The 139,987-nt window shown below is 54.7% G+C and overlaps 4 protein-coding genes across 9 annotated transcripts; 1 reads left to right on the top strand and 3 right to left on the bottom strand.

Moving 5' to 3' along the window:
* Window positions 1–19,365: 19,365 nt before the first annotated feature.
* Window positions 19,366–22,992, bottom strand: PIM3 (Pim-3 proto-oncogene, serine/threonine kinase). Its single transcript, XM_039463184.2, has 6 exons — window positions 22,398–22,992; window positions 22,202–22,311; window positions 22,066–22,116; window positions 21,618–21,987; window positions 20,573–20,749; window positions 19,366–20,497 (listed from the first exon to the last, which is right to left on the bottom strand). The coding sequence occupies exons 1-6, from the start codon at window positions 22,480–22,482 to the stop codon at window positions 20,310–20,312; spliced, it is 981 nt and encodes a 326-aa protein (XP_039319118.1). The 5' UTR covers window positions 22,483–22,992; the 3' UTR covers window positions 19,366–20,309.
* A 30,095-nt stretch (window positions 22,993–53,087) lies between these two features.
* CRELD2 (cysteine rich with EGF like domains 2) lies at window positions 53,088–62,370 on the bottom strand. Of its 2 annotated transcripts, XM_003932764.4 has the most exons (10): window positions 62,096–62,368; window positions 61,751–61,833; window positions 61,240–61,350; window positions 60,829–60,920; window positions 59,325–59,501; window positions 58,392–58,487; window positions 56,985–57,068; window positions 55,410–55,505; window positions 54,672–54,812; window positions 53,088–53,343 (listed from the first exon to the last, which is right to left on the bottom strand). In XM_003932764.4, the coding sequence occupies exons 1-10, from the start codon at window positions 62,228–62,230 to the stop codon at window positions 53,294–53,296; spliced, it is 1,065 nt and encodes a 354-aa protein (XP_003932813.2). In that variant the 5' UTR covers window positions 62,231–62,368; the 3' UTR covers window positions 53,088–53,293. The 2 variants fall into 2 exon arrangements, with proteins under 2 accessions (XP_003932813.2, XP_039319151.1); XM_039463217.2 differs by lacking the exon at window positions 53,088–53,343 and having other exon boundaries at window positions 53,359–54,812; window positions 62,096–62,370.
* A 180-nt stretch (window positions 62,371–62,550) lies between these two features.
* Window positions 62,551–131,192, top strand: ALG12 (ALG12 alpha-1,6-mannosyltransferase). 4 transcript variants are annotated; one of them, XM_039463109.2, is made up of 11 exons: window positions 62,551–62,724; window positions 67,072–67,312; window positions 67,396–67,528; window positions 70,201–70,374; window positions 70,732–70,926; window positions 71,459–71,562; window positions 72,709–72,932; window positions 76,641–76,810; window positions 76,893–76,968; window positions 77,096–77,232; window positions 127,842–128,346. In XM_039463109.2, exons 2-11 carry the CDS (start codon window positions 67,151–67,153, stop codon window positions 127,934–127,936), a joined length of 1,470 nt encoding a protein of 489 aa, XP_039319043.1. In that variant the 5' UTR covers window positions 62,551–62,724; window positions 67,072–67,150; the 3' UTR covers window positions 127,937–128,346. The 4 variants fall into 4 exon arrangements, with proteins under 4 accessions (XP_039319043.1, XP_074247106.1, XP_074247107.1 ...); XM_074391005.1 differs by lacking the exon at window positions 127,842–128,346 and adding an exon at window positions 78,450–81,439; XM_074391006.1 differs by lacking the exon at window positions 70,201–70,374 and having other exon boundaries at window positions 127,842–131,192.
* ZBED4 (zinc finger BED-type containing 4) lies at window positions 94,732–132,929 on the bottom strand. 2 transcript variants are annotated; one of them, XM_074391004.1, is made up of 3 exons: window positions 132,783–132,929; window positions 131,155–131,203; window positions 94,732–105,040 (listed from the first exon to the last, which is right to left on the bottom strand). In XM_074391004.1, exon 3 carries the CDS (start codon window positions 104,703–104,705, stop codon window positions 101,196–101,198), a length of 3,510 nt encoding a protein of 1,169 aa, XP_074247105.1. In that variant the 5' UTR covers window positions 104,706–105,040; window positions 131,155–131,203; window positions 132,783–132,929; the 3' UTR covers window positions 94,732–101,195. The 2 variants fall into 2 exon arrangements, with proteins under 2 accessions (XP_074247105.1, XP_039319042.2); XM_039463108.2 differs by lacking the exon at window positions 131,155–131,203.
* Between the last annotated feature and the right edge of the window lie 7,058 nt (window positions 132,930–139,987).

Below are 139,987 nucleotides of genomic sequence, written 5' to 3'. Positions count from 1 at the left end.
TGGGAGGCACACGTGCTGCTCTCGGGGTCAGGGTGGAGCCCTCCTTCACTTGTGTGCTGAGGGTCCCTACAGCCAGGAGGCTGACGTCCACAGCCACTGCCCTCCAGGACTGGGCAGCCCCTCCCCTTCCCCCACATTATCTCAGCTTCCCACAGTGTGGACAGGGTTGGGGGGGGTGCCCCACATCTCTTTCCAGCTGCACCCTGGGACCACAGCCTGAGGCCAGGAATCTCCTCACGAACAAGTAGCTGCCAGCGCCATACTGCTGGGGGGCAGGAGGCCAAGGCGCAGCCCTGGACAGCTGAGCCAGGCCCCGTCAGAGTGCGGGTGGTCTCACCTGACCATGGGGCCCACACACCTGCTGGCTGTCCTGGGGCTGCAGCTCACAGGGGCTCCGGGTCACATAGAAGACCTTCAGCCCTTTCCTGAGTCCCATGGGAACAGCAGGACCTGGGTGGGCTGCCCCTTCCCCAGATGGCCAAGGTGCTAGCCCTGCCATGCTGGACCCCAGCCTCCCTCTCAGAAAACTCATGGTCATGGCCACGGTCCCTGGCCCTGAAATCAAGGTCCTGGAGGCCTGGCAGCTGCCTAGAGCAGGCGTCCCCAAACTTTTTACACAGGGGGCCAGTTCACTGTCCCTCAGACCGTTGGAGGGCTGCCACATACTGCGCTCCTCTCACTGACCACCAATGAAAGAGGTGCCCCTTCCTGAAGTGTGGCGGGGGGCCGGATAAATGGCCTCAGGGGGCCATCTGCGGCCTGTGGGCCGTAGTTTGGGGACGCCTGGCCTAGAGCCTCCCCAGTGCTCCGGGGTGCAGAATGCAACCCCCCTACTTTCTGTAGTTGACCAGGCCCAAGGTGCTCAACGTGGGTAACCCCCAATACGGGCACTGAGGAAGGAGAGCTGTGCAAACCCAGGCACAATTCGTGCCTGAAGAAATCTTAGTTTATAGTGTTATTACTCAGCTATTTCCTTTATATAATCCTTCATAATCATATATTAGTTTATAGAATTAGTGCCTGAAGTATAACTTACTGCTTACATATATCTAGCTTATATAATCATACTTATATCTAGCATACTTAGTTCCATATAGTCTTTCTATATAATCATGCAGGTATTGTAGTCAGCTGTACAACACATTTATTTACTGTTGACTTATATGATCCTTCTATATAAACATATAGTAGTCTGTAGTAGGAGGAATGCCTAGAGCAGTCACAGAACAGAAGCAGTACATGGGAAAACAGCCAGACCAGGACGAGAACCAAAGACCCAGGCGGTGGCATCCCTGCCTGAAAGACATACGCCGTATGGCAGGCTTGGAGCAAGAGCCGCTCCTCCTGAGAAAGGAGCTGTAGTACCTTGCATCCAGTTCCTCTGGAAAGTAGGGCTCGGGCCTGAGATCCTGGAAGTAACCGCGGGAGAAGAACCCCTCTGGTGTGGCCAGTCACGGCAGCTGTACGCCCTGTCAGTCTTTTCTCACTTCTGTGTTAGCTCAAATCATCCTCCCATAAATATCTTAAGAGAAGAGCACATGTCTGTCAGCTCCCACTACATTGGCTTACAGTATCCTTCTCTTAGAAACACTTTGAAGTCTCCAGCCCGCAGATAAGAAGTGTTGCTCATGACACCTGTTGCACACAGCCACCTCCTTGCCTTGGTGATCTAATGGGGGTGGACCCCTTTTCTGTACACGACCCTCTACTACTGTGCACGGCACGGCCCCCTACTGCGCATGGCCCACCTCTGCCCAGGTGACTTAATGGGGTGGCCCCTTACCTGTGAGTCACATGATTATGTACGCCCTATCACTAAGCCTATAGGTGACCTCGTGACCCTGCCCCCTGCTTGTACCTAATACATACAGACGCTTCTGGACATTCAGGGCCTCGCCTGCCTCCACTCATAAGAGGCATGGCCCCCGAGTCCAGATGCTCTTTTCCAGTCCTTCAGTGTCCTGTCTCTTCTTGGATCCCACACCTCAGCACAGGATAAGGGACACCCCAGGATAGCCCTACAGGTCAAGGATCACCCCAGCTTTTGCCCAGAGTGCCCCCCGGGGCCGGAGTCACCTCTCCTGTCTGTGCACCTCTGAGTGCTGAACTTCACTGCAGCACCTGCCCTGCCCAGACCCCTCCAGAGGGTCTCAGCTTCCCCAGATCCCAGCCCCACTTACGCAGCAAGATTCTGCCACTTCTGTGGCCTCAGAGGCTGCCTGCCTGGGGGCCCCGTGCTGGGATGGGCGGTTCTCAGACGTTTCAAGTGGCACATCCAGGCCCCAGCCAGGGGTCCCCAGCAGTGGTCTGTGCAGTGGGCCGTGGGGTCAGCCCTTGAAGAACTCCCGTGTGGGTCCTGTCGCCACCAGGCTCCCCCGCTGAGCCGTCTTCCGGAGCCTGGTCATTGTCTCAGGTGAGTGCTGTGCAGGGCCATGTGCCCGGCCGAACAGACACTCCCACTGCTGTCCAGCCCAGGCTGCCCTCTTCCACCCGGCCACCGGCCGCTGGGCCGCCTTTTCCCTCCTGCAATGGAGGCTGCTATGCCCCACACACTGGAGAAGGGACTGGGGGGCCAGTAAGTCCTCTCCCCTCAGTAAACACCGGCCCAGTACCTGCCCCCATGGGCATGTGGAGGGTACGGAGCACCTTGGGACTCAGCTAGGAGAGGGGCAGGGTCTCCAGGAGTGGATTTGGGGTCAGCTAAGGTCAGTGTCACATAGTGTGACCAGACATTCCCATCCAAGTGTCCCCATAAAGGAGCAGTAGTGGGAATGCCCTGGGATGCAGAGGCCAGGCTGGGTGAGGGGCTTGAGAACCTGGATTTGGACACCAGGGGCAGGGAGGCCAGTGGGGGGCATGGGGAGGGTGCCCCAGCTGCCCCTCCCTAACCTGGAGGTCAGGGGCACAAGGGGATGCAGGCTGCCACTCACCCAGCTGCCCTCCCTAACCTGGATTTCAGGGGTGTGGGGTGGTGGGGGGGGGGGCAGCATGGGCTGCCACTCACCCAGCTGCCTTCCCTAACCTGGAGATCAGGGGCGCTGGGTGGTGGGAGGGTGGGCAGCACAGGCTGCCACTCTGCACTCTCCATGTCTCCTCTAGAGACCCCTGTCCACCCCTAGCCAGGAGACAAATGTCGCGGCTCAGCAGGGCAGCCCCCGCCCCAGGTTCCTGCACCTAACTCCTGGACCAGCCAGGGGTGCTCCCTGTGATGCACGAAGACCCCTGCTCTGACCCAGGGCTACTCTGGGAATCCTGGCTGGCCTGGAGGTGGGGCCGGGGAGGACTTGCCAGCACAGGGTCATGGGGCTGAGCTCCTACCTGACCACGTGTGAGCTCCCTCAAGCCTTCGCTGTAGCCCTGGCCCTCCCACAGATGGGAGAAACTGAGTCTTTTGTGACTCTTGAGAGACTGTGTTCAGATCTCAGCTGTCCCACCGTCCCTCGCAGACAGGGGAGCCACCTGCTGGAGGGCACACACGTGCTGCCAACAAGTGGCAGTGGCGCTCGGGGCCAGTGCTGAGCTGGATCAGCTGCCCCAGCAGTCGACAGGGGGCGCCCACAGCCTGGCACACCCACCACCTCGGTCAGGGACGCTGCCCTCCCTCCACCACCCCCGCCGGAAACCCGCCCCCACACCTGCCAGCAGAAAAGTGCTGAGGACCTCGGACCCCAGAAAGTGGGGTGCAGTAGGGGCAGGCAGGGGCACCTGCACCGGTGCACAGCCCTGCTTACGTCTGCACCACAGTGTAATGCGGGTGAGCCTTGGATGCCCACCGGCCTCATTCACTCATCACACACAGCCAAGTGGGCTCTGGGCACCGACCCAGTGCCAGGAACAAACACTGGCAAAAATCCCCAGGCCTGCAGCTGGGAACCAAGTCTGGGGCTGCCTGACACTAAGGAGTGTCTTGGAGCAGGACATCAGCGCTAAAACCAGGACGGTCCAGGCAATCTGGGATCATGGAGCCAAACTTTGCACAGGGGGAGGCCACCACAGCCAGGTGACACAGTAAGTGTGGGGGGCTGTGGTGCCAGTGTAGGGTGAAGAATGAGGCTGGGAGGGCAATGGGGAGTGTGTGGAGCTGTAATCTAAAATAGGGTGGGGCCCGGCTCGGTGGCTCCCGCCTATTATCTCAGCACTTTGGAAGGCCAAGGCAGGTGGATCACTTGAGGTCAGGTCAGGTCAAGACCAGCCTGACCAATATGGTAAAGCCCTATCTCTATGAAAAATACAAAAGTTACCTGGGCATTGTGGTGGGCACCTGTAATCCCAGCTACTCGGAAGGTGAGGCAGGAGAACTGCTTGAAACCAGAAAGCAGAGGTTGCAGTGAGCCAAGATCACGCCACTGCACTCCAGCCTAGGTGGCTGAATGAGACTCCCTCTCAAAAATGATAATATACTAAAAATTAAAATGAAATAAAATAGGGTGGGACCAGGCACAGTGTTGCACACCTGGAATCCCAGCACTTTTGGAGGCTGAGGCAGGAGGATCGTTTGAGCCTGGGAGATGGAGGCTGCAGGGAGCTATGATCGCACCACTGCACTCCAGGCTGGGTGACAGAGCAAGACTCTGTTTCGAGAAACATAAAATTTCAAAAATAGGGTGGTCCCTGGAAGGCTCAGACAAGGTAAAGTGTGAACAGGGACTGCAAAGGCAGGGCCTTCAAGTGGCCAGGCTCTAACGGATCCCCGACTGCCTCACGGAAGAGCAGCTTGTGGAGGGCAGGCAGGTGGGGAGAATTGCAGAAGCTGAGGCCATCAGGGTGTCCTGGCACATGGCTGTGCATAACAGAGACCAGTGTTTTGGCCTTAGCTCCTTGTGGACAAATTTGTGGACATTGTGGACAAGATTTTTTGTGTTCAAAAGACAGAACTCAAAATCACCCCTGTGCTCACTGAGAAGAATGCATATCTGATTGCTTCCTTTTGAAAGGCTAATCAGAAACTCAAAAGACTGCAACTGCTTGTCTCTTACCCATCTATGACCCAGAAGCTCCCTCCCTGCTTTGAGTTGTCCCACCTTTCTGGGCAGAACCAATGTCCATCTTACATGCGCTGACTGATGTCTCCTGTCTCCCTAAAATGTATAAAACCAAGCTGTGCCCCAACCACCTTGAACACACGTCTTCAGGACCCTGAGGCCGTGCCCCGGGCGTGTGTCCTCAGCCTCGGCAAAATAAGCTTCCTGAATTGACCGAGGCTTGTCTCAGATATTTGAGGTCCACAGATAAATCTTTGTACATTGTATGCCCATTAACATAGATTTATAATTATTGTTTTATGAATTGGTCATTCTTACTTTAGTCTCTTGCATGATACGGTTCCAGTATCCGTTCCTTTTCGAAGCCTTGGCTGTTCTGTTCAGGATCAGCGTTCGTGAGCACCACCTAGTGGTCACCCTGAGACTCAGTGGAGGTCGGCTTGTTAGATCAAGTCTCCAAGTATGTAATATGCTAATTAGAAAATTTACACACATGCAGATTAGGGGTGGACTCAGGAGTTTTAGGCATTTTATTCACAACAGCATAAAAATAATAAAATACGAGTTGGTGCAGTGGCTTACACCTGTAATCCCGGCACTTTGGGAGGCCAAGGTGGGCGATCACCTGAGGTCAGGAGTTCAAGACCAGCCATGGCCGACATGGCATAACCTTTTCTCTACTAAAAATACAAAAATTAGCAGGGCCTGGTGGCGTGCACCTGTAATCCCAGCTACTGGGAAGGCTGAGGCATGAGACGTGCTTGAATCTGGGAGGCTGAGGCTGAAGTGAGCTGAGATTGCACCACTGCACTCCAGCCTGGGAGACAGAGGGAGACCCTGTCTCAAAATAATAATAATAAAATACCTAGGAGTAAGTTTAACGAAAATAGTGCAAGACTGGTATGCTTAAAACTATATAGCAATTCAAAGACGTATTGAAGATCTAAATGAGTGGACACTCAACGTTCGTGGATTATAAGACTCAATATTAAGATGACAACACTCTCCAAACTGGTTTGTAGGTTGAATGTAATCCTTATTGAAATGTGAACAGGCTTTGTTTTCAGAAATTATCAATCTGATCAGAAAATTTAAATGGAAATCCAAAGGACCCAGAATAGCCAAAACCATTTTGAAAGGGCACAAACTTGGAAGATGCACTTTCCACTATAACTGTGAAACTACAGTAACAGAGTGTGTGCTGGCGTGAGAATCAACAGACACATCAGTGGGGAATCCAGAAATAAACCCAAAGGTTTACGGTCATTGGATGATTGCAAAGGTGCCGAGGCTTTCAGTTGGGGAAAGAACTGTCTTTTTAACAAAGGTGCAATGCAGTTAGATATGTCAGTGTAGGCCCCTACTTCACCCCACACACAAAAATTAACTTGAAATGAACCATAGACCTAAATGAAAGCGCTAAAGCCACGAAATGGTTAGAAGGACGCGTGAGGGGAAATCTTCGTGACTGACCTTGAGTGAGGTAAAGTGTTCTCAGATGCAAGACCAGAGGCAAGGTCATGAAGGAAAACAGATAAATTGGATTTGATCAAAATTGAAAATGGTGTGATTCAAACAAAATCATTAAGAAAATAAAAAGTAGCTGGACGAAGTGGCTCATGCCTGTAATCCCAATACCTGAGGAGGTTGAGGCAGGAGTATCATGAGCCCAGGAATTTGAGACCAGTCTGGGCAACATAGTGAGACCCTGTTTCTGTAAAAACAAAAATAGAAATGTGAAAAAATCACACCTGTGATCCCAGCACTTTGGGAGGCCAAGGTGGGTGGACCACTTGAAGCTAGGAGTTGGAGACCAGCCTGGCCCACATAGCAAAACCCTGTTCCGTCTCTACTAAAAATATAAAAATCAGCCAGGCGTTGTGGCTCATGTAGTATGATCTCAGCTACTCAGGAGACTGAGGCAAGAGAATCACTTGAACCCAAAAGGCAGAGGTTGCAGTGAGCCAAGATCATGCCACTGCACTCCAGCCTGGATGACAGCATGAGACTGTTTCAAAAACTAAAATAAAAAATTAGAAAAAAAAATGAAACTTGGGAGAAAGTATTTGCAAACTATATATATAATCAAGGGCTTGTATTTAGAATTTATAAAGAACACTTACAACTTGAAAATATAAGACAAACATACACTTAAAAGTACCGAGAACCAGCTTGGCCATAGAGACCCCCCCACCCAGGCGGCAGCAGTCACCTAGAGAGAAGAGCAAAGTGGGACCATCCGGGGCCAACAGCCTTACCGAGCCAAGAGCCTCAGGGGCTAAGCATTCCCGGCTGAGGGCCTCCAGCAGACACTGACCCACGTAGTTATTCTTTCTTTACCGGTGATTCTTATTAACAAACAGGTGTTCTGTGTTTTCTCATAGAACCAAGATAAACTAGGTAGGCAGTTGTTGCCTGCTTACCACCCATCAAGCAGAAACTAGAAAGGATTCTCCACGAGGGAGCCATGGGGGCAGGGTCACATGTTCCGTGCTGAAAGAACTGTTTTCCCCAGTGTATGATACACATATAGTGTCTTGCTACTTTAGAATGCCCCAAGCAGTTTTCCAGTTGGTGGGGGGGCTGTGGCCAGGTTTCCCTTGCCATCGTTCTTCTTAGCAAACAAGAAATTTTTATCACTCAGCAGTTCTCAATGAAAGTAGTTAAATGGTAAGTTTCGGCCGGGCGTGGTGGCTCACACCTGTAGTCTCAACAGTTTGGGAGACCGAGGCAGGCAGATGACGAGGTGAGGAGTTTAAAACCAGCCTGACCAACAAACATGATGAAACCCTGTCTCTACTAAAAATACAAAAATTAGCTGGGCGTCGTGGCCCGCGCCTGTAATCCCAGCTACTAGGGAGACTGAGGCAGGACAATCGCTTGAACCCAGGAGGCAGAGGTTACAGTGAGCCAAGATAGTGCCATTGGATTCCAGCCCAGGTGACAGAGGGAGACTGTCTCCAAAAAAAAGCTGGGGATTGTGGCAGACAGCTGTAATCTCAGCTACTCAAGAGGCTGAGGCAGGAGGATTGCTTTAACCCAGGAAACGGAGGTTGCAGAGTTGAGATCTCGCCACTGCACTCCAGCCTCAGCAACAGAGTGAGACTCAAAGAAATGTATAGCCAATTTCTTCAAAGGTGAAATATAAATTTATTGCATGGCCCAGCAGTTCCATTACTATGTATCCACTTGAGAGAAATGACAACATATGTCCACGCAGGGAATTGTACCTTAGGCCGAACAACACAGGGAGACTTAAAAAAAAAAAAAAAAAAAAATTAGTCCAGTGTGATCGTGCTTGCCTGTAGTCCCAGCTCCTCAGGAGGTGGCTGATGCCTGAGGATTGCTTGAGCCCAGGAGGTGGAGGCTGCAGTGAGCCATGACTCCTGCCTGGGCGACAGAGCTAGGCGCTGTCTCAAAAACAACAGTAAAGAATTCGAGGCCGGGCATGGTGGCTCACGCCTGTAATCCAAACACTTGGGAGGCCAAGGTGGGCGGATCACCTGAGGTTGGGGGTTCAAGACCAGCCTGACCAACATGGTGAAACCCCATCTCTTTATTTAAAAAAAAAAAAAAAAGAATTCTACCTGAATGTTCACAGCAGCTTTGTTCATAACTGCCAAAATGTGGAGACAGCTCGAATGCCCATCAGCCGGCGAATGGCTAGACAGAATGCGGCTTTGCCACACAAGAGGCGAGTGGCAGGAGCTAACTAACCCTGCATGGGACGGCGTGGACCAGCCTCAAAGGGTGATGCGCCGTGAAAGCCGCCAGACGCCAAAGACACAAGCTGTATGATTCTATTTATATGGAATTTCCAGAAAAGGCGACTCTAAAAAGGCAGAGAGCAGGTTAGTGTTTGGCCGGGGGTGGGAGAGGAAGTGACTGGCTGCTCACGCTGCGAGGGGACGAGGGGACTTCGAGGCGAGGCAGACGCTCTAAAACGGGAGGGCGGTGGCGGTGCACAGCTCAGCAAGTTTACTAAAATCACCGAGTCGTGGGTGGACCACTGAAATTGCTGAAAGTGGGTGGATTTTATGGTATGTAAATCACACCTCAATAAAGCTGTTTTAAAAATACCTTTCGCAGATTTTATTAGATTTCCATTTATATCTGAGAAATGTATAAAGTGACTCAGAATTTGTTTCAGAGGAATTTTTCTTTTAATTTAGCCAGTGGAAAGAAATGAGCCTGTCCTGAAGCTGCCCCCAGTGGGATGAAGAGTCCTGTCCCCCAGCCCTGTCCCCATGGCCTCCCTGAATGGTCACTCCACCCCCACCCTGCACCTGCCCCCCTCCTGATCCCTCTGGCCTCCTTAGGGAAGGAAGCCTTTCCTCAAGGGAACTTCCCCCAACCCTCCCTGCCTCCCAGCCGGGCTCTCCCACCACACACACCACACACACACACCACAAAACACATGACATACCATACACACCACAGCCACCACAAAACAGGACACACATACCATACACACGACACACCACAAAACATCACACCATAAACATACCCATACCATAAACATACCACAACCCATGTTTACATGACACGCTATAAACATACAACACATGACACACACACAAAACACATGACACACCATACACACCACAATCACCACAAAACAGGACACACATACCATACACACAACACACTACAAAACATCACACCATAAACATACCACACCATAAACATACCCATACCATAAACTACCAGAACACATGTTTACATGACACGCTATAAACATACAACACATGACACACACACAAAACACATGACACACCATATACAACATACCACAAAACGCATGACACACACCCCCCACACGATACATACACACCACAAACACCACACACCAAACACAACACACACCAAACACCACATACCACAACCATCACACCATACCCTCTATACCACATACACCATACACAAACACCATACCCACCATACCACAAACACTACACGCCACAAACACATACCACAAACACACCATACCCACCATACATAACACACGCCATACACAACACCAAACACCACACCACATGACACACACAACACATACAACACACCATACACACAAGACACACTACACCAAACACCACACACAACCACACATCACAGGCACTCTATACATAACACCACATAATACATACACACCATATACAACACACACGATATGCACACACCACACACCATACACAAACACCACACACAACCACACATCTTACACAAACACTACACACACACAATACACATACCCCACACCCCCCCCCACATGCCACATATACACTATATACACCACACCACACACTATACACATCACATACACGTTACACCACCCACACCCACACCCCACCTGCTGGGACTTTCCCAAGGTTGGTGACCAGCCTTCGGGGTAGAAGGGGCTGTGGGGCTGTGGGACCCGCCAGCCGTGGGGACCCCTGGCCCAGAAGACACTTTCTGAGGTGCAGAGAAGGTGGCCGGCCCTGCCTGCCCCCGCAATGGGACCAGGGAGGAGGCGGGGGAGGGAAGGGACACAGCACCTCCCGCGGGTCACAGGGTGGGTCTGGGGGGTGGGAGCGCAGCGCCAGAGGGACCTGTGGGACACAGGAGGCTGGGGACAGGGGACCGGGGTCTGGGGATGCCCGAAGCTAGGAAGAGGGTCCCGGCGGGGCGGGGAGAGGAGGGCGCCCTCGAGTGGTCGCACAACCCAAGTAAGAGGGTCCAGGAGAGGAGGTCGGGGCATTGGACGAGGTCCCGCACTGAGAACGGCCCTGGCGTCCGAACCGGGCGGGGTGAGGGCTGCTCTAGGTGCCTGAGGCGTGGGGAAGGCGCATGGGGTGGGGACGCCCACCCAGGGGCCCATGAGAGAAGCCCCCGCAAAACCCGACGTGGCGCCGAGGTGGCCGGGACGCCCCGACGGCGCCCCCAGCCTTGCTGTCCATTCCCACGGCAGACTCCTCCCCGCAGGCCAGGGTTCCTCCACGCGGCGCCCCTTGTCCTCAGGAGGCCCTGAGTTGTGGATGGGATGAAGGAGGCACCCACCCCCCACCCACCGGCCAGGGAGCACCCGCCTGCCTTCTGCGACTTGGGCAGACCCTACCGACCTCACCCTACCGGAGCAGGCCGGCTCCGGCGCCTTTTTCCCCAGAAAGGATCCAGGGAGGGAACGGAGACCCAAGGCGCAGAACCCGGCCGGGTGCCCCACAGCCAGACACTGGCCGGCTCCACACCTGCCCCGCAGCCCACCTGGGCCTGGACTCTCGTGGAGGGCGGGCCTGGGGCCCCGCCGGTGCTTGCACCTAAGTCCTGAAGATGGTGTCGCCGCAGGTCCTGGGGGAGGGGGTTGGAACCTTGGCAAAGGCCTGAGGCCGGGGCCCTGTACCCTCCCTCCTCCTGCCCCAGGTCCCTCCCCCCTCCTGCCCCAGGGCCCCCCTCCCTCCTCCTGCCCCAGGTCCCTCCCTCCTCCTGCCCCAGGACCCTCCCCTCCTCCTGCCCCAGGACCCCCCTTCCTCCTTCTGCCCCAGGACCCCCTCCCCTCTCCTGCCCCAGGGCCAGGCCCAGTCAGCCCCCAGCTCATCTGTCTTCGGGGCGCAGCGGCCACAGCAGGGGCTGGGAGTCAGGTGCCTGGCGCTGGAGACCACGTGTGGTGGGGACGGGACAGAAGGTACCGAGGCGACCACGTGTGGTGGGGACGGGACAGAAAGTACCGAGGCTGGGTCAGGGTGTGAGGCCAGGGAGGTCAGCGGGACACAGCTCCGAGTCCGCGGTCTCACCCCGGACCTTGGCTACGCACGCTCCGGACAAGCGCGTCCTCGGCGTTAGGACGGAAGGGAGGGGCCTGGCGTGGGTGTGTCCGTGGGTGCGTCCGTGGGCGGGGTCTTTCCGGCCAGTCCCGCCTCCTCCTGTCCCGGGTCAGGCCGACCTTTTACCTCCCAGTCCTCACTACCCTCCCCACGCCTCGGAGACCTGGCCAGCCCCGCCTGCGCGCCGCTCCCCGAAGCGCGTTCCGGCTGCCCACGCGCCCGCCCTCTCCGCGCCGCCACACGGCCCCCAGATTCGCCTCCTCCTGCGTCCTCAGCGCCCGGGAACCCACCCCGGCCTCGCGTTCCCCCGTTTGCGTTGCAGCTGCTCCGCTGACTGTGGGGGCAGATGGAGCCCTGGACACAGGGCCCAGGAATGTTCTTAAACCCCTTCCTGGACCCCAGATGGTCCAGGCCGCGTCACACACGGGGGATACGCGTATGCCCCCAAAGGGGGCCCCAGCATCCTTGGACAGGAGAGCCAGCTGGGCGGGGCCTCGTGCGTGCACTCGGCTCACTCTCCAATCTCCTCTCAGCTCCAGGCTCCTCTCCTGTCACCAGCGTCCCCCTTCCCCGCCTCCGGGAGGTGCTGAGTCACAGGAGGCACCCCCACGTGCTGCTGTGCCCTTTGAGTAAAGGGAGGGTGAGTCACGCGGTGGCAGCAGCCACGTCATATGGGAGCGGGGGAGGGGAGAGCCGCTAGTCTTGGCACCAGGCTCTGCCCAGGCAAGGTCCTGCTCAGGTGCAGACATACGCAAGCACACACACACGTGCAGACACATGCACACGCGCGCATGTACACACAGGATCACACCCATGCATGGCAGACGTGCATGTATACACAGACAAGATCACGCCTGCACACATAGATTCACATGCACATACATAGATGCACAGGCACAAAAACCCAGCCACACACACACTTGGAGCTTGTGGACCTACACACCCACCAACGCTGTTCTACGTGTACACTCAGTCGTGGACACACAGGCGTCCACACACCACAGAGTTGCCTGCATTCCTGGGTGGCCCTATAGACCCCTGCTGGTCCTTTCCAGAGAGAAGACTGGGTGGCTGCTTCAGGGTAGAGCTGGGACTCCAGGACCCTCCAGGGCCAGGTCCTGTGCTGGCGAATGGACAGTCCTGTGGGCACCAGAGCAGCCCCTAACCCGCTCCACAGCCGGCATGGGCCACTGGACACTTGCCTGCCGACCCCTGCCCAGTCCTGCCTCAAAGCAGGAGCTGAAGCTGGCAGGAGCTGAGGCTGGCAGGAGCTGAGGCCTGAAGCCCCAGGGCTCTGCTCAGGGCCCTTGCGCCTCTGAGGCCCTGCCTCCTCCCCTCAGCTCACCCACACAGAATAGGGACCCTGGGCATGGGCAGACCAGGAGCAGGGCCCAGGGGGAGTGCTGGATGAGACTGTAGTCTGGCACCCACCCCTCCCGCTGGCCTAAGCACCTTTGCATCTGCTGCTCCCACTGCCCAGCCCCCTCCCCAGATCGCCACAGAGCTGCCTGTGCTGTCTCCCAGGCCCCACTGGGAAGCCCACCCTGCACAAAGGCTGAGGGCGATAGTGGCCCCGAAGAGCCCCGCCATGCCTCTGCCACATGCAGAATTACCCTCCAACATAGGTCTTAGTCACGCTTCCCCGGCAGGGGTGAGCCCCTAGTCGGGAATGTCTGGTTCCCTCCTGAGTGAAAAGTGGGAGGATTTCGTGAGCAGAAAGCAGACAGGGGCAAGTGGGGGATCGGGAGTCTTGGGGTGGCCCCTCTGGGGTGCTCCGTGGGATGGGGCTGCCTCTGTGGGGACCTGGCCAGCGGGTTGTGCTTGTGGCCTGAGACTCAATCCTGGCGTTTCCAGGTCCCTGGTCCTCTGCACACTGACCCACTCCCCCATGGGGTATGGGGTCCATTTCTCATATCCTTTCTAGACATAGAGGCCCAGAAAAGGTTCTGGTGCTCTCAGGACCACATCATAGCTGCGGCAGCATCCAGTGGCCCAGGATCCCTGGTGCCAGGCTGCAGGCAAACAGCTCTGCCTGGCTGGGGCCCAGGGGTGGAGCCAGTCACTGGGCCCCAGGACCCAGGGCACCTGGAAACCGGAGCAGGCCCGTCTCCCTGATGGGAGCGTCTTCCCACGTGTGGTCCAGGGCGGTCCCACAGCCCGGACCATGGCAGGATGCTCAGAGGTCTCAGGGAATGCTCAAACCACCTCTGGACTGGGTCCGGTGTGAGAACTGGGGTACCAGTTCGTCCCTTCTCCATGCCCCCCACCAACCTGCTGGAGTGGCCAACGGGGTGGGGGTCACTGATCACAGCAGTTCTGGTGAGGGGCTGAAGGGACGCTGCCCAGAGGCTGCTCCAGGACATCGGGGCACCTGCCCTACACAGGCCAAGCCCGAGTCTGCAGGAAGCCAGCAGGGCCAGCCTTAGCAGAGTGGCCACAGGGCCTCAGGCCAGAAGAGCAGTGTGGGGCTGCACCTTGTGCTGGGCCTGGGGGGCCTCCACCTCCTCAGCTGGCCCCCGCCCGTGTCGATGGAGCAGCAGAGAGCAGCCCAGGGCCCTGCAGGAGGGCAGGTGGCAGGGTCAGGGGCCAGGTCAGAGCCAGCCATGCCCTAGCCTTCCAGGGGAAAACTGGGCTCCCAAGCACACCCACCCCAGGGCAGCCTGCTCCTGGCTTGCAGACCTGGGCCTGCTTGGCCACTTATGACTTCGGGTGGGTGCCAGGCCTCACCTGGATCATTTGGAGCTGGGTCCAGGTGACCCATCCCCAGGGGAGACCCCTTGCTTTTGTTCACGGGGGAGTGAACACCCACCCCACCCACCCTGTCTGACATCTGGGCACAGTGCCCTGGGACTCCTTGGGCCATGTGGATGGCTTTGGGGCTGGAGGAGAGGGAGACAGGGTGCCCTAGAAAGGACTGTCTGAGAGATGTGACTCCTGAAACGCCAACCTGCCCTCCTCCAGGCTGAAGCTCCCTGGGTCTCTTCCTCCATCCTCTGCCCCTCGCCCCCAACTCCCAGGAGACTGTGCCTGGCTCCATACCTCCTACTCCACCCATGTCCACACACTGGCCTCTCCCCACACCTGGTCTGATTCTTCTCTGCTGCTCTGGTCCTTTGCTGATTCGATATCTAAAGGTGTCCTTTGGAAACATTCTGTCAAGTTCTGGACAGCGTCCACCCCAGGGGAGTCCCCAACAGTGTCACATGACCACTGTCTACTGTGGTGAGTGTGTCGTTCCAGCTGTCCATGCATGCTGGGTCACGCAGATGCTGTCCTGGCCCACTCGGCAGCCTGGGAACTGATGGGTTTGTTCACAGCTAGGCCCCTGAGGGTAGCCGGGTTGGCAAACAGGTCAGGGGAGTCGCCAAAGCTGACCGTGCCCCGAAGCCTGCCTGGCAGTCACCACGGGGGCCATTCTTCACCCGTTCTTTCTGGGTGAACTAGGGGGCATGGAGCCAGGGCACAGAAAGAGAGGCTGGGACAGCCACCACGCGGGGGTCATTCTTCTTCACCCATTCTTCCTGGGTGGACTAGGGGGCACGGGACCGGGGCACAGAAGGAGAGGCTGGGACATAGAACTTCTGTAGCTGTCAGGTCCCGGTTAAGTTTCTTTCTTCTGAAGCAGCTCCAGAAATGAAACCTTGGCATGGCTTTGGTGCTAAAGCCGCACAGCAAAGGGAAGTGATCCCTGCGGCCCCTGTGAACCTTCCCCCACCCCCTGCTGGCCACCCAGGCCCGAACTGGCTTGAAAGCCCCTGCGCTGTAGTGAAAACAGCACGAGAGGAAGTTGTATGAAGCCATCTGCGTAGCTGAGCGGGGCAGTCCTGTGGGAAGAGGCTGAGCAGCTCCCTGGGCGGGGGTGGCTGCCTGGACAGGCAGGGCTGGAGGGCTGACCACTCGCCCACTTGACCCCCAGTCCGAGCCCATCACCGTGAGATGCTGGTGTGATGTGACGCCCCAGGGAGTTGGGGAGAGCAAGAGAAACGGAAGGGGTGCTGAGCCACACCAGGTCCGAGGCACCCAGAGCCCTCCAGAGGAAGCAGCCAGGACAGCAAGGCTGGACAGAGGCCGCTGGGATCTGCGTGGCAGTGTCCAGGTGTGGCTGGGCCTAGAGTCCCAGACAGGCATTAGGGAAGGGTGGCAGCCAGGCTTGGCGTCTGCCCACAGAGTACAGGGAAGGCAGGAGCTCACTGGATCCCCGTCCATCCCTGACCCCTGCCAGGGCTGAGAGATTGCAGGGCCCAAGCCAGATTCCGGCGCCGGAATTTCTCAATGGGCCGCTCCCCTTTCCGCAGAGAGGCCTGATGGTGCTGCTGGACCCTCCTGCACGTGGCCTCCAGGCCCACTGCTTCCCCAGCAGCCCTGGCGAAACCCCAGGTTTCATTTCACAACTAACCAGCCTCTGCCCGCAGGGTTCCCGGCAATGAGGCCTGGCCAGGCAGGGTGGGGCAGGGCCTGCCCCTCCAGCCGGGCCACTGCCCTCCTCCTGGCCAGGGCCCTGCAGGAAAGCCTCTCCCAGGGGTGCCATGCCTCACATGTGGGTGGGGTGGGGGTTTGCTCCCCCATGAACAAGCAAGGGTCTCCCTTGGGGATGGGTCACGTGGACCCAGCTCTGAATGACCCAGGCGGGGAAACCAAGGCTCAGAGGCCAAGCAGCCAAGCAGGCCCAGGTGTGCAAGCCAGGAGGAAGGTGCCCTGGGGTGGATGTGCTTGGGTGCCCCCTCTTCCCCTCGAGAGAGGTTCAGGGTGGTGGGCTGGTTCTGACCTGGACTCTGGCCCAGATCCTGTAGACACCAAGTCCAGACTGGTCACCTGGTGTACACCCTGCAGGTGTGAGGATATACATCATCCCTTGACCCCGAGTGGCCAAGGGGTGCTGCAGTGCTGGAGGCCACCCAGGCAGGGTGGGAGGGGCCCAGTCTGTAGGGAAGGGGCCTGAGCACCCCCAGCCAGCTCCCACCTAGAGCCCGCAGAGGCCCGGAGGGAACACAGTGGATTCTGCTGGGCTTCTTCCCCCACAGAGGGGCCGGACCTCAGGGTCTAAGGTGGGGGCTGGGAAGGAAGCAGGCCTGCGGTCACCCAGATCCTGCCAGAGCCCCAGGGGTGTCTAGGGGCAGGGTGTGCAGGTACCCAGACAGCCGGGGGGCTGGAGGGGCACGGGGAAGGGCGGGGGAAGTCCTGAATCCTTCCCCCTCATCCTGCATCCAAAGTCAAGTGGCCCAGCAGAGCCAAAGCAGTGGTGGTGGCGCGGGGCTTGTGGGAGAGCTGATTCCTGGCGCCCCTGGCACCGGAGTGTGTCTCTGGACCAGGATGGCGCCCTCAGAGACGTTTCTGAAAGCTCACTGTGCGATACCCCAGGAGCCAAAAAGGCCCACGGGCATCCTCCACCCACTCCTGCCAGCCCTGGCCCGTGGTGCCCAGCCAGGCAGACAACCTATGGCTGAGAGCATGAGGAAGGACCCAAGGCTGGCTGGGCCCTGTCTCCTCCTGAGTTGGGCGGGGGGGTGGAGGGCTGTATCCAAAAGCCACCCCCAAGCATGTCATCCCCCGTGCTAGAAGGCCAGAGCTGTATCGCTGGGAGCCTCAGCCCAACACCCTGCATCCATTCCCAGGGCCCTGGCCGATGCCTCCGCCCTGTAGGCCTTGGCCACCTTAGAGGGGTCCCCAGCCAGCCTTCAGCAGTTGTGTGTGGGATGCAGCAGTGGGAGGGACCAGAGTCCTATTCTGGTATCTGCCCAAGGTTCCTGCCCCTCTGGGCCTCAGTTTCCCAAGGGCAACCTGTGTGGAGAAGCCTTGCCTGTGTGGAGCTTGGGGCTGGAGAATGCCCACACAGCTGGCCCAGGAGCAGGTAGACAGCAATGCCCAAGGGACCCAGGCTGGGCTGGCACTGGCTGGTGGGCCCAGGGAGGGGTGCTCACAGAGTACCCAGACCCGTGACCATGGGGACAGAAGGGGTAGGGGACTGCGGGTAAGGGAGGCATGGAGAAAGCGGGGGAGCCTGGCTGCTCCCCTCCACCTCTGCCCTGTCTTGGGGGGGGGGCGGATAAATGGGCAAATCCACACAGAGACCAGCACCTTCAGCAAATGGGCAAGCCAGAAGCACAGTGGCCAGTTATGATCGGGGTCACTGTCACCAGGGTGGGGGCAGCAGGCTGGTCACTGGGGAGAGGCTATCAACCCAAGGCACCTGCACCAGGAACCCCTCCTGTGTGCTTCCCACTGAGTTCCAGCTGTGTGGCGGGACTGCTGTTGCCCAAGGTGCCCGTTTTGGCAGTGGGTAGAGGAGTAATGGGAAGAGCCTTACTGGTGAGGCTCAGGGCATGCTGGCTGGGCCCGGTCTGTGGGTACCCGTGGTCTGTCCTTCCCGACACTGCCTCATCTCCCCTGCTGCGCTGAGGCTGTAGGGTGGGATGAGGGCCCCGAGGGACCTGCCTAACTGAGCAGGTGCGCTCCAGTGCTCCTGGACACCAACTGATGCCCTGAACCATCACAACCTGAGCTGGGAGCTCCCACCCTCTGCCTGCTCTGCCTGCTCTCCAGAGGAAGGGAGACTTTTGTTTCAACTTCCGGTCTCTTGCCACGGCCTCTGACCTTGGGCTCTGTCCAATGCAGTGCTCCCTGCCAGGAGCTCTTTAGCAGGGGCTCTTATTTGGAGGGGCAGGAGATGGGAAGCAGGGGGCAGACAGGGCTCCAGAAGCCAGAAAGCCAAGTAGGTATGCTTGGCAGACTGAACGATGTCCCAGCTGCAGGTCCACTGCCAGTGGGGGGCACCCAGGCTTGGGGACACATGGGCCTCCCACAGCCCAGTGCAGAGTAGGCAGTTGAGCAGAAGGCTCCTCGGGTGGGGGTGGGGGTGGGGGAGCAGCCTCACTGAGACCCTCCACCCAGGCCTCCTCTACCCACTAGGAACATTGCGGCCAGGTCCACTGCCATACCCAGACCTGGCATATACCCCACTCTCTCCACGTACACCTGTCAGGCCAGGGCCTATCATTGGCCAAACACCCCCACACCCTCCACCAGACCCCACCTGCCTGTTCTCACACATATCCTTGGCACTGCCCAGAACACACTCCCCATGTGCCTGGCAAACTCTTCCTCATCCTTCAGAACCCCTAGCCACCCTCTGAGGCAGCATGGACTCCCTCTCCAACCTCCATAAATCTGTGCGGCCCAAGGCAGGGTACAAGTGCAGCCATTTCCACTAGCAAGGCCTCCCTGGGCAGATGCTGCACAGATCCTCCTGGGACCACCCCAGGCTTAGCCTCCTGATTGGTGGAGGCTGCTGTGCCCTCAGGGCCTAGCTGCTGTGCCCTCAGGGCCTAGCTCCCTGCCTCCGCCTCCCAGAGGCACCCGGAACCAGCTGCTCCTCTCCCTGGGTGCAACATGGGATAGGTGGGTGGGCCACAAGCCACCCACCATGGGAGCCTCTGGCACTGGGGAAGCTGGCACCCAGCTGGGCCTCTCCTGTTCCCGCTGTGGGCCAAACTACCAGCCCCACAGGAAACCCATCAGCATTCACCCAGCAGCCAGAAGCCTTTCTCGGAACCCCTACCCAGCCCAATAGACACAGGATTATCCACTATGTACAAAAAAATTTTAATTGAAATACCTGTATAAAAAAATATGATCTCCAGACATCTCACTTTTGAACTGAAAGAACCCCCATCCGCGATGCCCACACACACCGCATTCACAGAAACACAGGTGCTGAATAAATTAAACGCTCGGGCTCTGGCCCCACCCCAGCCTTCAGAGCCAACAAGCAGACTGTACAAAGTCAATAATTTAAAACCCACACCCCAGGTACAGCACCTGGAAGTGTTGGGGTCACCCACTCCCCTTAAATTAGCCACTGTACAAGTTCATCTTCTGACAGGCGGGGCCAGGACAGACACCAGGCACAGGAATCAGGGCCTGGGATCCCCGGACCATGGCCACCCCCTCCCCCACACTCCCCACTGTCCCCTAGGGTCTGGGGGAGGCAGGCTACTCAGAGGAAGTAACCTCAACGAATAAATTAAACAATAAATAGCCCCAGTGGGCCAAGGGCGCCTCCAGGGGGTCACACCATAAATAACAGACGTGGGTGGTGGGCGAGGCTTGCGTGGGTGGCGGGCGCGGAGGCCCGGACTTGCATTGTTTATGCAGGACACACCCCGACGCACACCGCAGGACTGAGGCAGGAGGTGGGCTTGGGACCCTGCGCCGTTGGAGAGAGCTCCAGGGCGACAGGCGGATGGGAAGGCCGCCTCCGGACACAGCAGCACAGAGGGGCGTCTGGGGTTCAAGTATCCACCTAGGGCAGGCGGGACCTCGACCGGAAAGTCTTTGGACAGACAGAGCTTGAGAAAACCACGTCCCGCGGGACCAGCGTTCAAAAGGCACTCAAAGCAAAGGTCACCAGGGGTCAGAGGTCACTGCTCCGCAGGAGGAGGCAGCCCAGGCAGGAGAAAGTCAGGGTCTGGGGGAGGTCCGGGTCCGGCCGAGGCAGGTGGTCCCCTAGCCCCCAGTCAGGGGCAGCTCCTCACAAGCTCTCACTGCTGGACGTGGTGCTGGCCGCATCGTCAGGGTCAAGGGTGCACAGCCGCAGGTCACAGCTCTCTGGGGCGACCCCCTCTGCCCCCAGCATCCAGGGATGGGCTGCAATCTGGTCCAGCGTCGGCCGCTCTGAGGGCCGTAGGGACAGGCACCACCGGATCAGCTGCTGGCACTCTGCGCAGAGCGGAGGGGTCAGGGAGGGCCCAAGCAGGGCGAGGCTCCCACGCCCGCCCCCAGCCACCAACGCACCTGGGGAGACCCTCCTCCGGAAGAGCAGGCGGCCGCGGAGGATCTCCTCGTCCTGCTCGAAGGGGATGTCCCCGCACACCATGTCGTAGAGCAATACGCCCAGGGACCACACGGTGGCCGAGCGCCCATGGTAGCGGTGGTAGCGGATCCACTCCGGGGGGCTGTATACGCGGGTGCCTGAGGGGACACGGGGCTTAGCATGCCCACCCAGGGCAGCTCGAAACAGACGACGAGGTCCCTGGTGGTTAAGTCCTTGGCCTGAGTCACAGGAGGCAGAGCCAGGCCTCAAAATCCGGCTCGTCATCACCCTGGAAAAACCCCAGCGGGGGAGGGGGGCGGGGCGCTGGGGGAGGGGCCGGCCCTTCCGCTCCGCTGGCCACTGGGGAGGAGCAGGTCACATGAGCAAAAGCTCGGCTTTCACAACAAACAGATGCGCTAAGAGGCTACCAGGGGGGCAGCAGCGCGGGTCCCGCACAGCCCAGCGCCAGCCTGCGGGAAAGGGGGCGGGGAGAGAGGGAGGGAGAAAGGGAGGGAGGGGAGGGCAGGGAGCCCCGGCTTCCCCGAGCTCCGCAATGCGGGGATTTCTGCCGCGGCGCCCCCGCGCTCCGCACGCACGCAGCTCCCTCCCCACGCAGGGGAGGCCCCACTTCAACAGCGCCGGGGGACAGAGCGGGGAGGGCCTCCTGGCTCCCAGCGCAGACTCGGCCGGCTGCACCCTGCGTCACGCGCGAGTCCTGCGGGGACTCCTCCGCTATCGCCTCGAAGGAGTTCACGCGCATCCCCCACCGGGACAGGAGGTCCCGTATCCCCCAATCTTGAGCGCGCCCCTCGCTCCCACCCCGCACGATCCGGCTCCTGATCCCTCGCTCAGCCCTCCCCAGGTCAGCGCGTGGGTCGCCGCCCCCACAAGAGCAGACCCAGAGCACGCGGCCGCCCGCGGCCTCCCAACAGCCACCAGCCCCCACCCCGTGCGCCGCCCCCACCTGCAGGCGTTAACCCGCCGGCGCGGCCCCCGGAACGTTCCCTGCCCCGCGCCCGCGCTCACCGTCGAAGTCAGTGTAGACCGTATCCTTGAGCAGTGCGCCCGAGCCGAAGTCGATGAGCTTGAGCTCGCCGGAGCGTAGGTCCACCAGCAGGTTTTCGTCCTTGATGTCGCGGTGCACGACCCCGCAGCTGTGGCAGTGGCGCACGGCGGCCAGCACCTGCGCGAAGAAGCGGCGCGCCAGTGGCTCGTCCAGGGCGCCGCGCTCCGTGATGAAGTCGAAGAGGTCCTGCGCCGGCTCGGGCCGCTCCAGCACCAGCAGGAAGCCGTCCGGCCGCTCGAACCAGTCCAGCAGGCGGATGACGCCGCGCGCGCCGCCCGCCGCGCCCACCTTGCGCAGCAGCACCACCTCCAGGGGCACGGTCGCGCCGCCCTGGGGAACACGACGGTCAGCACTCGAGCCCCGCGCCCGCCTGCCCGCCCGCCCGCCGCCGCCCGCGCCCCGACTTACCAGGCTGCCCCACTCGGTCACCCGCTCCTTCACCACGTGCTTCACGGCCACCTGCAGGGACGCGGAGGGTCAGGCCTGGCCGAGCGAGGCGCGAGGCGCGCGAAAACCCCGGGCCCACCCCGGCGGCCCTACTCACCGGGAGCCCGTCGGCGATGCGGCTGCCCGCGTAGACCGTGCCGAAGCCGCCGCTGCCCAGCACGGCGCCCACCTGGTACGCCTTCTCGAAGCTCTCCTTGTCCGCCTTGGCTGCGGGGAGGCGCGGGCGGGGTTGGTGCGGCCCGGGGCGCCCCCGGCTCCCGCCCCGGCCCCGGCCCCGCCAGCCCCGCGCGTACCTGGCTGCAGGATCTTCACCGGGAGGTGGTCCACGCCGCCGGGCCCGCAGAGGTGCGCCAAGGAGCCGAACTTGGAGAGCAGCATCGCTGGCGGCGGCCTCCCCGGAGCCCCGAGCCCCAGGCGCAGAAGCCGCGGCCGATCCTGGCGGGCGGCGCGCCGGAGACACCGGCCGTCCGAGCCCGAGGCGGTCCGCGCGGCGCAGTGGGCCCGGAAGGCCCGCGGGGACGGCGTTGACGCGCAGCAGGCCGAGCCACTCACCCGCCCGGCCGCCTCGCCCGGGGGTTTTGGGTCGCGGCGCCGCGTATCCCTCCGCGGGGGCGGGGCGAGCCGGGACCCCGCCCCCTTCCGCCCGGGGCCCGCGCGGCGGCGGCGGCCGGACGCAGGCGGGGCGACGGCGGGGCAGCCGGGCGCCTGTCTCCGGGCGGACGAGGGCCGGGCGTGCGGGCGCGGGGCCGCTCCGGGACTCGTTGTCGTAGCGCAGCCGCGGAGGCGCACAGCGTGCTGCGTCGTTCCGCTTTCCGCGCTCGCGCGCACAGTCCGCGCACGCGCAGCTCCCTCGCGGGAGGCGGCCGTGGCTCCTCGGGAAACGCGGGGAGGGGCCGCGAGAACCAATGGAAACCGGAGTTTTTAAAGGACTCTGGCGCCCTAGCCAATGGCGGGGCGAGCCGCTCCCTGGCCCCGCCCCCAGCATCGCGGAGGAAGGTCACCCGCAGGCCTGGAGCTGGGTTCCCGGCGGCGCGGGAGTCTGTGAGGGGCCTTACGCTCGTCCCTCCCCGGCTGCCCACGCACCCTCTTGCTCACCTGGCCGGGCGCAGGATGGTATCGCCCGCTCTTCTGGGACCCCTCCCAGCCGCAGCGCCCCCGGCCTGGCAGTCCCGTCGAGGGCCGGGAGCGCACCTGGCTGGAGACACTTCTTCCTCTGACCACACGCCCGCAGCCCGAGGGCCCTCCCTGTAACCTCTGCCCCGCTGGCCGGTGCCTGGAGTGGCCCCGCAGCCCTCCTGCCGTCTGACACGGTCCTGGCTGCCCTCCAGGCTCTCCAGCAGCTGCTGTCCACCTCCACCAGGGAGCCCACCTTGATTGCTGCCTCGGCTGCACTAAAGGCCTGAACAGCTGGGATACACATTGCCCTGGTCTGGACTATCTTGTCGTGCCCCTTTTCTGCCCTCTGTACAGAAGTTAGACTCATTTGTGTGGTTTGGTGCAAACCCACAGATTGCCAGCATTGCTCCAAGGTCGCTGGCCTGAGAGCAGCTCGGGGCTCCAGGACGTGAGTGGCCACCTGCCACTCCCAGAGCTAGTGAGTTGAGAGATGGGGGCCAGAGGGCCCAGGGGCTGGTCCTCCTGGCACTGCCAGGTGTTCCCAGCGACTCCTGAGGGCCCAGCTGGTCTGCGTATATTGGCAGACATCCCCGGGCAGTCTGGTGTGAGCGTCAGCGTGCCCACACACCTGCCTCGGAGCTTCCCTCTGCTCCTCCAGCCTCCCCCAAGTTTATCCCTCACTCCTGTATGGTCACCATCGCTGTCCCTGCACTGACCACTCACACACTACTCCCCTGCTCAGCCCTTCTGAGTCTGTGGCTCCAGTGACAGGCCCAGGCCCACCTGGTGTCTAGGCACCTGCCAGCCCCTCTGGGCCTCTCTTGGTCCCCTGCTGCTTGGGCCAACGCCTCTGCTCCTCTCCTGCCGGGCTTAGTCTTGTCACCTCAGGATCAAAGCCAACCCTGACATTCTCCATCTGTCCTGCAGCCCCTCCAGCTCATGTTTCCTGGAGCTCTGTCAGGTTCTCTTCTGCAGTACCTGCCTTGTGAGGGCAAGGCTGGGCCTGGCAGGTTAGCCTTTCCCCGACCCACCGCCCACCCAGTGCAGGGCTCCTCCCGAAAGCAGATCCCAGGTAGGGTGATGCCCCGAGCCTACCCCTCCAGCTGCATCCATACAGTACCTGCAAGGGAGGAGGGTCTGCTGCCCACGTGGTCCGCCCAGGGACTGTGCGAGGATTCAGTGGGGCTGCCCTCTTCTGTGCTGGACCCGTGGCGGAGGTGGTCGGGGACGCTGGAGAGCATGGCAGGTCTAGGGGTGACCACCTCAGATGGGTGCATGTCAGCCTGGAGGGGCTGGGGTCCTCAGCCTGGCATGTGAATCTCCAGGCCAGTCTTTCTTGAGTCATCTTGGCCTTCGAGGACCAGGCTCTGACAGGCGGGCACCCCACCCTGGCTCTCCCTAGGTCCTGGGTGTTACTCTGAACCCCTCACGTCTCCCTTAACAAAGAGCTAGAAGTACTCGCTCCCTCAGAAAGCGTGGTGTGCCCACTTTCCAGGACCCTCCTCCCGCTCACTCCAGGGGTGCTAGAGACCCCTGCAGGCCTCCCGGGTGGGGTTCCTGCCACACAGGCCTCTGAGAAGGCCTCTGGTGGGCTCCTGCTTGGAGTCCAGGAGTCTGGCCTTGGAGTGGAGGACAGGGCAGAAGGCAGCCGTTTCCCCCAAGTGTGACGTCATTATAACCCGCATCTCTCCAGACACCGTCATGGGTCTGCTGTCACATGCGCCTGTGTGTTTGCAGCGAGGACCCTTGCACTGATGATGAGCTCCCTGAGGGATCTGTGGTCTTCACTCTCCCCCGGACTGTTTGATGCTGGGGCCTCTTTTACACTCTGTCTGGCCCAGACCACCACCTCTGATCTGGCTGGCGTGCTGGGGTTCCCAGGAACCCCAGATAACCTGCCCACCTTGCTTCTGGCCCTCCCCTGCCATTGGGCATAGCCCAGCCTGTTCCTCAGCTTGGCAAACAGATATGGGTCAGATCAGCTATGGAGCATCTGCGATCTTTGAATACAGGGCAAGAAAAATCTCACAGGCTAGCCGGGCGCGGTGGCTCAAGCCTGTAATCCCAGCACTTTGGGAGGCCGAGGCGGGTGGATCACGAGGTCAAGAGATCGAGACCGTCCTGGTCAACATGGTGAAACCCCGTCTCTACTAAAAATACAAAAAATTAGCTGGGCATGGTGGCGCGTGCCTGTAATCCCAGCTACTCAGGAGGCTGAGGCAGGAGAATTGCCTGAACCCAGGAGGCGGAGGTTGCGGTGAGTGGAGATCGCGCCATTGCACTCCAGCCTGGGCAACAAGAGCGAAACTCCGTCTCAAAAAAAAAAAAAAAAAAAAAAAAAAAAAATCTCACAGGCCTCAGGGCCTCTCTCTCACCCTCTGCCCGGGGCCACCCCTTTCCCGCAGGTCTCATCAGCACCCCACCCCCAGCCAAGTCCCCAGCAGTACAGGACACCAGCCCCTGCCTGTTTTTTCCTGGTTCCTGGACGGCCCATCCGGTGGACCCCACGGGCAAGCCCAGCGCATAGGGCAGAGCTGGGGCCACTCCTGAGACAGGAAGTGAGCCGGAGGAGGGCAGGGCAGGGTCAGGGCGTGGGGGGCACTCAGCCTAGGTACCGAATGCAGAGGGCTGGGCCCAGCCCCCTTGCTGCGTCTTCCCGCCCCACGCTCCACTTGAAGCTCAGGCCGGCATGGCGTGGGGGCCTCCTTCCCTTGGGCCATCCTTCGGAGAGGGGCAGACTTGCCCCAGGCTGGGGCCTCTGCCTGTCCCGGAGCAGGTGTTTCCCAAGGAAGGGATGGGGGAGTGGAGCAGAGCCTGCCAGAGGCTCTGCACAGCCCAGCCAGCCCCTGCGCTAGCCCAGCCCGACGGCTTGACCCGGAAACAGCCGACCCTGCTCAGCAGTGAACACGGAGAGTCCTCCAGGTTCCCCGGCCTGCTGGCAGGAGGGTCACGCTTTTGCCATGGTGGCCTGCCTGGATTCAGGAGGACGAGGAGGTGGGATGGAGAGTGACCGGGGCCACTTAAAGTCTCCCACACACACACACGCTCATGCCCGCTGACATTGCTAACACACACTGACTCACAAACATGCACACACACATAGTCACACACTTACAGACACCCCCTAGGAGCTGGGGCATTAGAGAGGGGCGTGTGCATGGGGTCTGTGCTCCACAGGCATCCCCATTCCCACTCTCCCAGGCTGTGTCCACACTGCCCCAGCTTCCCCGGCCCCCTCCTGACCCCCTTCCCTCCTTCCCCGGGGATCCTGTCCACCCCGAGTCTCCAAGCCAATGACCAAGGCCTCCTGAACCAGCCTGTTTTCAGCGGCTCTGCCTATCCCACAGGGTTGCCCATCCTTGTCCTGCCTGTATCTGAAGCCCCTTCAACCCAGGCCAGGCCTGAGGAGGGGGTGTCCCCTCACCCATCTCCAAGCCCTTTCCGAGGCCTATCCCATTCCCAAACCTCCCTCCCGCCGGTCCAACCACCCCACTCCCACCCTCACCCTAGGCCCCAGTCTGAGCCCACTTGGCCACGCTGGTCTTCTTCCCACTGTGAGCCCCTCACGGTCCTGCCTTGGACCCTCTATGGCTCCCCTGGGCTACCAGGGCACAGCCCCCACCCCCAGCTCATGAGCCTCGTCCCCACCAGCACCTGCTACCACCCAGAGTCAGCGCCCCCGCACGGCTGCCCCGGGCCCCGGGCTGAGCTCTGTTCGTCATCTCCCCGCACTCCAGACTGCCCCAGCTGTACCCAGCTTGGGATGGTACCCCATCTGCACCCCATCTTCTGGCTCACACAGGCTGCAGTGGCCAAGACAGCAGGGGCGGGGGTGGGCCATGCCTGCCTTAGGGAGAGGCCCTTTCCCTCTGGCCTCTCACCCGCTGGTGATGGGAGCCAGCAGAGCTGTGCCAGGATTTTGCAACATTTCACCGAAGGCATCCCAGGGTTGGGCCTGGGGTGGAGTGGGGCTCCCAGTCAGTGGGAGCTGGGGGTGAGCGGCCTATGTGAACTCCGGCCCAGCTGCTGCGGCTGCCTCTTCCCGCCTCTGTCCCTGCCTGGAGGACCTCAGTTTTACCCCTCAGCCGAGGCCTGGCCTGTGTTTGAAGGGCTGCTGTTCCCACCAGGTACCCCCATCTGCTGCCAGCACCAAACATTCATATCCCACAAGCCACCCAGGTCTGAGCTCCCAGTGGGCATGGCCACCTGCCATCAGTGGCTTGGACTTCACAGAGAGTTTTGCACAAATGTAGATGCTGCTGCAGAAGCGTCCTGGCCTAAAGCACCTCCTTGGTGGAGCAGATGTGGAGACCTGGCTGGATAGGGGCTGCCTGGAGGGGGCAGGCCTGACCTGCCCCCAGGCCCCCTTGCCTGGGAAGGTGGCTGCCTCTCTGACAGGAGCGGGGATCCTGGACCATGGGAGCAGCTGGCCCGGCCGGGCACTCAGACTGGAGTGTTGCTGCCAGAGCTTGAGCTCTGCCCACAGACAGCTCAGGCTTGGACCAAGCAGGGCAGGATAGGTGATAGCATCAGGCCAGACTCTGTCTACCCCTCCCTGGCAGCCCCAGGCAGCAGCCACACGGCTCAAGTGGGCACCCCAGGCCCTTGGGGTATCCTCTTCGAATGGCTGAGAAACGGGCCTGGGGGAGGGAGAGAGTCGCCCATAGCTGGGTGTGGTGGGGGCAGTCAGCGGTTCTGAGAAAGGAGCTATATGGCCCAAAGTTCTGCTTGTGGAGAAAGGACAGGCAGCACCCTCAAAAGCCTGCCTTATCCTTTCCAGGCTGCTGGGAGTGGCCCCCTGACTGTGTGCAGGGGCCAGATCCTGGCAGCCGCAGCCTGGACGTGACACTGGGCTGGGGATGGGTCAGCAGGATGGGCCCCAGGAAGTGATGCCCCAGGCTGTGCCTGAGTGGCTCTGCGGGACCTTCCACACTCTGCTCCTGCGGACGGACCTGGGTCTGTTCCTAGGAGTGTCCCTAGGGCCAGCCTGGGTGGGGACTAAGAGGCCCCTCGGGCATTTTGACCCAAGGATGCAGCAGGAGCAAAGGATGGGGCTCTCAGACCCAGGAAGGGGCAGCCATGGGTTTGTCTGTGTCAACATCCAGGGCCTGCAGCAGCCGGGGTCAGGGTCTGGCCACCCTGAGTGGTGACCCGGCCTGCCAGCCCTTCCCAGGCCCATTGCTGTTTCCTGGAATCCACAGGCCCCTCCTACTTCACTGTGTTGGGGGACAGAGTGCCAGAGTGGCTGAAGGAGACAGATCCTGGGACTGCCCCCGGGTCTCGGCTGGGAAAGTCCAGAGGGACTGCTGAGGCCTGGCAGGTGGGGATCCTGACCTGTCCCCACCTCTGTCCGCAGGGCCCCCGAAGCCCACCCTGACCTGGGGCCATGACGTGTCCTGGGCAGAACGTGGCATTCGGGAGAAGTGGCCCAAGTTGTCTTCCAACCGCCTGGCCACTTCCCTATTCCTGGGAAATGACAGTGGGGTTGAGGAGAGAAAGGGGGAGGGGAGGGCAGGTGCCCAGAAGCCAAGTGGCCTCTGACATGGGAGGTCCCAGCGCCTGCCAGGCTTATCCCTGAACACCACGTCTGCTCTTGGCTGTCCCCAAGCAGGCGGCAGTGCTATGGGTGGCCCAGGGCCGGGAGCTGAGGAGGACTCTGCCTGGCCTGGAGGGCATCCCACAGTCCTGGTGGCGGATCAATCTAGGTCAGGGCGCAGGGAGCAAGTGCTTGTGTGCACACCTGTTCCCAGGTGAGTGCGGGGGCGTGCACGTGCAGCCAGCCACACTCGCCACGCCGGCGCCCTCAAGGGCACACCGCCCCCTCGCTGGGGCTGCAGCTCCCCGACCTCTTTCCATGGTGCCCAGCCCCCTCCTCCCACTGGGCGCTGCGGCCTCCCGGCCCTCAGGAGGAGGGCATGAGCAGCCTGCCCGGGGCAGCCAAGGGACAGGGCCTCAGGGTGTTGCCCACACATCTCCGTGGTCCCGATGGGGAGCCTGAGACCCGGGAGTGTCACCTGCCTATCCCCACACCCTGCAACGGGCTAGGGCAGGGCCTCACGGACGCCTCTATGGGGGTCTCACCAGCCACATCTGGGCTTCATCCAGGTCCTCCTTGCTTCCCCCTGGCTCCATGAGGGTCCTCGAGGGTTCACCAGTGCCGACCTTCGGGGCCTCAAGGACACACAAGAACATGCACAGGAGGAAAGGGGGGATGAGGCTCTGGGGGCGGGGCTGCACACACAACCACACACGTGCACACACACACCATACAACCGCACACATGCACACACCACACACAACCACACACACCACAACCACACACGTGCCTACACAACCACACATACCACAACCGCACACACACAGCACACACAACTACACACGTGGATACACCACATACACATCACACACAGATGCACACACACCACACACATGCACACACACACGTGCACACACACACCACATACCACAGACCGCACACGTGCACGCACATATACACACACCACATATGCATCACACACCACACATGTGCACACATTCCAGATACACACCACACACCACACAGATGCACACACACACTGGAGAGTGCACACACACACACACACACACATGCACACACACCACTTGGGTCCTCCAAGCAACACACTCCACTGAGTCATCTCAGAGAAATGCAAAGAATGGAAAGAATTCCGCACTTTTACTCTCTGGCTGGGCTCCTCCACCTCCAAGAAATTCCCCATCCAGCACCCTGGCCCCTTCTGGGGCCCAGAGTGCCCTCCTGTCCCCGACGCCCTGCCCTGATCAGGTGTGGGGGTAGTTGGGGTCCCAGCAGAACCCACTTCTCAGGGCTGTGGGTGCCAGGCCCGGCTTGGGCCCCGGAGGACCAGCTCAGCCCACAGCCCACCCTTCTGTGTCAGCTCTGCCAGGCCGGGCCCCTAGATGGTAGGAGTGAGGACTGTGGTTGCCAAGCCTCTGGGCCAGGCGCCCCTTACACCTCAGTCGGGTGGCCTTTCTTTTGTATTCACTGACTCAGTCTGGAGATCAGAGGTGCTTCAATGGACGCTGTGGCCGGCGGGGCCTCCACCCCGAGCCCACCTTCCTATCTGTGAAACAGAGCTTGTGGTCACACCCCGGCATTGCTGGTGGGGCCTCTGGTACAGGAGATGGGGTGGCCTACAGGTGCTGCCATCCCAGACCAGGCCAGGCCAGATCTACAGCTTCAGGGCACTGCTTTCTCCTACCTCCCAGCCCTGCCCCTGCCCCTCACCCCTTCCCCTGAGCACCAAATGCTGTCTCCCGCCCCCCAAACAGAGGCACCGGCCCAGCCTGAAATCCGCCTCTCTGGTATGGAATGGGTGGTGGCAAGTGGGGCTCTGCGGGGCCAGGGCCATGGGAGCCAGTACAAAGCCCGGCCACAGGGGTCCTCTGTTCCTGCCCCACTGAGAGAACCAGAGAGAGCTAGGGCTCCTTCAGCGGGGACAGGCCTGGGCAGGACCACGAGGCGGGAGGAGAAGGGAGAACCAATGAGGGTCCCGTGGAGCCACCCCTGGGCTGGCCAAGCTGGCCACGCCTGCTGACCCTCTGTCCCCATCTCCCTGGATGACGGCACCTGAAAACAGGCACACACCTTCCCGGTGACGGCGCAGGCTGTCCAGGGAGAAGGACCAGCTCTCTGTCCACGCTGGTACCCAGTGGAAAGACTCCTTCCTAAAAGCAGGTGGTCCCTGGGACCAGGCCCCACCTCCTCCGGCAGCTCCAGGACCCACCCGTGACACCGCCATCTTCCAGCCCCCGCTGCTGTGTACAGAACATGTGGCTCCCCAACACCTGCCACCTGCCTCTGCTTTCAGGGAACCTCATCTCCGCCACCCTCTCATCTGGGAGAGGAGTGCTGACTCCTGGTTTCTGGACACACCGCATGATTTTGGGGTTTCCACCAGGCCCTGGAATCCCTGCCAGGTAAACCCGTCAGGGGTGCTGGGACCCTGGGGCTCAGTTCACTCCTCAGGAGCAGCAGGAGAACCAAACTCATTCGAGACCCCATCCTGCAGCTCAGACCCTGAGCCAACCCGCTGCCCCTAGGCTGCCCCCAGCCCCTGGCCCCCAGCCCTGCCACAGCTTGGCATCCCTGCGCCCAGCCTCTGGAGCTTGGTTCTGAACAGGTCGGTCCCCTGCTCGAGCCCTTTGATGGCTCCTGTGACCCGTGGAGGGAAGGCAGGCCACTGGGCCTTGGTTCTGTGCTTCAAATGGGTCTTCCAGGGGCACCACCCACCCCCACAGGGCCTGGGGGAAGATGTGAGCCCAGGGAGCTGAGCAGTGGGCAGGCCCCTGAGGCCAGGCATGACGCTCCCACCTCTGTGCCCCTTCCCACACTGGGAACCTCTCTGCCAAGCGCCTTTCCCCTAGGGTCTGACACAGGCAGTCCCCACCCACCTCACAGTGCTTGTCGGCCTGGCCATCCCTGCCCACGTGGCTGTCCCTGCCCGCCTCCCTATCCCTGCCCACCTCTAGGGCCTCAGCCTGGGTGTTGCCTCCTCCAAGGGCCCCAATCCCTCAGCTGGGTCAGGGCTGGCTGGGCAGGCAAGGGAGGAGGCATGAGCGAGCTCAGTCCTGGGGAAGAGGTCCCATTAGTGCCTGGGCTGCAGGGCGGGGTCAGGAGGGAGACAGCCACGCCCCACACTCAGGACCTACCCTGCCCCAGCCCCCATGGCCTCCTCTCTCCTCTCCATCCTCACATGTGGGGAAACTGAGGCTTGGCAAAGCAGGGTGGCGGACCAGACCCCCATCGTCTGCAAAGGAGCCACTGAGGGCGGCCTTGAGCTCAAAGCCACACCAGGTTAGGTTCAGGGCTGGGAGGCCGTGTGGGAGGTACGAGACCCCGCCAGTGCCGGTCCCTGGCATCTGGTACCATCAGGACAGGTAGGTGGGCATCTCTCGTGGGGAGGGAAGGTTGCAGCGGAAGAGGCCACCGGCCAGGCCCAGGGCACCAGGAAGAGCTGAGTCTTGGAAGGATGTGGATGGGAGGGAGGTGGGCTGGGCCCGGCAGGGGCACTTGGGTCTCTGTTGAGGACCTGCAGTCCTGAAATCCCACCTAGCTCCCACCTGGGTCCTGAGCTCCCAGCACAGGTGACTCAGCAGTCTGCCTAGGCATGGATCCCTTCAGTGAGACCTGGGCAGGGGCCAGCCACGGGTGTGCGCGAGCGGGTGGCCCTTCCACTGGCTCTGCCCCCTGGGGTTTCGGGGCTCTGGAGGACACTGGCCAGCTGCCCTTGGCTGAAGTGGGTGGGCATAGCCGGGGGTGGGAAGTATGGAGTTGGGACTTAGCCCACCCAGGGCCAGGTCCCAGGCCAAATTTGGTCTCTCGATGGAGCCTGGTGACCTCCCTGCCTCTCTCCGCTCCACTTGGTGCTGGGGCACCCCTCTCTGTGTCCTGGCCTGTGAAGACAGGTGGAGGGGCTCTGCCTGGGCCCCCGCTGGCTCCCCTGACTGCCAGCCCTCCCCTGAAGGCTTGGCTGCTGTACCTGCTCCCGCCCTGCCCCCCTGCCTGGCAGGTGGGCCCCGCCCAACCTCCTGCCACAGGGCACTGCCGTGACGCAGCTGCTCCTGGCCACGGTCCACAGCACACGTGACGAGTGTGCAGACAGACGCAGATTCACACGCAGCACCCGGTCAGACTGGTTCTACCTGGCTGGCCCTTGGCCTGAGGAGGGGCCCATGCAGCCAGGCCTGCCAGGAGGCTGTCCTCAGCCCCCCAGCTTCCCTACCCCTGGCCTCAGCCCCCCAGCCTCCCTACTCCTGGCCTCAGCCCCCCAAGCTCCCTGCCCCCATCCTCAGCCCCCCAGCCTCAGCCTCTCAGCTCCCTGCCCCCTTTCTCAGCTACCTCCCCAGCCTCCCTGCCCCGGTCCCAGTAACTTCCAGCCTCAGTTCCTCATTTGTGAGCCAAACCCTGCTGTCCGGCTGGCAGGAGAGGCCATCACAGCTGGAGTGGGGCGGGGATCAGGAGGAGGTCAGCGCCTGGTCAGTGGAGACCCCCAAATGTCGCCGAGTGGGTGGATGGGCGGCGGAAAGGCAGCGGTCCCCTGCCCTGCCTCGAGGGGGCCCTTCTGGCAGTGAGGGTGTGCCAGTCCTGCGCTGCCCTGGTGTCCTTGGCCCTCGGCCCACAGGGCCTGGGAGAACATGCTGCAGACCCTCCGTGTCGCTGTGGAGCAGGCCTGGCAGGGTGGCCTCCGGGACTCCCGGCAGCTCCCAGCAGGCGGCTGGGCCAGGTCATCCTTGTTACTCACTTAGCTGGGTAGAGAATTACCTCATCAGCCAGAGTGCCCCCCGACAATACAGCACAGCCCAGGCCCCACACTCCCCACACCTCACACAACACAGCCTGGCCCAGGCCCCACCCTCCGGCCCCCCAAATACAGCCTGACCCATGCCCTTCCTCCCCCTGTCCCCTGGCCCCAACAACAGTCCAGCCCAGGCCTCACCCCCAACCACCCGCTACACCCCCCTGTCCCCCACATCCCCTCGCCCCGCTGTGCTTCCCTGTGGTGGATGGCGACACCAGTCCCCCTGAGCTGCTCGGGGGCTGGAGGGGCGTGTGTGTCGTGAGGCCCTGCATGGCTGTGCCAGGCTTCTCTGGCAGATGGAGGGTTTGCTTCCCCAGGAGGGTGCAGGCGGCCCAGCTCCCTTGGTGTCAAGGCCTCCCCGATCCTCTCTAGAGTGGAAAGTCTGACAGCTGGGGCTGGGGGCAGGTGCGGCTCTCACGGCCCGTGGCCCCACAGCTGAGGCCTCTAGTCTGGCCTGCAGCAGGACACAGCAAGATCCACCTGCAGAGGGCCCAGCCCTGGGCCTGCACCGCCCCCAGCATACTGGATCCACCTGGAGGGTTTCCAACGGCCCACCCCCCACCTCTAGCCAAGGACTCTCCCCAGGGCCCCTCCCCTGGGAAGCCTGTGCCCCCAACCAGCCAAAGGGGCTCTGCTCCTCGGGCGCTGATCTGCCCACTAAGTGCAGAGTCCGGTGAGCGAGGATGCCAGAAATTCCATCCTCTGCTCTAAGAACCTGGCTCCTGGTGGGTGGAAGGGTGTCAGGGTGGGGAGCCAAGGAAATATGGGGCGATGGGCTGGGGGGTGCAGACAGGGGCGATAGTGGAGAGGCAGAGTGGAGGCACAGGCCGAGAGGGTCGCGTAGAAGGATTGGCAGAGGGTGTTGTGTATGGGGGGCCGTGTGGACAGGGTTCGAGGGGCGTGGACAGGCCCTGGGCGGGGCAGCTGGGTACACAATGGGCCCTTGTCCTGCAGGCCGAAGCTCCTGGGAGCCCTGAGCAAATACACACCCTGTTCCCGGCTGCACACGGTGTCCTGGGACGCCGCCGTGGCTGGGGGCCAGCGGGAGGGCGGCTGCAAGGCCAGGGCACCCGCCCGAGGGTTCAGCTGCCCGTGGACCTCCGTGTGGAGCCGTCCCCACAGTGGCCTGGGTGTGGCACTCATGCCCTGGCCACCCCCTTAGCCACCCCATCAGGTCCACCCAGGGATCCCGTGGGGGAGAGCAGCTCACTCTGCCTGGCCCTGCTGGAGATGCCTCTTCTGCCCAGCCAGGCCCCAGGCCCAGCTCAGCCTGCAGGACTGCAAGCTCCCACTCAAGCTACCTGCGTGCCCATCCTGCGTCTGCCCCGCCCTGCCCACCCACAGCCACAGCCCTGGATGGGCCTCAGCCTGGGGCTTTCTCAGGACATCTGGGTTGGGGCAGAGGCCAGGCAGGCAGGGCTTGGCTCCGGTCCCTGCCGAGGCCCCTTCCTAGGTGTGGAGTCTCTCTGGAGCGCCAGTGGGAGCTGCAGGTGGGCCCTGCCAGGGGTCCTCACCCAGCCCTCTGGCCTGCCCCAGGTCTGTGGCCCTGAGAGGGTGGCTGGGGCCTGCCTTCCCGACCTGTGCTGAGGACAGCCCTGGCCAGGGCTGGGGGACAGCTGGGACAGGGATGGACCCTCCCCGAGGGACCTGGGCAGGGGTGGAGAGGAGAGGACCCCTCTTCCTGGGGTGATCGGATGCTCCACCAGGCTGTGGGGGGTGCCTCAGGGGCAGGGAGGAGAGCTGGAGGGCAGCTGAGCACTCGGGAGAGGCACACAAGGCCCTGAGGGCTCGCTGTGGGTTCGGGCACCAGGGGCTGCTCCCTCCTCTCTGCACCTCTTCCCTGGGAGCAGCAGGAGCTGACTGCTCACCCTGAAGGAGTGCCTGAGACACCTCGCCACCTGGTAACAGTGTACCCTCAGCATAGGGGCTTGAAGGGTGCCAGAGAACCCAGGGGAGACAGACACCGAGAAAGACGGTAGCCGGAAAGTTCTTGGCCAGCAATACCCCCGACCACACCAGGCAACATCTTGGACGTACCGTCAAGAGGCATGAGGCCTGGTCAGCCTCTCTGGCAGCTGATGCCGCTGAGCCCACCCTCCAGAGGACCACGAGAGCCCCCAGAGCACTGGACGGTCATTGGGGGGCTCCAGGCACAGCACAGCCTGTTGGGGATGCTCTGGGTAGCCAGGCCCCGGGTCAGCTCCGTGGCAGTGCCCTGGGAGGGCTTCCATCAGCAGGGCTGCTGTGGCTTAGCGGGCCGCCTTGTGGAGTCCCTGGTCCTGTGAGGTGGCCATGGAGGGCTCCTACACCCCTTGCCAGGGTGGGTGCCGGGGATGGGGTGGTGTTCCCAGCTTTACCTTGAGAAGTGTCTGGACCACCTGCCCCAGTGACCCCCATGTGTGCCTGTGTGGGGACAGAACAGCAGGCATGGGGACTGTACCAGTGTTCACTGGCCCCAGAGGACAGGAGGGAGCCTCTGTCCCTCAGCCAGCATCTCAGAGCCTGGCCATCCCCAGCACAGGGGTCCTGCCCAAGCAGGGCACAGGCTCACCCTGCTGGCCTGGATGCCTGGGTCTGCCCCAGCTGGGCTCTGGGTGGGAGGGGAGCAGGCTCAAAGCCCTGCCTCTGGAGCCCACCCTGTGCAGATGGCTCTCACAGGCACAGCTCCAAGGGCTGGGGGGCCTTTAGCGGGAATGGAGGCTGGGTCTGTCGGTGGGCATGGGCTGAGAGTCCCTCCCTCTTGCCCTGGAGGCAGCCAAGGAGGGAAAGAGGCCTGCCGTCCCCCCCTCACCCCCTACTCCACTGCTGCTCCAGAAGCCACGAGGGAACGAAGCCACACTGGGCTCCTAGTGGACTTGGCAGTGGCCATACTGGGCCTTGAGGCTGCAGCCCCAACGCTGGGCAGGGGTCGTCCAGGCCAGCCTGCACGTGGAGCTGGCCATCTTTCGAGAGGCACCCACGGCTGCCAAGAGCTGTGGCCAGGGAACTTTAGGACCCCACGGGCCTGGGCCCCACCCTGGACTGATACAGCTCTGGGGAGGTGCCTGGGCTCCAGGAGGGGCATTTGCATGACAAATGGATTCCTGGGAAACTGGTGTCGGCTGTGTGTCTGTGGGTGTGCAGGGCTGGCTCTGAGGGGCCACACAGCCAGCCGCAAATCCCAAACTCAGGGCCAGGGCCTGGGCCCGCTTTGGACCTCAGAATATGTTTTCATCTGTGAGACGGGGAGCTGCCCAGCCGGCTCCAGATCCGACGGAAGCACCTCATCCTGACCCAGCTCAGGGCTCAGGGAAGGTCAGCACCCCAGGCCCGGAGACCTCAGATCCAGCACCCTCAGGTCCCTATGTGCCAGGCCCTCCATTTCGGTCCTCCCCTGTGCCCTGTGGGGGTGTGGGGCAGGTGAGGAGGGTCATTCTGAGCAGACAGGGAGGCTGGAACACTGTCCTGGTCAGTGGTAGGGACAGGCGGCCTCCTCCCTGAGTCCCACTGTCCTTCCTGACTGCTGGGAGCAGCCACATGGTTTGCAGAGCCCAGCGCAGGGTGAGAACTCAGAGCTCATTGTTCAAAATACGGGAAAAAGTGACATTATAGGTACCGACAGACGAAGCTTGTTCCTTGTTCTGTAATCCATTTCTCAACTGGTCATATGATTTTCATTACCCAAAATCATTGGATAACACACATTTATCCAGTCTTTTTTTTTTTTTTTTTTTTTTAAGGTGGAGTCTCGCTCTGTTGCCCAGGCTGGAGTGCAGTGGCGCCATCTCAGCTGACAGCAACCTCCACCTCCCAGGTTCAAGTGATTCTCCTGCCTCAGCATCCTCAATAGCTGGGATTACAGGTGCCCACCACCATGCCCGGCTAATTATAGTATTTTTAGTAAAGAATGGGGTTTCACCATGTTGGCCAGGTTGGTCTTGAACTCCTGACCTAAGGTGATCCACCCACCTCGGCCTCCCAAAGTGCTGGGATTACAGGCGTGAGCCACCACACCTGGTCCTGATTTCACCATATATCTTCATTTTGTGCAAGGTGAGGTTTAATGCGGATGTCAGACCGCGGGACTCCCATGTGGCACCCCTAAAATCACGCAGCTCATTATCTGTTGCTCAGATGGGCATGTGTGTTTTGTTTTTACCAGAACAGTGGAAATGCTGCACCAAACTAACTCGACTGCTTTTTATTTTCATTGTGATAAAATATAAGTAACAGAAATGTTGCTCTTGTGTCATTTTTAAGTGTCAAATTCCATGGCACTAAGCACATTCAGGACGCTGTGTGACCGTCACCACTGTCTATTTCCAGAACTTTTTCATGACCCCAAACAGAAGCTTCATTCCTATTAAACACTGCCCCCTGCTCCCCAGCCCCTGGTAGACACCGCTGTACTCTCTGTGTCTGTGGATTCAGCGAGTCTCAGGACCTCACACTCAGGATTTGCCCCTCCGTGTTGGGCTCATCCCACTGAGCTGAATATCTTCAAGGTTTGTCCGTGCTGTAGCCATGTCAGAACTCCCTTCCTCTTTAGGACTACGTAATATTCCACGGCATTGGTATTCCACATTTTGCTTATCCACTCCTCTGTTGAAGGGCACCAGGGTGGCTTTAACCTTGTGGCTGTTTTGAATGCTGCTGCCATGAACACGGGTGTAGAACTATCTCTCCCAGGCCCTCATTTCGGTTCTTCCGGGGTATTTACCCAGAAGTGGACCCACTGGATCACCTGGGGCTATGGCTTGACTGTGTCCCCCAAAGTTCATGTGTTGGAAACTTGATCTCGAATTCGATGGTGTTGGGAAGTGGGGCCAGATGGAAGGTGTTTGGGTCATGGGGTCCTGAACGGATGAATGCTGTTGTCTCAGCAGTGGGTTTGTTATAAAAAGACGAGCTCAGGGCTGGGCATGGTGGCTCACGCCTGTAATCCGAGCACTTTTTGAGGCTGAGGTGGGCGGATCACCTGAGGTCGGGAGTTCAGACCAGCCTGGCCAACTTAGTGAAACTCCATCTCTACAAAAATACAAAATAATTAGCCAGGCACCATGGCAGGTGCCTGTGATCCCAGCTACTCAGGAGGCTGAGGCAGGAGAATCACCTGAACCCAGGAGGCAGAGATTGCAGTGAGCCGAGATCATACCACTGCACTCCAGCCTGAGTGACAGAGGGAGGCTTCATCTCAAAATAATAATCATAAAAGACAAGTCTGGCCTCCTCTTGCACACGTGCATTCTCATGCGCCTGCCCTCCCTCCCCTCCCTCTCTTGCTCTTCCACTTTCTGCCATGGCTGATGCAGCAAGAAGGCCCTTACCAGATGCCAGCCCCTTGAACGTGGACTTCCTAGCCTCGAGAACCATGAGCCAATACATTTCTGTTCACTAAAAGTTACCCAGTCTTAGGTATTCTGTTACAGTAGCACAAAACGGACTAAGATGGGGGACTCCGTGTTGAGCGTTTTGAGAACCTGTCTCCACGGTGGCTGCACTGTTTTGCATTTCCAGCAGCAACCCGTGAGTGTTCCCGTTTCTCCACATCCTTGCCAACACTTGCTGCTTTCTGGTTTTGGATGATATCCGTCCTGGGGATGGTGAGGTGGTATCTCACGGTGGTTTTGATGGACATCTCCCCAGCTTCTTTGCCGGACACCTCCTTCCTGCCCTTCTCACCCAGCTCAGATTCCACGGCTACCACTGAACCTGCCCCACCCCTGCCCAGCTGCGGGCTCCTCCTGCTCCATCCTCGTCACCATCACCCTCTTCCCTCCCTGTCTGCCCCCACCTCCTCTGTGAGCCCCTCACAGGCCCCTGCTCCAGCCTCAGTCTCCCCTCCACGGTGTCTGACAAACCTGTGGCATCGTCTCTCCTCCTAACAAGACTCCCTGGGCCTTCACCTCCCACCGTCCCCACCCTCTCGCAGGCACACAGGGCTGTGGCCATCCACAGCTCCCAGGCCCCTTATCCCCAGCCCACCTCCCTCATGGCGTCCAGGATCTCAGGTTGTGAACTCCTCACTCTGCTCCATCCGCATCTCCCCAGAGGGATTTTCCTCCTTTCCTCACTAACCAATGTGGCTGGCTCAGGCTTGAGGGTGGGCAGCCATGCTCCTCTGTCTGTCTTCCTGAGGACTCACCCTCAGCGTTCCATCGTGTCTGAGGGTGGCCAGCACCTTCCCTGCCTGGTACCACACCCCACTGGAGACCAGATAGTGGCTCAAGGTAACAACAGCCAAAGCAGAGTCCTTTCAGTTTTTTTTGAGATGGAGTCTCACTCTGCCGCCCAGGCTGGAGTTTAGTGGCGCAGTCTGGGCTCACTGTAACCTCTGCCTCCTGGGTTCAAGTAATTCTCCTGCCTCAGCCTCCAGAGTAGATGGGACTACGAGCGTGCATCACCACGCCTGGCTAATTTTTGTATTTTAGTAGAGACGGGGTTTCATCATGTTGGCCAGGATGGTCTCCATCTCCTGACCTCGTGATCCACCCGCCTCGACCTCCCAAAGTGCAGGGATTACAGGTGTGAGCCACCGCGCCTGGCCCCAACACGGAGTTCTTGACTTGCAGCCTTTGTTGTCTCTGTTCCAGTGCCACCAGCCCCACCTGCCAGGGGCTGAGGTCAACGCTCCAGTCCTCCAGCACCCCAGAGGTGGCCAGCAAGCCCAGCTGGCTCCACCCTCAATGTCGTGTTGATCTGTTGCTGTCTCAGGAACGACCCCAAGTTTTAGTGGCTTAAAACACACACATTTGTGACTTTCCAGTGGGTCTGGAATCCAGGTCAGGTTTAGCAGTTTCCCTCTGCCCCAGGGTCTCCTGCAAGGCTAAGATCAAGGGGCTCCCTTGGGCTGTGGCTTCATCTGGAAGGTCACATGTACATCTTGAATTCGGCATAAAACAGTTTTACATAATGAAAGGCAGCTTCTCACAGCTTATCTGGCCCCAAAAGGGGCGTGGAGTTTCCTGGGGGACCCGGTGAGCAGTGACACTTTTTCTCAGGTCCCAACCCCCCAGAGCAGTGTGGGGTCAGAAGCTCTGTGCTGGCACAGGTGCACCCCGAGACGCACGGCCGGTTGCCACTGTGGCTGCAGCAGGCTGCTGGGACTCTGGGTGCCTGGCGTTGCAGCCTGAGGTTGAGGGAGAGGCTGCCACCTGGTGTGCTGACAACCCGGCCGCCCACACCTCCTCCACCAGCAGGGATTTCGGTGGCCCAGGTGTCCACGTGGAGAGAGCAGGTGCTTGGGCCAAGGCCAGGTCCAGGAGGAAGTGGGACCTGGGAAGCCTGGACAACCCCGGGCCTGCCCTGGGCATTGGAGGGACCCTGGGGGGCTGGTGTGGGCACCGGGGGGACCTGCAGGGGCCTGGAGAGTTGGGTACTACTCAGTGACCAGCGGCCAGGCAGACCCAGGGCCTCCTGCAGGGGCTGTTCAGAGGAGAAGGCCTTTACCCCATGGCTCTGCCCACTCACCAGCCCCTCAAACAGCTTCGGGGGCTCTGCTCTGGGTTCGGAGGCTTGAGGAGCAAGTTCCTTAGAGTGATTTTTAGGAAACAGTGATTTTCAGGCAAAGCATTCAGAGCCACCAAGGTCATTCCATGAGGGACTGGCGTTCCAGTCTCCCTGGGCCTCTCCTCCGCCTGCAGCTGGGTGCACAGCAGGAACTCCCCTACCCAGGGCCACCCACCCCACCTGAGACGATGGAGGTCTGCACCAGCTGCCTGGACATGGGTGAGGCCGACCCCAGGTCTGGAGGCTCTGGCGCCCACCACGGTGCTGTGTCTGCAAGGCTGGCCCTCCTTCTCCCGGGCCCCAGCCCGCCTGGCCCCTGCTCACCTCCAGCCAGGCCCAGCCCCTGTGCAGGGAACAGCGCTGGCTTTGTGTCCTCAGGAGCAGGAGCCCCGGCGGCTGCACCTCCCCAGACACCCTGGCGCTGCCTGTGGCTTCAGAAGTCACAGCATGGGCGTTTGGACCACCCCTCCTTCCCACAGGCGGCCACGCTGGCCTGGGAGGGCTTGACGGGAGCTGGGCACCTCCAGATCTGGGGTCAGCAGAGAGCAGCTGGGGGGCTGGGAGGCCAGTGCACACCCTCCCTCCTTCACTCAGTCACTCACTTCCTCATTCAGTCATTCACTCCCTCTCTCACTCCTCACTCCCTCCCTCAGTCACTCACTCCCTCACTCACTCATTCACTCACCCAATCACTTACTCAGTTATTCACTGAGTCACTCACTCACTCCCTCATTCAGTCATTCACTCCTTCCCTCCCTCACTCCTCACTCCCTCAGTCAATCATTCCCTCCCTCCCTCACTCCTCACTCATTCATTCACTCACTCCCTCCTCACTCACTCATTCAGTCATTCACTCCCTCCCTCCCTCACTCCTCACTCACTCATTCATTCACTCCCTCCCTCCCTCACTCCTCACTCACTCATTCAGTCATTCACTCCCTACCTCCCTCACTCCTCACTCACTCATTCAGTCATTCACTCCCTACCTCCCTCACTCCTCACTCCCTCAGTCAGTCACTCCCTCACCCGGTCATTCAGTGTACTGAGTGACACAGGGTTGGACACAGGGACCAGGATGTCAGGCCTGGAACAGAGACACAGAGCCTGGACCTGGACATGGGACCTAGGCATGGATGCAGGGCCTGCACACGGATGTGGGACCCAGACATGTTTGTGGTTCTAGGGCCTGTGGCAGCAGCAGATGCTGGGGAAGGGTCACCCTCTGCATAGGGCCCGGCCCTCCCCTGCCTCCATCTCCCAGTCCGCCTGCCCCCTCACCCTGACCTTTGTGCCTGCCACACAAAGAGGGTGATTTCCTGGGAGCCACTGTGTGCCAAGGCAGTTCATGGCGTTGAACTGAGGCCCTGGCCTCAGCCATGTCTGCAGCTCACCATTCACCCCAGCCTCCGCAAGTCCCACCAACTTCACATTAAAACAGACCTGGAATCCAGCCAGGCCACTGCTCATCCTCCTCACAGGCTGGGACCTTCACAGCCTGCTGCTCCCAGACCCCACCTGTGATCAGCAGCAGAGACCCCCTAAGCCTCAGCCACAGCCTCTTGTTGCAATCCCACCCAATGGGAGTTAACCCGAGGCCTCTCTGGGCCTGTGGACCCTGGATTGGCCCCACCACGGCTCCTCAGCACCCTCTCCTTCCTCTGCTTGCGCTGTCTGGGCCTCTGAACTGAAGCACACCCCACCAGGGTCTTGCTCCGGCTGTCCCCTCGCACCTGTCCCCTGCCCTCCCCACCTGGCATCCTAGATCCACAGGGCCTCCCTCACCTACACCAGGGCAGGCGTCTCCTGGTCCAAAGACAGACCTACTGAAGTGGTCTCGTTTCTGGGGTGGCACCCAAGGTTCTTGGTCCCACAGTCACGGAGATCAAGAACGAGGACACAGGAAGAGTGAGGTTAAAGCAGACATTTAATTAGCAAAAGAGACTAGGCCAGGTGTGGTGGCTCAAGCCTGTCATCCCAGCACTCTGGGAGGCTGAAGCACGCAGATGACCTGAGGTTGGAAGTTCCAGACCAGCCTGACCAACATGGAGAAACCCCATCTCTGCTAAAAATACAAAATTAGCCACTGGGCGTGGTGGCGCGTGCCTGTAGTCCCAGCTACTCAGGAGGCTGAGGCAGAAGAAGTGCTTGAACCCAGGAGGCGGAGGTTGCAGTGAGCCAAGATCCCACCACTGCACTCCAGTCTGGGTGACCAAGTGATTCTCTGTCTTGAGAGACAGAGAGACAGACAGACAGAGAGAGAGAGAGAGAGAGAGAGAGAGAGAGAGAGAGCGAGCGCTAGTGGAGAGGCGGTGTCCGATCGACAGGGCACGAGAAACCGGATGGGACCAGGTGTGCCAGCTGCATTGTGTGGCACAGTCTTTTGTTATGCAGGGGGGGCAGCTACTCCCAAGCATTGCCTGGGCTGTGGACTGGATGTGGGTTTGGGTAGTAGGGACACAGTGACCCCAATCCCATAACTGTACCTGGCTCCCGCGTGAGGAGGGGAGGGGCTGGCACAGCTTCCCTTTGGCTATTCTTGCCTCCCTGGTTCCTGCCCCAGTGGCCCCTGCCCCATCCACCTCCTTCACATCTGGCACTGCCCCTCCCCATGTGGGGCACAGGTCCTCACTCTTTGGGTTTCAGCTCCCGGGCCCTTCAAGGGTGCTCTGTGGGTGTTAGTCCCTCTGTGACTGGGACTGGGACACCACAGAGCAGGATGTGCTGAGGCTGTGCATCTGGACCCCACAGTCAGACAGACAGACAGAAACGTGGATGGACAGACCCACAGCTGGTGGCCAGCGCAGGCTGCTGAGAATTGGCGGAAGCAGGGCGGGTGGCCGGCGGGCTGCCTGGCAGGTCCTGGAAATCCTCGCTTCCTGTTTTCCCAACAAAGGGCCTCTGTCCCCCCAGGAAGGCCACTGGCGGCAGCAGTGGACGGACATTCCTTTTCCGTAAACAGGATTGTTTTCTTTTTCTCCTCTGGACACAATAACAGTAGCCCCCATGCCCCCCAGCCTGTCTCCTGACACTGCCAGCCACAGGTCCTGGGCAGTGCGGATGGGCCCAGGCTCTCCTGGACCAGGTGCCCATTCTGCCACCCTGGGAGTGGGGCCACAGTGGGGGTCACAGCCTTGTCGATGGCAACAAGGCCTCCAGGGCAAGGAGGGGGAATTCAGTGGCATCTGCCCCACAGGGCAGGTTGGAGGTTGGACCAGCCTTGGGCTGGCGGGACCCTGTGAGCCTCATGGCGAGGCGGCAGTGCCTAGGGCAGAGGCCAGGCTGTGGTCTCTGCAGGGCTGGGCCTCCCTCCAGGTGGACCTCCCCCCAGCCTGGCTGGGAAGGCTCGGGGGCTCAGCCCGGGGCTCACGGTGCTGCCTCCTTCACGAAAGTAAGGCTCAGTATGGGAAACTGCGTCTGACTTCCAGAAGCCCCAGCAGGGACCGTGGAGGTAGCTAGAAGCTGCAGAGCGGGACCCTGGGCAGTGGCAGGAGTGGGCCAGGAAAAAGCCTCCAGAGCTGCTCAGGGCCCCCCCCCCGCCCCTGCCACAGGAGGCCCTGTGAGGACTGCAGGGACAACCCGGGTCTGTGCAGTGCAGATGGGGTGGAGGGGGTTGGAGTGGCACGGTGCCCGCGTGCCCGGCTCTGAGAGAGTGCAAGTGTGGCTGCTGTGCTCACCCTGCAGCGGGCGCCTGAATAGGGCTGTGTGAGGGGCTAGGGCTATTTACAGCCGCTCCTAGCCCGGAGGAGCTATTAATAGCCAGGGTTGAGGAGCCGGACAATGCCTCCTGCTGGCCGCTGCCTGCGGGTGGGGTGGGGGTGGGTGCCATTCTGTACTGGAGACACCCCGGGCTGGTACCCCAGCCCCCACCCAGGCTTCGGAACAAGGGCCACTGTTATCCGGTCAGCAGCTGAGCCAGGGGTCTGCATTCACCTGGGACAGCAGGCTGGGGTGCACCAGGCTAGAGCCCCCACCCCGCTCTCCCTGGAGGCTCCTCTGCAGCCGCACGGACCTGAGGAGGATGGGATGGTGGGGCGCATGAACTGGCCAAGGCAGGGCACCCTGGATGGAGAATGCTGAGACTGGGACCCCCTTACCTGGTTCTCAGATCACAGAGTAGGGAAGGGGTAAGGAAGTGCTGTGGGGGCCGAAAGGGGACCTCTAGCCCGAAGTGGATTTGAGAGGCCGGCCCTGCAGAACCCCCAACCTGCTGCTGGTGGCATAACCAGGTGTCCCCAAAGTAAACAGGTGAACTGAGGCCAAGGGAGATGACCCTTGGAGCCACTGGAGGGGTGCGCATGCAGGGGTAGGGGTGGAGGGGTGGGGGTGGAGGGGTGCAGGTGGAGGGGGAGTCCCTGTTGGAGTCCTGGCTGCTGGGTGGGCCTGGTGACAGGCAGCCTCATAGCCCCCTGTCCTGGCTGAGGCTCATTCCCTCTGATCATTTTTGAAATTAAAAAAAAAAAAAAAAAAAAAATGGTGCTCAGCTCCTAAGACCAAATCCCACCCCAGAAAGGGCAAAGGCAAAGCAAGACCCGGGTCGGGGAGGGGGGAGCACCCTCCAGGCCTTGGCTGCACCCAGTCCCGTGTCACCCGCGTCCCGGGCATCAAGGGGCACGCCCCCCATCTCTCCCTACACCCAGCCAGGCTGCAGAGAAAACAGGAAAGCTTAGAGGTCCCACCAGGCGCCCCGTGGGCGGGCTGTGGCCAGAGCCCACCGCGGGCCTGGGGAACTGGGGGAGCGGGGGCGCAGGCCTGGCTTCCACCCCGCGGACGTGCGGCGGCGGCGGTGGCCTCGTGCGTCTCATTCAGCGCCTCCTCCCGCGGGGGGCCTTTCCTCCGGGGAGTCCCCGCCCCCGGCGCCCGCCGTGACGAAGCCGAGTCACCTGCCATCAAGGGCTTTCCAAGAAGGTCACGGTCAACCGCGCTCCGACCCACGCCCCAAAGAGAGCCCGGGCTGTGTCCCCACGGCCTTCGTCCCAGCATCGTCACTGCTCCCGCAAGGGGGTTCCCAGCGCCCAGGAGCGTGGGGGCCCAAGTAGCAGGGAGGAGCGCGGGCGGATCCCGGGGGCTGGGTACGGGCTGCAGGCCCCCACCCCTGCTCACCCCAGGCCCCACACCCCCCACCCCCTCACCCAGGCCCCACACCCCCCACCCCTGCTCACCCCAGGCCCCACACCCCCCACCCCTGCTCTCCCCAGGCCCCACACCCCCCACCCCTGCTCACCCCAGGCCCCACACCACCCCACTTCCCTCACCTCGCCCCACCGCTGCTCCTCCAGGACGCCCACCCTCCCTCCGCCCCCAACGCCTGGTCCTTCCCGGACTCTCGTCCCCCAGTTCCAGTCCCCCCGCCCGCCTGGGCCGCAGCTTCGCTCGCCACACCCCCGGCGCCACCACGGCGTACCCCCCACCCCCCGGTGGCACCCTATCTCCTCCCCGCCCCCTTCCGCCGGGGAAAGCCCGGCCGACGCTTCCGGCGCCGCCCCCTTCCCGGCAACGCCGCGCCCCGCGCTTCCCGCCCGCGGAGCCTCACCGCCCTCCTGCCCCGCCGCCCGCCGGGTTCCTCCGAACCCGATCCGCGCGGGGCGGGGTCCGGGCTGGGGCGGCGGCGCGGCCCCTTCCTCTGCAGCGGGCGGACGAGGACGCGGCGCCGGACAGAGGCTGGAGGGGGCCCCGCAGTCCCTGTCGGCCGGGACCACCCGCCACCAGCCCCGCCCCGAGCTGCGACGCCGAGGCCCGCGGGCAACCCTTGAGTGGTGGCCGCCCTATGGCCCGGAGAGCCCGGTGGTGGCAGGCGGGTGGGTGGGCACAGGACGCTGGCCCTGGGCTGCTGTTGGAGGGGTGAGGGGCCAGGTACCCCTCCCTGGCTCGGTGGTGGGGTGGGGGGGATCATCCCAGAGGCCAGGCTTGGGGGAGAGCCGACCCTGCTCGCCGATTAGGAAAGGTATCTGCAGAAGATCCCACCAGGAGTGGGTGGAGCGTGTCTCTGGAGAGGGGGGTGCCCTGCAGCCCTCTCAGGCCCGGCCCCTTGCCCCTCATAGGTGCAGAACAGCCGGCTTGGGGTTTGGGAAGACCCCAGCCCCAAGGAGCCGGGGCGGAGCGCTGGGGGACTGGAGTGTGTGGCGTGAGAGCCAGTGGCCCCCACCCGCCACACCACAGTAAGCTTTTCTGGGCCCTGACACCACCCCCAACTTCCCCACAGGATCCGGGCCCTTCTGCCCCCAAGGCCTGGGGCTCACCTGGCACAGGCTCAGTCCACATCTGGGTGCTGGCCTTGGGCATATGGAGAGGACAGCAGAGTCCCCCCCCCCACCCAGATTGCCCCACTGACGACCACCTGTCCCAGGTGGCAGGCAGGATTCCGGCCCCAGGCCTGTGGGGGCCTGGGAACCTGAAAAGGGACAGGGCCCGGGCTCTGAGGATCAGGGGGGCTGAGGGAGCTGCGGTCGGGGTGCTGAGGAAGCAGTGGGGGCAGGCTGAGGAGGGCCCCCTGCCCAAGGTCACGCCCTTCCCAGTGAGTAGCCCTGTGGGGGCCAAAGGCCCAGCCCTCTCCCCCCAGCTCAGCATGAGGGAGAAGGCTCAGGGTGCTTCGCGTCACACAGCTCCGGGATCAGCCCAGGACATAGCTGAGGCGCGGTGCGCGGCTCTAGAGCCAGCCACAGACAGGCAGCGCCAGGGAGGTGTGCAGGCCAGGCACTCACTCTGTCCAGCGGGTGCCACCATCACGGCTGCCGCTGGCGGTAGACGGCGAGGGGGAGGGCCGCACTCTCGGGGTGGGTGAGTCTGGGGGGCACAACCTTGAGAATGGTGTCCTGGGGAGCTGCTGGTTCCACCCATGAAGCTCCGGAAAAGTGGAAGGCTGCACAGAGAGGCCGGCTCCCACGTCTGCGGGGAAGCAACAGGCACAACGGGACCTCTCCAAACCGTGCCTCCTCTCTGAGAGGGGCCGGCCCCTGCCCCGGCTCCCCAGGACCTGCCGAGACCCTCCTGGGATAAGTTGTAGTGTATCCTGGTGGGGATGTGCTGGGCCACTGGCTGACAGAGGGGCCACAGCCCCGAGGAGCCTGGGACCCACAGCCGTGGCAGGCTGCATAAGCGGCGTGGGGTGGACGGCGGAGAGCTCGAGGGCTGTGGGTCCTTTTCTGAGGACAAGAACCCCAGGAGACGGCGTCATGTGCTGCACTGCTTCACCGCCCAGAGGCTCCTGGAGCGAGAGACACCGTGAGGAGGGGTGAATGTCAGAACGGCCACGGCAGATGAGGGCCAAAAGTCCTGTGACACCACGGATGCCGGCTGTCCTTTGGAACAGACATCAGAGGATGGTCACAGCACTGGACTGGCTGACATGGACGGGGGTGATGGCAGGCAGTGGCACTTGTCCAGCGGTGGAGGCAGCTCTCTAATGAGTTACAGGCTGGAGTGGGGCCAAGGGCCAGAGCTGCATGGGGTATGGAGGTAGCTGATAGAACACCGAGTTCCTGGGAGAGGGACGGGCAGCCCACAGAGGCTGCTCAGCTTATAGGAGCAGAAGAAATCAGGGCTGTGTGATGGGGAGGCCAAGGGCACTTGCTCCAATAAAAAGTCATGGCCGGGCTCAGAGGCTCGAGCCTGTAATCTCAGCACCTTGTGAGGTGAGGCAGGTGAATCACTTTGAGGTCAGGAGTTCAAGACCAACCTGCTCAACATAGTGAACCCCATTTTTACTAAAAATACAAAAATTAGCTGGGTGCGGTGGCTTGAGCCTGTAGTCTCAGCACTTTGGGAGGACAAGTCAGGTGGATCACGAGGTCAGAAGACTGAGACCATCCTGGCTAATACAGTGAAACTCCATCTCTACCAGAAATACAGAAAATTAGCCAGGAGTGGTGGCACGTGCCTGTAATCCCAGCTACTCCAGAGGCTGAGGCAGGAGAATCGCTTGAACCGAGGGGCAGTGGTTGCAGTGAGACAAGATTTCACCACTGCACTTTAGCCTGGGTGACACAGAGAGACTCAGAAATGAATAAATAAAAACAAAAAAAGTCATGGCTCTGCCCAGCTTCTAGAGCTGACTGGGTTTCCGACCCAAAGAACACTCACTAAAGAGAAGGCTGAGTCCGCCAGAGGAAGATGTGTGCAGCATCACGGCAAATCCACACCACGACGATTCTGCCGCTGACCTCGGTAACCGGCCACAGAGCAGGGGAAATACGCGCACATCTTGAGAAGTGCTGGACACGGTTTGGGCAATGCTGGCATTTGAAAGCCTGAAGCGTCCTCATGGCTCCCATGAGAGCGAGGGGCTGACAGGAAGGAGCCAGGTGAGCAGTGGAATTCCGGCGAGGTCTGATCCACCAGGCTGGGGTTTGCATTCGCCCAGAGGTCATTTCCCCTGTCGCAGGACAGACGGAGCAGGCATTCCTGATGGTAGACACCATTTCCTTGGCCGTCATAGTGGGTAAGTCCAGTGCAAATCTCTGCAGCCGTCCCCACTCAAAACAGTAAATCAAAACTGGGGGACATTAGGGACACATCTAAAGACCTAAAGGGTGCAAGGAACTCCTTTTCTCGTGAGACGGAGTCTCACTCTGTTGCCCAGTCTGGAGTGCAGTGGGGCAGTCCCGGCTCACTGCAGCCTCTGCCTCTGGGGTCCCAGCGATTTTCTTGCTGCAGCCTCCCGAGTAGCTGGAATTACAGGCACCTGCCACCAAGCCTAGCTAACGTTCTTATTTTAGTAGAGACGGGGTTTTGCCATCTTCCTGGTCTTGAACTGACCTCAGGTGACCCACCTACCTTGGCCTCCCAAAGTGCTGGGATTACAGTAGCATCAGCCACCACGCCTGGCCAAGGATGGCCTTTGAATCCACCAATCTGACCATTGCCACAGGCAAGTGGGTGGGTCCCAGAGGAGAGTGGACTGTTGCAAATAACCCATGTAGATATGGTGCCTTTGCTAGAGAGGGCTCTCCAGCCCCAGGTGTGCGGTGAGGCCACTGCTGGGCAAGCGTTCTCCTCCATCCCCCGTCTGGAAGGAAGATCCGACACACTCCCTTGGAATGCAAACAGGAAACATACCCAGTTCCTCCCCAGGGCTATGGTAACCTCCTGCCCTCTCACAATAAGACAGAGACCCACACCAGCTGAATGTCCCCAGAATGTCACACTGGCCCCCCCACCGATGGCTCTGCCCTGTGCTAATGAGACCAGATGAGCAAGACGTGGTGAGCACACTGGACCCTCCTGAGTGAGAGAATCCCCTCCAAAGCACAGGACAAATAAGTGGCTGCCCCTTGCAACCCCCGCGAAGACACAGAGCACCAGGAAGTCTTCTGGGAGCTGGAACAGCATGTTCCACATCTGGGACTCTGCTCCAAACCAATCCTGGGGGACATGAAAGGATGGCTCTGAACGGGCACAGCAGGAACAGCTCCACCGTGCGCCCAAGCCCAGCTCCAGCGTCCTTCCTGCTACATACGACCTGACTCTGCAGACTGCAGGTGCGGGCGGTAAAGGGGGCTTAAGGTCAAGTGCCCATGGAAGACCCTCCACACACGCAGTTTCAGAGAGGGCCATGCCAACCGCAGAAAGTCTCATCCTGCAGGGTCCCGTCCAGGGTCTGTTGCATTCCACCAAGGGGTGGGTTTCAAGCAAAGCCAGGGCAGGGGTGGGCTTGGTCAGGGGGCACTTCTAGAAGCTTCTAGCTTGATGTGCCCTGTGGGAATGGAAGCCACCTCCAGGACCCACGTATGCGCTGTATCCCCAAACCAAGCTGCTGGAGTCTGGGAACCAAGGTGGGGGCCGTTGCAGCCCTGCAGACCAGAGAGTGGGGCTCCCCAAGGGCTATGGCAGAGTCCCTGCCTGGGCCCAGAAGGACAGTGGAGGCCCACAGTTCACCCCAACCTCCCTCTTCCAAGTTCCGGTAGAAAGAGGCCCCGGCAGCGCCCAGGTGTGACGGGGCACGTGCCCCGGGCAGGGGCCCGGCCGGGCTGTCCCACAGCGCCACCTGCCGGCCGCGCGCGCGCCCGGGTTCCCGGCCCAAGCCCAGAGCCCCCCAGGGGTGGGAGCTCGCGCGGCCCCGCCGTCCACCTGCTGGGCCTAGGCAGGAGACGCCGTCCGAGGCGGGGTCCGCTGAGTCGGGCGGGAGCTGGCGGCGCCGCATGGGGAGAGGCAGGCCAGGGTTCCTCCAGGAGGCAGCGCGTCTGATCCCAGCCCCATCCCCGCCGGCTCCCCTCGAGCACCCAGGCAGGTGGGCCCCAGCCCCGCGGTCCCAAGGACTCTGCCTGCGCCCTCGCCCCGTCCCTGCCCGCGGGGTCGTCCCTCATACCCGCCCGACCGCCCCCACCAGCCCCCACCCTCCGTGTCCCACAGGGACCCCGCCTGGCCTGGCCCCGATCCTTAGCTAGGGACTCCCTCGTGTTCACTAGCGACAAAGTGGAGGCTGGGGTCGCCCCTGCTGCGCTCCCGGGGCGTCGCTGCGGTTCGGCGTCAGGGCGGAGGCTCAGGCGGGGGTCCTGATTCCAGCATGCAGAACCACGGGCCCACCTTCTACGCCCCAGGGAGGGGCATCCTTGCAGCTGGGAGGACTAGGCGCCTAGGAGTTCCTGCTGGAGGGGAGGACTGGGGTCCCAGACCCTGCCAAGTCCCACCTGAGATGGCTGCTCCACAGGGCTGAGCCGCACAGGGACGTGCCCGATGTGGGAGGCCCCTGTGCTGCCTCTGTCCGCCCTTGTGAGAAAGCACCAAGTGGCCCTGGGCTAGTCCCTGCTGGGCTCTTCCTCTCCCCTGGGGTGTCCTCCTCACTGGCTGCACCCTCTCCTCCTCACCCAGGCTCACTACCTCCCCAAGGCACCCCCCAGGGACAAGGCCTGTCCGTTGGGGCTTCCAGCTGGGGTCGCCTACTTCCCACCCACCTTTGGGAGTTCCACCCTCCACTGGAGACTCAGCTGGTATCCCCCTACTTCTTTCCATGGCTACCCCCTTGGCCTCACCGCCATGCTCTGACCCCACTTTCTGAGCCCCCAGAGGGCCCACCTCACCCCCTCCCCTCTGGCCTCTGCCCTTGGCCTACAGTCAGGACCCCATCTCTAGGTGGCCCCAATGGCACATGAAGCAGAGACTCCCTAAGAGGTCTCAAGTGGGCGAGAGCAGCGAGCTGTGCCCCCTGTAGGGATTTGGGGCACCCTGGCCTAGGGTTAGAGGGAGAAGGGGAGAGGCAGCAAGGCTGCTGAGTACAACGGACCCAGGAAGAGCCAGAGCTGAGACACAGGGCTAGGCACCACTCAGCCTGCCCAAGTGGGCTGTGACACCCCTTCCCGCCAAGAAGCACGGGACAGAGTCTTCCTGCAGGGGCTGTGTTCCCATTTCCAGGTGAGAGGGACCACCCGGAGCTAGGGAGCATGGGTGCAGTGAGGTAGGTTCATGGATACGGAACAGTGTGGACATGGGGGTTACTAGTGCCAGGGCAGTGCATGGCCTGGACCAGGGGGCCAGGGCAGGAGCAGGATGGACAGCCACCCACCCCCTGGGGACACTGGCACAGACAGGAGGGGAAGTGTGACTGAGGAGGAGTGGGTGGGAGAGACCAGGCCAAGTGGGACTTGGGAGCTATGAGGAGCCCAGGGAGGAGGCATGGCCCCTCAGAATGGAGCTCGCAGAGCCTGCAGCCTCTCACCCACAGCCAGCTTTCTTTTTGGAGTCTTCATTCCCAGGTGAGGAACGGGCAAGCCCTGGGGTTTGTAATTGGCTGTTCCTCCAGTGCGGACCCCAAAGATGCCTTTCCCCAACCTGAGGGTCCCTGTGTACATCCTTGGAATCAATGAAGGGGGCCCACAGGTTGGACCCCGGAAGCCCACCTGGTCACGACTTCAGGTTCTTTCCCGAGGCAGGGCCCCCACCTTCTCCCCCAAGTGCCACGTGATCCCTGTTCAGGGACAGCAGAGCCACCAGTCCAGGATGGGACCTGCTGTCCCTGCAGACCCCAGCAGCCCTGGCCACCTCCTGGCTCTGCAGGACAGGCACCGTCTCACGGGAAAGGTCCGTCCTGCCGAATGAGACAAATCACAGCCGTTCTCTTCCTACCTTCAGTGGTCAATTTTATTACAAACAACGGTATCAAAATAGACAAGTCTGTTTAAGAACAACCAAGAAATGCAGCTGTTTAAGGGCCAAGTGAGAACCCACCGCCGAGAGCAGGCAGCTCCACCACAGGCCTCGTTCCCACAGGACGTCCTCAATAACTTAAAGGGCAGGTCTGGCTTCTGGCTCGACGCGCACTACAGGTCTTCATGGACGGGCGGCTGTGTTGCGCTTTCTTCTGTGACGTCTGTCAGAAAACAAGCACAGTCGTCAGAGCTCAGCACCACGGCCCTGGGATGAGGCCTTTACCGGAACAGCAGGGGCACGTGCAGGGCCTGCCCGGCCAGTCCTGGCTCAAGGCCCCGGACACAGCGGCCTGTCCAAGGGCAGCTTGGAGACCCCGGGTTCCCCACAGGGGATGAGAGATGTGGCATGTGGCACTTCAGAGCTGCCACACTGCGTTGGCATGGAGGATGCGGAGTTGGGAGTGGCCAGGGGTTCCTTGCAGCCCTGCAAAAGAGCCTGAGCAACGGTGGGGGAAGGGGGCAAGAGAGGACCGAGGGTGGGGAGAGGGAGGGGCAAGAGGCAGGGCTGCCCCTGCCCCAGGCAGAGGGAATCGACGGGGTGGCAAGCAGCCTTGTCCTCTGGCCTATCTCTGCTGACGCCCCAGTTCTCCTGTTGTGGGATTTCTATTTACAACGATGCTTCTAGATGAGGAATTGCTTTTATGTGTCCTGCTCAGGAAACAGCTTCTGGAATCTGAGTCATGCCCTATTCATTCTGGAAAATTCTTGGCCAATATCTCGCTGAACACTGCTTCCTTCCCCTCTCTATGTTCTAGACTTCTATGAGGACTGCCATGGGCGACAGTCTGTGATTGCAACCGTGTTTGGAAACATGGCTTTTACAGATGGTCAAGCTGACATGAGGGCATTAGTGACGCGCGTCCTTATGAAGAGGGGAGGTTTGCAGATGTCCGCAGGGAGCCCATGTGAAGACATGGGAGCAGGTGGCGCCGCCCCCAGGCGAGGACAGAGGCGGAAACAAGCACCCCCGCCAGCCTCCCAAGGAAGCAGCCTGCTTGCATCTGGGCCTCTGACTTCTGGCTCCAGAGCTGTGAGAGGCACTTTTCTGGTGCTGGAGCCCCGAGTCCCTGGTTCTTGGTGAGGCAGCCCTGGGAAACAGGTATAGCTGGGGAACCCGCTTGCCCTCCACCCTTTCCTGCCTGTCCTTGTTTCCGTGGCGCCTTCCCCAGATGACTTTTCCAGCTCATCAGCTGCTCTTCCCCACGTCTGCTCCCCTGCTCATTGCCCACTGAGGTCTGAGCTCCAGAGACTCTCCCTTCCATCACCTTCACTTCCATTTGTGCTGTGAACCCCGGGGCTTCATCCTCAGGAAGCTGGTACCTCTGCACAAGTATGCGCCCACAGAGGTGCCACGCACCTGTCTCCCGGGAACCCCACTCTCACCATCCCAAGGCCACTGTCTGTGTGGATTTCAGACCAAGCAACCAGTCTCCATGCAAACCCCGTGCCCCGGGAGGGCAGGCTGTGGAGCGGGAGCCGCACCACTCACCAGCCTCGGCCGGCGGCACACAAGCATCTTCTGTTTCCTCGAAGCCGTCAGGACACACGCAGACGTAGCTCCCCGGAGTATTGTAGCAGTTTTCGTTTTTCCTCACACATGCTTTTTCTGCCAGTGAGCACTCATCTACGTCTAAAATTCAGACTTCATTTTAGTAATTACTTCACTTAGCAGATTCACAGCAGATGATGAAATCCATTCACATAAAGCACAGGGATGACAAATGTCACGTTAGAGAAGGGAGCAAAGGTCAGGAAAGGCTTCATGGGGCAGAAGTTCATGTGGCCACTGTGGAAAATGCAGAGAGACCTCCAGGGGAGGCCAGCAGCCCAGCATGCACCTAGGAAGCCACTTTTTCCCCCTGGGTTCCAGCCAAGCCCAGGCTCACCCAGGCAGGCCACAACCACAGCAGGCCTGGCCATGAGCTTCGGGGCATGTGCCACCCAGGAGCTGGAGGGAGAGCAGAGGCTCTGGACCTGGGGAACAAGGCCACCAGCAAGAGGCGAGTGCAGCAGCACCATCCATACCGGGGTCGGCCATGCAAAGCCCACCCCCGCACTCCCCACTGCTTGTGTGTCCCATGTGGCCCTCAGGGTGAGTGCACAGTAACCCTGGGGGAGTGGCATCTGCAGGATGCCACAGTAACCCTGGGCAGCACCTCCTGGGGCCATTCACATCGTGGTCCCCAGGGAATGTCCATCTGTGTCCAGGACATACCCCGTCACTGACCTGCACACTGTCCGAGCTCCCTCGCGTAGCCGGGGATACACTCTTTACAGTTCCCTGGGCCTTCCCCTGTGCAGCCCACGCAGCTGGAGTCACACTCTACAACAGGAAGCAGGTGTCAGACCCCCCACACATGCAAGGCATGCGGACACAGTGCTGGGGACAACAGGGAGCCGGTGTCAGACCTCAACACACGTGCAGGGCACCAGTACCAGGGAGGATCTGGGTTTTCTCCTCATTCATCGCTAAGTGACTTCATAATGACCTATCTCTCTCTCACAGCAAAAGCATAGACTTGCACCCTGCCGTGTGGCAGAAGCTCCCAGAAAGCCATGGCGTGGACCCCCTGGCTTGGAACCCTTTGGGGAGAAACTAGGTACCACAGAGGTTCTAGAAACAAAACCCACCACCAGCTCAGTGACATTAGTTTGTCAGCCTGCCCAGAGCTGACTAAAAACTCCGGCAGCCTCCCGCACGGCTTCCAGTGTGGTGGCGCTGAGGATCCCACTCCACTCGCAACCGTGGGAACTGCCCAGGGCTGTGCAGACACAGGGCAGAGGCAGCCTCCTCCCTGCTGCTGGGACTGGGGCACAACTCTTCTGGGTCACTATGGCTCTGAAGACACGTTCCCTTGACTGATGATTTGGAAACTAATCCAAAGAAAATACTAAGGAATGTGAAAAGCTTTACCTTCAAGTGTATTCACAGTTTTTGACAGCTGAAAAGTTGTTAGACGTAAACGTCTAGCAATAGACATTGTTTTAGAAAAGTATGAAATAGGTCCAGGCACGGTGGCTCATGCCTGTAATCCCAGTACTTTGGGAGGCTGAGGCGGGTGGATCACAAGGTCAGGAGATCAAGACTATCCTGGCCAACATGGTGAAACCCCATCTCTACTAAAAATACAAAAATCGCTGGGCGCAGTGCCTCACGCCTATAATCCCAGCACTTTGGGAGGCTGAGGTGGGTGGATCACCTGAGGTCAGGAGTTCAAGACCAGCCTGATCAATATGGTGAAACCCCATCTTTAAAAAAAAAAAAAATACAAAAATCAGCTGGGCGTGATGGCACGCACCTATAGTCCCAGATACTCGGGAGGGTGAGGCAGGAGAATCGCTTGAACCAGGAATGAGGAGGTTGCAGTGAGCAAAGATTGCACCACTGCACTCCGGACTGGTGACAGAGGAAACTTGTCAAAAAAAAAAAAAAAAAAAAAAGTATGAAATAATGGCATGCTCCAAAATCATTAATGAGAAACCACAGGACATGCGGAAACGTTCACGATGTGTGGCTGAGCAGAAAACACCACTGCCAGGCGCTATGGAAAATCACCATCCGCGCACATTGGGGAAGCATTAGCAGGGCGGGCTCCATGGTATTCATGGGTTTTTAACTGTTTTTTTCCATCTTACTTGAATTTTCTGATTTTCCTGAAGTAAATATCTATGACACTAAGTGCTCTCAGAGCAAGCAGGATGTATAGAAGTAATACTAGGAAGTCATAAATGAACGTTTACAAAGGCAGCGATGACACCCAGTGGGGCCCGGAGTTCATGCCCACCCGCTTGCCTGGCCCACCTTCACACGTGTAGGAGCCGTTGACGTTCTTACAAAACTGTGCGGCGCTGCAGGGAGGTGTCTCAGCCACGCACTCATCCACATCTGGAACAAAGCAGCACAGCTGTGAGTGGCCCAGGATGGCCTGGCCAGGGAGCAGAGGAGGACCGATCACGGCCAGGGCCAGCTGGGGAAGGGCAGGGAGGAGGGCAGCCCCTGTGGGAATTATCTCAAATGCCATCCTCGGAGGCCCCAAATGGCAGGGGAGGGGCCGTGAGGATGGCGGTGCATCATGTGAGGATGAGAAGGTGAGCGCCTCACGCCTCAAGCCTCCACACCTCATGCCCCAACGTCCTTCCTATTCTCCCCAAGAGCTGTGAAACCTGCCAGGGGCTGAGCCCCGAACCTGCCTGAGGCCAAGAAGCTGCTGACAGGTAAAACCAAAACCCAGGCCCACAGAGGGAGGGGGCAGCCCAGCCTCCGCCTGCTCGCCCAGCACCTGGCCTGTGGGAAAGCCACAGTCAGTGCCAGCACCTTCCCGGGGAGCCAGAGCCCTTGGCTTCTCCAGGGCTCAGAGGCCCTGCAGGGCGGCTGGCTTTGTAAGTGCTGTGCCCACAGCCAGGCTGGAGGTAAGAGATGCAGCCGAGGCAGGTAGTGCCCACCATGCGGGGGATGGGGTGGGAGAAGCACAGCACAAAGCTGGGGAACACCCAGAACCTGGAGGCCTGTGTTAGGAGGCGACAGCCCCTCCTGGCTGAGCACTGCTAGGCATGAAGTCTGCTTGCCACAACTCTCGGACAGCAGGAGCTCGTGGGCAGTCCCTGCTACCCTGATGAGCATGCTGTCTGTGCGTGGCGGGGGAAGGCAGTTTCCGTCTCATGTGCTAGCAGCCTGGCCCTGCCCACCTACCTGCTCCCAGACCTGGCTGTGCCGCCGTGCCCTGCCCCTGCCTACATTCCCTGGGACCCACCAGCCTCCACCACCATGCGTGCAGCCAGGACCACCCCCGATACTTGTCATCTGTGCGTCCTCTGAAACCCACATGGGAGGACATAGTTGGCCCCCGCTAGAGGCTTCCCTCCCGGGAACACACTGGGTGAGTTCTCAGACACTGTTGGCCGACTCAGGGCAGCTGGCACCACAGCCCCACAGTCCCAGAGCCAGCCAACAGCAAGGACACTGTGGCCCCAAGGCCTGCCAGTCCAGAGTTTAGGCTGCAGAAGGTAGGAAGGAAGCCCCTCCGTCCTTCCTGACCCGTGCATGGTGGGATCACAGGTATGGGAGCCGAGGCGTCCACTCGAGGGTCCTTCCTGTGACCCAGAATGTGCAGAGATGGGAGGGCCGTGATGGGGAGCAGCTGGTGGGAGGGGGATGCAGAAGTTGGGCAGAAGTGGCCCTTGGGGAGGCACCACCCCCGGCCCTCCTCACCCACGCAGGCGCCCTCCTCCAGCACCCAGCCCACTTCGCACTCGCCGCAGTCTCTATTGGTTGGGCCCAAGCACGTCTTGCAGGACTCGTCGCAGGCTGGAAGGGAAAGGCGGGCCTGGGTCCCAACGCCATCTCAGGTGCCAGCGTGGGGACAAGGCTCACTGAGAAGTGAGAAATTGAAGGGGGAAAAGCAACATGAGGTTTTCAGTGCCCATGAATTTGAAATTCTCAGCAAACCAGAACTCCAAGGAATTTTTAACCACCTGGAGAAGGCGTACTCTGTCCATACCCTGGAGCTGTAGCGTGGCTGGGTGCGTGTGTTCCGGCCACGGATCCATGCGTGCCCCATGCCATGCCAATGTCCAAGAGACAGAGATGGTGAGGGGTATAAGAATTGGGGAGGCCGGTCCTGACTGGAGAGCCACAGGTCCATCTGCCCAGAATAGCCTAGGGGGCTGCTGAGCAACCATGCACTCACCTCTGGGACATCAGGACACCCAGAGTCTTCCTACATGTCAGTGGTAACCAGGGAGAAAACATCTTTTGGAAAGATGTTACTCATGCAGCCTGCAGGGATTTGTGAAAGGCAAGCCTGGCGGTCCTCACAGACGCTGCCCCCCGGGCCCTTGCAGGGTCCACACAGTACCTCCAGGACCTGTGCACAGCGTGGCCCATCACAGCTCAGGGTCAGGGGTGGACCTCGAGCTAGAGAGAAAAGTGAGTAGCTTCTCCCCTCTTGGGTGGTTACAGGCTGAGTTTGCTCTGCCTCTATCCTTTGACATTTTCATTCACCCTTCTCGGCCCCTTAAGCTTCCCTGGACATCTGGGGTTAAGAGATCAACAAGCCCCTGTTCCCATCTACACAGGCAGCTCCAGTCAAGGGCTGTTCTCATCCTGCCTCGGCCCGGGGACCGGCCCAGGCATAGCCCCTACCTGTGCAGAAGCTGTGGGTCTCGTTCCGGAGGGAGCTGAAGTAGCCATCCATGCAGTCAGCGCACAGCGGGCCCTGGTACCCCACGTGGCACCGGCAGGACCCGTCGCCCTGTCTGCTGCCATCTCCACTGCAGTGGCCATTCCCGCTGCAGGGCCTCTGGGACCCGCCCTGGCACTCTTTGGGGGACATAAAACCATGATCAGAGCCCACTTGGAGGTGACCAGTGGGGTGTTCTCACATGGAGAGAACAGACTGCACCCCTCAAAATGCACGGTCAAAGCCAAATCCTGCAGGATTCTGAGGATGGGCATAAGCCTGCAGGTTTGGGGTGTGGGTGTTCAGGGATACTGATTTCCTGGGGTCTGCAGGGCTGAAGGTGGATCGTTGAGTGGAGCAAACCACAGGCTCCCAGCCTTCGCTAGTCACATGCTGCATGATGACATTTAGGTCAACAAGGGACCACACATGCCACCGCTGTCCCCAAGATGGCAAAAAGCTGAAAAGCTCCTACTGCCTAGTGACATCATAAGATACATTACCTGTTCTATACTTAGGTGTGTTCAGGTAACACATTCTTACCATCATGTCACAGTGGCCCACAGTACTCAGGACCCTCACATGCCATCCAGGTGTGCACCCTGGGAGCAGAAAGCCCTGCCCGGCAGCCTAGGTGCAGAGCAGGCAGCACCATCTAGGTTTGTGAAGGGCACTCTGTGATGTTTGTACAATGACAAAGTCATCTAATGACATATTTCTCAGAACACACCTGGTGGTTACGCGTGACTGCACTTTGTGGCTTTGGGCAGCCTCGGCTGAAACATGGTGATGAAGACACTTATGGTTAGGCGTGGGGACTGCAGGGAGAGTGGGAACATCAGCTGTGGCCCCCAGTACACGCCAGGGACAGCAGCAGGGGCCGACAGGAGGCCGACAGTGGGTGGGGGGGTCCTGAACCTGAAACTTCTGCTACCTGATCCAGCTCGATCATGCGATGAGCTTTTATCAGCAGTACACCGCGGCTTCAGTTTCAATACATACTTCTTCACAGAAGTGCCCTGTCCTGCATCACCCATTAGGGCTCAAGGCCATGTGCCCAGCCTGATAGACACCCTGCCCTGGGCTCTCTGCAGACAGGTCTTTGCCACTCTGTGGACAGGGCTGCAGTGGCAGCCACAGAAGCAGCTGTGTGGCCACCTCTGTACAGGCAGAGAGGTGAGAGTGGACTCACCTGCGAACCACCTGAGTCTGTGAACCTCTGAATCAAAAGCACAGCTGGGATAAGATACTCAGAGTTTCACAGCTCAAGCACGAGGTTAGTGGTGAGGCTGCAACTCCAAGCTATGTTGAGGGGTATGGGAGGCAGTTGTCCAACAGAAAGCAGAAAGCTATAGACGCTACAGAAAACTGATGCACCCCAGGTCCCCTCTGCTTTTATCCCCAAGAATCACGAAAGGAAGAAGGGAAGTGATACAGGAGATGGGATCTCCCTAAGAAGAAACGCACCAAGACAGTCGGGGCCATAGGTTCCTGGAAGGCAGCACACTTTCAGTGTTTTCACACAAAACCATTCGAATAAGTCAGGATACTCATTCTTCCTAAAGATTTAAGAAAACACTCATCACTGAATCCCACCAGACACATTTCTTTAAAACAAAAATGCAGTGGAATGTAATATATGCTCTAGAGTATTGTAAGATCCAGGAAACAAGAGTCTAGGTGTGCACAGAATCTTCTCATTCATTCCCCAGTTTTGATTGCCGGCTCTGGTGACAAGAATAGGTAACACAGGAGTAAGGTGGGTGCTAGGCAGGTGGGAGCTCCATACCGTTCCTACACCTTTCTAAGCCTGAGGTAATTGCAAAGTATAAGTTGGAAAATAAAAAGCATCTTCTAAGAGGTTTCAACGGCACTCACAGCTGGAGCCACCAGGCCTCCAGGTGCTCCTCCTGCGCCTCCAGCATCTGGTTGCACTCGAAGTCACTGCCCTCACACAGCCCCTCCAGGATCTCCAGCAGGCGAATCTCGCTGAAACACAGGCCCACACGGCCCATGGTCAGCACTGCAAGGCAGTGAAGAAGGAGCCGAACCAATGCACCAACCTGGGTGCAGGGGGCCGGGGGGGACGGGACTCCAGAGAGGGGAAGAGGACCCCACTGTCAGGGGAAGCCAGGAGTGGTTCACACAAGTGGGGCTGCTGTTCCATTTCACACTGTTGAGTGGGTACCAGCTATAGGGCCCAGAGCAGCAGCTGGAAGGCCAGAGAGGAGCCAACCGTTAGTCCTTAGGCTGCAGCCGCAGCGACTCAGGTGACTGGTGCCTCGGGGGCTGTTCTGTGTCCCTGTCATTAACACAGGCACCAAAGGCAGGTCACAGCTTCCCAGGACAAGGCCAGGCAGAGACCCACGGGGTGCTCCGGAGCACCCACCTGAACTCATACTTGGACAGCGTCTTTTCCTCCCAAGCCGTGTTCCCGCCGCCAAAGTTCTTCTTTGCGGTGTCCACCATCCCCTGCAATGAGATGGTGCCCACAGAGCTTGGTACCACCTGACCCCGGGCCCAGAGTGAGGGGACCCAGGTCTATAGTGGGGTCGACTCCGGGCCCACGGTGGGGACGGATCCCGAGTTCAGGGTGAGGGGGACTCCAGGACCACGGTGGGACGACTCTTGATCGAGGGTGAGGGGAATCCCGGGTCCACCGCGGGGGCGACCCCGGATCCAGGGTGACGGGGACCCAGGGTCCACGGTGGACGACCCGCCGGCCCCTGCTCACCTGGTTAAACTTGTCCACCAGCCCCCGGCACCGCTGGCAGGGCGTCGGCTTGTTGGCGGCCTCCGGCGCTGGCGGCAGTAGCAGCAGCAGCAGAAGCGGTAGGAGGCCCAGCGCAGCCCGGCGCGGCGGGGGCATCGCGGGCAGCGCCGCGGGAAGACGCAGCCAGTGCTCCAGGTGCTGCACCGCGCGGCTCCGGCCTTTCGGCCGCCCACCCGCTCCGAGCCGCGCCGGCAGTTCCCCGGGCTACTTGACGGCGCCGGCGAGGCCCCGCCCCTCCCGCCAGGCCCGCTTCTCTATTGGTCTGTGGGACCCGCCCCGACCTGATGTGGCCCAATCCGAGCTCGCCACGAGAAGCTACCAATGGGAAGGCCCCGGGTCAGCGTCCGCCGGGAGGCCAGGGGCGGGCATGCCGGTCCGACCCCGCCCCCTTCCCCGCCCCCTGCCCCCGCCCCTCGCGCGCAGCTCGCGGCGGCCATCTTTATTCCGGTCATGTAGGGTTCCTGCGGCCACAGCGGCCGGGGCTGTGGTGGCCAAGTTAAATTCGGGCAAGGGCTTCGCTCTGTTCTCTTTTCGCCGTCCCGCTTCCTGCCGAGGCCGCGCTCCCAAGGACGCCGCCGGGAGCTGCGGAGGTCAGTGCGCGCTGCTGCTGCCGGGGCCCTCAGGCGGGCGCGCGGCGACACCAGGGAGGAGGCGGGAGAGGGCGCGACCCCGGCTGGCCCTGGCGCTGGATTCCTGAGGCCTCACCGCGCATGTCCACGCGTCACAGCCGCTGTGCTCTTCACTTGGGGACCGGACCCCTCACCTGAGGGCCGGACCCCTCACCTAGGCCCAGGCTCCTCACCTGGGGACCGGACCCCTCACCTGAGGGCCGGACCTCTCACCTGAGGTCTGGACCTTTCACCTAGGGTCTGGACCCTTCACCTGGGGGCTGGACCTCTCACCTAGGGTCTGGACCCTTCACCTGGGGTCTGGACCTCTCACCTAGGGTCTGGACCCTTCACCTGGGGTCTGGACCTCTCACCTAGGGTCTGGACCCTTCACCTGGGGTCTGGACCTCTCACCTAGGGTCTGGACTCTTCACCTGGGGACCGGACCTCTCACCTAGGGTCTGGACCCTTCACCTGGGGCCTGGACCCCTCACCTAGGGTCTGGACCCTTCACCTGGGGTCTGGACCTCTCACCTAGGGTCTGGACCCTTCACCTGGGGACCGGACCTCTCACCTAGGGTCTGGACCCTTCACCTGGGGTCTGGACCTCTCACCTAGGGTCTGGACCCTTCACCTGGGGACCGGACCTCTCACCTAGGGTCTGGACTCTTCACCTGGGGACCGGACCTCTCACCTAGGGTCTGGACCCTTCACCTGGGGCCTGGACCCCTCACCTAGGGTCTGGACCCTTCACCTGGGGTCTGGACCTCTCACCTAGGGTCTGGACCCTTCACCTGGGGTCTGGACCTCTCACCTAGGGTCTGGACCCTTCACCTGGGGACCGGACCTCTCACCTAGGGTCTGGACCCTTCACCTGGGGCCTGGACCTCTCACCTAGGGTCTGGACTCTTCACCTGGGGGCCGGACCCCTCACCTAGGGTCTGGACCCTTCACCTGGGGGCTGGACCCCTCACCTAGGGTCTGGACCCTTCACCTGGGGGCTGGACCTCTCACCTGGGAGCTAGACTCCCACCTGGGGCTGGTCACCTCACGTGGGGAATGGGGTTTTCACCTGGGGGCTGGACCTTCCACCTCGGGATGGGGGTCTGCATTTCTACAGGCGCTTGAGGTGATGGACACTCGCTAATGTTCAGGAATCTCTGGTTTCAATTAGGGGTAATAAAATGTGCAGCGTCTGGATTTCAGAGAATTCCTGCCTGTGGAAGGAAGGAGCGCAGATAACTCGGTTTTCTCTGGCCCTTGGTGGGCCGCAGGTGTGATTTCGGTCAGATCATTTGTGTTTCCTGCCGAGGCTAATTATTGTTATTAATAACAGTCACATCTGATTTGACCAGTTTGAGATGGAGTCTTGCTCTCTTGCCCAAGCTGGAGTGCAGTGGTGTGATCTTGGCTTGCTGAAACCTCTCCCTCCTGGGTTCCAGTGGTTCTTCTGCCTTGGCCTCCTAAGTAGCTGGGATTACAGGCACCGGCCACCACCCTGGCTAATTGTTATATTTTTAGTAGAGCCACCACACCTGATCTAATTTGACCAATTTCATTAGAGCCCTTAAAATCTGAACTGATGGCCGGGCGCAGTGGCTCACGCCTGTAATTCCAACAATTTGAGAGGCCGAGGCAGGTGGATCACGAGGTCAAGAGAGCGAGACCGTCCTGGCCAACATGGTGAAACCCTGTATCTGCTAAAAATACAAAAAATTAGCTGGGCGTGGTGTCAGGCGCCTGTAGTCCCAGCTACTCGGGAGGCTGAGGCAGGAGAATTGCTTGAACCTGGGAGACGGAGCTTGCAGTGAGCCGAGATTTTGCCACTGCACTCCAGCCTGGCACCTGGCAACGGAGTGAGACTGTCTCAAAAAAAATAAATAAATAAATAAAATCTGAACTGATGGGGACGAGAGGGACTTTGCAGGTCATTCCTTAATCTGAGAGGCTATTGTTTGTAAACCACAGTTTAAAAGCGTCATGGCCTGGGCCTGTTTTAACCTGTGGGTACTTCCAAGGCATCCTTTATTTAGATTAGCCGCAGCCACTGACCAGAGCACAGGACAGCATCCACTCACCCTCGCCCAGTGGGAACTTAGTCGCGGTTTTTGCACTTGCCGGTGTTGACTTGGTCTTCCTGTGCTCCTGGCAGAGCATCCAGACTGACCCTTGGTCTTCTCATGCCTTTGAAAGTGAGCTGCACTGGTTGTCAGCAGAAAGCACACCTGTGTCGGGTCTGAGGAGGTGCTTGGGGGCCTGCCAGGAGGGTCAGAGTCCGCACATAATGTTTTCGTCCCACAGCTGAACTTTTCTTTGCTGGGGAAATCCTCTGGGTGGAGGCGTGGAGTGGGGTGGCAAGGACTGCCCGTGTCAGGGGTTCCCGCGAAGCAGCACTTGCTGAGTCCACCAATCAAGCCTGTCCAGGAGGGGAGATGGCAGAGAGGCACCCTTCAGACCACAGTGGCCAGTCTCTGTCCTTGGTGCTGAGGCTGCACTGGTCAGGGGAAAAGAAATCCAACAGAAAATCCCCCACCCTCAAAAACTTGTGTCTTAGCAAGTGGGAGACAGTTGAGTAGCCCCTCCCTCACCTGGTGGACAGTGGTTCCTCACCTAGTCTTTCCATATTTTTGTTTGATACCAAGTTTAATTTTTAAAATTATTTATTGTTTATTTATTTTTGAGATGGAGTTGGGCTCTGTGGCCCAAACTGGATTTCAGTGGCACGATCTCAGCTCATTGCAGCCTTTGTCCCCTGGGGTCAACGGATTCTCCTGCCTTAGCTTCCTAAGTAGCTGGGTTACAGGTGTGTGCCACCACACCCGTCTATTTTTTGTATTTTTAGCAGAGATAGTAGTATTACTATGTTGGCCAGGCTGGTCTCCAACTCCTGACCTCTGGTGTTCCACCCCACCTCAGCTTCCCAAAGTGCTAGGATGACAGGCGTGAGCCACTGTACCCAGCCTCAGGTTTTTATATTTGGCAAAGGAAAGAAAGGTCTATGCTATTTCTAACAAGAACTGCGTACCATTTTAGTCATTGTAAAATTATTAAAGCTTTCTTTCTTTTTTCTCTTTACCCCCACCCCCACCATATCATTAGGATTCCTCTTCCTTCTCATCTACAGGTTTTTTTTTCGCTTGCTATCTTTGTATAGTAGACTTCTTAACTCTCTGATCAGAATGTAGTTTTGACTGAGCACAGTGGCTCACGCCTGAAATCCCAGTACTTCAGGAGGCTGAGGTGGGAAGATTGCTTGAAGCCAGGAATTCCATACCAGTCTGGTGACTAAGCAAGACCCCATCTTTACAAAAAAATAAGAGAACTTAGCTGAGTGTGGTGACACACACCTGTGTCCCCGGCTACTCAGGAGGCTGGGGCAAAAGGATCCCAGGAGTTTGAGGCTCCAGGGAGCCATAATCACGCCACTGCACTCCAGCTTGAGTGGCAGAGTAAGACACTGTCTCTTAAAGTTTTTTTTTTTTTTTTGAGTAATTGTAACAAAGGGAAAGCCTGGGGTTCTCTCTCCCTTTGCTTCTGGCCCTTCTGGTTTGGATTGAATAAAATCAAACCTGTTTTAAAAGAAGCCAGAAGCGTGAAGAACTTGCCACCTTCCCTCCCTCGGCATCCCACTTGTAGCAGCCGGACACGTTGATGGTTTCTCAGGAAGCTCCATGCCATGGGCCCCCTGAGGTTGGCCTGTTAGTGTTTGGGGGACCCATTGCCAGTCTCCCCAGGGCACATATGCAGGCTCACGGCCAGTGTGGCACCACCTTTGGGAAAGCCGGTCATGGCTTCTCCCAGCCCCCAGCGTGGGGTTCTGTTCAGGCATCCACAACCCCACTCCACCATTCCTGGGAGTGGGGGCTTTGCTGGCCACCTGAGCCCTGCATCCTGGCAGCTGTGCTGTGTACGGCCCCCTGCCCTCTTGGGGCCCCTGTCTGCCAACCCTCTTGCTTTGTGCCTCCTACCCAGCTTACCAGCCCCCCTCAGCCTTCATTCCCTCTTCTCAGCTGGTTCCCTTGGGGCTGAGCCTGGGTTTTGCTGACTTTCCTGCCAGATTTAGACTGGGGGGCAGGGGCATTTACACCCTCCATTGACCTTATGGCCCAGGCCTGGTCACTCAGCATTCTATGACCGAGCCCTTCTCTCCAGGAAAACATTCACAGAACTGGCAGTGCACAATCACTGGTTACACTATGAAAGCTTCCCAAGTGCGATTTGTAGTAGTGCGACTAAGACAGAATTCTTGCTAACCTTTTACCCAGACCTCCCAACCATGAGCACAAGCATGGCTTTTGGAACTGGGAATCTGTGTTTTCACTCTTTCAGCACACTTGGAGTGGCAGTGCTGACAGCTGCTGTCTCGCACCCTTGATTCTGTGAAGGTGCATGAAGTTGTAAGCCCCAAATGGCTGGAAAGAGGTCATCAGGCAGGCGGCCCCTGCTGCTGGGGCTGCTGTTGGCCATAGCCGCTATCCATCTGGTCACCTGTCCCTACACCAAAGTAGAGGAGAGCTTCGCCCTGCAGGCCACGCATGACCTGCTCTACTACCGGCAGGCCCTGGGGCAGGTGAGGCCCTGCTATCTTTGGGGAAAACCTCCTGTTTCCAGCTTGCCAGGGCCCTGTGCGCTGACCTGCCCTTCTCCTCACAGTACGACCATCTCGAGTTCCCTGGGGTCGTCCCCAGGACCTTCCTCGGTCCAGTGGTGATTGCCATGTTGTCCAGTCCTGCAGTTTACGTGCTTTCGCTGTTGGAGACGTCCAAGTTTTACTCTCAGCTAATAGGTAAGGGGGTCTTCAGTGAAAGAGGAGGGAGTAAAGGATTGTGGTGTCACTGGGTGACCTCACTGAGGCTGCGGCTCCTCCGTTCAGGAACGCTATCTGTTACAGTCTTGCCTGCTCTTGGTCACCGTGGCATGGTGGCTCAGAGCAGGTGTCCAGGTCAGGCCTGGGGACAACTCAGCCAGCCCCTCCGTGCTTCCACACTCTTGACTGTGAAATTAGGGATGACAGCACCCACTCCCCAGGGCAGGTACAGGAGAAGCACCATCTGCTTGTGAGGCAGCTCTCATCACCTGAGCCGCAGCTCCCACCTCACCTTGTGTGCCCCTGTGGGGTAGACAGCCTTTAGTCCTACAGAAACAGCATCATTAGCCTTGGGGAACATTACAAAGAGAAGCCTCACATTCCTAGAGGCTGCCACTGCAGGGCCTGTGTGCACATCCTCCATCTTTCTGTGCCCACATGAGGACTTAAAAAATTAGAACATTTTGTACATATTGTTCAACAAATGGATTTTTTTTTATTTGTTTTTTTGAGACAAGGCCTTGCTCTGTTACCTAGGCTGGAGTGCAGTGGTGCAGTCATAGCTTACCGCAGCTTTGAGCTCCTGGGCGCAGGTGATTCTTCCACCTCAGCCTCCCACGGTGCTGGGATTCCAGGTGTGAGCCACCATGCTCAGTCACACAACCTGAGTTTTTAAAGTCAGCAGTCACCACCTTTTCGTTTCAGTACATTTTTATTGCATTTAATACGCAGACTGTAGTTAGATTTCCCCAGCTGACTCGAACACATGCTTCCAGCGGGTCCACCTAGCCTGCCTGGAGAACTTAGGACACATGCATGCTCCTGGGAAGGAGCATTTCCTCTTCCTGAAGAGGCATGTTGGGAGTGGAAACCCACCACAGCACGGGGACAGCTGGACAAGCTGTGCTCATCCTATGGAGGCGTTGGGGAGCCCCAGATGGGGAGGAGATGGGGGGCCATGGGCCAGGGAAATAAAGTCCACAGCCCAGTCTGGGGCTGGGTCCACTTTCCCCTGGAAGCTTCTGCTTATTCCAGGGGCAGCAGTGAGAGGCTGGGAGTTTGGGCAGAGCTATGCATACTCTGGTTGGACAGAACCTCAGAGGACTGCAGCTTCAGCTGGTGGATGGGAGCCCACCCTGTGTCCTTCCTGATCTCACTAAGATGTCCTGGAATTGCTAGTGTCCCCCAGCCCCTGCCATAGGCCCAAATATTTCCTCTGTGGACAAAGAGCCTGTCATCCTGGGGCTGAGGCTGTCTGCATGGCTTCACAGACCATCCTTGCTGGGCACTGGGTTGAGGTCATCGGACATTTGGGAAGATGTAAAACCAAGAGAAGAGATACAGGGGATGGACCTGATGGGAAAAGGGGGAAGCGGGGGCTTTGCCGGGGTCTGTGAATTATTTAAAGCCCCGGGGGAATTCCAGCACCAAAAATAACAGCAGCTGGAGCCAGACCCACTCATGGGTGTCCAGTGAAAAATATCCTTTTACACATTCAGCCTGGGCATGGTGGCTCACGCCTATAATTCCAGCACTTTGGGAGGCTGAGGCAGTTGGATCACCTGAGGTCAAGAGTTTAAAACCACCCTGGCCAACATGGTGAAACCTCATCTCTACTAAAAATACAAAAATTAGCTGGGCATGGTGGTGTACACCTGTAATCCCAGCTACTTGGGAGGCTGAAGCAGGAGAATTGCTTGAACCTGGGAGGTGGGAAGTTGTAGTGAGCCAAGATCGCGACACTGCACTCCAGGCTGGGCGACAGAGGGAAATTCTTCCTTAAAAAAAAAAAAAAATGCAGTTCGAATTCAGCGATTAGTGAAAAGAAAATGCCTGGTGTGCACACAGGCTGTTGTGGGAACAGCAGGCCCAGCACTGACACATCTGTGGCCCCCTGGGTTGTCACCTGGGTGTCTCTGCCTGTTGGCCCCCACAACTGCTGGACCCAGTTGCCTCTTGAGTGGGCTTTGAAGCCCCTCTGGCCTTCTGGAAAGGTGGTGAGAACATCCCAGAAGTTCATTTTCCTTCCTGTTTTCAGCCTCTCTTGCCAGCGACTGACAGGCCGGTCCACGGTGAAGATGTGTGGTCGGCCAGGTACTGTCCTGGGCACACCTGTCTGTCCCCTCATCATCACCTCTTAAGACCACCAGCCCAGAGGTGGCCCCCATCATTAAATGAGGAGGAGGCTCCTGACCCCCTTCCTGCGGGGGAGCCTGTGTTCCCGCCTCCTCACGGCTGCTGGTCAGAGCAAGGTGTGAGCCTGGCCCTCACAAACATTGCCCCTAGAGGTGTCAGCCCCAAGGAAATCTCTAGTCTAGTGCACGTCTCAGCTCATGGCACCCCCGGGCACTGTGTCCCCCATGACACTTCAGAGAGCAGCCCCCCAAGAGCCCTTGTGGCACCAGGCTTGGGCATCACAGTTCCTGACAGGAGCGCAGGGGGCCTGAGGCCAGATGTCTGTTTTCCACACACAGACAATGACCTCAGGTTGCTTTGCCTGACTTGGCTGTCACCTGGCATTGTAGCAGCATAGAAGGATCCATGTAGAGAGCCACGTAGAAAGAGCCACATAGAAGGAACCCTGTAGATCCACATAGAAGGATCCACAGATGCTCTGCACAGGCTCACATGCTGTCGCTGTCTTTATTTAGTTAGAGGAGTGCTTGGACTTGGTGTGATTTTTGGACTCTGGACATTACAAAAGGAAGTGAGACGGCAGTTTGGGGCCGTGGTAGCCACCATGTTCTGCTGGGTGACGGCCTTGCAGTTCCACCTGATGTTCTACTGCACACGGACACTGCCCAACGTGCTGGTCCTGCCCGTGGGTACGTAGCTGCTGGCCAGGCCCGCGCACCCCTGCTGCTGGCTGGGAGGTCTCCTGAGTTGGGGGCTGTGCGGCCTATGGCAGTGCCTCCCCAGTGATGGCCACTCCCCATTGAGTTCCTCAGGACTCAGGACGGTCTGTGACCTGAAACTGGGCTGTTTTCCATGCTGGCTTGGGATGCACTTCCTAGCCGACAGTAGTTGGGGGTGTGGCTCTGAGCAATTTGTTTTATGGGATATCTATGTGGCTTTTGTAATAAGAAAAGGAATCATCCTTCACTTCCTTGGGTGTTTCCTGGGTGGGGGTGGGGGTGAGGGTGGGGCGTGTCTGACGAGCACCTTCCTGCACTGTCTTGCAGTCCTGCTGGCCCTCTCAGCCTGGCTGGGGCATGAGTGGGCCCGCTTCATCTGGCTGTCGGCCTTCGCCATCATCGTGTTCAGGGCAGAGCTGTGCCTGTTCATGGGCCTCCTGCTGCTGCTGGCTTTGGGCAGCCGAAAGGTTTCTGTGGTCAGAGCCTTTCGCCACGCCATCCCAGCGGGGGTCCTCTGTTTAGGTAAGTCTGTTGCTGTGGGATGCTTCTAACTGGATTTTGTACTGCCTTGTTTTATAAAGGTCAGAGAAATTTGGGAGGTTTTCTTCCCCATGGAATAAAATTGCCCTACCTTTAGTAGCGTTAAAACATCTCGGTCCTAAGCCCCCTGCGCCTTGGGAGCCCCTATTCACTGGTCTGTCGCTTGTCCTTGGCCAAGGCCAGGGGAGGCCACCGGAGCGGAGGGTGGCTTGTCCCTGCACCAGGCCAAGGTGGTGGTTCAGGGCAGCCTCGTCCTCAACACAGTTGGCATCTTTCTTCTTTTTTTCTTTGCTTTAGAGATAGAGTCTTGCTCTGTCACCCAGGATGGAGTGCAGTGGCGTGATCACAGCCCATTTCAACCTTGAACTCCTAGGCTCCGGCAATCTTCCCACCCAGCCCAACCTCTCTTATGTGAAAGCAGCTTGTAGCTTCTGTAGTGATGGTGGCCGCACCGTGGCAGGGTGTTTAATGATGGTTGTGTTCTTGACTGAGAAACTCTCTTTAATTTTATCAGGGCTGACAGTCGCTGTGGACTCTTATTTTTGGCGGCAGCTCACGTGGCCAGAAGGAAAAGTGCTTTGGTACAACACCGTCCTGAACAAAAGCTCCAACTGGGGGGTATCCTTCAGTGTCCATGCAGGGGGGCGATGAGTGGGACCCCCAGACACACTTCCTGGGCCTCCTTGGGGGTATCCTTCAGTGTCCATGCAGGGGGGTGATGAGTGGGACCCCCAGACACACCTCCTGGGCCTCCTTGAGGGTATCCTTCAGTGTCCGTGCGGGGCGGGTGATGGGTGGGACACATAGCCACACCTCCTGGGATTCCTTGGGTGGTGGGAGCAGCGGCTTCTTCCTGCTCTGCGGCCCAGCGGCAGGGTCAGGACAGAGCCCCTCTCTCTCACTTGCTCCTAGGAAATGCTGGTCGTAGGGGGTGAGGTCCCGGCTGCCCTCTCTGTCTTGTGGAAACAGCCCCACCCAATTGCCCCAGCCTCTTCTCTGTTCCTCGGAAAATCTGTTTTTTGTTTTTGTTTTTGTTTTGAGATGAAGTCTCGCTCTGTCACCCAGGCTGGTGTGCAATGGCATGATCTCGGCTCACTGCATCCTCCGCCTCCTGGGTTCAAGTGATTCTCCTGCCTTAGTCTCAAGAGTAACTGTGGGATTACAGGCATCCACCACCATGCCCAGCTAATTTTTGTATTTTTAGTAGAGGTGGGGTTTCACCATGTTGGTCAAACTGATCTCGAACTCCTGACCTTAGGTGATCTGTCCACCTTGGCCTCCCAAAGTGCTGGGATTATAGGCATGAGCCACTGTGCTGACCTGGACAATCTGCATTTAAAATGCACTTTCTTAGGAAGTATTTCAAACATACACTAGTAGATAAAGCATCATAATGAATCCCCCACACGTGCATCACTCGTGACCGTCTGTTTCTACCAGTGCAGGAAAGGCGGCAGAGACCAAATCACCTGCAGCCTTGGTCCTTCCCGGAGGGGCCCAGGGCCCTAGTTGTGTCTGTGCACCTGAGCCGCGGCCTGGGCTGTGTCTCTTAGGAGGGGCCCGGGGCCTGGGGCCTGAGTGGTGTCTGTGCACCCGAGCCGTGGCCTGGGCTGTGTCTCTGCCCCCCTGCTGTGCCCGGGCTGCATCCCTTAGCACAGCTGTCTTCCAGGCATCTTCTCCGCCTTGACCCTGCCACCCAGCCCATGGGCGCATGTGTAGACAGTTGTGTGGGCAGGTGCATGGCCTCCTTAACCCAGCCCACAGACCTCCCCGCTGCTGTGGTACTTCTACTCAGCCCTGCCTCGCGGCCTGGGCTGCAGCCTGCTCTTCGTCCCACTGGGATTGATGGACAGAAGGATGCACGCGTTGACAGTGGGGGCTCTCGGCTTTGTGGCAGTGTACTCCCTCCTGCCTCACAAGGAGCTGCGCTTCATCATCTACGCCTTCCCCGCACTCAACGTCACGGCCGCCAGAGGCTGCTCCTACCTGTGAGTGCCTTTTGTGATGTGCGTTTTTATAGTTTCATTGGAAACAGGTTCACTGAGTTACAGTGAGGGTTTGTGTGTGTGTGTTTAATTTTTGAGACGGGTCTTGCTCTGTTGCCCAGGCTGGAGTGCGGCAGTACAATCATAGCTTACTGCAGCCCCCAACTCCTGGGGGTCAAGCCATCTCCTGCCTCCACCTCTCCAAGTGCTGGGATTACAGGTGTGAGCCACTGGGGCTGTCTTTTAAGATAAACACAGGACATGTTTAGCCACTTGTGTCAGAAGAGAGTGGCCCCAGTCCTCTCTCTGCCCTGAGGAGTGTGGGCTGGGACCAGCCTGGTGACCTGCTGTCAGAGGGATCTGCCTGGGTGGTCTCTGTCTTTGATTAATTTGGTGACTGGTCCACATGTGGTGATGTACTGGTGGTCCCAGTCTCTGTCACGGGGGAGGGACACTCACACCAGTAGCAGCAGCAGAGGGCAGGGGCGGTCAGGCCTGGGAGGCTCTGAGGGCAACAGGTCAGGTGGAGGAAGGACGTTCATGGCCGTCCTGACAGGGTCTCAGGATTGAGGGCGTTTGTCAAGGCAGGTCATGTGGCTGGAAGAGGGGGAGATCAGGGAGGTGCCCATGGCTGGGTGCAGAGGGCCCAGAGTGGCCCAGACCTGGGGTCCTGTGGAGGGCAGGGGGCTTCCTATGGGGAGGGACCACCAGTAGCAGTGATGGAGGTGAAGCTGGGAGCCTGGCAGGGCATGGGGAGGGCGTTGCCTGTGCTGAGGGTGAGGTAGTCCCAGCGTGGCTGCCACTCAGTGTCAGGAGCTTCAGGGAGCCGGGAACGTCCATCACTGCCAGGTCCTATGGGTGCTGGGGAAGGGTCCAGGGCTGAGTCTGGCCAGCTCTGTGCCCGTTCAGAGCTCGCTGCCTTCGTAGGAACAGGAGGTCAGCTCAGGCCATGCTGGGCACTGAGGGGGAGGGCTGCGGGCCAGGGGGACTGGGGCCTGAGGTGCAGAGAGGTGCCCACCCTGGCTGGAGAGGAAGTCCCTGATCCCAGGCAGCAGTCAGGTGCTTTCCCGTGACACCTGTTACAGGGGAGAGGATGGAATCCCCCCAGCTCCCACCGCCCCGCACTGCCCTCAGGCCTAGGGACTCTTCCAGCTACCGTGGCCATGCCTAGGTTGAGGGGCTCCTCTTGCTGCTATGGCCATGCTTCTGTGGGGGCTCCTCCAGGTCCTGTGGCCATGCCTGGGTTGGGGGCTCCTCTGGCTGCCATGGCCATACCTTTATGGGAGCTCCTCCGGCTGCTATGACCATGCCTGTGTTGGAGGGCTCCTCTAGCTGCCATGGCTGTGCCTCTTTTGGGGGCTCCTCTGGCTGCTGTGGCCGTGCCTGGGTTGAGGGGCTCCTCCAGCTGCTGTGACCATGCCTCTGTAAGGGGCTCCTCTGGCTGCCGTGGCCATGCCTCGGTGGGGGATCCTGAGGGACCTGCCTCTTTTCTGTGCCTTTCGCTCCCTCTCATCTCAGGGTTCAGCTCTGGGCTTGAAGGGGAGCGACCCCAGCCCGAGTCATGGAAAAGAGGGTGGGAAAGGCAGGGAAGGTGGTGCGGATGGATTGTATTCAGACAGACTTTTCTAGCAGGGAAGAAGTCCAGTGTTAACTGGACCCAGTTCTGCTGAAACCAAATGCAGGAGTGTCTTTGAGGCCTGGTGTGCTGGGCGTGAGGAGCTGCTCCATGCAAGGGCCCCCCACAGTGCCAGTCGGCCTTATCCAGAGGAGGACAAACTTGGGGCGTCTTCATGAGGGGGTGCAGGGTAGATCAAGACCCCCTCCGAAGTCAGGTCCTCACACTGGCCACCCTGGGAGCAAGAATAGGCCGTCTCTCCAGGCATCATGGCCCAGGGCCTTGAGATAGTCCTGGAGGTGGAAGGTGTGTGATTGCAAGCTTCCTGCAGTGACCGTCCACTCCAGGTTTGGGCGGGAACGACGGGCAAACGCCCTGGCCGTGCTGAGCTCTTTGGGGCAGGCACTTAGGAGGCTGGGGTCATCCTAGATGCAGCCTCAAGCTCAGGAACTGCACCAGAGTTTGTTCAAGGGTGTACTAGTGTGCTCTTGCACTGCTATAAAGAAACACCTGAGACTGGATACTTTATAAAGAAGAGGCTTCATTGGCTCACGGTTCTGCAGGCTGTACAGGAAGCGTGGTGCTGGCGTCTGCTCAGCTTCCGGAGAGGCCTGGGGAAAGGGAAGTAGACACGTTTTATATGGCCAGAGCAGAGGAAGAGGGACAGGGAGGTGCCACTGACTACCGGGAGAACAGCCTGAGGGGATGGCACTAATCCATTCCCGAAGGATCTACCCTGTGACCTAATTAACTCCCACCAGGGTTCACCTCCAGCTTTGGGGACCACAGTTGGACATGAGACTTGGTGGGGACACAGATCCAAACCATAGCAAAGGGCAGGGCCTATGGGGAAGAGGGCTCCGAGGAGCCTGGTGGGTTTGGAAGAGAGGGAGTCTTAATCAGGGGTTCTGAGGCATTTAGACCAGGGCCAGCAAGCTTTTCTGGTAGCTAGTGAAGAGTCTTACCTTCGTGGGCCAAACACTCTCCACCAGCTGCTAACTCTACCGTAGGATCCTGAGGTCAGTGCAGTCCATCAGAGAGAACCAGCGGTGCCCTGTCCCACAGAGCTCACTCACAGGCCTGCTGGGAGTGGGCTTGGCCGGGTGGTACTCTGACCTACAGTCACTTGGGATTGTTTGAAAATATATTTTTAGGCTGGGCATGGTGCCTCACGCCTATAATCCGAGCACTTTGGGAGGCCACGATGGGTGGATCACAAGGTTAAGGAGTTCAAGACCAGCCTGGTCAACACAGTGAAACCCCATCTTTACTAAAAATACAAAAATTAGCTGGGTGTGGTAGAGAGGCTGAGGCAGGAGACTCTCTTGAACTGAGGAGTAGGAAATTGCAGTAGACGAGATCATGCTACTGTACTCCAGCCTGGGCAACACAGTGAGATTCCGTCTCAAGAAAAAAAAGAAAAAATATTTTAAAAAATCTATTCTAGGCTGGGCGCAGTGGCTCAAGCCTGTAATCCCAGCACTTTGGGAGGCTGAGGCGGGTGGATCACGAGGTCGAGAGATTGAGACCATCCTGGTCAACATGGTGAAACCCCGTCTCTACTAAAAATACAAAAAACTAGCTGGGTGTGGTGGCACGTGCCTGTAATCCCAGCTACTTAGGAGGCTGAGGCAGGAGAATTGCCTGAGCCTAGGAGGCGGAGGTTGCGGTGAGCCGAGATCGTGCCATTGCACTCCAGCCTGGGTAACAAGAGCGAAACTCCATCTCAAAAAAAAAAAAAAAAAAAATCTATTCTAAATTTTAAATTGGCATCTTGGGTAGAATTCCACAGACAATTCTTGAGGCCTTTTTTTTTTTTTTTTTGAGACGGTGTTTCGCTCTTGTTACCCAGGCTGGAGTGCAATGGCGCGATCTCGGCTCACCGCAACCTCCGCCTCCTGGGTTCAGGCAATTCTCTTGTTGAGGCCATATCTTAACCACTTCCACAGGTTACTCTATTTGGTGGTTAACTCTGCTTGTTATGACTTGGTGAAGTTGAATAGCAGGTTATTCTCCTAATATGTTTTGTAGATAGAATTAGATTAATTTTATTGCCACCCTGTTCTGCTTATGGTGCATAACCATTCTTTTTTCAGGCTGAATAACTATAAAAAGTCTTGGCTGTACAAAGCGGGGTCTCTGCTTGTGATCGGACATCTCCTGGTGAATGCTGCCTACTCGGCCACCGCCCTGTATGTGTCCCATTTCAACTACCCGGGCGGCGTGGCGATGCAGAGGCTACACCAGCTGGTGCCCCCCCAGACAGGTTGGTGCTGGGGGCTCTGGCTGGGGACTGTTGTGGCTCTGACCAGGGGGATGGGATCTGACAGCAGGCGTGGTTTTCCTAGACGTCCTTCTGCACATTGACGTGGCAGCTGCCCAGACAGGTGTGTCTCGGTTTCTCCAAGTCAACAGCGCCTGGAGGTAGGACCCACACACAATATGACCCTCCTGGAGGCCACGTGAGGGCCCCTTGGCACCCGGGGTTGGGGGACGGGACAGTGCAGGGCAATGTGGACCCTGGACAGGACCACTGGCTCTCATCCTGCAGGTACGACAAGAGGGAGGACCTGCAGCCGGGGGCAGGCATGCTGGCATACACGCACATCCTCATGGAGGCGGCCCCTGACCTCCTGGCCCTCTACAGGGACACGCACCGGGTCCTGGCCAGTGTTGAAGGCACCACAGGTGTGAGTCTGAACCTGACCCAGCTGCCCCCCTTCAACGTCCACCTGCAGACAAAGCTGGTGCTTCTGGAGAGGCTCCCCCAGCCATCCTGAGGGGCACTGGGCAGCCCTCAGCAGCCACAGGCCCTCCCGGAGCTGCTGTCGCTGCCAGTTTCCGCACAGTTGTGATAATTCAGAGAAGCAAGTGAAAGCACTGTGCACATGGCTCCGACAGACACCAGAGCAGGTCCAGGGCCTCCTCTGTGGCCTCACCTGGGGCTGGCAGCACCAGAGAATGAGGGGCCCAGGTCTTGTTGGCACCCTGGGAGCTACTGCCCAGGGTGATGGTGGCCTGCTCAGGCCTTCCTGTGGATGGGCAGGGTGGGTGACACAGTTGTCTGGCATCCAGACCAAGTGCCATGCATGACTAATCGGGAGCAGCAGGCCCGCCCGGGCACCTGTCTGTGAGGCTACATGTGTCCTGGCCTCCCAGGGGGATCTGCATTTTGGCAGCACCCTGCACCTGCTGCCCGAGGGTCTCTAGGGGCATCTGAGACAGCACCCCATCTCGGGAGACCATGGTGGCCCCTGCCGCCCCCCATCCGCCACCGTCCCTGCAATTGGTGTATTCGCAGCATCCCATCTCCATCACAGATGAAATTTTAGGAGATAAACACGTTCAAAAAGGAATGAGATAAAAAGAATAAGGCAATAAAATGTTGATTGGAACCTTGATATTACAGAAAATGAGAATGGAAACTTTACTGTTTCCCGTGTGATAGCTTATGACACATTATTATTCCAGGTGCATGGTCAAGGGACAGTTTGGTGCTGTCAACTTCCCTGACCACGCATGTATAATGCACCAAAGTGCATGTGATGCTGCTGGGCACTGGAGACGGGGGACTGGGTGCTGATGCACACACGCTCATGTGCACACACACACTCATGCACACACCACACACCATGCACGTGCTCACATGCACACACACCATGCATACATGCCATGTGTGCACACACCATGCATATGCATCACACGTGCAAACACCATGCAGACACCACACACACAGCAACCATGCACATATACACACATGCACACAACACACACCATGCACACGTGTGCATAAGGACACTTTCTTCCTGAGCTCTTTTTGAGTGTGTGTGACTGTTGGCCCAGGTGCCCTGGCACTGCCTCTCCACCTGGTGCCTCCTGTTTTCCCCACTGCATCTGGTGAACAGCCGTGCAGACATTTCCTGACTCAACAGAGGCCAGATGGTGAGGCTGGAGAGCAGGCTTCTCAACCCCTGAATCCCACAGACGGCCCCCTCCTCCCCAGTTCGTCCACCTGTGTGTCTCAGGTATTTACGGGTTATCTGCACTCATGTCGCTGGGCGCATGTGGATTGCTTCCTGACTCCCGTGGTCTGTGAGTTGCTCCTGTCTTTAATGATTCTGGTGTTCAGAGATTTGCTGGTGGGAGCCCTGCCATGCTCCACCGGTACACTATGTGCTGTGCCCTCTCCTTTGAGCACCTCCTCATGACCAGGCATGGTGGAATGTCCTCTTGAGCCTCTGGCTCCGGCTGTTGCTCTGCAGAGCTTGGCCCCCTTTGGTAGGGAATGTGTTAGAGACCAGGATCTCAACGCAGGTGTGCTCAATGCCACTGGGTGCCTGGGCTTTAGGCCCTTTCTGTGGACAGGCTGGGAAGGACAGGGGTGTGTCGACGTGCAGACACACATGTACATATGTAATATGCGTGTACAGATCTGAAACAGCACAGCTGTGCCCACATCTTGGATTCCGTTTCGCCTTGCAGGGTTCTCCCTGCACCCCTGTCCCTCCATTCCCCACCTCCTCCGTCTCTACCCTAAGGACCGTGACCCCCATCAAGAGCAGTGTCCTCACACATCTGCTGGGAAGTCCAGTGCACGCCTGCTCAGGAGCTCCAGTGCTGCTTTGGCACAGGATTGCAAAAACAAACCCGCCATCAAGAGGTTGGGATTTGGGCGTAGTTTACTCCCTGCCCACAACCATGGGTGCCGTTGCTTGCTGCGCTGAGTTCCTTGGATTGGCTTCTCCACCAGCAGTGTGGTGGTGCCTTCGTTGGAAATAGAGCTGGGTTCACCCTTCCCACTGGCTTTCAGTCTTTGCCTCCCACCCCATGCCGCATCCTGTTGGGTTTGTAGAGCATCACCGTGCTTCTAGATGTCAAAACTCCTAAGGGCAGGTGCCGGGAGCCACTCCCTCTGGTACCTCCTCCCTGGTTTTTGGTAATGAGCATAATTGTCTTCTGATTTATCTCGTGTGTGTTTAATTTTATAAAGAGAAACTTATATACATGTATTCCCTTTTTTCTTAGACGTAGCTTTCTTTATATGCTCATTTGCACTTTGGCTTTTTGGTTTGGTTTTAGAGATAGGGTCTTGCTCTGTAAGCCAAGCTGGAGTACAATTGTGCAATCCTAGCTCACTACAGCCTCCATCTCCTGGGCTCAAGCCATCCTCCCACCTGAGCCTCCCAAGTAGCTGGGACTACAGGTGTGTGCCACCAAACCCAGCAGATTTTCTTTTTAGAGATGGGGTCTCGCTGTATTGCCCAGGATGGTCTTGAACACCAGGCTTCAAGCAGTCCTGCCTTGGCCTCCTTAAGTGCTGGGATGACAGGCATGAGCTCCCAGCCAGACACTGGTTTGTTCACGTAATAGTCGCTCCTGGAAATCGTGGTGTCACTTCTTGAGCTACTCTCCTCTGTGTGGGCAGTTCACTTATTTCCAGTATTTTATAAATTTAAATAATGCTGCCATGCATAACCGAGTCCCTTTGTATTTTCATTTGTTTGAGGCATATCTTCAGGGTGAATTCAGAGGTGGACAGTGCTGGGCCTCAGGGGTGACTGTACCTGGGTTGTGTGGGGTATCGTGACATTCCCTCCACAGGGTGGTACCATTTTGCAGTCCCACAGGGTGAATGGTGGTTCAGTGTAGTTTTGATCATTTTTCTTATGAGAGAAGTTGAACGTCTTTTCATAGGCTAATTTTGTGTTTTCTTTTGTTTTTTGTATTTTTTGTAGAGATGGGGTCTCACTGTATTGCCCGGGCTGGTTATGAACTCCTGAGCTCAAATAATTTGCCTGTCTTGGTCTTCCAAAGTGCTGGAATTACAGGTGTGAGCCACTGTGCCCGGCTAGGGTTAATTTTTTAATACGTTGTGAGGTATGGGTCATTTTTTTTTTCCTATGAATATCCAATTGTTGTAACACCATTTTATTGAAAATATTATCCTCAGTGGTGCATGCCTATAGTCCCAGCTACTAGGGAGGCTGAGGCAGGAGGATCCCTTGAGCCCAGGCAGTTGAGGCTGCAGTGAGCTGTGATTATACCACTGCACTCCAGCCTGGGTGACAGAGAGAGACCCTGTCTCTTAAGAAAAGAAATAGGGCCGGGTGCAGTGGCTCACACCTGTAATCCCAGCTCTTTAGGAGGCTGAGGTGGGTGGATCACAAGGTCAAGAGATCGAGACCATCCTGGTCAACATGGCGAAACCCCGTCTCTACTAAAAAGACAAAAAATTAGCTGGGCATGGTGGCGCATGCCTGTAATCCCAGCTACTCAGGAGGCTGAGGCAGGAGAATTCCCTGAACCCAAGAGGCGGAAGTTGACGCGCCATTGCACTCCAGCCTGGGTAACAAGAGCGAAACTCCGTCTCTAAATAAATAAATAAATAAATAAATAAATAAAAGATTGTTTTTTTCACCACTGAATTGCCTTTGCACTTTTCTCAAAAACCAATTCTCTCAGCCAGGCATGGTGGCTCACGCCTGTAATCCCAGCAATTTGGGAGACCAATGTGGGTGGATCACCTGAGGTCAGGAGTTCAAGACCAGCCTGGCCAACATGGTGAAACCCTGTCTCTACTAAAAATAGAAAAATGACTGCCAGGCACAGTGGCTCACACCTGTAATCCCAGCATTTTGGGAGGCCAAGGTGGGCAGATCACAAGGTCAGGAGATTGAGACTATCCTGGCTAACATGGTGAAACCCTGTCTCTACTAAAAATACAAAAAGTTAGCTGGGTGTGGTGGCATGCACCTGTAGTCCCAGCTACTGAGGAGCCTGAGGCAGGAGAATCACTTGAACCAGGGAGGCAGAGGTTGCAGTGAGCTGAGATCACACCACTGCACTCCAGCCTGGGAAACATAGCAAGACACCATCTCAGATATATATATATATATATATATATATGTATGTATGTATTTGTGTGTGTGTATGTATTTATATATATGTATGTATTTATATTTATATATGCAAAAGTTAGCTGGGCATAGTGGATAGTGGTGGGCACCTGTAATCCCAGCTACTTGGGAGGCTGAGGCAGGAGAATCACTTGAACCCAAGAAGCAGAGTTTGCAGTGAGCCGAGATCATGCCACTGCACTCCAGCCTGGGTGACAAGAGTAAAACTTCATCTCAAAAAATACCTGTATGATTCCAACTGTTTGACATTCTGGAAAAGGATTGCACTGGCCCACCTAGCCCTTCACAGCCATTGCCAACACCAGCCCATCCAGTGGGTCATCCCACCATTGCCATTGCCATTGCCCCCACCACACTGGCTGCCCAGGGGCCTACCTGCCTGTCCCACCACCATAACTACCAGCATCCAAGTAAGCCACTGGGAGGCCCCAAAATCAGCCCACCTAGACCTGCTAACACTGATGCCACTGTAGGCTGTCCTGGGGCCCAAGGCCAGGCATACTCAGCCCACTGCTGCCACCACTGAGGCCTGAAGACTGGCCTACCTGGATCTAAGTCCCCAGTAACACATTGCCACCGGGCATAATGGCTCATGCCTATGATCCTAGCACTTTGGGAGGCTAAGGAGGGCAGATTATCGGAGGTCAGGAGTTTGAGACCAGCCTGGCCAACATGGCAAAATCCCACCTCTACAAAAAATACAATTAGCCAGGTATGTTGGTGCACGCCTATGATCCCAGCTTCTTGGGAGGCTGAAGCAGAATTGCTTGAACCTGGGGGGTGGAGATTGCAGTGAGCCAAGATCATGCCACTGCACTCCAGGTTGGGCAACACAGCAAGACTCTGTCTCAACAAACAATAAAATGTTGCCACAGCCTCTACTAATTGCATCCTAAGCCACAGAAGAAATCACAGATACCACTGACATTGTTTACAGCTGAAGAAATCTTACAGGGACTATACTACTACATTCACCCAGAATAAAAGCCAAAGTGCCCTACCTGACCAGCACCATAGAAACACCTTCAGGAAAAAGTCCTTCTCTATGAAAGCAGATTCAAAAAATTGGAGGAAGTGACTGTTACACCAAATGAGCAGATATCAACATAAGGACAAAGGGAACATGAAAAAGCAAGGAAATGTGACACCTCCAAAGGAACACAGCAATTCTTCAGAAATCCACTGGGGTGCACCTATAGTCCCAGCTTCTCAGGAGGTGGAGGTGGGAAGATCGCCTGAGCCCAGGAGTTCAAGGTTGTATATAGTTCAAGTGAGCTATGATGGAACTGCTGCACTCCAGCCTCGGTGACAGAGTGAGATGCTGTCAGAAAGAAGAAGGGTAGGGAAGGGAGCTGTCAGAAAGAAAGGGGAAGGGGAAGGAAAGAGGAGAAGATGAAGGGGAGAAAGAAGGAGGGAAAGAAAGAAGAGGAAGGAAGAGAAATTCATGAAATCCAGGAAGAAGAATCCAAATTATTGATCCTAAACAACCTCAGAGAAATAGAAAATGATTCTGAAAAGCAATATAAAACTATCAGAAAAACAATTCAGGATATGAATGGGAAACTTATTGAAGAGGTAGATACCAGAAAAAATAACAAAACATACTAAATTTAAAAATTCTGGAACTGAATAATTCATTGAATAAAACACAAAATACATAAAAAACCTCAGTAATAGAGTAGATCAAGCAGAAGAACTGCAGAACTTGAAGGTGGGTCTTTCGAAATAACCCAGTCAGACAAAAATAATGAAAAAAGGAATAAAAAACAATGAGCAAAACCTTTGTGACACATGGGACACCGTAAAGAGTCCAGTTTTAGGCCGGGCGCGGTGGTTCAAGCCTGTAATCCCAGCACTTTGGGAGGCCGAGGCGGGTGGATCACGAGGTCGAGAGATCGAGACCATCCCGGTCAACATAGTGAAACCCCGTCTCTACTAAAAAAAAAAAAATACAAAAAATTAGCTGGGCATGGTGGCACGTGCCTGTAATCCCAGCTACTCGGGAGGCTGAGGCAGGAGAATTGCCTGAACCCAGGAGGCGGAGGTTGCGGTGAGCCGAGATCGCGCCATTGCACTCCAGCCTGGGTAACGAGCGAAACTCTGTCTCAAAAAAAAAAAAAAAAAAAAAAAAAGTCCAGTTTTGAATTGTTGGGGCCCAGAAGGCAAAGATAATGAAAGGGTTAGAAAACCTGTTTAACAAAATAATAATGAAAACCCTGAGTCTAGCAGAAGATTTACACATCCAGCTACAGGAGGCCCTGACAGCTCCAAACAGATACAATGCAAAAAGGTCTTCTCCATGGCACATTGTATTCAAACTGCCTAAAGGCAAACACGGAATTCTAAACTTAGCAAGAATTTAAAAAATCTAGTCACATATAAAGGAATCCCCATCAGACTAACAGCAGATTTCTCAGCAGAAACCTTACAGGCCAGGACAGAATGGGATGATACATTCGAAGTGCTCAAAGACCACTGGGTCAATGAAGAAGTTAAGATGGAAGACCGGGGCTGGGTGTGCTGGCTCACACCTGTAATACCATTATTTTGGGAGGCCAAGGCAGGTAGATTGCTTGAGGCCAAGAGTTGAGACCAGCTTGGCCAACATGGCGAAACCCTATCCCTATTAAAGACTACAAAAATTAGGTGGGTGTGGTGGCGTGCTCTGTAATCCCAGCTACTTGAGAGGCTGAGGCAGGAGAATTGCTTAAACCCGGGAGGCAGAGGTTGCAGTGAGCCGAGATCTCACCATTGCACTCCATTGTAGGTGACAGAGGGAGACTGTGTTTAAAATAGAAAAGGATGGAAATTTAAAAATTTCTTAAATAAAAATGGAAATATGCCAGGTGTGGTGGCTCACGCCTGTAATCCCAGCACTTTGGGAAGCTTAGGTGGGCAGATCATGAGGTCAGGAGATCAAGACCAGCCTGGCCAACATGGTAAAACCCTGTCTCTACTAAAAATACAAAAATTAGCTACGTATGATGATGCGTGCCTGTAATCCCAGCTACTCAGGAGGCTGAGGCAGGAGAATTGCTTGAACCCAGGAGATGGAGGTTGCAGTGAGCTGAGATAGCGCCGCTGCACTCCAGCCTGGTGACAGAGTGAGACTCCCTCTCAAAAAAACCAAAAAGACATGTGTCTGTACCAAGAGTCCTGAAGAGCAGCAACTGTGGCACCAGCACCCAGAGCTCGGCCTCTGGACACCACGCTCCAGGGAAGGAGGACTCCTTGGAGAAAGGAGACCACAATTCAAGGGCCAGGGCAGAGAAGATAGAGGATGAGCATAGGGCTTTTCCCTCAGAAAAGGAGTAAATGTTCAAAGAATGATGAGGACCTATCAAGAGGACACAGAAGGAAGACCGAGTACTCCTCCAGCCAAATCTGGAGGATTGGGGAAAACGATAGATATGTTAATTCATAAATTATATAGGAAGCCCTGAGCCCATACCAATATGAATCAGCAAATATGAAGTCTTAAGCAGGACGACATTTGCATTGTCTCAGAGCCTCCACACACAGTTTTTTTTTGTTGTTTTTTGTTTTTTTTTGAGACGGAGTTTCGCTCTTGTTACCCAGGCTGGAGTGCAATGGCGCGATCTCGGCTCACTGCAACCTCCGCCTCCTGGGCTCAGGCAATTCTCCTGCCTCAGCCTCCTGAGTAGCTGGGATTACAGGCACGCGCCACCATGCCCAGCTAATTTTTTGTATTTTTAGTAGAGACGGGGTTTCACTATGTTGACCAGGATGGTCTCGATCTCTTGACCTCGTGATCCACCCGCCTCGGCCTCCCAAAGTGCTGGGATTACAGGCTTGAGCCACCGCACCCGGTCTTACACACAGTTTTTAATGGAAAATAACTTCCAAGTGGTACCTTCCCAGATGCTGCCTTTACCACGGGAACAGGGTGGTTACAGCAGAAGGTGCCCCTGGCATAACAGAGCAGAGTGCAGTCCCTTCAGTGACGTTCTGCCAACATGCACGCCCCAGCCTAACTGTGAGGCGCTAACTCGCCTCTTCTCAGCACGAGCACTAGCTCACAGAAACCCAGGGAGCACTGGAACCAAGAACTCGTGTCTATGAATGTCACAATCTTCAGAACTGAGTCTGTGTGCTAGGAGCCTGTGGTCAGGGCAGCCCACGTCACATCCTCTGTGGACCAGGGCCTGGGGTGGTTGGATGTGTGGGTCTGGTCCTCTGCTGGGGGAGGCAGAAATGCCCACAGCCTCCTGCAGTGGCACCCCCTGGGTCCAGGGCTGGGGTGTTTCTGCCCCTTGGGTGTCTGAGGCTCCCCAGGCCCTCCTGCTTCCTCTCCAAATTCCTCTCGCACTCCTAACTCTCCCCTGCGGCTGCTGGTGTGACACGAGGGGAGTTCCCGGCTTCTGCACTGTGCTGTGGTTGTAGAGGACTTGAGCCTGGGAATCAGGCTGGCAACTTTTTCTCCATGGCTCCGGGGGGAAAAGGTCATTTGTATTATGCTTTCAATATTCCTATAGGATTGAGATTAAGATAAAATTAGTTTTAAAAGCTAGTTTGAATATGTATTCTATTAACACTAGCTGCAGACGGGAATTTCCATTAAAATAGCCTGAACACAATGGCTGTTTTAAAAGGAAAAGATGGAGGTCGGGGTCCCTGGCATGGCACCAGTCTGAGCTCCTGCCTCCTCCCGAGGATGGACGGGTCCTAACGACCTGCTCCCATGTGCGCCACCTTGTGGAGCTCAGCATTAAAACTGGACAGTGCATTATTGAAGCATCCATATACTCATAATAAAGCTGCCCCAAATTGAGCTATAAATTCAATGCAATTTCAATCAAAATGTAGTCAGGATTTCTCATGGATCTTGATTTTAGAAATTTAAGAGAACAGGCCGGGCGCGGTGGCTCAAGCCTGTAATTCCAGCACTTTGGGAGGCCGAGGCGGGTGGATCACGAGGTCAATAGATCGAGACCATCCTGGTCAACATGGTGAAACCCCGTCTCTACCAAAAATACAAAAAATTAGCTGGGCGTGGTGGTGCGTGCCTGTAATCCCAGCTACTCAGGAGGCTGAGGCAGGAGAATTGCCTGAACCCGGGAGGCGGAGGTTGCGGTGAGCCGAGATTGCACCTTGCACTCCAGCCTGGGTAACTAGAGCAAAACTCCGTCTCAAAAAAAAAAAAAAAAAAAAAAGAAATTTAAGAGAACAGGTATGGTGTGGTGGTTCACGCCTGTAATCCCAGCTCTTTGAGAGGCCAAGGAGGGCAGATCACCTGAGGTCAGGAGTTCAAGACCAGCCTGACCAAGATGGTAAAACCCCGTTCCTACTTAAAAAATTACAAAAATTAGCCAGGCATGGTGGCAGGCACCCATAATCTCAGCTACTTGGGAGGCTGAGGCAGGAAAATCTGGAAGGCAGAGGTTGTAGTGAGCTGAGATCATGCCATTGTACTCCAGCCTGGGTGACAGAGTAAGAACAATCTCAAATAATTTTGAAAAATTGAGAGGACAAAGTACCAAGGTACAAGATAAATGTTAACTGGACAAGGGGAAAGATACCAAGGCTTCACTGATGCTGTGAGATGGGGAAAAGCCATGGCACCCCTCCTCTCTCACCCACCTCATTAGGAGGGTCCTGGAGATGTCCCCCAGGACCCACTCCAGCTAAACAAGGTCTGCTGGGATGCTTCTGGAAAAGCCTTTATTTCCGAAGAGAAAAAGCCTCTCAGGGAGAGCTGTAGTTACAGATGTTCCTGAGCGTGAGGATGATGCCTGGGTGAACACTGAGGCCCAGGGGCCCAGAACTCTCATGCAAGAGACACGTGCATATTTAGAATTCTTGAGCCACACCAGTGGGTTTCCTCTGATCTGTTAACAGACTGTGCAGGAACACTCACTGAAAGACTGACATGGACATCAGGACCAGCTCACTGGGAAAAGGCAGCAAGCAGAGACCCAGCAGGGACACAGGCCCTTTCCTGGGGCACAGTGCTGGACAGAGGGGCTGCTCACAGGAGACCCCGTGTTTGCCTTTCCCAGAACTCAACCGAGACTGCCAAGTGGACTAATGGCTGAGTGAATCTAATCCCATTTGACTGTAGCTGATCAATACTAATCAAGATTCCTTTAGAGTGATTGGTGCTACTCAATTAAAATCTCCATTTATGGATGGATCCAAGATGGCCGATTAGGAGGAGCTCAGGATTGCAGCTCCCAGTGAAAGTGCGGAGGGTGGGTGAATGCCGCATTTCCAGATGGATTTTTATTGCCCACAGACCAGGAAATTCCCAGGCAGAGGAGCCCCACGGGTCACCAGCACAGCTGTTTTGGCCACCGTGGCGGGTCTCCACACAAAATACATGGGTCCAGGCACCGTTTTTTGTTTGTTTGTTTGTTTGTTTAAGATGGGGTTTCACCATAATGGCCAGGCTGGTCTTGAACTCCTGATCTCAGGTGATCCACCTACCTCGGCCTCCCAAAGTGCTAGGATTACAGGCGTGAGCGACTGCGCCCGGCCCAGGCGCCGTTTTACCTGGCGATTGGAGCTCCTGGGAGACAGTCGCCTGTTCAACTGATGAAAAAGGGGACTGAAACAGGGAGCCAGGCCAGCAGATTCCTGGGCAAAAAAGTGCTATAAATCTCAGCGCAGCTATTTCAGCCAACGCAGTGGGTCACCACATGGGAAATCACACAGATCCTGGTGCCTTTTCAACAGGCAACTGGAACACCTGGGAGAAAGAGTCACCTGTTCAACTGAAACCAAAAAGGGTCTCAGGCAGGGAGCCAGGTGATCAGGCTTGGCTGGTTCCTTTCCCCACCTCCTCAAAAAAAAAAAAACAGCAATCTGAAACTCTCTGGATTGAGAGTTTCACAGCAAGCACAGCTAAACCCGGGACGGTCCAGCTCTGTGTGGGAGGGGCATCCATTACCGAGGCAGTCCACCACTACGGAGGTATTCCGTCATTGCTGAGGCAGCCCGCCATTACAGGGAGTCCACCATTACAGAGGTGGGCTGCCACTGCCGAGGCATTTCTAACTATACCCATATAAACAGGACTGCAGGGACGTTCACACAGCAGCTGAGCAGAGCCCACAGCAACTCAGCAAAGCCTCTGCAGGCAGACTGTGACTAGGCTGTGTCCTTGCTGGGCAGGGCAGCCCTGAAAAAAGGCAGCAGCATGACAGAAACTTATAAATAAAGCCCTAACTCCCTGGGACAGAGCACCTGGGGGAAAAAAGGCATTTCTGAGTTCTGCTGCAGCAGACTTAAACCTACCTGCCCAGCAGCTCTGAATGAACAATGGAGCTCACAGCTCAGCAACTGAGCTCCTATAAAGGACAGTCTCCTCAAGCAGCTTCCTGACCCCTGTATATCCAGAGTCACCTCCTAAATGAGAGCTCATCTGGTGGGTATCCTTCTGGGATAAAGCAGAAGAAACTGGCAGCAACCTTTAGTGTTCTGCAGCCACTGCAGGTGATCCCCAGGCAAGCAGGGCCTGGAGTGGACCTCAGCAGTCCTACAGCAGAAGGGCATGATTGTTAGAAGGGAAACTAAGAAACAGAAAGAAATAAGTTCATCGTCAACAAACTGAACATCCACTCAGAGACCCAATCTGAAAGTCAACAACTACAAAGATGACAGGTGGATAAATCCACAAAGATGGGAAGAAACCAGCGCAAAAAGGATGAAAACACCCAAAACCAGAACACCTCTCCTCCTGCAAGGGATCACAACTCCTCACCAGCAAGTGAACAAGGCTGGATGGAGAATTAGTGTGATGAATTGACTGAAACAGACTTCAGAAGGTGGGTAATAAGAAACTTCACTGAGCTAAAAGAACATGTTCTAACCCAATGCAAAGAAACTAAGAACATTGAAAAAAGATTTGACGAAATGTTAACAAAAATAAACGGCTTAGAAAGGAATGTAAGTGAATTCATGGAGCTGAAAAACACAACACGAGAACTTCATGAAGCATACACAAGTTGCAACAGCCAAATTGACTAAGAAGAAGAAAGGATATCAGAGGTTGGAGATCAACTCAATGAAATAGAATAAGAAGGCAAATTAGAGAAAAAAGGGTAAAAATGAATGAACAAAGTCTCCAAGAACTATGGAACTATGCTAAAAGACCTAATCTACGTTTGATAGGTATACCTGAATGTGATGGAGAGAATGAATCCAAGCTGGAAAATACTCTCAGGATATTATCCAGGAAAACTTCCCCAACCTAGCAAGGCAGGCCAATATCCAAGTCCAGGAAATACAGAGACCACCACAAAGATATTCGTCAAGAAGAGCAACCCCAAGGCACATAATCATCAGATTCACCAGGGTTGAAATGAAGGAGAAAATGCTAAGGGCAGCCAGAGAGAAAAGTCGGGCTACCCACAACGGGAACCCCATCAGACTCACAGCAGATCTCTCAGCAGAAACCCTACAAGCCAGACGAGAGCGGGGGCCAATATTCAACATCCTTAAAGAAAAGAACTTTCAACCCAGAATTTCATATTCAGCCAAACTAAGCTTCATAAGTGAAGGAGAAATAAAATCCTTTATGAACAAGCAATTACTCAGATTTCATCATCACCAGGCCTGAAAGAAGCACTAAACATAGAAAGTACAACCAGTACCAGCCACTCCAAAAACATACCAAATGGTAAAGAGCATCAAAACAATGAAGAAACTGCATCAACTAATGGGCAATACAGCCAGCAAACATCAAAATGGCAGGCTCAAATTCACACATAACAATATTAACCCTAAATGTAAATGGGCTAAACGCCCCAATCAAAAGACACAGACTGGCAAATTGGATAAAAAGCCAAAACCCATCAGTGTGCTGTATCCAGGAAACCCATCTCATATGCAAGGAATACACAAAGCCTCAAAATAAAGGGATGGAGGAAGACTTACCAAGCAAATTGAGAGCAAAAAAAAGCAGGAGTTGCAATTCTCATCTCTGATAAAACAGACTTTAAACCAACAAAAATCAAAAGAGACAAAGAAGGACATTACATAATGGTAAAAAGATTAGAAGAGCTAATGATCCTAAATGTATATGCGCCCAATACAGGAGCAGCCAGATACATAAAGTAAGTTCTTAATGACTTACAGAGAGACTTAGACTCCCACACAATAATCGTGGGAGACTTTAACACTCCATTGTCAATACAAGACAGATCAATGAGGCAGAAAATTAACAAGGATATACAGGACTTGAACTCAGACCTGGACCAAGAAAACCTAATGACATTTACAGAATTCTCCACCCCAAATCCACAGAATATACATTGTTCTCAGCATCACATCACACCTACTCTAAAACTGACCACATAATTGGAAGTAAATCACTTCTCAGCAAATGCAAAAGAATGGAAATCATAACAGTCTCTCAGACCACAGTGCAATCAAGTTAGAACTCAGAATTCAGAAACTAACTCAGAACCACAGAGCTTCATGGAAACTGAACAACTGACTCTTGAATGTTGACTGGATAAACAGTGAAATGAAGGCAGAAATAAAGACGTTCTTTGAAACCAACGAGAACGAAGACACAACATACCAGAATCTCTGGGACACATTTAAAGCAGTGTCTAGAGGAAAATATATAGCAATAAATGCCCACATGAGGAGCACGGAAAGATCTAAAATCAACACCCTATTGTCAAAATTGAAAGAGCTAGAGGAGCAAGATAAAAAAAAAAAAACTCAAAACCTACAAGAAATAACTAAGATCAGAGCAGAACTGAAGGAAATAGAGACACAAAAAAACCCTTCAAAAAATCAATAAATCCAGGAGCTGGTTTTTCCAAAAGATCAACAAAATAGGCCACTAGCCAGATTAATAAAACAGAGAGAAGAATCAAATAGATGCAATAAAAAATGATACAAGGGGATATCACCACAGATTCCACAGAAATAGAAACCATCATCAGAGATTATTACAAACAACTCTATACACATAAACTAGTAAACCTGGAAGAAATGGATAAATTCCTGTACATGTGCATCCTCCCAAGTCTAAACCAGGAAGAAGTCAAAAACCCTGAATAGACCAATAACAAGGGCAGAAGTTGAGGCAGCAATTAAGAGCCTACCACCCAAAAAAAGTCCAGGTCCAGATAGGTTCACAGCCGAATTCTACCAGACATACAAAGAGGAGCTGGTACCATTCCTTCTGAAACTATTCCAAACAATCCAAAAAGAGGGACTCCTTCCCAAATCATTTTATGAGACCAACATCATCCTGATACCAAAACCTGGCAGACACTCAACAAGAAAAGAAAACTTCAGGCCAATAACCATGATGAACATAGATGCAAAAATCTTCAATAAAATACTGGCAAAGCAATTGCAACAGCACATCAAAAAGCTTATCCACCATGATCAAATAGGCTTCATCCCAGGGATGCAAGGCTGGTTCAACATACACAAGTCTATAAACATAATTCACCACATAAACAGAACCAAAGACAAAAACCACATGATTATCTCAATTGATGCAGAGAAGGCCTTTGACAAAATTCAACAGCCCTTTATGCTAAAAACCCTCAATAAACTAGGTATTGATGGAATGTATCTCAAAATAATAAAAGCTATTTATGACAAACTAGCAGCCAATATCATACTGAATGGGCAAAAACTGGAAGCATTCCCTTTGAAATCTAGCACAAGACAAGGATGCCCTCTCTCACCACTCCTATTCAATATAGTACTGGAAGTTCTAGCCAGAGCAATCAGGCAAGAAAAAGAAATAAAGGGTATTCAAATAGGAAAGGAGGAAGTCAAATTGTCTCTATTTGCAGATGACATGATTGTATGTTTAGAAGACCCCATTGTCTCAGGCCAAAATCTCCTGAAACTGGTAAGCAACTTCAGCAGTTTCAGGACACAAAATCAATGTGCAAAAATCACAAGCATTCCTATACACTAATAATAGACTTAAAGAGAGCCAAATCAAGAATGAACTGTCATTCACAATTGCTACAAAGAGAATAAAAGACCTAGGAATACAACTAACAAGGAACTCAAAGGACCTCTTCAAGGAGAACTACAGACCAGTGCTCAATGAAATAAGAGAGGACACAAACAGATGGAGAAACATTCCATGTTCATGGTTAAGAAGAATCAGTATCATGAAAATGGCCATACTGCCCAAAGTAATTTACAGATTCAATGCTATCCCCATCAAGCTACCAAAGACCTTCTTCACAGAACTGGAAAAAAAACACCTTAAACTTCATATGGAATTAAAAGAGAGCCCACATAGCCAATCCAATTCTAAGCAAAAAGAACAAAGCAGGAGGCATCACACTACTGGACTTCAAACTATACTACAAGGCTACAGTAATCAAAACAGCATGGTACTGGTACCAAAACAGAGATATAGACCAATGGAACAGAACAGAGGCCTTGGAGGCAACACCACATATCTACAACCATCTGATCTTTGACAAACCGGACAAAAGCAATGGGGAAAGGATTCCCTGTTTAATAAATGGTATTGGGAAAACTGGCTAGCCATGTGCAGAAAGCAGAAACTGGACCCCTTCCTGACACCTTACACTAAAATTAACTCCATAAAACCTAACTCCATAAAACTCCATAAGACCTAACACCATAACCCTAGAAGAAAATCTAGGCAAAACCATTCAGGACATAGGCATAGGCAAGGACTTCATGACCAAAACAACAAAAGCATTGTCAACAAAAGCCAAAATAGACAAATGGGACCTAACTAAACTCCACAGCTTCTGCATGGCAAAAGAAACAGTCATTAGAGTGATTTGGCAATCAACAGAATGGGAAAAAATTTTTGCAATCTACCCATCTGACAAAGGGCTAATATCCAGTATCTATAAAGAACTAAAACAGATTTACAAGAAAAAAATAAGCCCATTCAAAAGTGGGCAAAGGATATGAACAGACACTTTACAAAAGAAGATATACATGAGGCCAACAAACATATGAAAAAATGCTCATAATCACTGGTCATTAGAGAAATGCAAGTCAAAACCACATTGAGATACCATCTCATGCCAGTTAGAATGGCAATCACTAAAAAATCTGTAGACAACAGATGCTGGAGAGGAAGTGGAGAAATAGGAAAACTTTTACACTGTTGGGAGTGTAAATTAATTCAACCATTGTGGAAGACAGTGTGGCAATTCTTCAAAGACCTAGAAATAGAAATTCCATTTGACCCAACAATCCCATTACTGGGTATATATCCAAAGGATTATAAATCATTCTACTATAAGGACACATGCACACGAATGTTCACTGCAGCACTGTTTATAATAGCCAAGACCTGGAACCAACCCAAATGCCCATCGATGATAGACTGGACAGGGAAAATGTAGCACATATACACCATGCAATGCTATGCAGGCATAAAAAATGATGAGCTCGTGTCCTTTGTAGGGACATGGATGAACCTGGAAACCATCATTCTCAGCAAACTGACACAAGAACAGAAAGTCAAACACCACATGTTCTCACTCATAGGTGGGTGTTGAACAATGAGAACACATGGACACAGGGAGGGGAGCATTGCACACTGGGGTCTGTTGGGGGGAAATAGGGGAGGGACAGTGGGGGTGGGGAGTTGGGGAGAGATAGCATGGGGAGAAATGCCAGATACAGGTGAGGGGAGGAAGGCAGCAAATCACACTGCCATGTGTGTACTTAGTCAACAGTCTTGCATGTTCTTCACATGTACCCCAAAACCTAAAATGCAATTTAAAAAACACACACACACACACATATGACACTTAGAATTGTACCTGGCACATTAATAAAATCTTGTACATTAAAAAAAAAAAATCTCCACTTGTAAATAGAAATTTCTTTAAATGTTTAAAGAAAACCTAGTATTTTAATTAGTAACCTCAATAAACTACATGTTAATTGTAAAGCCCTAAGTAACCATAAATGGTTTTACCTCCTTTCAGTCATTTGGTCCTTTTTTTTTTCAGTGTGTCTCATCAATTTTTATGAGAGTCAAACTGTTTATCTGTAAAGTTATAGGAGCTCTGATCTTTTCATTGAAAGAAAATTTAGTTCTCCTCTGGTAGAAAGGGGACAGCACAGATCATCCTGATGCAGTCAAGGCTGAGATGACTCAAGCCACGTCCAGACTTGGTGAGGGCTGGGCCCTCTCCACTTTGCCCTTCAGGAGTCTTACCTGGAAACCTCAGCGTTTTCTCAATGGCAGGCACTGAATTCCTACATTTTGTTTCCCTTGCCCAAGGATGTCTCAGCTTTCCAGGCTTTTGCTGCTATCTTTGTTTTTTTTTTTTTTTTTTTTTTTTTTAAGACGGGGTTTCACCAGGCTGGTCTTGAACTCCTGACCTCAGGTGATCTGCCCACCTTGGCCTCCAAAGTGCTTGGACTACAGGTGTGAGCCAGCACCCCCGGCCTATCTTTGGGTTTCTAAGCCTCCTGTCTTGAGCACAAGCAGCCACCAGGAATGGATATCTGCTGCAGGGTAAGCTGCACATACAGTTCTCTGAGGCTCCGGCATCCTGCAGGGAACTCACACCCTTCTCCGAGGCTCTGACATCCTGCAGAGTCTCCGAGGCTCTAGTGTCCTGCAGGTAACTCACACCCTTCTCTGAGGCTCCAGCATCCTGCAGGTAACTCACCCTTCTTCGAGGCTCCAGTGTCCTGCAGGGCACTTACACCCCTTTCTGAGGCTCCACAGTCCTGCAGAGAACTCACCCCCTTCTCAGAGGCACCGGTGTCCTGCAGGTAACTCACCATTCTCTGAGGCTCTGGTGTCCTGCACGTAACTCACCCTTCTCTGAGGCTCTGGCGTCCTGCAGGGAACTCACACCCTTCTCTGAGGCTCCGGCGTCCTGCAGGTAACTCACCATTCTCTGAGGCTCTGGTGTCCTGCACGTAACTCACCCTTCTCTGAGGCTCTGGCGTCCTGCAGGGAACTCACACCCTTCTCTGAGGCTCCGGCGTCCTGCAGGTAACTCACCCTTCTCCGAGACTCCGGCATCCTGCAGGGAACTCACACCCTTCTCCGAGGCTCCGGCGTCCTGCAGGTAACTCACCCTTCTCTGAGGCTCCGGCGTCCTGCAGGTAACTCACCCTTCTCTGAGGCTCCAGTGTCCTGCAGGTAACTCACCCTTCTCTGAGGCTCCGGCGTCCTGCAGGTAACTCACCCTTCTCTGAGGCTCCGGCGTCCTGCAGGGAACTCACACCCTTCTCTGAGGCTCCGGCGTCCTGCAGGGAACTCACCCTTCTCTGAGGCTCCGGCGTCCTGCAGGGAACTCACCCTTCTCTGAGGCTCCGGCGTCCTGCAGGGAACTCACCCTTCTCTGAGGCTCCGGCGTCCTGCAGGTAACTCACCCTTCTCTGAGGCTCCGGCGTCCTGCAGGTAACTCACCCTTCTCTGAGGCTCCGGCGTCCTGCAGGTAACTCACCCTTCTCTGAGGCTCCGGCGTCCTGCAGGTAACTCACCCTTCTCTGAGGCTCCAGCATCCTGGCCAACACGACAGCTGTGTGTTGCTGCCAGTCTCCCAGCCCAGTGACACCACGTGGGCTCTGGTTGCCACCTTCTCTCAGGCCTTAGAGCAGGACACCAGCAAATGTCCCAATACGAAATGTTGCGAATGCAGGACTCACCCTTATCCATCCAAGTCTCAGCTCACTAGGATTTTGTTTCCTCAAATCCTGTCTTAATTGCTCTCTGATGTCTTCAAAAAGCTCTTTTTAAAAATAGATTTTAGGCCGGGCACGGTGACTCACGCCTGTAATCCCAGCACTTTGGGAGGCCGAGGCGGGCAGATCACGAGGTCAAGAGATTGAGACTATCCTGGTCAACATGGTGAAACCCCATCTCTACTAAAAATACAAAAATTAGCTGGGTGTGGTGGCGCCTGCCTGTAATCCCAACTCGGGAGGCTGAGGCAGGAGAATTGCTTGAACCCAGGAGGCAGAGCTTGCAGTGAGCTGAGATTGCGCCATTGCACTCCAGCCTGGGTAACAAGAGTGAAACTCCGTCTCAAAAAAAAAAAAAAAAAAAAAAAAAAAAGTATATTTTATATGGCCTTGCTAGTTCTTGGGAAGGGCTTGGTTTAATACCAGTTGCTGCCTCAATAGTCAGAAGTGGAAGGGAAAGGAATTTTAGCTTTAAATGAAGTTCCATGTTTTATTATTGCAGGAGTGGTTTTCAAAAAGTTCATGGATTTCAAAATCCTTTTGCACCAAAAATAAACTCAAACTAACTTGTTATAACATGTCTGAGTAGATCTGGTTTGAGGCAGTAAGACATCAATTTGAAAAGAACTCCTATCAGAACATGAATTCTGCTAAAACTGAAGGAAAAGCAAGCATCAAATCTGCAGTGAACCCTGAGTGAAAGAATGGTGAAAATCACTGATTCTTTACGAAAAAGTGTATGAGGACAGTGCCCTAAAGAAATCAGCAGTATATACACAGACACCTCGTTTTAAGAAGGGACAATGATGAAGATGAAGACCACAGTGGCAGAGCATCTACATCAGTTTGCAAGGAAAACATTCATCTTGTTCATGCTTTGATTAAAGAGGACTGATGATTAACTGCACAAAAAAGATAGCCAAGCCCACAGACACTTCAACGGGTTCAAAACTGAAGTTGAGCAAGCCTTCCACTCAATGGGTGCCCAAACTGTTGTGCCCAGGTCAGCTGCACACAAGAGCAGGGCTTTCAATGGAAATTTTAAACAAGTGTCATCAAGACCCTGAAGCATTTCATTGAATTGTTACAGGAGATTGAACAGGGCTTTACCAGTACCATCCTGAAGACAAACCACAATCAAAGCAATGGCTACCAAGAGGTGGAAGTGGCCCAGTCAAGGCAAATGTGGACAAGTCAAGAGCTAAGGTCATGGCAACATGAACATTCTTGGGATGCTGAATGCATTTTGCTTGTTGACTTTCTGGAGGGCCAAAAAACAATAACATCTTATTATAAGAGTGTTTTGAGAAAGTTAGTCAAAGCTTTAGCAAGAACAAACACCTGGGAACACCCCACCAGTGTCTTTCTCCATGATGACAGTGCTCCTGGCTCATCCTTCTCATCAAATAATGGCAGTTCTTCAGTAGTTTTTTTGGGAAATCATTAGGCACCCACCTTACAGTCCGATTTCACTCCTGACTTGCTTCCTCATTTTAAAAAATCCTTAAAGGCACTCATCTTTCTCTTCAGTTAATAATGTTAAAAAGGCTGCACTGACATGGTTAAATTCCCAGCACCCTGAGTTCTTTAGGGATGGACTAAATGGCTGGCGTCATAGCTTACAAAAGTATCTTGACCTTGATGGAGCTTACATTGAGAAATACAAACGTCTGTTGGTGCTGGTGGCGGTGGCAGTGGTTTTAAGAGACAGGATCTTGCTCTGTTGCCCAGGCTGGAGTGCAGTGGTGTGATCGTAGCTCACTGCAACCTCCAACTCCTGGGCTCAAGTGATCATCTTGCCTTTGCTTCCCAAGTAGCAGGGACTACAGGCATGCACCACCACACCTGGGTAATTTCTTAAACTCCTGGCCTCAAGCAGTCCTCCCACCTCAGCCTCCCAAAGTGCTGGGATTACAAACATGAGCCACTGTGCCCAGCCAAGAAATGAAGTTTTCATTTTTTGCTTTTATCTTTTACTTCAATATTTCCACACCTTTTAAAGTCCCTTCATGTAATGACTGGTAATTTCATTCACTGAAGAGACAGTTCCGAGGCTCATACAAAGGGCTTTTTATTATCTGAGACAGACCTGAGAAAGTAAAGAACTTGCCTAAAACATAATTTCCAGGCAGGGAAACAAACAGCTCACCACTAGGGTTTTGAACGGAGAGGCAAGGGGGAATGGCTAAGAATAATAAACATAGTTTCTAGTTGCACCCACAGTCCCCTCATTCAAGTACAGTGAGAGTCATGTGACTGTCAGTGCGCGGCCTCTTGTCCATCTTCCTGCAGGACTGTCAGCAACTGATGGCACAGTTTGACCATTTCCTCAGTGCCTGGTTTCAACAAACGTCCACCAACCAAATGAGCGGAATGTGTGACTCTCCTAGTGTCACTCAAGAGGGGCCGTATTTTCTGTTGAGTAAAGCAAGCCCTCCTTTGCAATCCCTTTTTATACATGGTTACTCAGAACACTTCAACTAAAAATACAGCAGCATGAGGCTGAAAGCTTAAAACAAACAAACATGAAGGCCGGCTAGCTCAAGGACCAGCAAACTTGCTGTTCTGGAAAGGGCCAAACAGTATTTTCAGCCCTGTTTGGCCCTTTCAGTGGGCCTGTGGTCTCTGTCACACTACTTAGTCTCATGTCACAGCCTGAAAGTAGCCAAGACAACATGTTAAAAAACGACTGTGGCCGGGCACAGTGGCTCAAGCCTGTGATCCTAGCACTTTGGGAGGCCGAGGCGGGTGGATCACAAGGTCAAGAGATCGAGACCATCCTGGTCAACATGGTGAAACCCTGTCTCTACTAAAAATACAAAAAATTAGCTGGGCATGGTGGCGCGTGCCTGTAATCCCAGCTACTCAGGAGGCTGAGGCAGGAGAATTGCCTGAACCCAGGAGGCGGAGGTTGCGGTGAGCTGAGATCGCACCATTGCACTCCAGCCTGGGTAACAAGAGCGAAACTCTGTCTCAAAATAAAAAATAAAAAATAAAAAAAATTAAAAACAGCTGTGACTGTATTCCAAGAAAATTTCACTTAGAAAAACAGGCAGAGGGCCAGACTGGCCCATGTGGCAGCTTGCCAATCCTGGACTAGACGATCTGCTCCGAGAGACCAGAGACTGTCCACAGAAATCTCTGCTGCATCCCAGGAACTAGCCCAGGCCCTGCAGAAAGAAGGGCACTTCCTCTCAGTTGAATGACTGAGTGGACCTGATTCTGCTACAGTTAGTTGTGCTGGCTTGTTTTACAGAGAAAATCCATGAAGCTCAATATCCCAAAATTCTAAGGGTATTACCACTTCAAATACAATCTTAAGAAACACAGGACTGCAAGCCGGCCGTGGCACAGCTGAACAAGAACTGTGGCTGCCTCCTATCCTGGGCACAACCCCTTCAACACCAGGAGGGCACTGACTAGAGCTGCTGGCGATGGCAAGATGGGTGGGCCATGGACCCTACTTCCTCTGCAGCCTCACAGGCACTGTCCCCAATCAGTAATCCTGGGCACTCACAGGAACAAGTGCACAGCAAACGGGTGAGAGGGCATCAGGAAGGACATGGAGAGCCTGCGGCCAAGACAACCCTCCGGGCTGGCCACTGGCTCCTGCATCCTGGCACCACCTCAACACGAGACCTGGAAAGTCACCACCGTTACCATGCTTGGAACTGCTGTTGTAACAATTACACCTCCACTTCCCCCGAGCCCTGTCTGGGGTTAAGGTGGAAATTCAAATGCTGCACAAGTATGGGCCACAAAGAATATGCCTGTTTTATTAGCCTAAAAATAAAAAGCCAGTGTCTGCCAGCACTAGAAAATTGCAAATAAAAAGTTTAATTTCAGAAACTGAGTTCACCGTTTATAAATACACTAAAACATAGTGGATGCAAATTTAGATTAAGCGTAGGTACAGTATTTCAACAAAACAACAACTTTCCTAAAAAGTTGTAGGCAAACGAGTGATTTGTCTAACCCAGAATATTTAATTGGTTTAAAACGAGAAAATGAATCTTTTTTTCTCTGAAGACATAATTGTTAAAAGAATCTGATAACCGATACTTCATTCTGATGTCCTTGGGATTCTAAAATATCCCAGCGATGGCTGAATCTTCCCTATCATTAAAAAAAAAAATCTAAACACCTAAGGCTATTCTTACAACTGTAATATAACAAGCTTCTTCCCTGTTAATAAGCCATCTCTTCTAAAAAAATTTACACAAATTTGATCAAACAAGGGGTCAGTGCACACATTTTGAAAGACAGCTTCAGAGCGTGAAGATGCTGAAGCAGAGGCATGGGGGTCTCAGCAGGGATACCTGCCGTCAGCGTGTCATTGAACGCACTGGCAAGGTGATGAGCACAGTTACAGACGGATCACGTTTCAGAAGAGCTGATGAGAAACAGTCGGGGTATCTCTGAGTTAACTGACCATGTAAAGCCTGAATGCAGAAACCTGAAATGGGAACGTTCTCAAAATAAACTCCATGAAACATCTAAGTTTCGTTTCCAAATGCCACGTCTCTGTCGTAGTAAACAGTTACCTTCCAGAATATTATCTGTACTCCGCGATATACTTTAGAACCTGCAGTTAAAAACTGCTCAGTCAGGATGGCTTGACCTCCACCTCCTATTGACAGACTTCATTTGACAGCCACAAAAGCTATTCTGCTGCAATTAAAGCAATGCTTAACTAAAATACAGTACCTGATTTGTGGTTTGTACATAATTGAGTAAAAAGCCTACAGAATAAAATTGTTTACATCTTGTCGTTCTAGTAAAACAAATTACTAACCCAAAACTTTAAAAAACTTTACAGTTATGAATTAAAATCTAGTCATCATATTTCATAGTTGACAGGACAACCTATTTCTAGTGGATGTCTTAAAAAACACACCGCGAAACCTGGCCTGAAGGAGGGGTAAGGCACGTGGAGACACTGGTGAACTGGAGGGCGGTCCTGAGAGTGCCCGGTCTGACGTCAGCATGGCCCTGGGCAGAGCAAGCAGCAGCCCCGGTGCAGGCTGCTCACGCTGGGGCAGCCACGCTTCTGGCCTAGAGGTGCTGTCGTGAGTTTCAATACTGAAAGTATATTAAGGGGAGATTCACTTTCAAAAAGATAAGTTTTTCAAAATGTTCCATCATGAGCCTGGATTGGCCAAGGCTACCGTTCTCTGTGGGCGTGTTGAACAGCTTTTCCGAAGGGACGATGCTTGGGGGGCAGCCCAGGAATCTGACGGCCAGCGCGGACAGCCCTGGCCAGGATACCTTCTTCAGGCTCCAGTAGGTGAGCGGGTCGCAGCTGTGTTCAAGCACTTCCTCCTCCAGATACGCGAGCACCATGTCTTCAGGCAGCGTTCCTCTCGGGTCTTTCTTTACCTTGGCCACCAGTGACCACAGGTTCTCCTCTGCGGCAGAGTCTTGTGATGGGGAGCCGGCATCACACTCGTGGGAGGCAGCCGCATCCTCTGAGGTAGAATTCATGAGTTCAAGTTCCCTGATTAGATCCTGCTTGTACTGCTCCACCTCCTCCTCTGTGAACAGGGAGGCCTTGTAGCGAGGGTCCAGCAGTGTGGCAAAGACGTACCGCGGGTCGTGGAGGGTGGCGGACAGGCGGCTCACCATGGCCTCCTTGAGAGCGCGCAGCATGGTGTCAATGCCCATGGTCTCCTGGAAGAGCATCTCCACCTTCCGGTTGAGGATGTGCACCATGGGGATGACCTGGCTGAGGGTGGACATCTGTGTGCTCATCTCCCGGCTGGCAGCCTCGAAGGGCTTCAGCGCACGGCACACAGACTGCATGACCTCCCACTGGTCGCAGCTGATCAGCTCTCGGAAGTTGCACTCCACAGACATCTCGTTAATGGCCCTTTTCTGCTCAATGAGCCGCTCCAGCATATGGAAGGACGTGCTCCACTTGGACGGGACGTCCTGGAGGAGGTGGTGCTGCGGCAGCGCATACTGCCTCTGCAGCTCCGCCAACTTCTCCTTGGCTTTGGGCGACCGGTGCACCCGCTCGCAGATCTTGCGGGCGATGCTCAGCAGGTTCTGCACCATCCTCTGGCTCTTGATGGCCTCGCTGACGATGAGGTTCACCGTGTGGCTGAAGCACTGCACACTCGAGTGCTCCCCCTCGCTCAGCGTCTTCCCGATGCTGGGGTTGTCAGTGACAGTGATGCCCACCTGAAGGCCAGTGGAGGTCACCCAGGCTTCCCAGCAGCACTCCAGCTGCTTCTGGATGCTGCTGCCGCTGTAGTCGCAGTCCACCTGGGACACGTCCAGCAGCGCCGAGCAGTGGTGATCCTCGCAGCGCGGCCGGACCGACGACTCAAAGGAGACCCAGTGGGCTGTGAGGGTCAGGTACTCCCGGGTCTGGTTGCTCATCCATATTCCAGACGTGAAGTGGACCACGCCACTCTCAGCTTCCTTCAGGTGGGACATGATGATCTGTTTCACATTGTCATACATCCCTGGGATAGCTGTCCTGGAGAAGTAGGAAGGGGAAGGGAGGGAGTACTGAGGTTTCAAGTATTCGAGCAGCCTGTTAAAGCCAACACTGTCTACAAAAGAATATGGCTGGAGGTCAAGTGCAATCATTTCAGCTATGAGACTTGTGATTTTTTTGGCAACTGGGTGAGAATCATAAAACTTCTCATTGGTGTCATCAAAGGAGGAAGCACCTGACAGTTCTGTGCCCAGTGGCACCCGGATGTCCGGAGAGGGGGCCCGAGCCGTCTCTGAGGCGTCGGTTTTCAGGACGTTGCTATGGAAACGCTGTAAATGTCTCAGGAGACAGCTGGTACCCAGGTTGGTCGGCTTCTTCCCCCGGCTGATGGTCCGGCCACAGTGCAAGCACACGACTTTTGTGGAGTCTGCGGAGCAAACAGAAAAATGATTCCACAGCTTTGAGGTCTTTTTGCTATTAGCAGGAAACATGACTTGATTGTTTTTTGGGACCATTGTCGGCAACTCAGTCAATTTGGAAGAAGAACTTTCTGCAGAAGCCAATGTGGCATACGGAGAATTTGCCAGACTTGCACCTAGAAAGCCTTTTTGGCTCCCGACAACTTCCGGATGGCGCCTGTAGAGATGCCTCATCAGGCAGCTGGTGCCCACGTCGCCCTTCTTCCCCCGGCTGATGATGCAGCCGCAGTACCGACATACAGCCTTGAGGCTGTCCGTGGGGGCCAGAGAGAAGTGATGCCAGACTTCCGACTTCAGCCTCTTCATGACCTTTTTATTCTGCTGGAAGATGGCGCCAGATTCAAACAATCTAGGACCCAACCCGTCAGCCTGCTGCTTCTCGGGAGAGGACGCTGAGGCCTCCCCGACATCGTCAGAGGACGAGAATACTGCTGCATCTTCCATCAACGCATCTCCAGGGTTCAAGTGAGACTGCAGGTCCTCAGCCAGCCTATCAGGGGAGGAGGAGGCCGAAGGGGACTCTCTGACCAGCTTGACGGGAGACGAGGACACAGAGCTGAGGTCCCCCTCGGGCGGCAGCAGGGCAGGCAGCAGGGTGGGAGGGGTGGAGTAGAGCGGTGGGATGCCCGCGCCCCCGTTCTCCTGCAGCACGATGGCTCGGTGTGCCCTCCACATGTGCCTGATGAGGCAGCTGGTGCCCAGGTCCTTCCCGTTCTTCCCCCGGCTGAACTCGTTCATGCAGTGAATGCAGACGGCTTTGGAGCTGTCCAGCGGCGACAGGTAGAAGTGCTTCCAGACGGCCGACCTTCTCCTGGACCCGGACGTGCTCCTCGGAAGTGGAAGGCTCTTCTCTGCTGCGTTCTCTGCAGGTTCATCGTAATGGAGTGTGGGGAGGTGAGGAGAGGACCCCAGCAGGGCTTCTTCTCTGCCGCACTTCTCAGAAATGGACACGTCGGAAGAGATTTCTTCAGAAGAAACTACAGACACAGACTCTTCTGTGATTCGGTCGGGGGATGGGATCTTAGACGCCGCTTTCTGGACAAGCTTGAGGGGTGAGAGGATGGTGCTGAGGTCGCCGGCATCTGCGGGCTGCGGCGGAAGCAGGAGCGAGGGAGAGGGGAAGGAGGACACGGTAGCCATGCTGCCGTTTTCCTGAATGAGCACGGTCGGGTGTGCGCGCCTCACGTGCCTCATGAGACAACTGGTACTCAGGTCCTTCTCGTTTTTGCCTCTGCTGAACTCCTTCACACAGTACATGCAAATTGCTTTAGTGCTGTCTCGGGGAGAGATAAAAAAATGCTTCCAGGCTGGAGACTTCTTCCTGGAGCTCATGTTCCGGCTGGAAAGAAGGCTCTGGGTCACGGCCTCCATGGCCACGTCATAGAGGGTGCTGCTGTACTGGGAGAATAGGGCGCCATAGTCGTCCTCGCTCTCGGCAGACAAGCACTTCCCCGGGGGCTTGCAGCTGCAGCCTGGCCCGCCAAGACCCGTGTGCTCCCCGCCGCCATCTGTCTGCTTCGTGCCCTGCTCGCGTTTACAGTCCATTCTTTCCAAACCGTCAGGAGGAATTCCATCATCGTCCTCCTCTTCTATCTTAAACTTTATTTTATCAGAAACGAAATCACCGTCCTCTCTGGGACAAGTTTGTGAGTTACTCTCCATGACTGACCATCACTACTCCCGCTGCTGCACCATGTATCTCAGGTTAATAACGGATCCAAGTGCTCAATTCTGCTCCTGAATGTAGATTATCTTCACTTTCTCATCTTAATTCCATCTTTCTGGATGCTTCTATAAATATGGCTAATCATAAATATTACTGAAAAAAAGAATCTGTAACTCATTGTCTTAGGGCATAGATCACTGCTCTCCAGGAGTCCAGCTACTAAATACTTCGTGGTGTAGACAGCCATGTGAGCAGTGGAGGCCAGCTTCTGCTCTTGAGAACAGGATCTGCCTGGTCATCTTGAGGCACACACGTGGCCCTCGTGCGCTACCTGTAAGAGATGAAATCCGGTTAAGCACAGAACCACATCACACAGTTTTAACCTCTACCGTCATGACTACATCAGCTTCAGTATGTATAGAAAAAAAATATTATGGAAAACTGGAATAGAAAAACGTGTTCCCTGACTTCCTACAATCCATTTACACAACGAAAATACCCTAAAATTGCAAAATAAGCAAAAAAATAGAGACATGAAATAACATGCAAGTAGCCTATTAATAAAGGATTGGTGAACATGAATTAAAACCTAGAATGGTAGAAAGAGGTTGTTTCATCTAGAATTTATGCCCTCATCCTTCAAACAGTTCCTGAGAGGTACACATTGCTGCTACAACAGCAAAGCTGAATTCCTTGAAATCACTTCACCCTACCTTGCTAGAAGACCTAATACATGAAATACTCATTTGAAAATAGCTAACGTACGACATAATCAACCCAGACTACAAACTGAATATAAAAAGGACCATGGTGGCTCCTGCATCTAAGAATGGAAAGACTGCCGTGGCTCACGCCTGTCATCCCAGCACTTGGGAGGCCGAGGCAGGCGGATCATCTGAGGTTGGGAGTTTGAAAACAGCCTGACCAATATGGAGAAACCCCATCTCTACTAAAAACACAAAATTAGCCGGGCTTGGCGGCGCATGCCTGTAATCCTAGCTATCTGCAAGGCTGAGGCAGGAGAATCGCTTGAACCTGGGAGGTGGAAGATGCAATGAGCTAATACCGCACCATCGCACTCCAGCCTGGGCAACAAAAGCGAAACTCCGTCTCAGTTAAAAAAAAAAAAAAAAAAAAAAGAGAGATGTCCTGTGGGTGTAACGCCCTTTCCAGCCAGTCCTTCTGTCACCAATTCAATGGTTTGTTCCCAAGTGACACTGCTCTGTGCTGGAACATGACAGAGAGGACAGTCATGGGACCTGACGGCCGAGAACCATGAGATTCCAGCGATGGCGAATGCTGGAAGTGAAGGAGCATGGTGTTACAAAGACATGAGAAAACAGGGCAGGAGCTGTGAGGGTGTAACTGAGCTGAAGCCTGGATGACGATGAAGTTGCGGGGTAGGAGGTGAGCAGTTTAACAAGGAACTAAAAACAGGTAGCAACAAAAAGGCGTTTTCAGTAATATGGCAGCATAAATACTCCACAATATAACCAGACTCTAGAAACTTTTAACCAACTTTTTTTTGGAGACACAGTTTCACTGTCACCCAGGCTAGAGTGCAGCTTCGACCTCCCAGGCATAAGTCATCCTCCCAACTCAGCCTCCCAAAGTGCTGGGACTATAGGCATGAGCCGCTGCGCCAGCCACAAACTTACTTTTTAAGGTATTTCTGGGGGTGTCAGAAAGTGGGAGAACTCTCCAAGGGACACAGGGAGTAGCAAGTGGGCAGGAGGGGTGCCATCCCCAGCCTACCCCCATAGGGAGGAGCTGAACCCCACAAGTCAAGTGGGCAGGAGGGGTACCATCCCCAGCCTGGCCAGCATGGGTCACCCCACAGGGAGGAGCTGAACCCGACATTCCTCCACCACGCAGGAACCGGGAACTGAAGTCACCACATCATTTATTTTCTAAACCAGGGCATTTCCAAGCATGAAGGAGAGCTATTAACAATGCTGCTGGGGAAACAGGTTTAAGCCAAACCTATCTGTGGCAAAGCAAGATGTATGGTCACCCTAAAAAGTGTTCCAATGTTAATAAAAACTGCTAGCTCCCACTAGAAATAAATGTAGGTCATTTCTGAAAAGCATTCCCAATAGTAAGTTCTACAAAGTACAGACGGATAAAAAAGAAAAATAAATTAACATAGGCCAGGTGTGGTGGCTCATGCCTGTAATCCTAGCACTCTGGGGGGCTGAGGTGGGAGGATTGCTTGAAGCCAGGAGTTTGAGATTGGCCTGGGCAAAAAAGCTAGACCCTATCCTTTACAAAAAACAAAAACGAAATCCGAGTATGGTGAGCCTGTAGTCCCAAGCTACTCAGGAACTCGGGAGGCTGAGGTGGGAGGATCGCTTAAGGCCAGGAGTTTGAAGACTAGCCTGATTAACATAGTAAAACTCTGTCTTTACAAACAGAACAAAATTAGCCAGGTGTGGTGGTGTGTGCCTATATTTCAGCCACCTGGACAGCTGAGGAGGCATGATGATTTGGACCTCAAAGTTTGAGGCTGTGGTGAGCTATGATTGTGCCACTGCACTCTAGCCTGGCCAACACAGTAAGACCCGTCTTTAAAAAACAACTGTATTTCTATAGATGAATCAGAAAATTAATTATTTCTTTTGAGACAGATCACTCTGTTGCCCAGGCTGCAGTGTGGTGGCACAATCTCAGCTAACCGCAACCTCCATTTCCTGGGTTCAAGGGATTCTCCTGCCTCAGCCTCCCAAGCAGCTGGGATTATAAGTGTGTGCCATGATACCCAGCTAATTCTTTTTTTTTTTTTTTTTTTTTTTTTTTTTGAGATGGAGTTTCGCTCTTGTTACCCAGGCTGGAGTGCAATGGCGCGATCTCGGCTCACCGCAACCTCCGCCTCCTGGGCTCAGGCGATTCTCCTGCCTCAGCCTCCCGAGTAGCTGGGATTACAGGCACGTGCCACCATGCCCAGCTAATTTTTTGTATTTTTAGTAGAGACGGGGTTTCACCATGTTGACCAGGATGGTCTCGATCTCTTGACCTTGTGATCCACCCGCCTCGGCCTCCCAAAGTGCTGGGATTACAGGCTTGAGCCACCACGCCCGGCATAATTCTTTTTTTTTTTTAATTAAAGACGGGGTTTCGCCATGTTGGCCAGTCTGGTCTTGAACTCCTGAACTCAGGTGATCTGCCCTCCTTGTCTTCTAATTCTCTTAATAGTGTATTTTGAAGAGCACAAATTTTTACTTGAGCTGAAGTCCACTTCACTCATTTGCTTTTTATAGATTGTGCTTTTGGGCTTGTACCAAAGACATCTTTGCCTAATTCAAAGATTTTCTTCTGTGTTGTCTTTCAGAAGTTTTATACTTTTATATTTAGATCTTTGAAGGATTCAACTTCATTTTTTTGCATGGCTGTCTAACCGCTCCAACACCATTTGTTGAAAGGACAATCCTTTCTCCAGTAAGTGCCCATGTAACTTTGCTGAAAATTGGTTGCTCACATGTGTGTGGATCTATTTCTGGATTCTCTATTTGTTCCACCAATCTCTTCTTCTATGTTTATATGGCCATTCACTCCTAGGTATTACTATCCAACCATTCCACTCCTAGTTATTACTATCCAGCCATCCACTCCTAGTTACTACTATCCAACCATTCTACTCCTAGTTATTACTATCCAGACATTCCACTCCTAGTTGTTACTATCCAGCCATCCACTCCTAGTTATTACTATCCAACCATTCCACTCCTAGTTATTACTATCCAGCCATCCACTCCTAGTTATTACTATCCAGCCATTCCACTCCTAGTTATTACTATCCAGTCACCCACTCCTAGTTATTACTATCCAGCCATTCCACTCCTAGTTATTACTATCCAGCCACCCACTCCTAGTTATTACTATCCAGCCAGCCACTCCTAGTTATTACTATCCAGCCAGCCACTCCTAGTTATTACTATCCAACCATTCCACTCCTAGTTATTACTATCCAGCCATCCACTCCTAGTTATTACTATCCAGACATTCCACTCCTAGTTATTACTATCCAGCCACCCACTCCTAGTTATTACTATCCAGCCATTCCACTCCTAGTTATTACTATCCAGCCACCCACTCCTAGTCATTACTATCCAGCCATTCCACTCCTAGTTATTACTATCCAGCCACCCACTCCTAGTTATTACTATCCAGCCATTTCACTCCTAGTTATTACTATCCAATCATTCCACTCCTAGTTATTACTATCCAGCCACCCACTCCTAGTTATTACTATCCAGCCATTTCACTCCTAGTTATTACTATCCAACCATTCCACTCCTAGTTATTACTATCCAACCATTCCACTCCTAGTTGTTACTATCCAGCCATCCACTCCTAGTTATTACTGTCCAGCCATTCCACTCCTAGTTATTACTATCCAGCCACCCACTCCTAGTTATTACTATCCAGCCATTTCACTCCTAGTTATTACTATCCAGCCACCCACTCCTAGTTATTACTATCCAGCCATTTCACTCCTAGTTATTACTATCCAGCCACCCACTCCTAGTTATTACTATCCAGCCATTTCACTCCTAGTTATTACTATCCAACCATTCCACTCCTAGTTATTACTATCCAACCATTCCACTCCTAGTTATTACTATCCAGCCACCCACTCCTAGTTATTACTATCCAGCCATTCCACTCCTAGTTATTACTATCCAGCCACCCACTCCTAGTTATTACTATCCAGCCATTTCACTCCTAGTTATTACTATCCAGCCAGCCACTCCTAGTTATTATTATCTAGACATTCCACTCCTAGTTATTACTATCCAACCATCCACTCCTAGTTATTACTATCCAGCCAGCCACTCCTAGTTATTACTATCCAGACATTCCACTCCTAGTTATTACTATCCAGCCACCCACTCCTAGTTGTTACTATCCAGCCATCCACTCCTAGTTATTACTATCCAACCATTCCACTCCTAGTTATTACTATCCAGCCATTCCACTCCTAGTTATTACTATCCAGCCACCCACTCCTAGTTATTACTATCCAGCCATTTCACTCCTAATTATTACTATCCAGCCACCCACTCCTAGTTATTACTATCCAGCCATTCCACTCCTAGTTATTACTATCCAGCCACCCACTCCTAGTTATTACTATCCAGCCATTCCACTCCTAGTTATTACTATCCAGCCACCCACTCCTAGTTATTACTATCCAGCCATTTCACTCCTAGTTATTACTATCCAGCCACCCACTCCTAGTTATGACTATCCAGCCATTCCACTCCTAGTTATTACTATCCAACCACCCACTCCTAGTCATTACTATCCAGCCAGCGACTCCTAGTCATTACTATCCAGCCACCCACTCCTAGTCATTACTATCCAGCCACCTACTCCTAGTTATTGCTATCCAGCCACCCACTCCTAGTTATTACTATCTAGCCACCCACTCCTAGTTATGACTATCCAGCCATTCCACTCCTAGTTATGACTATCCAGCCACCCACTCCTAGTCATTACTATCCAGCCAGCCACTCCTAGTCATTACTATCCAGCCACCCACTCCTAGTCATTACTATCCAGCCAGCCACTCCTAGTCATTACTATCCAGCCACCCACTCCTAGTCATTACTATCCAGCCACCCACTCCTAGTTATTACTATCCAGCCACCCACTCCTAGTTATGACTATCCAGCCATTCCACTCCTAGTTATTACTATCCAGCCACCCACTCCTAGTTATTACTATCCAGCCAGCCACTCCTAGTTATTACTATCCAGCCACCCACTCCTAGTTATTACTATCCAGCCACCCACTCCTAGTTATTACTATCCAGACATTCCACTCCTAGTTATTACTATCCAGCCACCCACTCCTAGTCATTACTATCCAGCCACCCACTCCTAGTCATTACTATGCAGCCACCTACTCCTAGTTATTGCTATCCAGCCACCCACTCCTAGTTATTACTATCCAGCCAGCCACTCCTAGTTATTACTATCCAGACATTCCACTCCTAGTTATTACTATCCAGCCACCCACTCCTAGTTATTATGATCCGGCCACCCACTCCTAGTCATTACTATCCAGACATTCCACTCCTAGTTATTACTATCCAGCCACCCACTCCTAGTTATTACTCTCCAGCCACCCACTCCTAGTCATTACTATCCAGCCACCCACTCCTAGTCATTACTATCCAGCCAGCCACTCCTAGTCATTACTATCCAGCCAGCCACTCCTAGTCATTACTATTCAGACATTCCACTCCTAGTTATTACTATCCAGCCAGCCACTCCTACTTATTACTATCCAGTTACCCACTCCTAGTTATTAATACTCCTAGAGAAATGAAAGCCTAGCTCTGTATAAAGACTTTTTTTCTTGTTTTTTTGAGATGGAGTCTCATTCTGTCGCCCAGTGTTGAAATGAGTGCAGTGTTGAAATCTCAGCTCACTGCAACCTTTACTTCCCAGGTTCAAGGGATTCTCCTGCCTCAGCCTCCTGAGTAGCTGGGATTACATGTGACCACCACCATTCCCAGCTAATTTTTATATTTTTAGTACAGATGGGGTTTCACCATGTTGGCCAGGCTGGTCTTGAATTCCTGACCTCAGGTAATCTGCCCACCTCGGCCTCCCAAACTGCTAGGATTACAGATATGAGCCACCAAGCCAGGCCTCTGTATGAAGACTTATATATAAAATTCACAGCAGCTTTATACATAATATCTAAAAACTAGAAGGCAAATTGTGATATAGGCCTACAGTGGATCACTACACAGCAGTAACAGAGAACAAAGGGATACATGCAACATGGATAAATCTCAAAATGATCCTGTAGCACGTGAGAGGGGAAAGGGCAGATCCGTGATTGCAGCAGGACGGGCCACCAAGGGCACAAGACACAGTCAGGAGGAATGCTGTGTCCACCCCACCTGCAGGATGGTTTTATGGATAAATAAGCACATCCACGTGAAGATTCATATGTAAACGTTCATAGCAGCTGTTATGTATACTACATAGACATGGATATATATTTATCAATTATGCAGTGTAAACATGTAGTTTACTGTATATCAATTATACCCAAATAAAGCTTTTTTTTTTTTTTTTTTTTTGAGAAGGAGTCTCACTCTGTTGCTCAGGCTGCAGTGCAACGGCACGATCTTGGCTCACCGCAACCTCTGCTTCCCGGGTTCAAGTGATTCCCCTGGCTCAGTCTCCTGAGTGGCTGGGATTATAGCCGTGCACCACCATGCTTGGGTAATTTTGTATTTTTAGTAGAGATGAGGTTTCTCCATGTTGGTCAGGCTGGTCTCGGGTGATCCGCCTGCCTTGGCCTTCCAAAGTGCTAAGATTACAGGCATGAGCCACTGTGCCTGGCTCATAAAGCTGTTTTTTTAGGCCAGGAGTGGTGGCTCAAGCCTCCACTCAAGCCTCCAAAGTGATCTCAGCACTTTGGGGGGCCGAGGCAGGGGGATCATATGAAGTCAGGAGTTCAAGACCAGCCTGGCCAACACGGTGAAACCCCGTATCTACTAAAAATACAAAAATTAGCCAGATGTGGTGGTACACATCTGTAATACCAGCTACTTGGGTTGCTGAGGCAGGAGAATAATTTGAACCTGGGAGGCGGAGATTGCGGTAAACCAAGATCATGCCACTGACTCTAGCCTGGGCCATAGAGCAAGACTCTGTCTCAAAATAAATAAATAAATAATAAAGCTGTTTTTTTTTTTTTTTTTTTTTTTTTTAAGAGAGGCAGGGATTGTCAGAATGAATAAAAAAGCAAGACTTCCTATATGCTGCCTACAAGAAACACACTTTAAACATAAATACACAAATACCTTAATCCTTTTCTTGTTTAGGAAAAAAAAAATGCATCACTGCCAGCGCTCATTTGCTTTTACATAAACACCCACTTGGAGGCTGAGGCAAATCTGACTGATTTTCAATGTGAAAATAAAACATAAAAACTGTTCTTGGAGTTATTTCTAAACAGAACTAACATCACAGTTATCTGAATCATCAGAATCATCTGGGAAAATCAGATTCATCAAAGGAAACTTTGGCCAGCGACTGTTTGAGAACGATGCTAATGTCACGCGTAGAAATGCTGTGTTTTCTAGGATTTGACATTTTCAGCAATTGAGAATTCCTGTATTTCGTAAATGGAACTACCACTACTAAAAACAGAATGCTATAAATAGAATGATGTCTTTGTTTCCAAAGTTGATATACTAGAGCAATGCAGAAGCAACAATTAAAACGAGATATTTCGTGGCAAACTCATCTTGGGGTGAACACTGCAGTTGTGAGCACTCTGGCACGTGTTCTTGGGGCAAACAGGAAAAGGGTTAAAAACAAACGCTGGAAAAAGGTTTACCATGTGAACACACATCAAAAGAAAGCTGGGGTTTATTAATACTAAATTTAATCTTTATTAATACTAAATTTAATAAAGAACGTCACAAAGTTACAACGGGTTCAATTCATCCAGAGCGCATATTCCCAAAGGTACATATACCTCCAAGGAGACCTTCCAAATCCATGAAGCAAAGCTGATAAAGGGAGACAGGAGATGGAGATTTCAGTATCACTGTTCTATACGTAACTGAACAAGTACATCCAAGTCAGTAACCATACAGAAGATTCAAACAACACTATCATCGAGGTTGGGCTGATGGACATTTACTGAGCAGTGGAACCAGCAACAGAATACCGCTGATTGACAAGTGTACACAAAACATTCACCAAGACAGACTCTTCTCTGGACAGTAAAGCAAACCTCAATACATTTAAAAGAACCAAAATCAAAGAATGGTTTCTAACAAGGGAACTGAATAAGACTCAACAATAGAATAGTATCTGAAAAAAATCCAAAATATTTTCAGTATTTTCAAATAAGTGACGCTTTTATATTACACCAGGTATCGAGAAAAAAAAATCGTAAGAGTAAAGCAAATTTAATCTCACAGTAAGCAAAAAGAAAAAACAGTAAAGATGTGAAATCAATGAAATCAAAAAAAGAAAAAGAAAAACAATCAAATACTGGTTCTTGGGAAAGAGCAATAATATTGATAATCTTCTACAAATACTGATTAGAGAAAAAAATGGAGGCCGGGCGCGGTGGCTCAAGCCTGTAATCCCAGCACTTTGGGAGGCCGAGGCGGGTGGATCACGAGGTCGAGGGATCGAGACCATCTGGTCAACATGGTGAAACCCTGTCTCTACTAAAAATACAAAAAATTAGCTGGGTGTGGTGGCGTGTGCCTGTAATCCCAGCTACTCAGGAGGCTGAGGCAGGAGAATTGCTTGAACTCAGGAGGCGGAGGTTGCGGTGAGCCGAGATCGCGCCATTGCACTCCAACCTGGGTAACAAGAGCAAAACTCCGTCTCCAAAAAAAAAAAAAAAAAAAAAAAAAAAATGGAGAAGACAGAAATTACCACCACCAGGAATGAGAGAGGGGATGCCATTACAGATCCTATAGATATAAAAGGATAATAAAAAACTGTATAAATAACTCTATGAAAATAAATTCTGCAACTCAGATGAAATGGACAAGCTGAGTGCAGTGGCTCAGGCCTATAATCCTAGCACTTCAGGAGGCCAAGGTGGGCAGATCACCTGAGGTCAGCAGTTTGAGACCAGCCTGGCTAACATGGTAAAACCCCATCTCTACTAAAAATACAAAAATTAGCCAGGCGTGGTGGCAGGTGCCTGTAATCCAGCTACTCAGGAGGCTGAGGCAGGAGAATTGCTGAAAGCCGGGAGGCGGAGGCTGCAGTGAGCCAAGATCGCACCAGTGCACTCCAGCCTGGGTGACAGAGCAAGATTCCGTCTCAAAAAAAAAAAAAAAGAAAGAAAGAAAAAAAGAAAATAAATTCTGCAACTCAGATGAAATGGACAAGTTACTTGAAAGACACAAACTACAAAAACTCAAGAATAAGCTGATTTGCTTATTTAAAAACTGAACTTCTTAGGGATGAGCAAAGAAACTAGTTTCTTGAGATGGCATCCACTACTGGTGAAGATGTTATGAACACTGTTAAAATGACAACAAAGATTTAAGAATATCTTATAAACATAACTGGTAAAGCAAGGGCAGGGTTTGAAAGAAGTTCTGCTGTGGGTAAAATGCACACTATGGAGAATTCTTTCATAAAAGAGTTAATCGGTGTGAAAAACTTCATTGTCTTATTTTAAGAAATTGTCACAGCCAACCCACCCTTTAGCAATCTGTGCTCTGATTGGTCAGCAGCCATCCACACCAAGGCAACATCGCCCACCAGCAAAGAGATTATGAGTTGCTGAAGGTTCAGATGACTTAGCATTCTTTTTTTTTTTTTTGAGACGGAGTTTCGCTCTTGTTACCCAGGCTGGAGTGCAAATGGTGCGATCTCAGCTCACCGCAACCTCCGCCTCCTGGGTTCAGGCAATTCTCCTGCCTCAGCCTCCTGAGTAGCTGGGATTACAGGCACGTGCCAACATGCCCAGCTAATTTTTTGTATTTTTAGTAGAGACGGGGTTTCACCATGTTGACCAGGATGGTCTCGATCTCTCGACCTCGTGATCCACCCGCCTCGGCCTCCCAAAGTGCTGGGATTACAGGCTTGAGCCACCGCGCCAGGCCGATGACTTAGCATTCTTAGCAACAAGCTTTTTAAAAAATCAAGGTAGATACAATGTTTTAGACATCATGCTATCACACGCTTAGCAGACTAGATACACAGAAAACGTAACTTTTATAAACACTGGGAAACAAAAAAATGTGTGACTCACATTATTGCGAAAATTGCTTGAGTGCAGTGGTCTGGAACCAAACCTCTCATACCTCTGAGGGCTGTCTCCCAAGCACTTGGCCTGTGTCTTCTCCTTTAAACTGCATGACAGTCTTAGGAGAAAAGTTTAGGAAGACTTTTCTCCTTTCACACACGAGGTACAGAGAGGGTGAAACACCTGTCCAGGGCACACAGGTATGAAGTGGTAGAAATAGGCCAGTATTCACATTCAGAAGTGAGCACTTGTGGACCTGGGGAATGGGGAAGGGGAACGGAAGAGAGAAGTGTGGGGAAGTAGAGACGGAGCAGCTAAAACATTCCCAATCCTGGGAAGAGACTTGGGACCAGAGATTTAATATCTCCAAGTCCCAAGCAGAATTTTAAAAAATCAAAACACTGAGAAGGAGGGACAAAGCAGACAGAGACAATAGCTACGAAGGACAGAGGAGAACGTTCAACAATACCAGAGGGATGAATCAGCAAAATTCAGACTATGGGAAATACTGCAGGACAAAAAAACCTAGCTTTTTCAATAAACAAATTAGACTTGAATACTGAATTGAGATAGCAAACTGTATAAGAACATTTTAGAACATGTGGGAAATTTGGACACTATTTGATACTAGGCAATTTTTGTTAGCTTATTTAAAGGTGGAGTAAAGGTATTATGAACTTTTTTATTTTATTTTATTTTATTTTTGAGATGGAGTCTTGCTCTGTCACCCAGGCTGGAGTACAGTGGCATGATCTCAGCTTACTGCAACCTCTGCCTCCTGAGTTCAAGCAATTCTGCCTCTGTCTCTCAAGTAGCTGGGACTACAGGTGCGCACCACCACACCAGGCTAATTTTTGTATTTTTAGTAAAAATTGGGTTTCACCATATTGGCAAGGCTGGTCTCGAACTCCTGACCTCATGATCAGCCCACCTCAGCGTCCCAAAGTACTGATAAATATAACTTTTTTTTTTTTTAAGTTTTTAGAGATGGGGTTTCACCATGTTGGCCAGGATGGTCTTGATCTCTTGACCTCATGATCCTCCCGCCTTGGCCTCCCAAAGTGCTGGGATTACAGGCGTGAGCCACTGCACCCGGCCATAATTATAATTTTTAAAAGAATTCTAAGCCAGGTGTGGTGGCTTACGCGTCTAATCCTAGCACTTTGGGAGGTTAAGGCGGGAGGACTGCTTGAGCCCAGGAGCTTGAGACCATCCTGGCCAACATGGTGAAACCCCATCTCTACTAAAAATTAGCAAGGCATTGTGGCACACACCTGAAATTCCAGCTGCTTGAGAGGCTGAGGCAGGAGAATCACTTGAACTCTGGAGGCGGAGGTTGCAGTCAGCTGAGACTGCACACTAGCCTGGGAGACAGAGCAAGACTATCTCAGAAAAATAATAATAATTCTACCTTTTAAAACTACTTAGTAAAATGTACCTACATGAATTATGATTTTGGGTATCTGCTTCAAAATAATTGAGTGGATTGTAACAGAAACAAAAATTGACAAGTGGGACCTAAGTAAAGAGCTTCTGCACAGCTGACACTATCAAAGCAAGAGAGAAAGACAGAAAAACAGACAAGTCACTGAATGAGAGAAAGTATTAATACCTGAAACTATGCCTCTGACAAAGGTCTGAAATCCAGAATGTATAAGAAGCTTAACAAGAAAGAAAATAACCCCACTAAAAAGCGAGCAAAGGACATGAAGATACTTCTCAAAAGGAGACAGACAAGCGGCCAGCAAGGTGAAAAAAATGCCTGACACCACCAGCCATCAGAGGAGTGCCAATCAAAACCACCATGAGATACCATCTCACACCTGTCAGAGTGGCTTTTATTGAAAAAGAAAAAAATAACAAGCCGGAGAGGCTACAGAGAAAAGGGAAACTTAAACACCATTGGCAGGAATGTCAATTAGTTCAGCCATTGCGGAGGGCAGTCTGGACTTTTCTCAGACTAAAAAAAACAGCTACCATCTGACCCAGTGATGCCATTACTGAGTATGTACCCAAAGAAATAAATCATTCTACAAAAAACATGTGTTCGTCACAGCACTGTCAACAATAGCAAAGACACGGAATCAACCTACGTGCCTATCAGTGGTGGACTAGATAAAGAAAATGTGGTATATACACACCATGGAATATGATACAGTCATAGAAAAGAACAAAACTGTGTCCCTTGCAGCAACATGGATGCAGCTGGAGACCATCATCCTAAGTGAACTAACACAGGAACAGAAAAACAAATACCACATGTTCTCACTTATAAGTGGGAGCTAAACATGTGGTACACAGGGGCAGAAAGATGAGAACCACAGGTGCTGGGGACGACGAGAGTAGGTGGGGGGGAAGGAGGGAGGAAGGAGGGGGACAAGGGCTGAAAAACAACCTACTGAGTACCATGCTAACATCAGGGTGACAGGGTCATTCTTGTCCAAACTCGGCATCACACAACATACCCATATAATGAATCTGCACAGGTACCCTATGAATCTAAAATAAAAGTTGAAATTATTTTTAAAAATAATTTTTTTTTTTTTTTTGAGACGGAGTTTCGCTCTTGTTACCCAGGCTGGAGTGCAATGGCGCGATCTCAGCTCACCGCAACCTCCGCCTCCTGGGTTCAGGCAATTCTCCTGCCTCAGCCTCCTGAGTAGCTGGGATTACAGGCACGTGCCACCATGCCCGGCTAATTTTTTGTATTTTTTAGTAGAGACGGGGTTTCACCATGTTGACCAGGATGGTCTCGATCTCTTGACCTCGTGATCCACCCACCTCGGCCTCCCAAAGTGCTGGGATTATAGGATTGAGCCGCCGCGCCCGGCCCAAAAATAAATTTTTTAAAAAGTGAGTGGAGGACACAGATGAAACGGGAACAGCTGTGAGCTGGTAGCTTCTGAGCTGAGGATGTGTGCATTCTGAGGGTTCATCAGGTGACTCTTCGCACTTCTATGTATATTAGATTGTTTCCATGAGACCTCTTTTAAGGAAAAATCCAATTAGATATACTGCTGACTTTTCAAGAGAAACAGTGTAAACCAGGAGACAAAGGAATGACACCTTTGAAGCTGTGAAAAAATGAGAGTCAAACCAGAATTCAATCAGCAGCACAAATACTCCCTCAGGAATAAACACGAGCTAAAAACACTGTCAGACAAACCAGACACAAAGCCTGTCTCCAAGTGACCCATATTAAGGGCAACACAAGAGCGTTCTCCAGGCAGTGATGAAAGGATCTGGTATGGAGTAAGAGCACTGTGGAAAAGGCCCGAGGGTGAAAACCGCTATGCGGGTAAGAGGTGGGCAGCCGGGCACTCACTGTTACGGGCGCCTCTGCCTTTAGGCTCTCCAGCGGAAGAACTAAAAGCCATAAATACAGACACACCGACATGCATGCCTGTATGTGAATAAAAGCCATGAGATCACACTGATGCTGCCAACTCTGCTCTGAGATCACAAGACTGAGCCTCCCCCTTTCCCATCCAACTCCGGGAGGCTGGGCTCCCACTCCCCCTGCAGATTTACTCATTTGCTCAACCCCACAACACACACATGAAGTAGCTATAGAATTACTAACCGTACCACCAAGAAAACAAGCCTTCTAACTGGGGATGACGATTAGTTCATAATTTTTTATCTTTATACTTGAAGGTTTATAATCAAAGCATTGTGTCTGAGTTTCCTTGGTCAATTTTCTTTTCATTCTTCTTTTTTGTCGGAGGAGACAGTCTCGCTCTGTTGCCCAGGCTGAAGTGCAGTGGCGCAATCTTGGTTCACTGCCACCTCCCTATCACGGGCTCAAGTAATCCTCCTACCTCAGCCTCCCGAGTAGCTGGGACTACACATGTGCGCCATCACCCAGTTAAGTTTTTGCATTTTTTGTGGAGACAGGGTTTCACCATGTTGCCCAGGCTGGTGGTCTGAAGCTCCTGAGCACAAATGATCCACTCGCCTCAGCCAGTTTTCCCCCAGTGTAGTTATTTCACTCATTTGCAATACAGTAGGTTCATCTGCAATACCGCCTAGATTTTATGCTTTTGGTTTCCTCAAATTTCTCGATAAAAGGAAAACTAGAACAGTCAAGCCACAATCCTCTGACGTTATCAACAACAACAAAAGAAGACTGACAAGGTTTTTCCGTTAACCACAAAATATAAGTGGAAGGGACAAACCATGCATAAGGTTGAGTCCATCCCTAACCTACAAATCCGCAACTTTACAATGGTGTGAAAGCTTCAGGCACTCAGCAGAAACTGTACTTTGAATTCTGAATTTTGCTCTTTTCCTAGGCTAGCAGCATACGGTGTGATACTTGTACATGCGATATTCAATGCTTTATTACATAATGGGCTCTGTGTCAGGTGATTTTGCCCAGCTGTAGGCTAATGTTAAGTGTTCTAAGCACATTTAAGGGAGGCTTGGCTAAGCTATGATGTTCAGCAGATTGGGTATATTAAACTTATTTTCAACTGAGGACATTTTTAATTGATGATGGGTATATCAGGATGTAAGCCCCATTGTAATTGGCGTATATGGTATCAGATCTGGATAGCTGGAAAAAAAGAAGTCACCAAGCATGTAACACACTGATAATCCCCAAGTAGACAACAGGTCTCACTGGACGGCCCAAGAACCAAGCTGCCAACGTGGTTGACTTTCTGCACATCAGCAAAGCAGAGAGGAGTCAGGGTCCAAGGCCAGATAGGGGGCAAAACAAAACAGCTGACACTTCTTTCCAGGGCAAAAACTGACATGAAAAGAAGCTGCTGGCCCTACCAGGCCATCCAGAACTAGACAGAAAGTTGGCAAGAACAGAGAAGACTTGAGCGACACTGTCAACCAAATGACCCAGCAGACACACCGGAGCATTGCACCCACGGCCACACAGCACACACGCTTCTTCAGGTGCCCGTGGAACACCCAGCAGACACGCGGGAGCATGTGACCCACACACCGGAGCACTGCACCCACCGCCACACGGCACACACGCTTCCTCAGGTGCCCGTGGAACACCCTACCGTATAGACCACATGCCAGCCCATTCAATACATGTTAGGGAATTCAAAAGGACTGAACTATACAAGTGCTCTAAACACAATGGAATTAAATTGTAAAGCAAAAGAAAGAGACCCGGGAAATAGGCAATAATTTGGAATAAAATACAATTCTGAATAACTCATGGGTGAAAAAGAAACTGTGAGGGAAACTGGAAGGTATTTTCAACTGAATGACAATAAAAATACAACCCGCCAAATTTATGAGATGCAGCTAAAGTGGTACTTAGTGAGGAACGTAAAGCCGCACATACTTGTATTAGAAAAGACCTCAAGTCAATGAGGTTTTCACCTAAAAGAAAAACACTAGGGACCAAACCAATGCAAGCCACAGAACGCAGGTGACCTCCCGAAGGCACAAGACGTAAGAGCGTGCATTTCCCCCAGAGCCGCCGCAAAGGCAGCCCGGCCCACCAGCATCTTGACTTAGCCCAGTGACACCCACATCAGATCTGTGACTCCTAATTTCTGTTGTGCCAAGCCACTAAGTGTGTAGTAATATGTTAAAGCAGCACTAGAAAACTCATACAGTAAGCAACAGAAGAGGATTCAGTCAAATCTCACGAAAGAATATGAGAAAAAATAAAGAGCAGGAAAATATCACTGCAGATAATGAAATATGCTCACGGCAAAATGTGACCTCAAATTAAATAAAAACAGTAACTGCTTATTCCAAAGAAACTGAAGAAATTTAAGAAAATGATATAAATAAACAACATAAATCAGGATGGAAAAACTCAGATATGAGATTATAGATCCCACAAAAACATCAAAAATAAAAGCAGGCCAGGCGCGGTGGCTCACGCCTGTAATCCCAGAATTTTGGGAGGCTGAGGTGGGCAGATCATGAGGTCAGGAGTTCAAGACCAGAATGGCCAATATGGTGAAACCCTGTCTCTACTAAAAATACAAAAAATTAGCCAGGTGTGGTGGCGTGCATCTGTAGTCCCAGCTACTCGGGAGGCTGAGGCAGAAGAAGTGTTTAAACCCAGGAGGTGGAGGTTGCAGTGAGCCGAGATCACGCCACTGCACTCAAGCCTGGCAACAGAGCAAGACTCCATCTCAAAAAAAAAAAAGTAGCCGGGCGCGGTGGCTTACGCCTGTAATCCCAGCACTTTGGGAGGCCGAGGCGGGTGGATCACAAGGTCAAGAGATCGAGACCATCCTCGTCAACATGGCGAAACCCCGTCTCTACTAAAAATACAAAAAATTAGCTGGGCATGGTGGCGCGTGCCTGTAATTCCAGCTACTCAGGAGGCTGAGGCAGGAGAATTGCCTGAACCCAGGAGGCGGAGGTTGTGGTGAGCCGAGATTGCGCCATTACACTCCAGCCTGGGTAAGAAGAGCGAAACTCTGTCTCAAAAAAAAAAAAAAAAGTAAAATGTGACTTCAAGAATAAACACTGTCAACCAACTGACCCAGCAGACACACCGGAGCACTGCACCCACCGCCACACAGCACACACAAAAAAAGAAGACTAAAAAAAGAAGAAACATGAGACTAAATTAACTCCACAGATGACAGCTTAAGATAAATGAAGAGGAAACAAAAATTTGTAATGAAAAGCAAATGAAGGGATTAAAAAAGACTCAAGAGAAAGAGACCAATTTAAAAGACAGGTAAAGAAGATCCAACATATGCCCAATCAGAACAGCCACCCTGGAAACAGGAGGGGACAGGGCAAGAGAAAAGAATACTGAACACTTAAAAACCTTTCCTGAATTAGAAATTGCCAAATCACACAGTGAAAGGGACTGAGAAAACCCATCCGCAACTAATAACACTAATTTATTTTCTAACAAAATTACTAGACTTGAAAGAAATTCTTTGGGCTCTCAGGCAAAATACAAAGTCACTTGGGAAGAAAAAACTGTTATGATTTAGACAGCAATAATTTATTCTAGAAGACCATAGCATACCATATTTAAGATATTCAAGGAAAAAAAGTGAACTGGCCAGGCATAGTGGCTCACGCCTATAATCCCAGTACTGGGAGGTGGAGGCGGGAGGACTGCTTGAAGCTGGGAGTTTGAGACCAGCCTGGACAATATAGCGAGATCCCAGCTCTACAAAAATTTAAGAAGAAAAAATAAAAGGGAAAAAAAAGAAAATGTAAACCAAGGACTTTGTACTAAGCCAAACTGACCTTTAAGCACAATCAATGTGGAAAAACTATTATCAACACAGGCATTCTGGAAGTCCTTCCTGAGAGATCTACCCAGGAAGAATAGACTAGAGAGAACAAGCCTCAAATGAAAGACAAGAGAAACATGAGGACCCAATGTGAGCACTTTTTTTTTTGAGACGGAGTTTCCCTCTTGTTACCCAGGCTGGAGTGCAATGGCGGGATCTCGGCTCACCGCAACCTCCGCCTCCTGGGTTCAGGCAATTCTCCTGCCTCAGCCTCCTGAGTAGCTGGGATTACAGGCACGCAACACCATGCCCAGCTAATTTTTTGTATTTTTGGTAGAGACGGGGTTTCACCACGTTGACCAGGACAGTCTCGATCTGTTGACCTCGTGATCCACCCGCCTCGGCCTCCCAAGGTGCTGGGATTACAGGCGTGAGCCACCGCACCCAGGCACACACTTATTTTTATATTTAGAGACAGAGTTTTGCTCTGTTGCCCAGGCTGGAGTACAATGGCGTGATCTCTGCTCACTGCAACCTCCGCCTCCTGGGTTCAAGCAATTCTCCTGCCTTAGCCTCCCGAGTAGCTGGGATTACAGGCACGCGCCACCATGCCCAGCTAATTTTTTTTTTGTATTTTTAGTAGAGACAGGATTTCACCATGTTGGCCAGGCTGGTCTCCAACTCCTGACCTCAAGTGATCTGCCCGCCTTGGCCTCCCAGTGTGCTAGGATTACAGGCGTGAGCCACAGCGCCCAGCCAATAACATCACACTTTTGTCACTTTTTATGAATTAACCAGAGTTCTTTGCATCAGTGGCTGCCCGCCTCAGAAAAGAGAGGCAGCCAACCACTTCGTGCCTTCCAATGGAAGCACATAACACCCCCAAAAGAAGTCTGGCCAGAGGTCAAAGCTGAATCTGACCAAGCCTCTGGATCCAACCAACAACTTACAGGAGGCTGAGCATGGTGGCCCAGACCTGTAACCCCAGCACTTTGGGAGGTCGCTTGAGCCCAGCTAGGCCACATAGTGAGAACCCATCTCTACAAAACATGTTTTAAAAATTAGCTGGGTGTGGTGATGTGCACCTGTGGTCCCCAGTTATTAAGGAGGCTGAGGTGGGAAATTCGCTTGAGCCTAGGAGTTTGAGGCTATAGTGAACAGAGATTGTGCCACCGCACTCCAGCCTGAGCCACAAAACAACACCATCCTCAAAACATACAAAACAAACACAATCTACAGGAAATCAAAGGATAGAGGAACACATTGGGCCTTACCAGAGGAACGAAGCCAGTAAACTCTAGAGTGTGAGACACACAAGTCCAACCACCAAATAACTTCCACGGGAGGTGGGGTGGATAATGCAACCTGTAGATCAGCCAGACACGGTGGCTCGTGCCTGTAATCCCAGCACTCCAGGAGGCTGAGAGGGTAGATCACCTAAGATTGGGAGTTCAAGACCAGCCTGATCAACATGGAGAAACTCCATCTCTACTAAAAATACAAAATTATATGGGTGTGGTGGTGCATGCCTGTAATCCTAGCTACTTGGGAAGCTGAAGCAGAGGTTGTAGTGAGCCAAGATAACACCATTGCACTCCAGCATGGATAACAAGAGCAAAATTCTATCTCAAAAAAAAGACTGAAAGGTCAATTTTAAAAATAGAAAAAACTGGCTCGGCATGGTGGCTCACGCCTATAATCCCAGCACTTTGGGAGGCTAAGGCAGGCGGGTCACTTGAGGTCAGGAGTTTGAGAATAGATTGGCCAATGTGGTGAAACCCTGTCTTTTAAAAATACAAAAATTAGCCAGGCGTGGTGGTAGGCACCTGTAATCCCAGCTACTCAGGAGGATGAGGCAGGAGAATCACTTGAACCCAGGAAGCAGAGGTTGCAGTGAGCCCAGATCACGACAGTGCACTTCAGCCTGGGCAACAGGGTGAAACTCAGTCTCAACAGGAAAAAAAAAAAAAAAAAAAAAGGAAAAACTTAATATTTAGAGGTACTCAGTTCAGCCAAAACAACAAAGAATAAGGAAGTAACTGCGGTAAGCTAAGGTGGAGGCAGCTTCTGCTTGGAGGGAGGGGCTGGGCAGCACGCACAGGGGTCTGGAAGCTGGCAGGCGCCTCTTAACCCACACACCGGTTTTACAGCTGTGTTCACCTCATCATGTGACTCAGTACGATAGACGCGGACTTTATTCAGTTTCTGTATCTGTGCTGTACTTTAAACTAAAAGAGGTTTAAAAACACACGTATAAAGCTACAAAAGGCTGGGCTCAGTGGCTCACCCCCACAGTCCCAGCTACTTGGAGGCCAAGGTGAGAGGCTTGCTTAAGCACAGGAGCTCAAGTCCAGTCCCGGCAAAAAAAGCAAGACCTTGGCCAGGCACGATGGCTCACGCCTATAAGCCCAGCACTTTAGGAGGTCGAGGTGAGCGAATCACGAGGTCAAGAGATGGAGACCATCCTGGCTAACATAGTGAAACCCTGTCTCTACTAAAAAAGAAAAATACAAAAATTAGCTGGGTGTGGTAGCACACGCCTGTAATCTCAGCTACTCAGGATGCTGAGGCAGGAAAATTGCTTGAACCCAGGAGGCAGAGGCTGCAGTGAGCCGAGATTGCGCCACTGCACTCCAGCCTGAGGGCAGAGAGAGACTCTGTCTCAAAAAAAAAAAAAAAAAAAAAAAAAAGAAAAAAGAAAAAAAAAGCAAGACCTGCTCTCTACCACAAATAAAAAAAAAAAGAAGAAACCACCTTCCAAGGACTTTGCTGCAGGAGCAACACGCACGGGGACAGCCGCCCTCGGGCACGCACTAACAACGAATCACTTGCACGCAATGATCTCAAATGCTCCATGTTATATCATTTAGTAAAATACGTTTTTTTCAGTTTCCACTTTTAGATTGAAGTGAATTAAGTGAAAACCAGTTCCAGATACCATGTCTCACCCTATCAACCTGGCAAACATCCAAACGCTTAGTAACATCCTTTGTTGGTCAGGCCCTCTCCCCCAGTGCTGACCGGGGTGCAGGCCTGTATGGGGGAATTTGGAAGTACTCACCAAAATTACATTTATCCTCCCACCCAGCAAACCCACACTAGGGACACCTGCAGACGCCCTCACCAAACACAACGCAACACACTGGCACTGTCGGTCACAGCGGCATCCCACAGAAGACGAGAGCCCATCAACAGGACCCACACATTCACAGAATGTGCTGGACAGAAAACCAGACACGTGGGCCAGGCGCGGTGGCTCATACCTGTCATCCAGCACTTTGGGAGGCCAAGGCAAGTAAATCATTTGAGCCCAGGAGTTCAAGACCAGCCTGGGTAACACAGTGAGACCCCCATCTCTACAAAAAATTTTTAAGAATCAGCCAGCATGGTGGCATGTGCCTGTGGCTACTCAGGAAGCTATGGGGGAAAAAAATTGCTTGAGCCAAGGAGGTCAAGGCTGCAGTGAGCAAAGATCAGGCCACCGCACTCTAGCCTGGGCGGCAGAGCCAGACTCTGTCTCAAAAAAACAGGTCGGGTGTGGTGGCTCACACCTGTAATCTCAGCACTTTGGGAGGCTGAGGCAGGCAGATCATTTGTAGCCAAGAGTTCGGGACCAGCCTACCCAACATGGTGAAACCTCGTCTCTACTAAAAATATAAAACTTAGCGGAGCGTGATGGTTTGCGCCTGCAATCCCAGCTACTCAGGAGGCCGAGGCAGGAGAACAGCTTAAACCTGGGAGGTGGAGGTTGCAGTGAGCCAAGATTGCACCACTGTACTCCGGCCTGGGTGACAGAGTGAGAATCAGTCTCAAAAAAAAAAAGAAATTCTACATCTACAAATGATCTGAAACAAACAAATGGGCAACATACCAGAGAAAAGAATATTCATCTTATTTCTTTTTTCCTTTCTTGGGATAAATAAATAATAAAACAAGAGTATTTGTCAAGGAATTTTAAAAGACACCACTTTATTCAACCAAAGTGGAAGATAACTAAGGACAAAAAGAACTCAACAAAAATACACAAACATAACTAAGCAGTTTTATTAGCAGTAGTATTATAATTCTTCACCCTATTTTACATTTTAGCACAAAACAAGTAATTATGCCAATGGTATTAAGATTTTTCAGAATAAGATATAAATTTTAAGAATCAAAAAAACTGGCCAGCTGCAGTGGCTCATGTCTGTAATCCCAGCACTTCGGGTGGCTGAGGCTGGTGGATCACCTGAGGTCAGGAGTTCAAGACCATCTGGCCAACATGGTGAAACTCCATTTCAACTAAAACTACAAAAACTAGCTGGGCGTGGTGGCATGCGCCTATAGTCCTAGCTACTTGGGAGGCTGAGGCAGGAGAATTGCTTGAACCCGGGAGACAGAGGTTGCAGTGAGCCAACATCACATCACCACACTCCAGCTGGTGACCGAGTGAGCTCAAAAAAAAAAAAAAAAAAAAAAATCACTGGGCACGGTGGCATGTGCCTGTAGTCCCAGCTACTCGGGAGGCTGAGGTGGGAGGATCGCTTGAGCCCAGGAGTTCTAGGCTATAGTGTGCTATGCCGATCTGGTGTCCGCACTAAGTTCGGCATCAATATGGTGACCTCCAGGTTGCCTAAGGAGGGGTGAACTGCCCAGGTCGGAAACAGAGCAGGTTAAAACTCCCATGCTGATCAGTAGTGGGATCGCGCTTGTGAACAGCCACTGCACTCCAGCCTGGGCAACATAGCGATAAAAAAAAATTTTTTTTAATTAGGTAAAAAAAAAAAATTAAGTAAAACTACATAAATTATTTTTGTTTTTTTGAGACAGGGTCTCACTCTGTCACCCAGGCTGCAGTGCAGTGACAAGATTTCGGCTTACCGCAGCCTCAACCTCCCAGACTCAAGTGATCCTCCCATCTCAGCCTCCTCAGTAGCTCAACTACAGGCACATACCATCATGCCTGGCTGATTTTTCTATGTTTTTGTAAAGAAGGGGTTTTGCCATGTTGCCCAGACTGGTCTGGAACTCCTGGGCTCAAGTAGTCTGCCCACCTCAGCCTCCCGAAGTGCTGGGACTACAGGTGTGAGCCACTGCACTGAGCAAAACATGATTTTAATGAAAATTAAAATTAATTTTAACTGTAATACATATTGAGAATACCAGTATGAACTCACAATGTTTTAAATGTGTACTTTCTAGCTGTATCCACAAAGAGGGCATTAAGCAGTGACAGACAAACACAACGGACACATCTAAGGCCGGGACCTCGATGTCCAGATGCCTTTCTGCATTAAAAGGAACCCAAGCCCTCTGGAGAAGCAGCTGACGCAGGCCTGGGAAAGAAGTCACCGTGAGCCTGTGATGCTGGGCCAGAAAGAATGCACTCCCAGGACCATGTGCTGAGTGAAAAGGACACAGGGGCCAGCTTGGAAGAGGCTCCCAACTGGTCACACTACAGCCATTTGAGCATCACAAAACAAAAGGCTTTAATAGATTATGACACATCAATAAATAAAAGTCCACTAGTCCACCTTGATACTCAAGGAAGACAAAGGAAAAGTAAAAACATTTGCCCCCATGGAGGTGTCTGCTAGACCATCTTCTGCTAAAAATTGGTAATAAAGGGAAAGAAATGAGCATTTCTGTCTTTTTAAGAGGTAACAAAGAGGGAAACAGATGAAAATAAAGAAGGAACGACAGCATTAGAAGTCAGTGTTGCCGCCCACGGGTGCTGGGAAGACCAACAAACTGCAGATGTAAGTGTGATGGGAGCAGGGTGCCCACACGGCCCGAGACACCCCGTATCTACCTTGCCAACTGCAGGGTAGAGCCAGGGAGCAAAGTTGCATCCAATCTCATGGGACAGTGTCCGCCCACAGTCGACACACAGCACACAGCACCACCCGCGCCCCAAATTGCCACCTGCGTCAAATCAAGCCTCCCACTGGCCGATCACAGGGTGTGTTCTGGGGGCACCGGAACCAAGAGAGACATCAAAGCACTGTGACGCGTGGCCCTGGACTCGATTCGGGTTGGGAAACGCAGCTACTGAAGATGCACTGGACGACACCAAGGGATACTGTCTCGATTCGTGGACGCCCCTGATGACTCGACTGTCATCAGACAGTACAATGTCTCCCTTTCTTAGGAGAAAGAATGCTTAGAGAAGCATCCTGGTATCTGCAATTTCCTTGAAGACAGTCCAGCAAGTGCCAGGTGGCAGCAGGTGGCAGTCACGGTAGCTCCAGCTGGGGGCAAGGCACACAGAAACTTCAAATAACCTTCAAACAGCACAAGTATATTAGTTTTCAACTCAGAGCACACATGCTCTCAACAGGCTGTCGAGTACACCCAGGGAGTCAGAGCTGCACATCAGACTGGGCCTGGCTGAGACTGGGAGACGGCAGTTTTTCCTCCTGAGGACATAAATTACCATCCGGTCTCCACCTGAGAGTAGCGTTCAGCTGTTCTGAGGGTGCACAGCAGCATCACCTGCCACAAATTCCAGCAGGAGCCACGGGCTCACAAAAGCTGCCCACACAGAAGCCAACATCCAGGTCTGAGCTAAACTGAGAAGGGGGCCAGGCACAGTGGCTCACACCTGTAATCTTAGCACTTTGGGAGGCTGAGACGGGAGGAGACCAGCCTGGCCAACATGCGGAAACCCCATCTCTACTAAAAGTACAAAAATTAGCCAGGTGTGGTGGCAGGTGCTGTGCTCCTATAGTCTCAGCTACTTGGGAAGTGGCTGAACCTGGGAGACACGTTGCGGTGAGCCAAGATCACACCACTCCATTCAAGCCTGGGCGACACAGTGAGATGCTGTCTCAAAAATAAACAAACAAATTGAGAAGGGGGACCCAAAGCTAAAGGTCAAAGACAGTGGCAAGGGGTCTGACTCCAGAAACCCAGAGTCAGATGTGCTCAGGATCCCAGGTGATCTCGTCTTGAAAACAGGGCACCTTCCAAAGCCAGCCAGCCACTATGCTAAGGTCAGCTGGTCTGTGTTCCGTCCCTGAAATGTTCTGGGTCACACGACAGGGCCATGTGGATTATTCTGCTAGGTCGTCTTGTGGATCCCCTGTATTTAGCACCAGCACCCGTGCCATGTATCCATACCTTGGGGGTCCGGGCAGTGCCACTAGTGACAGGCCTGACATCGCAGCTGTGGCCGAAAGCTGCTGGGGTGTCTCTCACTTACAGGATGTGGAACATGGCTTCTGTGATGGGGTAACCAGAGCTCTCCCCAAGTGCACAGGCTCCCGACCCTGCTCTCCGAAGCAAACAGGTGGAGCTTTGGAGAAAGTCAGCCCCTCAGGGTTTGTCTGTGGAGGTGGTGAGGCGGGAAAGGCCAGGGGCCAGGTCCTCCCCACCCTGAGGAGGGAGCAGGAGGCTGCAGCAGTCCCAGCCCCACTCCCAGGGCCAGGCCAGTATCAGCTGTTTCTACCGCACACAGATTTTGCTGGGAAAGACCTGGGCCATGGCTGCTGAAAAGCCTTTACATAGAATGCGAGATGGGAAGCTGGCCAGCATTCCAGTTCGGGTCATTTAGGCTGTTTGTCCCCGAATCTCCAAACACCTGGGGGAGCTGGGAGGTGGCTTCAGCAGCAGGCCCCGGGGCTGGACAGGAGGCTGGTGCTGGGATGCTGCAAGGCTGCCCCTGCACCTCCTGGACAATGCTCTCCTGGGCTTCCGCCATTGCCCCCAGACCCTTCAGGGCTGGACTCTAACCTTCTCTCTCTCCCCATGAGGTCCAGAGCACACTTCCCCAAGAGAAGCTGGGATCACCCCTGCCCTCACCTGCCGGTGTTTCTCCTTGAAGCACTTACTAGGCCTTTTTCTCTGGTTTAAGATGCTGCTCCTTACCGCTGCCATGTTCCCTGAGAGCAGCTCCTTTTAAAACCACTGTGGCCCAGCAGGCACAGAGGCAAGCACCTCTGTCTCTCTGGCTCCCTTCCACCTCAGAAACAGCCAAGAGCTTATTTGATTCCTAACAATGCCCCCCAGAATCTGAACTCCCAAAAGGACATATCCAGTGATCAGCAAGGAAGTGATCTGAGGTCCTGCAGAATGAAGAAAAACCTAGGTGCTGAAAAGCAGGAAGCAGGAGCAGGGCCTGGAAGAGTGGGATGCAGAAAGGCCAAGGCCCTGCAGGGGCTGTAGCCGGAGAGCTGCTGGAATTCACAGACACAAAAGCAGAACGCCAAAACCAAAAAAACGCTAAGGGGTGTCACGGGCTAAAGACACACCGACTTTATTAAACGGCCAACTGTGAGTAAGGGTGATTCCTACAGCTACCTCCTCAGGTCCCAAGATTTAAACAGTGAAGGAAATAAGTCGGTAAGGAAGGGCCAGCTTGGCCTCTACCCCAGGGCTGGGCAGAGCCACGCCCAACAGTTTCACCTCCTCTCAAAAGACGACCATCAAACCAAAGAGTATCAGACCAGAAGCTGAAACCAGGCAAACAAAATGCAACACAAAGTGAAGGGCGGCACCGACCGCGGTCACTTACTGCTCTTCCCGCTCCCAGGGTTCCTCTTCCAGGGCTTCCCGCTAGGGATCTGAAACACACACACACACTCACTAAGGAAACTGCTTCTCGGCTCCACCGTGCACACATACATCAGTCCGCTCCCCTAGATGTTATGGGCATACTTTGCATGACTGAGTTACTCACTGTGTGTGTGTGTGTGTTGGGGGCGGGGGGGGGGGGAGACCTTAAAGAGGAGAGGTTTTACGTCCAAAAAACATTAACCCCTTTATTCAGGAATCAACTGGAAAAAGGCTGCGTGCTGGGGGAGACCCTGTAACCACCTGCCAAGTGCACTGTAAGTACTTGGTTTCTTTCCATACAGATTAACTGTGTCCTCACCTAAAAGACCGGCCCTTTGAAACTTTTTGAAAATTCATACAGAATCTCTCTTGTGCTAGATCTTAAGAAAAAGCCAATCAGCACAAGCAGACAATCCGTGTAAGGACTGCGAGAAGTGTGCATCCTTGTGTGGACATCCCAATGGAAACCCTTGGAGTATGAAATCAAACCCCTGTCAACTTTCCTCTGGCAAGATAACTTTGTTTAGTAATTGAAATTAATTCATAATCAAAATGTAGCTTATTCATAGCATTTTTTTCAAAAATCCCAACCAAATCCTTCCTGGTCTCAATTTTGTCACCATGACATACACAGAAGAAATAAAAAAAATATTTCTACGTACAAAGTCACAGGATGCCCTTGCTTTACCAAACTGGCCTCATTAGAAGGTCTGAATGGATTTCTAAAAACTATGCACGTAATCTAATCAGCGCTAACTTCAAAATAAATAATTTCCCTTTTGACCAATACCGGGAGACCAACAGAAGCTTCTGACGGCTCAATTTGGCCGGGACGTGCTTCCAGAGAGATGCCCGGGTCTACCAGGACCACCTGGAATACGAAGGCGCAGAAGGGAGGCCGAGGGGGGTAGCAATGAAGACGATGTGGGTCACAAAACCGGACAAAAGAAGAAACAAAAATGACTGCGAACTCAACGCGGGTGTAGGAAAACAACTGCAGCTGAAAAACATTTGAAATTATGGTTCGCAAGGCAAGTTGTGTTTTTATTCATTAAATGTGAACCGTCATCCCAGAACCACGTACAATAACCAGCCTCAGGGGCGCGTCGCAAGGACCCGTCTGGGCTGAGACCTGAAGCAGGGCCCGGGTGGCCCATCCTGGAGGTGGGACGGGAATGACACATCCAGAAGTCCCAGGGATGGGGTTCACGGGGCAACTGGACGTGGCTGGGACAGCGGGCACCCGGCGGACCCGGGCGGCGCCCAGAGCCCGAGCCCCGTCCCGTCCGCCCGGAAGCAGCGGCGCGGGGCACGTGGGCCAGGCCGGGCCGACCCTGGGCATTCGGCCGCTCTGTCGGCGCCGCCCCCGCGCCAGCTGTCAGGGCCCGGGTCTGCACGGGGGCGGGTCCGGGGCGGCGCCGGGCGGGGACCCCGAAGCCACGGAGCCGCGCCCCGCCCGCCTGGCCCCGGCCCGGGCCCCGGCCCCGGCGCGGCTCAGACAATGGCGCGGCCCGGCCCGGCCCCGGCGCGGTCCGCGGCGGACGGGGCTCGCGGCGGGCGGCGGGGCGGCGGCGCCCGCGCACTCACCTCGGCCCAGCCTCTGGGGCGGCTCCCGGCCCGCTGCGGACGACGGCGGCGCGGGCGGACGCTCCATTCATTACCGCGGCTTTGTCTGCCCCCGCGCCCCTCCCGCGGCCCCGCCGCCCGCCGCCCGCGACGCCGCCGGACGCTGTGCCCCTCCCAGGGCCCCGCGCGGCGCGGGGCGGGGCCGTCAGGGGGCGGGGCCGTCAGGGGCGGGGCCTGCGCGCGCAGGCGCGGTGTCCGCGTCCCCGCCCTACCCCATCCCCGGCCGCCGCTGGGGCAGGGCCGGACGGGCGACGCAGGCGCAGTGTCCGCGCCGGCTCCGCCCCCAGGTTCGTGAGGGCAAACTACGCAGGCGCAGTGCGCACGCCGGCGCGGGCGGGCGGTTGGCTGGGCGCAGGCCCTTTGGCTGGGCGGGGCGCGGCCGCCGCGGTTTCTTCTCGTGGCTTGGCCGTTGGCAGCGGCTCGGTCCCCTCCCAACGGCCCACCGCGGGTTTCCGGGACAGCCGGCAGGGCGGGTCTCCGTCCTGCCCCGAGCCCCCTTACCTGGCTCTGAGGCCGCTCGGTGCGGCGCGGTCGGGCGCCGCAAGCTCGGACCTAAGCCCTGAGCCTAAGGCGATTAGTGCTCCCGCGGGGCGGAATTAACGCCTAAGCCCCGAGCCGGGTCGGCGGGAGGAGGATGGGCCGGGGCCGGGGCCGGGGCCGGGGCTGCGGGCGCGGGGCGCACGGGCAGAGCCGCTCCCAGGGTGGGGAGGAGATGTGCGCTTTTCCTAACGCGAACTTCGGAGCCCACCAGACAGACTCTGCAGGCTGAATCTGGCCGCGAGGTCCCCCATTGGTGACACGGGTTTGGGCGTTTTCTCGGTCTGAGTGTGAGAGTGAGCGAGCCCGCGTCGCGGTCACTGGCTGGGGCGCGAGCGTGGGGTCGAGTCCCGGCCGCCCCTGCCCCGCGGCTGTGCCCGTCAACCCGCCGGCTGACTATTCCAAAGTCCACCTCCAGCCCTCGGCCAAGTTTTGTATATGGTGCTTGAGCTAAGAAGGCTTTTCTCGTAAGAGGTTGGAGGAGAATTAAAACAGTATTTCGGGATATATGAAAAATATGTCAAATTCAAATATCAGCCAGGCGCGGTGGCTCACGCCTGTCATCCCAGCACTTTGGGAGGCGGAGGCAGGTGGATCACCTGAGGTCATGAGTTCGAGACCAGCCTGACCAACATAGTGAAACCCCCTACCCTAAAATACAAAAATTAGCCGGGAGTGGTGGTGCATTATCTGTAATCCCAGCTACGCAGGAGGCTAAGGCAGGGGAATCGCTTGAACCCGGGAGGCGGAGGTTGCAGTGAGCTGAGGTTGTGCCACTGCATTCCAGCCTGGGTGACAGAGCAAGACTGTATCAATAAAAAAAAAAAAAAGTCAGTTTTCTAAGAAATTCTGTGGTGACACAGCCATGCCTGTTCATGTAGTTAAAAGGTAAATTGTTTTTACCTTTCACCGAAGCTGAGGAGCTCAGACTGGGTGCTGACACCCAAAAGAAGCTCCCTGTTTCTTTCTTTCTTTCTTTCTTTCTTTTTTTTTTGAGACGAAGTGTCGCTCTGTCGCCCAGGCTGAAGTGTAAAGGCATGATCTCAGCTCACTGCAACCTCCACCTCCAGGGTTCAAGAAATTCTCCTGCCTCAGCCTCCCAAGTAGCTGGAACTACAGGTATGTGCCACCACACTTGGCTAATTTTTGTATTTTTAGTAGAGACAGCGTTTCACCACGTTGGCCAAGCTGGTCTCAATCTCCTTAGCCTCGTGATCCACCTGCCTTGGCCTCCTGAAATGCTGGGATTACAGGCGTGAGCCACCTCACCTTGCTCTTCCTTGCCTGGGCCTCCCTGCTTCATTCGGAGTCCAGGCCGGTGTTCTCAGGCCTGCTCTGTCCCTGGAGTCCTCATCAGCTCTGCAGCAGCCCCAGCCTCCTTGATGCCTGCTTTGGGGTCTTCGCATTTCCCCAGGTATCCGCCAGTGCTGAGCTCCCAGACCACTGCCCAAATGTTAGCCTAGTGGGAGGCTCTCGAAGTAACACTTGGCTCTCCCCTCTGTGGGCTCTGACATACTGTATATGCCTGTGTCATGCTGCCCCCTGCTAGAATCAGTGGGGGAGGAGGGGCTTCTTTGTTGTGTGTGCTGAGGAAGCTTACCCAGTGCCCAGAGCAAGCCCCCACTAAGCTTTGTGGAGCAGGTTAATGGGGTCCCACAATTGCCTGGCACTCAGCTAGGGGCCGAAATAGAAGATTCCTGGGGCCAACGAGCAATGGCTCTTCCCAGAGGGGCCCACCAGTGAGTGACTCGGTGAGTGCAGGTTGACAGGCCCCTCCTAGTGCCTTCCAAGCTGTGTAGGGCAGCCAGGTGTGGCCTATTCTCCGGCCCCCTCACAGGAAGATACCGTTTGTATGTTGGGTGGCCCTTGAACTCAGTGGCCAAATGGGCCACCACGGAAGGGCCCTCTACGAATCATGAAGCCAGGACCCAGCCTCACCTCGGACTGTCCCAGGAAGCCAGGACCTCGGGCCTCCATCAGCTGCAGTCCATTCATTTAATCTTTGACAGGTACTTTCTGTATGCCCAAGATACGGTATCTTTTTTTTTTTTCTTATTTTTGTGTCTTGAGAAAAAAGGTATCTTATTTTTTCATTCATCTGAACTGAAGTGTGACATCCCAGGGCCAGGTGTTTTATCTGAGTTCCATGCACAGACTCTGAGCCTCAGGAAGGCAAGGGAGGGTTGGCACCTGCACGTGCATGTCCGGTGCCCAGCAGTGAGGAGGAAGAGCAGCTGGCACCCTGGTCTTCTGTCCAGAGGCTGCAGGTGTACCCATGGCATCTTCGGAAGGCGGGGGGCCCTCTGTGCTTGGAACACGGTGGCCCTGGAGGGGTCACCCTCATTCGATGTGAACTTGGTCGAGTTTCTTAGCTGTGAATTAAGATTATGAGCCCAGCGTGGGGGTAGGGCATGGAGCCGATGGTGTCACATGTGGAAGCCGCTGGGTCACCCCGTCCCCTGGTGACCACTGGTCACTGGGGAGGCACAGACTTCGCTGTGGCAGGTTCCTGAGGGTCAGGACCTGAAAGGAGGGTAGCTGTGCTCCTTGGCCGAAGGGGTGAAGGTGTGCACTTGCCAGTCCCTGCCTACAGTGGGGGTGGGGTGGAGCCCCATGCTCCCTTCAATCTGGAATCTCAGACCTGGCCCCCGTCTGCCCTCCTGTGCCTCTGTTCTTCCTTTCAGGGCAACAAGAATGCTGTGTGCCCCACTGAGGAGGGTGGTGGGGAGGACTCCAGAGCAGCCAGGCCGCGGCTGCTGCTGAAGGGATGGTTGCTCTGGGTTCGGGGGAGGCTCGGCCCCTGGGCACCTACTGGTCACCCTTTGACATGACGGGGACTTCACCACATTGTCCCTCACCCATGTCACCCACCCACCCATGCAGAGGGTCCCCAGGGCTTCACGATGCAGCCCCACAGGGGCACAGCCAGGGTCATGCAGTATCTCGGAAGCCCACACTGTGGCCCCAGGAGAAGGTTCTGGATGTGGCTTCTGGAAGTGAAGGGTGGACTCATGGCACTGCCCGAATAGAGATAAACCACAGGGGCCGGGCGCGGTGGCTCAAGCCTGTAATCCCAACACTTTGGGAGGCCGAGGCGGGTGGATCACGAGGTCGAGAGATCGAGACCAACCTGGTCAACATGGTGAAACCCCGTCTCTACTAAAAATACAAAAAATTAGCTGGGTATGGTGGTGCGTGCCTGTAATCCCAGCTACTCAGGAGGCTGAGGCAGGAGAATTGCCTGAACCCAGGAGGCAGAGGTTGCCGTGAGCCGAGATCGCGCCATTGCACTCCAGCCTGGGCAACAAGAGCGAAACTCCGTCTCAAAAAAAAAAAAAAAAAAGATAAACCACAGGCCAGAGGGAGGCCCGTCCAGGATCCGTGGCCACCTACCTCTCCGACTGTCCTCTGAGGCCGGGTCTGAAGGAGATGGAAAGAAGGGGCGCCACAGGCTCGTCTCCACTCCCTCGTTTATTCGGCCACACCGACCCCAAACCCTGCATACGGGCGGGACCCCTGGCTCTCCTGCGCCCATCCCGCCCACCCCAGCCCTGCCAGCCGCTGGGGTATTTTGAGTAATGGTTGCAAGGAGTCTGACGGTGGAAGGGTCGTTGGGCAGGGGAAGAGGTTTCCCGCGCTCCGTGAGCCCCCGCATTCAGGGCTGGAGAGGGAGGAAAGGAGCCGGGCACTGGGGCGGCTGCGTACGGGGTGGGGGCAGCGAGACCCCGCCCGGGCTTCGCGTTGCGGGATGCAGCGGACGGAAGGAGCCCCGACGCCTGCCGGCCCAGCCCCTTCCTTCCTTCCTCCGTCTCCGCAGAGGCAGCGCAGTGACCAGGCCTGGGTGGGGCCAGGGCGGTGCGTCTCGGTTCGTCCAACCTGGACCCCCACCCTGGAGGCGCCATGATCTCGCCCCGCCTCCAGGAAGGCCCCCCGCATCGTGCCTTCGACCCAAGGACTCTGCTCTCCGCCACCTGCGGCCCAGTCCCGCCCCGCGCCCTTCCGCCTCCATCCGCGGTCCGGGTGCGGCGCCCGTGAGGGAAGCGGGGCGCTGGGATACCCGAGCCCGCACGCGGGACGCCCCACGGGGTCTGCACGAACCTGGTCTGCACGAACCCTGATGACCCGGGTCCCTGCTCCCCAGAACAGCGCCCAGGGCTCAGAGAAATCCTACAAAGCCGTGGGCCCCAGACGCTCCCGGGGGACCTCGGTGGGAAGAGCAGAGTGGGCGCCCTGCGGGGAGTGGGGGATGCGCACTGACCCCGGGAGAACCAGAAGCACCCCCCACCAGGCATCTTCCCCAGGAATCACCCGCCCAGCTTTCCCTTTCCCACCCTCCCCCCAGGCATCTCCCCAGGAATCACCGCCCAGCTTCCACCTTCCCACCCTCCCCCCAGGCATCTCCCCAGGAATCACCGCCCAGCTTCCACCTTCCCACCCTCCCCACAGGCATCTCCCCGGCTGCCTCGCCCGACTCCGGCATCTCTCCCACCCAGCTTCCACCCTCCACCGGGCATCGCCCCGAACTCGGGCATCTCGGCTCTGTCCTGCCCAGAGTGGCCGCAGCCCGGCGGGGAGAAAGCGCGGCTAGACGCCTGCCTTGGGAAAGTGTCTCCGAGACTCTGCGCTTAGACTCTGGGCGCACCGCTTCGGGCTCGTGGATGCAGCCGCCCGCTCCTGTCTGATGGACGAACCAGGGGCCCGCGTGGAGCCGCTCGGGCAAGGCGGACCGGGGAGGGGCGCGGGGCAGGGCGGGGCGGGGTCCTAGGTCAGCGCCCGGCCCAGGTCCAGTCCCGCCGCCGGACCCACGGGGCCTCTCTTTCCCCAGTCCTGAGATATCGGAACGCCAGCGGCACCCCCACTCTCAGCCGGAGCCGGCGGCCTCCAGGTTGCGCGCCTCTGTCCAGGCGAGGCCCGAGTTGGGACCGCGCCGCGGGCCAACTTCCCTAAAGGGTAGGGTCGGGAGGGCGCCGCAGGAGGAGGAGACCCGGAAGTGCTGGGCGCTGGGCTGGAGTCAGACCCCCTTCCTGGGGAGTGGGGACGGGGCTGAGGGCTGGGAGAAGACCACCGGGGCTGCGGGGGAAGCAGTGAGGGAGCGTCCAGGGAGAGAACCCTGGGTGGGTGACGCCGCAGGGGAGCTGCCTGGCAGGGGCAAGGGCAGCGTCTGTGGCCGGGGCGGGGAAAGACAGGAGGAAATCTCAGGTGGTGGGGAAGGGAAGGGGCTGCACGACAGCGGGCAGGCGCGTGGGGTGCAGGACAGTGAGCAGGAGCCCGCCGGTGCTCGGGTCAGGAAGCGGCTGGAGCCAGGGCAGCAGAAGCTCGAGGGCGCTAAGGGAGCGGGCTGGGAGGGGTGGGGGCGGCAGCCCTGGTTCTGTCTGAGGTTCCACGGTGGAAAGGGATTTCGAACTTGTGATCATAGCTGGGACTGCCAGATTTAGTGGATAAAAATACGAAATTGCATGGGACCGGCCGGGCACCCCTGTAATCCCAGCACTTTGGGAGGCTGAGGTGCGCAGATTACCTGAGGTCAGGAGTTCGAGACCATCCCGGCCAACATGGTGAAACCCCATCTCTACTAAAAATACCAGATTAGCCAGGCCTGGTAGTTCGCACCTGTAATCCCAGCTACCCAGGAGGCTGAGGCAGGAAAATCCCTTGAACCCAGGAGCCGGAGGTTGCAGTGAGCCAAGGTGGGACCATTCAGGCTGGGCGACAAAAGTGAATCTGTCTAAATAACAAGAGTGTGTGTGTGTGTGTGTGTGTGTGTGTGTGTGTGTGTGTGTGTGATATCTCTCTCTCTATATATGTAGATATATATAGATATATATTAGTCTTTTTGTTTCAGAGACAGAGCCTTGCTTCCTCACATAGGCTGGAGTGCAGTGGTTTGATGTCGGCTCACTACAGCCTGACTTTCCTAGGCTCAAGAGCTCCTCCCACCTCAGCCTCTCTAGGAGCTGGGATTACAGGCATGAACCACTGTGCCTGGCCTAAATGTGTGCCATCTTTATTTCAAATACTTGTTAAAATGCTGTTGATACTCTTCAGGACAAAAGCAAAGATCACCCCCTGCAGAAATTTGGGAACTACGTACAGAGGCCGCGCCACAGCTGAGCCCTGGCTGCTGACCAGGGAGTGGAGCTCTTTCTGAGTGGACTGAGGAGCAAGGAAACCAGGCAGGGAGGGAAGAGGCCTGGCAGAGCCAGACTTCAGCTGCCATCTTGTCTGCTGGCGCATCTCGTGGCCACAGGTTGTAAGCTCTGTTTCTGGAAGGTTCAGGTACAGCGTAAGATTCCCCTTGCCTCCTTGGCTATGTCGGTGCCTGAGGTGCCATGAGGCCAACGGATGTCACTCAAGTTCATGGCCAGCCAAACTCCCACAGAGAAGAATCCCACATGGAAGGTCAGGCTACTCTGGAAATCCTTCCTATCTGTGGCAAAGCTGCAGACACCCCGAAACCAGTCTCCCACCTCATCTGGCATTTCAGGAGCTCCATTTGCTGAGCCAGTGTGTTCATGGCGACCCTGCAGGAAGCCACATGGCACCTCTGGGCTTTGCACCATGTGTGTTCTCTTCTAAACTGCTGTTTTTACTGAGGAAAGAGCCTTGCATGCCACTGATGGTGGCAGCGT

Source organism: Saimiri boliviensis, chromosome 21 (assembly GCF_048565385.1).
Source record: "Saimiri boliviensis isolate mSaiBol1 chromosome 21, mSaiBol1.pri, whole genome shotgun sequence".
Lineage (NCBI taxonomy): Eukaryota > Metazoa > Chordata > Mammalia > Primates > Cebidae > Saimiri > Saimiri boliviensis.
This window is presented reverse-complemented; position numbering and strand designations above follow the sequence as displayed.

Bases quoted from the DNA above. Each gene is read 5' to 3' on its own strand.
- PIM3 (XM_039463184.2), bottom strand. From the start codon at position 22,482: ATGCTGCTCTCCAAGTTCGGCTCCTTGGCGCACCTCTGCGGGCCCGGC. The intron at 22,312-22,397 runs GTACGCGCGGGG...GCCTCCCCGCAG, and splicing joins GGTGAAGATCCTGCAGCCAG to CCAAGGCGGACAAGGAGAGC. The intron at 20,750-21,617 runs GTGAGCGCGGGC...GTGTCCCCTCAG, and splicing joins GGTCTACACTGACTTCGACG to GCACCCGCGTATACAGCCCC.
- CRELD2 (XM_039463217.2), bottom strand. From the start codon at position 62,230: ATGCCCCCGCCGCGCCGGGCTGCGCTGGGCCTCCTACCGCTTCTGCTG. The intron at 60,921-61,239 runs GTGAGTGCCGTT...TTAAATCTTTAG, and splicing joins GAGGCCTGGTGGCTCCAGCT to GAAGAATGAGTATCCTGACT. The intron at 59,502-60,828 runs GTGCGTTTCTTC...TGTCCCCCAAAG, and splicing joins CTATGGCCCCGACTGTCTTG to AGTGCCAGGGCGGGTCCCAG.
- ALG12 (XM_039463109.2), top strand. From the start codon at position 67,151: ATGGCTGGAAAGAGGTCATCAGGCAGGCGGCCCCTGCTGCTGGGGCTG. The intron at 67,313-67,395 runs GTGAGGCCCTGC...TTCTCCTCACAG, and splicing joins ACCGGCAGGCCCTGGGGCAG to TACGACCATCTCGAGTTCCC. The intron at 77,233-127,841 runs GTGTGAGTCTGA...TGTACTTTCTAG, and splicing joins CAGTGTTGAAGGCACCACAG to CTGTATCCACAAAGAGGGCA.
- ZBED4 (XM_074391004.1), bottom strand. From the start codon at position 104,705: ATGGAGAGTAACTCACAAACTTGTCCCAGAGAGGACGGTGATTTCGTT.